This window comes from Oncorhynchus gorbuscha, linkage group LG23 (assembly GCF_021184085.1).
Source record: "Oncorhynchus gorbuscha isolate QuinsamMale2020 ecotype Even-year linkage group LG23, OgorEven_v1.0, whole genome shotgun sequence".
NCBI lineage: Eukaryota > Metazoa > Chordata > Actinopteri > Salmoniformes > Salmonidae > Oncorhynchus > Oncorhynchus gorbuscha.
Window position 1 is genome coordinate 4,304,941 of NC_060195.1, and position 144,179 is coordinate 4,449,119.

Sequence of the window (144,179 nt, forward strand, 5' to 3'; positions counted from 1 at the left end):
GTAGGCTCTCTATAGAATGAATAGGTAGGCCTTTGAAAGCCTTATGTTCCATAGTTATAACTGTAGGCTCTCTATAGAATGAATAGGTAGGCCTTTAGAAAGCCTTATGTTCCATAGTTATAACTGTAGGCTCTCTATAGAATGAATAGGTAGGCCTTTAGAAAGCCTTATGTTCCATAGTTATAACTGTAGGCTATAGAGCACATGAATAGGTAGGCCTTTATAAACCCTTATATTCCATAGTTATAACTGTAGGCTCTCTATAGAATGAATAGGTAGGCCTTTAGAAAGCCTTATGTTCCATAGTTATAACTGTAGGCTCTCTATAGAATGAATAGGTAGGCCTTTAGAAAGCCTTATGTTCCATAGTTATAACTGTAGGCTCTCTATAGAATGAATAGGTAGGCCTTTAGAAAGCCTTATGTTCCATAGTTATAACTGTAGGCTCTCTATAGAATGAATAGGTAGGCCTTTAGAAAGCCTTATGTTCCATAGTTATAACTGTAGGCTCTCTATAGAATGAATAGGTAGGCCTTTAGAAAGCCTTATGTTCCATAGTTATAACTGTAGGCTATAGAGCACATGAATAGGTAGGCCTTTATAAACCCTTATATTCCATAGTTATAACTGTAGGCTCTCTATAGAATGAATAGGTAGGCCTTTATAAACCCTTATATTCCATAGTTATAACTGTAGGCTCTCTATAGAATGAATAGGTAGGCCTTTATAAACCCTTATATTCCATAGTTATAACTGTAGGCTCTCTATAGAATGAATAGGTAGGCCTTTATAAACCCTTATGTTCCATAGTTATAACTGTAGGCTCTCTATAGAATGAATAGGTGGCCTTTATAAACCCTTATATTCCATAGTTATAACAGGCTCTCTATAGAATGAATAGGTAGGCCTTTAGAAAGCCTTATGTTCCATAGTTATAACTGTAGGCTCTCTATAGAATGAATAGGTAGGCCTTTAGAAAGCCTTATGTTCCATAGTTATAACTGTAGGCTCTCTATAGAATGAATAGGTAGGCCTTTAGAAAGCCTTATGTTCCATAGTTATAACTGTAGGCTCTCTATAGAATGAATAGGTAGGCCTTTAGAAAGCCTTATGTTCCATAGTTATAACTGTAGGCTATAGAGCACATGAATAGGTAGGCCTTTATAAACCCTTATATTCCATAGTTATAACTGTAGGCTCTCTATAGAATGAATAGGTAGGCCTTTATAAACCCTTATATTCCATAGTTATAACTGTAGGCTCTCTATAGAATGAATAGGTAGGCCTTTATAAACCCTTATATTCCATAGTTATAACTGTAGGCTCTCTATAGAATGAATAGGTAGGCCTTTATAAACCCTTATGTTCCATAGTTATAACTGTAGGCTCTCTATAGAATGAATAGGTAGGCCTTTATAAACCCTTATATTCCATAGTTATAACTGTAGGCTCTCTATAGAATGAATAGGTAGGCCTTTAGAAAGCCTTATGTTCCATAGTTATAACTGTAGGCTCTCTATAGAATGAATAGGTAGGCCTTTAGAAAGCCTTATGTTCCATAGTTATAACTGTAGGCTCTCTATAGAATGAATAGGTAGGCCTTTAGAAAGCCTTATGTTCCATAGTTATAACTGTAGGCTATAGAGCACATGAATAGGTAGGCCTTTATAAACCCTTATATTCCATAGTTATAACTGTAGGCTCTCTATAGAATGAATAGGTAGGCCTTTATAAACCCTTATATTCCATAGTTATAACTGTAGGCTCTCTATAGAATGAATAGGTAGGCCTTTATAAACCCTTATATTCCATAGTTATAACTGTAGGCTCTATAGAATGAATAGGTAGGCCTTTATAAACCCTTATATTCCATAGTTATAACTGTAGGCTCTCTATAGAATGAATAGGTAGGCCTTTATAAACCCTTATATTCCATAGTTATAACTGTAGGCTCTCTATAGAATGAATAGGTAGGCCTTTATAAACCCTTATATTCCATAGTTATAACTGTAGGCTCTCTATAGAATGAATAGGTAGGCCTTTATAAACCCTTATATTCCATAGTTATAACTGTAGGCTCTCTATAGAATGAATAGGTAGGCCTTTATAAACCCTTATATTCCATAGTTATAACTGTAGGCTCTCTATAGAATGAATAGGTAGGCCTTTATAAACCCTTATATTCCATAGTTATAACTGTAGGCTCTCTATAGAATGAATAGGTAGGCCTTTATAAACCCTTATATTCCATAGTTATAACTGTAGGCTCTCTATAGAATGAATAGGTAGGCCTTTATAAACCCTTATATTCCATAGTTATAACTGTAGGCTCTCTATAGAATGAATAGGTAGGCCTTTATAAACCCTTATATTCCATAGTTATAACTGTAGGCTCTCTATAGAATGAATAGGTAGGCCTTTATAAACCCTTATATTCCATAGTTATAACTGTAGGCTATAGAGCACATGAATAGGTAGGCCTTTATAAACCCTTATATTCCATAGTTATAACTGTAGGCTCTCTATAGAATGAATAGGTAGGCCTTTATAAACCCTTATATTCCATAGTTATAACTGTAGGCTCTCTATAGAATGAATAGGTAGGCCTTTATAAACCCTTATATTCCATAGTTATAACTGTAGGCTCTCTATAGAATGAATAGGTAGGCCTTTATAAACCCTTATATTCCATAGTTATAACTGTAGGCTCTCTATAGAATGAATAGGTAGGCCTTTATAAACCCTTATATTCCATAGTTATAACTGTAGGCTCTCTATAGAATGAATAGGTAGGCGTTTTGTACAACCCCAATTGATTGGTTACATTTGTATATGTATATGGTCTTTAGGTAAATACTAACACAGTGTACTGATCATAGTTGTGATGTCTTCACTATTCTACAAAGTAGAAAATAGTCAAAATAAAGAAAAACCCTTGAATGAGTAGATGTGTCCAAACTTTTGACGGGTACTGTATATTCACTATATTACAAACGTAGCATAAAAATGTAGTAGCATAATAAACTACAGACATTTATTTATGTTTGTTAATTTACATGTTTAACCATTCATGTGGTATTCCCTATGGAAATGGTAGGATTGATCCAGGCAGTCTGGACACCAGGGAGGTTAGGGTTGATCCAGGCAGTCTGGAAACCAGGGAGGTTAGGGTTGATACAGGCAGTCTGGAAACCAGGTAGATTAGGGTTGATCCAGGCAGTCTGGAAACCAGGTAGATTAGGGTTGATCCAGGCAGTCTGGAAACCAGGGATTAGGGTTGGTTGGAAACCAGTTAGGGTTGATCCAGACAGTCTGGAAACCAGGTAGATTAGGGTTGATCCAGGTAGTCTGGAAACCAGGGAGGTTAGGGTTGATCCAGGCAGTCTGGAAACCAGGTAGATTAGGGTTGATCCAGGCAGTCTGGAAACCAGGTAGATTAGGGTTGATCCAGGCAGTCTGGAAACCAGGTAGATTAGGGTTGATCCAGGCAGTCTGGAAACCAGGTAGATTAGGGTTGATCCAGGCAGTCTGGAAACCAGGTAGATTAGGGTTGATCCAGGCAGTCTGGAAACCAGGTAGATTAGGGTTGATCCAGACAGTCTGGAAACCAGGTAGATTAGGGTTGATCCAGGCAGTCTGGAAACCAGGTAGATTAGGGTTGATCCAGGCAGTCTGGAAACCAGGTAGATTAGGGTTGATCCAGGCAGTCTGGAAACCCAGGCAGTCTGGAAACCAGGTAGATTAGGGCTGTTCCAGGCAGTCTGGAAACCAGGTAGATTAGGGCTATTCCAGGCAGTCTGGAAACCAGGTAGATTAGGGTTGATCCAGGCAGTCTGGAAACCAGGTAGATTAGGGTTGATCCAGGCAGTCTGGAAACCAGGTAGATTAGGGTTGATCCAGGCAGTCTGGAAACCAGGTAGATTAGGGTTGATCCAGGCAGTCTGGAAACCAGGTAGATTAGGGTTGATCCAGGCAGTCTGGAAACCAGGTAGATTAGGGTTGATCCAGGCAGTCTGGAAACCAGGTAGATTAGGGTTGATCCAGGCAGTCTGGAAACCAGGTAGATTAGGGTTGATCCAGGCAGTCTGGAAACCAGGTAGATTAGGGTTGATCCAGGCAGTCTGGAAACCAGGTAGATTAGGGTTGATCCAGGCAGTCTGGAAAACAGGTAGATTAGGGTTGATCCAGGCAGTCTGGAAACCAGATAGGTTGTGTTGTGTGACAAAACTGCACATTTTAGAGCTGACTTTTATTGTAATGGTCATGCTGTTTAATCATCTTCTTGATACGCTACACCTGTCAAATGTGTGCACAGAATTAGAGAAATAAGCTTTTTGTGCGTATGGAACATTTCTGGGATGTTTTATTTCAGCTCATGAAACATGTGACCAAAACTTTACATGTTGCGTTTATATTTTTGTTCAGTATAATATCATTGTACACTGAGTGTACAAAACATGAATAAAATATTCTCTTTCCATGATATACTGACCAGGTGAATCCAGGATAATGCTATGATTCCTTATTGATGTCCACTTCAATCAGTGTAGATGATAAATACGGGTTAAATAAGGGTCAAATAAGAGTTAACTAAGGGTTAAATAAGGGTAAAATAAGGGTTAAATAAGGTTAAATAAGGGTTAAATAAGGTTAAAAAGGGTAAAATAAGGGTTAAATAAGGTTAAATAAGGTTAAAAAGGGTTACATAAGGTTAAATAAAGGTCAAACATGGTTAAATAAGGATTAAATATGGTTAAATAAGGGTTACATAAGGTTAAATAAGGTTAAATAAGGGTTAAATAAGGTTAAATAAGGGTTAAATAAGGGTTAAATAAGGGTCAAATAAGGTTAAATAAGGGTTAAATAAGGTTAAAAAAGGTTAAATAAGGTTAAATAAGGGTTAAATAAGGTTAAATAAGGGTTAAATAAGGTTAAATAGGGTTAAATAAGGTTTAAATAAGGGTCAAATACGGTTGAATAAGGGTCAAATACGGTTAAATAAGGGTTATATAAGGTTAAATAAGGTTAAAAGGGTTACATAAGGTTAAATAAGGTTTAAATATGGTTAAATTAGGGTTAAATAAGGGTCAAAGATGGTTAAATAAGGGTTAAATAAGGTTAAATATGGTTAAATATGGTTAAATAATGTTAAATAAGGTTAAATAAGGGTTAAATAAGGTTAAACAAGGGTTAAATATGATTAAATAAGGTTAAATAAGGTTAAATAAGGGTTAAATAAGGTTAAATAAGGGTTAAATATGGTTAAATAAGGTTAAAAAGGGTTACATAAGGTTAAATAAAGGTCAAACATGGTTAAATAAGGATTAAATATGGTTAAATAAGGGTTACATAAGGTTAAATAAGGTTAAATAAGGGTTAAATAAGGTTAAATAAGGTTAAAAAGGGTTACATAAGGTTTAAATAAGGATTAAATATGGTTAAATAAGGGTTACATAAGGTTAAATAAGGTTAAATAAGGTTAAATAAGGGTTAAATAAGGTTAAATAAGGGTTTAAATAAGGGTTAAATAAGGGTTAAATAAGGTTAAATAAGGTTAAATAAGGGTCAAATAAGGTTAAATAAAGGTTAAATAAGGTTAAATAAGGGTTAAATAAGGTTAAATAAGGGTTAAATAAGGTTAAATAAGGTTAAAAAGGGTTAAATAAGATTTAAATAAGGGTCAAATACGGTTAAATAAGGGTCAAATACGGTTAAATAAGGGTTAAATAAGGTTAAATAAGGTTAAAAAGGGTTACATAAGGTTAAATAAGGTTTAAATATGGTTAAATTAGGGTTAAATAAGGGTCAAACACGGTTAAATAAGGGTTAAATATGGTTAAATAAGGGTTAAATAAGGTTAAATAGGGTTAAATATGGTTAAATAAGGTTAAATAAGGTTAAATAAGGGTTACATAAGGTTAAATAAGGGTTACATAAGGTTAAATAAGGGTTAAATAAGGTTAAATAAGGGTTACATAAGGTTAAATAAGGGTTAAATAAGGGTTAAATATGGTTAAATAAGGTTAAATAAGGTTAAATAGGGTTAAATAGGGTTAAATATGGTTAACTACGGTTAAATAAGGTTAAATAAGGTTAAATAAGGTTAAATAAAGGTTAAATAAGGGTTATATAAGGGTTATATAAGGGTTAAATAAGGGTAAATAAGGGTTATATAAGGGTTAAATAAGGGTTAAATTAGGTTAAATAAGGTTAAATAAGGGTTAACTACGGTTAAATAAGGTTAAATAAAGGTTAAATAAGGGTTAAATAAGGGTTAAATAAGGGTTAAATACGGTTAAATAAAGGTTAAATAAGGGTTAAATACGGTTAAATAAGGGTTAAATAAGGTTAAATAATGTTAAATAAGGTTAAATAAGGGTTAAATAAGGTTAAATAAGGGTTAAAAGGTTAAATAAGGTTAAATAAGGTTAAATAAGGGGGTTAAATAATGTTTAAATATGGTTAAATTAGGGTTAAATAAGGGTCAAACACGGTTAAATAAGGGTTAAATATGGTTAAATAAGGGTTAAATAAGGTTAAATAGGGTTAAATATGGTTAAATATGGTTAAATAAGGTTAAATAAGGTTAAATAAGGTTAAATAAGGGTTACATAAGGTTAAATAAGGGTTAAATAAGGTTAAATAAGGTTAAATAAGGGTTACATAAGGTTAAATAAGGGTTAAATATGGTTAAATAAGGTTAAATAAGGTTAAATAAGGGTTAAATAAGGTTAAATAGGGTTAAATATGGTTAACTACGGTTAAATAAGGTTAAATAAGGGTTACATAAGGTTAAATAAGGTTAAATAAGGTTAAATAAGGTTTACATAAGGTTAAATAAGGTTAAATAAGGGTTATATAAGGGTTATATAAGGGTTAAATAAGGGTTAAATAAGGTTAAATAAAGGTTAAATAAGGTTAAATAAGGGTTAACTACGGTTAAATAAGGTTAAATAAAGGTTAAATAAGGTTAAATAAGGGTTAAATACGGTTAAATAAAGGTTAAATAAGGCTTATATAAGGTTAAATAAGGGTTATTAAGCCTTGAGACAATTTAGACATGGATTGTGTATGTGTGTCATTCAGAGGGCGAATGGGCAAAACAACAGATTTAAGTGCCGAACATCGGTTTGTGTCAAGAACTGCAACGCTGCTGGGTTTTTCACGCTCAACAGTTTTCTGTGTGTATCAAGAATGGTCCACCACCCAAAGGACGACCTGCAAACTTCACACAACTGTGGGAGGCACTGGAGTCAACATGGACCAGCATCCCTGTGGAACGCTTTTGACACATTGTAGAGTCGATGCCCCGAAGAATTTAAGCTGTTTTGAGGGCAAAAAGGGGTACAACTCAATATTAGCAAAGTGTCCCTTTTGTTTGATATATTTAATGTATATGTAAGCAATAAGGCCAAGGGGTGTGGTATATGGCCAATATACCACGGCTAAGGGCTGTTCTTAAGCATGACGCAACGTGGAGTGCCTGGACACAGCTCTTAGCCGTGGTATATTGGCCATATACCACAAAGCCCCAAGGTGCCTTATTGCTATTATAAACTGGTTACCAACGTAATTAGAGCAGTAAAAATCGGAGTTTTGTCATACCCGTGGTATATGGTCTGATTTTCCACAGCTGTCAGCCAATCAGCATTCAAGGCTGGAACCACCCAGTTTATAATAGGCTATAGCCGTGCTACTAAAATGTGAACAGAACGCAACTGTGGTCAGGAAAGTAGAAATACACACAACGGTATGATGCTTTCGAAGTGTTTAATGAGTAAAGGATAGCAGGAAACTAATATGGGTTAGTCTGTATGTGTTCGTTAGTATGGGTAAATGGTATGGATTAGTTAGTATGGGTTAGTTAGTATGTGTTAATTTGTATGGGTTTGAATGTGTAACTAGTATATGTTAGTTAAAATGGGTAACTAGTATTTGTAACTAGTATGGGTTAGTTAGTAAGGGGTTATCTGGTATAGGTAACTAGTATGAGTTAGTTCGTATGGGTAACTAGTATGGGTTAGTTAGTAGGGGTTATCTGGTATGGGTAACTAGTATGAGTTAGTTCGTATGGGTAACTAGTATGAGTTAGTTCGTATGGGTAACTAGTATGAGTTAGTTCGTATGGGTAACTAGTATGGGTTAGTTAGTTAGTAGGGGTTATCTGGTATGGGTAACTAGTATGGGTTAGTTAGTAGGCCTTATCTGGTATAGGTAACTAGTGAGGGGAAAACAGACAGGAGTAAATAGCTGCGTTTGTTGCCAACCTATTTTGCTACCTGACAACTTTACGGTTTTCACTTTTTAATTACCGTTCATATATTTATTTATTTTTTCCTCATCTTTTTCACTCCGGACGCTTTATCTGGACACGATTCGTCAGGACCTCCAACAGCCGAAGCTAAGTAGTAACATTAACATGATGCCTTCTAATTGCAGCCGCTGTGCTCACCTTACGGCGAGGATAGCTGTGCTACAAGCCCAGCTTCAGACGCAATCGTTAGGCAAGGGTCATTTCAGTGTAGGAAAGGATGAAACTGCGTCTGTGCCACCAGTAAGTACAGATAGTAGTATAAATCCCCTGGCACAGTCCCCGCAGCCGGACAACTTTCTCACGGTTTCTGGAAGGAAATGCTGTAGGAAAGCTCAACCGGTGTCGCTCATTCAGCCGACAGAAACTTTCAACCGGTTTTCCCCATTAAGCAGCGGGTCGGAGTCAGAGGCCGAGTCTTCTCTGGTCTCTACTCCTCCCGTTACGGGGTCTGAGACGCCGAAGCTTCCCACCATTAGCTCAGACAAATTGAAAACTCTAGTCATTGGCGACTCCATTACCCGCAGTATTAGACTTAAAACGAATCATCCAGCGATCATACACTGTTTACCAGGGGGAAGGGCTACCGACGTTAAGGCTAATCTGAAGATGGTGCTGGCTAAAGCTAAAACTGGCGAGTGTAGAGAGTATAGAGATATTTTTATCCACGTCGGCACCAACGATGTTAGGATGAAACAGTCAGAGATCACCAAGCGCAACATAGCTTCTGCGTGCATATCAGCTAGAAAGATGTGTCGGCATCGAGTAATTGTCTCTGGCCCCCACCCAGTTAGGGGGAGTGATGAGCTCTACAGCAGAGTCTCACAACTCAATCGCTGGTTGAAAAGTGTTTTCTGCCCCTCCCAAAAGATAGAATTTGTAGATAATTGGCCCTCTTTCTGGGACTCAACCACAAACTGGACCAAGCCTGACCTGCTGAGGAGTGACGGACTCCATCCTAGCTGGAGGGGTGCTCTCATCTTATCTACCAACATAGACAGGGCTCTAACTCCTCTAGCTCCACAATGAAATAGGGTGCAGGCCAGGCAGCAGGCTGTTATCCAGCCTGCCAGCATAGTGGAGTCTGCCACTAGCACAGTCAGTGTAGTCAGCTCAGCTAACACCATTGAGACCGTGTCTGTGCCTCAACCTAGGTTGGGCAAAACTAAACATGGCGGTGTTCGCCTTAGCAATCTCACTAGGATAAAGACCACCTCCATTCCAGTCATTACTGAAAGAGATCATGATATCTCACATCTCAAAATAGGGCTACTTAATGTTAGATCCCTTACTTCAAAGGCAATTATAGTCAATGAACTAATCACTGATCATAATCTTGATGTGATTGGCCTGACTGAAACATGGCTTAAGCCTGGTGAATTTACTGTTTTAAATGAGGCCTCACCTCCTGGCTACACTAGTGACCATATCCCCCGTGCATCCCGCAAAGGCGGAGGTGTTGCTAACATTTACGATAGCAAATTTCAATTTACAAAAAAAAAATTACGTTTTCGTCTTTTGAGCTTCTAGTCATAAAATCTATGCAGCCTACTCAATCACTTTTTATAGCTACTGTTTACAGGCCTCCTGGGCCATATACAGCGTTCCTCATTGAGTTCCCTGAATTCCTATCGGACCTTGTAGTCATAGCAGATAATATTCTAATCTTTGGTGACTTTAATATTCACATGGAAAAGTCCACAGACCCACTCCAAAAGGCTTTCGGAGCCATCATCGACTCAGTGGGTTTTGTCCAACATGTCTCTGGACCCACTCACGGTCACAGTCATATGCTGGACCTAGTTTTGTCCCATGGAATAAATGTTGTGGATCTTAATGTTTTTCCTCATAATCCTGGACTATCGGACCACCATTTTATTATGTTTGCAATTGCAACAAATAATCTGCTCAGTCCCCAACCAAGGACCATCAAAAGTCGTGCTATAAATTCACAGACAACACAAAGATTCCTTGATGCCCTTCCAGACTCCCTCTGCCTACCCAAGGACGCCAGAGGACAAAAATCAGTTAACCACCTAACTGAGGATCTCAATTTAATCTTGCGCAATACCCTAGATGCAGTTGCACACCTAAAAACTAAAAACATTTCTCATAAGAAACTAGCTCCCTGGTACACAGAAAAAACCCGAGCTCTGAAGCAAGCTTCCAGAAAATTGGAACGGAAATGGCGCCACACCAAACTGGAAGTCTTCCGACTAGCTTGGAAAGACGGTACCGTGCAGTACCGAAGAGCCCTTACTGCTGCTCGATCATCCTATTTTTCTAACTTAATTGAGGAAAATAAGAACAATCCGAAATTCCTTTTTGATACTGTCGCAAAGCTAACTAAAAAGCAGCATTCCCCAAGAGAGGATCACTTTCACTTTAGCAGTGATAAATTCATGAACTTCTTTGAGGAAAAGATTATGATTATTAGAAAGCAAATTACGGACTCCTCTTTAAACCTGCGTATTCCTCCAAACCTCAGTTGTCCTGAGTCTGCACAACTCTGCTAGGACCTAGGATCAAGAGAGACGCTCAAGTGTTTTAGTACTATATCTCTTGACACAATGATGAAAATAATCATGGCCTCTAAACCTTCAAGCTGCATACTGGACCCTATTCCAACTAAACTACTGAAAGAGCTGCTTCCTGTGCTTGGCCCTCCTATGTTGAACATAATAAATGGCTCTCTATCCACTGGATGTGTACCAAACTCACTAAAAGTGGCAGTAATAAAGCCTCTCTTGAAAAAGCCAAACCTTGACCCAGAAAATATAAAAAACTATCGGCCTATATCGAATCTTCCATTCCTCTCAAAATTTTTAGAGAAGGCTGTTGCGCAGCTCACTGCTTTCCTGAAGACAAACAATGTATACGAAATGCTTCAGTCTGGTTTTAGACCCCATCATAGCACTGAGACGGCACTTGTGAAGGTGGTAAATGACATTTTAATGGCATCGGACCTAGGCTCTGCATCTGTCCTTGTGCTCCTAGACCTTAGTGCTGCTTTTGATACCATCGATCACCACATTCTTTTGGAGAGATTGGAAACCCAAATTGGTCTACACGGACATGTTCTGGCCTGGTTTAGATCTTATCTGTCGGAAAGATATCAGTTTGTCTCTGTGAATGGTTTGTCCTCTGACAAATCAACTGTAAATTTCGGTGTTCCTCAAGGTTCCGTTTTAGGACCACTATTGTTTTTACTATACATTTTACCTCTTGGGGATGTTATTCGAAAACATAATGTTAACTTTCACTGCTATGCGGATGCCACACAGCTGTACATTTCAATGAAACATGGTGAAGCCCCAAAATTGCCCTCGCTAGAAGCATGTGTTTCAGACATAAGGAAGTGGATGGCTGCAAACTTTCTACTATTAAACTCGGACAAAACAGAGATGCTTGTTCTAGGTCCCAAGAAACAAAGAGATCTTCTGTTGAATCTGACAATTAATCTTAATGGTTGTACAGTCGTCTCAAATAAAACTGTGAAGGACCTTGGCGTTACTCTGGAACCTGATCTCTCTTTTGAAGAACATATCAAGACCATTTCGAGGACAGCTTTTTTCCATCTACGTAATATTGCAAAAATCAGAAACTTTCCGTCCAAAAATGATGCAGAAAAATTAATCCATGCTTTTGTCACTTCTAGGTTAGACTACTGCAATGCTCTACTTTCCGGCTACCCGGATAAAGCACTAAATAAACTTCAGTTAATACTAAATACGGCTGCTAGAATCCTGACTAGAACCAAAACATTTGATCATATTACTCCAGTGCTAGCCTCTCTACAATGGCTTCCTGTCAAAGCAAGGGCTGATTTTTAAGGTTTTACTGCTAACCTACACAGCATTACATGGGCTTGCTCCTACCTATCTCTCTGATTTGGTCCTGCCGTACATACCTACACGTACGCTACGGTCACAAGACGTAGGCCTCCTAATTGTCCCTAGAATTTCTAAGCAAACAGCTGGAGGCAGGGCTTTCTCCTATAGATCTCCATTTTTATGGAACGGTCTGCCTACCCATGTCAGAGAAGCAAACTCGGTCTCAACCTTTAAGTCTTTACTGAAGACTCATCTCTTCAGTGGGTCATATGATTGAGTGTAGTCTGGCCCAGGAGTGGGAAGGTGAACAGAAAGGCTCTGGAGCAACGAACCGCCCTTGCTGTCTCTGCCTGGCCGGTTCCCCTCTTTCCACTGGGATTCTCTGCCTCTAACCCTATTACAGGGGCTGAGTCACTGGCTTAATGGGGCTCTCTCATGCCGTCCCTGCTTTGGGTGCGTCACCTGAGTGGGTTGATTCACTGTTGTGGTCATCCTGTCTGGGTTGGCGCCCCCCCCCCCTTGGGCTGTGCCGTGGCGGAGATCTTTGTGGGCTATTATCAGCCTTGTCTCAGGATGGTAAGTTGGTGGTTGAAGATATCCCTCTAGTGGTGTGGGGGCTGTGCTTTGGCAAAGTGGGTGGGGTTATATCCTTCCTGTTTGGCCCTGTTCGGGGGTGTCCTCGGATGGGGCCACAGTGTCTCCTGTCCCCTCCTGTCTCAGCCTCCAGTATTGTTGCTGCAGTAGTTTGTGTCGGGGGGGCTAGGGTCAGTTTGTTATATCTGGAGTACTTCTCCTGTCCTATTCGGTGTCCTGTCCTATTCGGTGTCCTCGGAGGACCTGAGCCCTAGGACCATGCCCCAGGACTACCTGACATGATGACTCCTTGCTGTCCCCAGTCCACCTGGCCATGCTGCTGCTCCAGTTTCAACTGTTCTGCCTTACTATTATTCGACCATGCTGGTCATTTATGAACATTTTATGAACATTTGAACATCTTGGCCATGTTCTGTTATAATCTCCACCCGGCACAGCCAGAAGAGGACTGAGCCACCCCACTGAGATAGCCTGGTTCCTCTCTAGGTTTCTTCCTAGGTTTTGGCCTTTCTAGGGAGTTTTTCCTAGCCACCGTGCTTCTACACCTGCATTGCTTGCTGTTTGGGGTTTTAGGCTGGGTTTCTGTACAGCACTTTGAGATATCAGCTGTTCGAAGGGCTATATAAATACATTTGATATATAAATACATTTGATTTGATTTGATTTTGATTTGATTTAGTATGGGTTAGTTAGTAAGGGGTTATCGGGTATGGTTAACTAGTATTAGTTAGTTCGTATGGGTAACTAGTATGAGTTAGTTCGTATAGGTAACTAGTATGAGTTAGAGCAGGAGAGCAGATAACCCCTACGCCGAGCCTCTAGGTGAAGCCTTGGCCCAGCGTGGCAGGAAGAGAGACAACAACAGTATGTAACTGTCATTTTTTTGGGGAGGGGGGGGAGTATCACTGACCCGTGAAAGGCATTTTGGGGCAGTGTTTACTGACCTTTTTGGGGGCAGTACCACTAAGCTGTGACGGCCATCTTGGGATCTCAGACCGACTGCGGGGTCATAAAATGGACTTCCCTACGCTCTTGGAAAAAGTTTGGTCAAACTCTGTGATAGAAAGACAATCTGTCTTTTGAGATGAAATCAAGCTCAATCAAATATTTATTGTAGTTGTTGTTGTTGTTGTTGTTGATTTACTCATTTGCTTTTTTAAAAATCTAGGTAATAATCTTCCATCCATTTCTCACAACAACCAATAATATGGTGATCTTAGATCAGTCGGTTAGCCAGAAGTTTTCTTTTGACAAGATTCCCAAATGTCTTCATTAATCCATTGTTTTGTTATTAGGTGAACAACATCACACCTAAAAGGATTTCGAAATCATTAACCTTTTTTGATGAAAAGCCAAAAAAATAAACAATTTTCATTGTGAATCACTTTATTATATTTCTAAATATGTAAAGATTTGATATTTAAAACATTTTGCTTTGTGATGGTATGTTTATATATTCATTTCATTCCGTGTTTTTCCGTTATTATGAAACTAAGCACTAAGTATTTAAAATCCTGTGTTTGTTATCTAATCTAATGAACATAACATAACAATAACAATCTAGAGGGTTAACTTAAACACATGGAAATGTACATAGTATCACATCACAATCAACAAGATAACTATCACAAAATGGGATTATCACTGAAGCTGACAATGCATACATTTAGCCGTAGGAATTATTACTTTTAAAAATGACTCTGATTGAGCGTATTTAAAAAAAACAAAAAAAATGTAAGTAACATTTTCACGATAACACGAAGAGATAATGCAATTAACACAATAACTTTAAATTAGCACTTTATACCAAAGATACAATCACAATATGACAATCATCATTTAGGAAAAATAAAGAAAACAAATTAAAGACCACATTTAAAAAAAAGAAAAAAAGGCTGCCCATATTTATTTATTTTACAAAAAAAAAAAAAAAAAAAAACGAAGAAGAAAGTTTTTAAAAGTGAATGACATGTTGTAATGTTTCGTTCTTGAATGCATCGTAGATTATAATCTGTTGACACAAGCCTCCCTGACATTCATGACTTAGTTCCAGTGGGGAAAAAAAGGGGCGAGCGATGTATTGGATAACCAAAACACAACGCGTTACAAAGATGTTATTTGGCTTTATAGGAACTGTTGGGTTGAACTAAGAGATGAACAAAGTAATGTAGTCAATCAATCATAGGATTAGAGATACTTTAGTTAACCCTACAGTCCTTATGTCACTGTGGTAATGTAGGTATCCCGTTGTCCATTGACTGAGAGAATTAGCCATGCAGTAGACAAGATAATGTAGGTAGTCAAGATAATGTAGGTATCCTGTTGTCCATTGACTGAGAGAATTAGCCATGCAGTAGACAAGATAATGTAGGTAGTCAAGATAATGTAGATATCCTGTTGTCCAATGACTGAGAGAATTAGCCATGCAGTAGACAAGATAATGTAGGTAGTCAAGATAATGTAGGGGGTCAAGTTAATGTAGGTATCCTGTTGTCCATTGACTGAGAGAATTAGCCATGCAGTAGACAAGATAATGTAGGTAGTCAAGTTAATGTAGGTATCCTGTTGTCCATTGACTGAGAGAATTGGCCATGCAGTAGACAAGATAATGTAGGTAGTCAAGATAATGTAGGTAGTCAAGATAATGTAGGTATCCTGTTGTCCATTGACTGAGAGAATTAGCCATGCAGTAGACAAGATAATGTAGGTAGTCAAGTTAACGTAGGTAGTCAAGATAACGTAGGTAGTCAAGATAACGTAGGTAGTCAAGATAATGTAGGTAGTCAAGATAAGGTAGTTAGACGTCACTGGAAACACGTATCGTCCTCTATCTGTTTTACTACAAAGCATAGAAACCCACCATTTTCACATTCTGTATGTTGATGTTGGGGTGGTGCTGGATATGAGGAATATGAATTTGAACAATTTTGAAGTTTCCCTTTAACGTCCTGAATTTGGAAGGTTTGTTTTTAAATAACATTCTTAGAATGTTCTCTGAATGTTACTAATATTTTCTTGTGTTTTTTATGTAATGGAACGTTTTCTTAATGTTCTCTGAACAATTTGAGAACATGATTTTAAATAAAACCACGAGGAAAACCTGTAGGAAACGTAATGCTGAACTACTGATATTCACACAGAAGAACGTTGTTCCTTAACGTTCTCTGAACTATTGCCAATGTCAAACCAGTTTGAGGACGTTCCTAGAACATTACCAAAATTTAAATGAAATGTAACCATGTTTGAACTTTTAGGAAACGTTCTGTTAAACTAACGAAATACCAAGAATAAAAAGTTTTTTTGGTCAAGTTCTTTAAATGCGCTGAGAATGTTCCAAAACCAACCAACTATCCTGCAACATTCCCAGAAAGTTGTGTGAATGTTGTATGCAAAATAACTATAGGACAACCACGTTCTCACCAAGCTCTAAGAAACATATGGTTCTCAGAACGTTATGTGTTAGCTGGGATGTAGTTAGAAGATTAACTGCCTTGTGGGGGGTTAACTGTCTTGTGGGGGCGGGTTAACTGTCTTGTGGGGGTTAACTGTCTTGTGGGGGTTAACTGTCTTGTGGGGGTTACCTGCGTTGTGGGGGTTTAATTGTCGTGTGGGGGGTAACTGTCTTGTGGGAGGGGGGTGATATGTCTTGTGGGGGTTACCTGCGTTGTGGGGGTTTAACTGTCTAGTGGGGGTTAACTGTCTAGTGGGGGGATTAACTGTCTTGTGGAGGGGGTTAACTGTCTTGTGGAAGGGGGTTAACTGTTTTATGGGGGTTAACTGTCTTATGGGGGTTAACTGTCTTATGGGGGTTAACGTGGGGGTTAATGGTCTCGTGGGGGTTAATGGTCTAGTGGGGGTTAACTACCTTGTGGGGGTTTAACTGCCTTGTGGGGGTTAACTACCTTGTGGGGGTTAACTACCTTGTGGGGGTTAACTACCTTGTGGGGGATTAACTGCCTTGTGGGGGATTAACTACCTTGTGGGGGTTAACTGCCTTGTGGGGGGTAACTGTTTTGTGGGGGATTAACTGCCTTGTGGGGGGTAACTGTTTTGTGGGGGATTAACTGTCTTGTGGGGGATTAACTGCCTTGTGGGGGGGTAACTGTCTTGTGGGGGGGTAACTGCCTTGTGGGGGATTAACTGCCTTGTGGGGGTTTAACTGCCTTGTGGGGGTTTAACTGCCTTGTGGGGGTTTAACTGCCTTGTGGGGGTTTAACTGCCTTGTGGGGGATTAACTGCCTTGTGCGGGGTTAACTGCCCTGCTAAAGGGATAAATGACAGATATTTTCACCTTGTCAGCTAGGGGATACGAACTAGCAAGGAAGGAATGGGTGGTAATGTAGTTAGCCTTCAGTCCCGTGGCAGAGGAAGGTGTAGTTAGCCTTCAGTCCAATGGCAGAGGAAGGAGGGAATGGGTGGTAATGTAGTTAGCCTTCAGTCCAGTGGGCGAGGAAGGAGAGAATGGGTGGTAATGTAGTTAGCCTTCAGTCCAATGGCAGAGGAAGGAGAGAATGGGTGGTAATGTAGTTTGCCTTCAGTCCAGTGGGCGAGGAAGGAGAGAATGGGTAGTAATGTAGTTAGCCTTCAGTCCAATGGCAGAGGAAGGAGAGAATGGGTGGTAATGTAGTTAGCCTTCAGTCCAGTGGGCGAGGAAGGAGAGAATGGGTGGTAATGTAGTTAGCCTTCAGTCCAATGGCAGAGGAAGGAGAGAATGGGTGGTAATGTAGTTAGCCTTCAGTCCAGTGGGCGAGGAAGGAGAGAATGGGTGGTAATGTAGTTAGCCTTCAGTCCAATGGCAGAGGAAGGAGAGAATGGGTGGTAATGTAGTTAGCCTTCAGTCCAGTGGGCGAGGAAGGAGGGAATGGATGATGCTCCTGCAGTGTCACTCAGTAGAATGAGTTCGGGAGCAACAGTTGGGCTGCTGCATGTTCTTCAACAGCAAACGGAAAGGGTTCCTCCGGCGCCTGCCTCTCTTCCCCTCCCGCTCCCCTCTCTTCCAGGCCAAGCCCTTACCCAACAATCCCTGGGTGGTCCCAGAGGCCGGTGGAGGGTTGGAAGGCAGGGGCATGGCGGCTGGGTTTAGGGGAGGAGGGGTGGTGGGCAGGGGCATGGTGGCTGGGTTGAGGGGAGGAGGAGTACAGGGCAGGGTCATGGCGGCTGGGTTTAGGGGAGGAGGGGTGGAGGGCAGGGGCAAGGCGGCTGGGTTGAGGGGAGGAGGGGTGGAGGGCAGGGGCATGGCGGCTGGGTTTAGGGGAGGAGGGGTACTGGGCAGTGGCATGGCGGCTGGGTTGAGGGGAGGAGGCAGGCCAGGGGAGGGATGCTTTCTGAGCTTCTCAACCTGCTTCTCCAGGTGTTTCTGTATGGCTGAGCCCAGGACGGCTACCTCTACCACCGCTCCATACACCTCCCATGTCATCCCCTTCTCGTCCCACCTCACCTCCTGCACCGGCTCGTCTGACCTCTCCTCTTGCTTTGTCTGCTCCTCAACCTCTTTCACTTTCACTTCAGATTTCTCTTCCCTTCTGTCCTCCTTCGTCTCTTTTGTACTCTCCCCCCTCTCTCGTTTCTCTTTCTTCTCCTCCCCCTCGCTCACCTCTTTCTTCTCCTCCCCCTCTCTCTCGCTGAGCTCTGCGAAGGCTGTGGGGGTGGCGGGGGCCGTTTTTGGAGTCATGGGTGCCGTGGAGACAGAACGGAACTCCACCTGCTGGCCCACCTGCAGCTCAGCATCCTTAGTCTCCGCACCCGTCCTCCTAGAGGCTGCTGGGAAGGGGAAGGCATCGGTGCCAGCCCCCTGGGGAGGGGTCATGGGACTGGTGGCTACAGACTGGTACTGAACCACCTCCAGACACCTAGAGGATGCTGTGAAGGGGAAGGCGTTGGTGCCGACTCCCTGGGTTGGGGTGATGGGGTGGGAGGCTACAGAGTGGTGCTGTTCTGTCTGGTTGGGTTGGGCAGTTCCACTTCTGTCCACTAGGCTGTGCTGTTCTGTCTGGATGGGTTGGGCAGTTCCACTCCTGTCCACTAGGCTGTGTTGTTCTGTTTGGGCAGTTCCACTCCTGTCCACTAGGCTGTGCTGTTCTGTCTGGATGGGTTGGGCAGGTCCACTCCTGTCCACTAGGCTGTGTTGTTCTGTCTGGATGGGTTGGGCAGTTCCATTCCTGTCCACTAGGCTGTGCTGTTCTGTCTGGATGGGTTGGGCAGATCCACTCCTGTCCACTAGGCTGTGCTGTTCTGTCTGGATGGGTTGGGCAGTTCCACTCCTGTCCACTAGGCTGTGTTGTTCTGTCTGGATGGGTTGGGCAGTTCCACTCCTGTCCACTAGGCTGTGTTGTTCTGTCTGGATGGGTTGGGCAGTTCCACTCCTGTCCACTAGGCTGTGCTGTTCTGTCTGGTTGGGTTGCTCCTCACTAAAGCGGAGCTTCGATTCCTCTCCTATTTGTTCAGGGTGCTTGTTTTTAGTCAGAGATTGTGGTGATGTCATCTGCTTCGTTTCCGTTCGGATGTCTTCACCGGAAGGAGGGAGAGAATCTTCCTGTCTGTTTCCGTGTGAGTGGGGGTTCATGACCGTCTCTGCGCTTTCTGGTTGAGCTATGTCATCACTTCTCCCATCGTCCAGGCTGTTTTGGGGCACCGGAGGAACGACCTTCACCCCCTCCATGTTGTCTACCTCCACAGACGCCTCAGGCTCAGTGGAGTGAATAAATGACATCATCTCCTCCCTTCTCTCCTCCTCCTCTTCTTCCTCCTCCTCTTCTTCCACAACTCCGATGCCGTCATGCTGGGTGACCAGAATGGTAATCTCTTGATCGACAGTGTCCCCAGTCGCCCCATGTCGCCCTCTCCTTTTAACCTCCTCTGGATCACCAGCGTAGTTATGACAGAATCCGTCAGTCTGAGGATCTGAGTAAACAGAGCTATCTGGAGGGATGTTGGACTGAGACTTTGTCTCTTCAGCCACCTCCTCTTTCGGAGCGCTACATTTCAGTACCGGAGCTAACATCAGACGAGGAGTAACTACAACAGGGTCCGATGTAGTTTCCCTCTCGTCCCTCCCCTCATTCTCTCTCCTCTCCTCCGTCCTCTCCTCCCCTTCTCTCCTGCTGAGCTTTGGGAAGGCAGAGAGGAGGGTGGGGCTGTTGTTGTTTTTTGGAGTCATGGGTGCAGTGGCGACAGAACGGAACTCCACCTGGTGCACCACCTGCAGCTCTGCGTCCTTAGTCTCCGCACCCGGCCTAGAGGCTGCTGGGAAGGGGAAGGCGTCGGCGCCAGCCCCCTGGGGTGGGGTCATGGGACTGGTGGCTACAGAGTGCTGCTGAACCACCTTTAGACTCCTAGAGGCTGCTGGGAATGGGAAGGCGTCGGCGCCAGCCCCCTGGGGTGGGGTCATGGGACTGGTGGCTACAGACTGGCACTGAACCACCTTTAGACTCCTAGAGGCTGCTGGGAATGGGAAGGCGTCTGCGCCAGCCCCCTGGGGTGAGGTCATGGGACTGGTGGCTATAGACTGGCACTGAACCACCTTTAGACTCCTAGAGGATGCTGGGAAGGGGAAGGCGTCGGCACCAGCCCCCTGGGGTGGGGTCATGGGACTGGTGGCTACAGACTGGCACTGAACCACCTTTAGACTCCTAGAGGATGCTGGGAATGGGAAGGCGTCGGCGCCAGCCCCCTGGGGTGGGGTCATGGGACTGGTGGCTACAGACTGGCACTGAACCACCTTTAGACTCCTAGAGGCTGCTGGGAAGGGGAAGGCGTCGGCACCAACCCCCTGGGGTGGGGTCATGGGACTGGTGGCTACAGACTGGCACTGAACCACCTTTAGACTCCTAGAGGCTGCTGGGAAGGGGAAGGCGTCGGCACCAGCCCCCTGGGGTGGGGTCATGGGACTGGTGGCTACAGACTGGTACTGAACCACCTCCAGACTAACCTGGGTCTGCATGTGCTGTCTCTCTGTCTCTCTCTCCTTCTCTGTCTCTCTCTTCTTCTCTCTCTCCTTCTCTGTCTCTCTCTCCTTTTCTGTCTCTCTCTCCTTTTCTGTCTCTCTCTCCTTTTCTGTCTCTCTCTCCTTTTCTGTCTCTCTCTCCTTCTCTGTCTCTCTCTCCTTCTCAGTCTCTCTCTCCTTCTCTGTCTCGGTCTCTCTCTCCTTCTCTGTCTCGGTCTCTCTCTCCTTTTCTGTCTCTCTCTCCTTTTCTGTCTCTCTCTCCTTTTCTGTCTCTCTCTCCTTTTCTGTCTCTCTCTCCTTTTCTGTCTCTCTCTCCTTCTCTGTCTCAGTCTCTTTCTCTTTGTCTTTTTTTATCTCTTCATCTATCCCTTTCTCTTTACCTAACTCCTTCTCTTTCTCTCTCTCTCCATCTTTCTTTCTGACATCCTCTTTCCCTATCTCCTCCTCCTCCTCCTCCTCCTCCTCCTCCTCCTCCTCCTCCTCCTCCTCCTCCTCCTCCTCCTCCTCCAGGGAGAATTCTCTGTGTGAAGTCTCACACTGTGGGTGGTGGTTATTCAGATATTTTTGGGGTAAGTAGAAGTCCTCCTCTGTTGCATGGCCCTGTACTGAGGGGAGTATTTGAACAGTGGGTGTTCCAAACTCAGCACACCCTGTAATCTGAGTGCTTTCCACCACAGGGTGTGAGTCCAGCTGAACAGCAACATCACCTGAGTCCACTGCTCTAATAGCTGTGATAGGTATGATAGTTGTGTCTCCGTGCTCCAACGACTCCCCATCCAACCCCACACCAATCATAGTGTGCATGTGACGTTTTGGCTGACAGTCTTGATTGACAGACTGGTGACTGGTATCCATACGAGGCTCCTCAGGGGCAGGGGTGATGTCAGAGGTTCCTGTGCACACAGTGGTGATGTCAGAGGTTCCTGTGCACACAGTGGTGATGTCAGAGGTTCCTGTGCACACAGTGGTGATGTCAGAGGTTCCTGTGTACACAGAGGTGATATCAGAGGATTATGTGCACACAGAGGTGATATAGGAAATATTTACAGCAGTACAGTGATGCTCTACGGATACCATTTCAGCTTTGATGCATGTGATTCAAGATGCCATTTCAGCTCTAAGCATGGGATTCAAGATGCCATTTCAGCTTTAAGGCATGTGATTCAAGATGCCATTTCAGCTCTAAGCATGTGATTCAAGATGCCATTTCAGCTTTAAGGCATGTGATTCAAGATGCTATTTCAGCTTTAAGGCATGTGATTCAAGATGCCATTTCAGCTTTAAGGCATGTGATTCAAGATGCCATTTCAGCTTTAAGGCATGTGAAACAAGATGCCATTTCAGCTTTAAGGCATGTGATTCAAGATGCCATTTCAGCTTTAAGGCATGTGATTCAAGATGCCATTTCAGCTTTAAGGCATGTGATTCAAGATGCCATTTCAGCTCTAAGCATGTGATTCAAGATGCCATTTCAGCTTTAAGGCATGTGATTCAAGATGCCATTTCAGCTTTAAGGCATGTGATTCAAGATGCCATTTCAGCTCTAAGCATGTGATTCAAGATGCCATTTCAGCTTTAAGGCATGTGATTCAAGATGCCATTTCAGCTCTAAGCATGTGATTCAAGATGCCATTTCAGCTTTAAGCATGTGACTCAAGATGCTATTTCAGCTCTAAGCATGTGATTCAAGATGCCATTTCAGCTTTAAGGCATGTGATTCAAGATGCCATTTCAGCTCTAAGCATGTGATTCAAGATGCCATTTCAGCTCTAAGCATGTGATTAAAGATGCCATTTCAGCTTTAAGCATGTGATTAAAGATGCCATTTCAGCTTTAAGGCATGGGATTCAAGATGCCATTTCAGCTTTAAGGCATGTGATTAAAGATGCCATTTCAGCTTTAAGGCATGTGATTCAAGATGCCATTTCAGCTCTAAGCATGTGATTCAAGATGCCATTTCAGCTTTAAGGCATGTGATTCAAGATGCCATTTCAGCTCTAAGCATGTGATTCAAGATGCCATTTCAGCTTTAAGGCATGTGATTCAAGATGCCATTTCAGCTCTAAGCATGTGATTCAAGATGCCATTTCAGCTTTAAGCATGTGATTAAAGATGCCATTTCAGCTTTAAGGCATGTGATTCAAGTTCCCTTCCTGTCAGTAAACTTTGGTATGACATACTCTACCGAGAGTCGCATTCTCGCGACCTCGGTTGAAGGATCTACAATCGCTCCTGACAAGGCCAATGAAATCTGCACCTCAGGATTCATTCCTTCAATTATTCCGCTCTTCACACTTGGTGTGAACAGGAACGATTTAATGCTGCCCTCTTTGTTACCCCGCAATTCATGGTGTTCACAGGGATCAAGGGGTATATCAATCCCCCCAGGGTGAGAGTGATATGTTGGTTCACTGTCCACAAGGGGGAGCCCCTCACCCATAGGTGTCTCATTACTGCGATTTATGGCTGTTTCCTGCCTGTATCTCACTAGTCCCTATGAGGCGTCTAGTGATACAGGTTCTGGGCTCCATCAGTGATTTGTTTTTGGTAGCGGAGTCGAGTGAACTAGCAGGGTTGGACACGGCCACGCTATTATCCCACACGCAGTCTCTGTGGTTCATATGAGCCCCCAAATGAGCTGTGTCTCCAGTTCAAAGCTTTTCATTCCTGGGAATTAAATTAAAGTACGAACGTTGCAACAGAAGGTCTCTGTCCCTTTCCCAGCTAGGTTACAAGGCGCATTGTCTCCAGTACCTATGACTGGTCGGTAGGGTAACGTCTACTTTTAATGCGTGTGCGGTCCAGCACTGGCTGCCGAACCTCATCTTACCGCCTAAACCGAGTGAGGCTACTTGTGACCCAGAGTGACCCAGAGTGACCCAGAGTGACCCAGAGTGACCCAGAGTGAACCATAGTGACCCATAGTGACCCAGAGTGACCAAGAGTGACCCATAGCGACCCATAGTGACCCAGAGTGACCCAGAGTGACCCATAGTGACCCATAGTGACCAAGAGTGACCCATAGCGACCCAGAGTGACCCAGAGTGACCCAGAGTGAACCATAGTGACCCGTAAGCACATTTTCTTCCAACAGTATTCACCTGTGTTAAAATGTTGTCTCTCGTATGCGAGTTCAGTGAAAAGTGTTCTTTCTCCAAGTTCAGACACACGGTTGTCAAGTGGTGGAAATGGACGAGGAACCAATCTCTCCCAGTCCACAAGGTGGCGTCCCTAACCTTCAGGGCGTCTCACTGTCAGCTTCGACCAATGGCTCTCTTCTCGCTGTCAGCTTCGACCAATAGCTCCCTTCTCACTGTCAGCTCTGACCAATGGCGCGCAGTGTCACCCTGGATCATGCGAACCGTGACGTTAGGGTACAATTTGTGTGTTCCCCCCATGCTTCTGCAGCGTCATCACGTAGACTGTTCCCGAGGTCTCACTGCCCATTTTGAGGGAGGACATAGATCCTCGCGTCTCCAGAAGCAGGCGATCCGAGCGGTTCCTATGTTGAAGATCTGGGACTGCTGGTACAGACGGTATTCCTGGTTAGGAAAAAGGACGGTATACTTGGCGTCCTTTTCTAGACCTACGTACCCCTCAACAATCACCTCAGAGTCTACAAACTCAGAATGCTCACAAGGCCGCCCGGCTGTTAAAGTAATTAGCTGGTGGCGGCGGAGCGAAAGGCGGGCAAGCAGACATCCATCCATACGCTACTGTCCTGTATTCAGTCTCTAGGAAACCAGAAAAATAACTGTCAGACTCCATCTCAACGCATTACATTTCGGGATGCTCAAGCTAGACTCACTGCATTATCATGCTTTTCTATCACCATGGAGCGTGTCCGGGTTTCCTGGCTCCGCTTAGCCACATTTCACAGTGTGTTTTCACCAGTGCCTACGCCTACTGGGGATGATGGACTCTGGGATGAAGCTGTTCCCCTAGGGGCTACTGGTGATACGGTCCTTTAAGCGTTGCACGCGTCTGGACACATCTCTCAGACTAAGCCGGTAGCTTCGGGTGGCTCTGTGAGGTCTACGGGCCATGCTTCGGGTGGCTCTGTGAGGTCTATGGGCCATGCTTCGGGTGGCTCTGTGAGGTCTACGGGCCATGCTTCGGGTGGCTCTGTGAGGTCTACGGGCCATGCATCGGGTGGCTCTGTGAGGTCTACGGGCCATGCATCGGGTGGCTCTGTGAGGTCTACGGGCCATGCATCGGGTGGCTCTGTGAGGTCTACGGGCCATGCATCGGGTGGCTCTGTGAGGTCTACGGGCCATGCATCGGGTGGCTCTGTGAGGTCTACGGGCCATGCATCGGGTGGCTCTGTGAGGTCTACGGGCCATGCATCGGGTGGCTCTGTGAGGTCTACGGGCCATGCATCGGGTGGCTCTGTGAGGTCTACGGGCCATGCATCGGGTGGCTCTGTGAGGTCTACGGGCCATGCATCGGGTGGCTCTGTGAGGTCTACGGGCCATGCATCGGGTGGCTCTGTGAGGTCTACGGGCCATGCATCGGGTGGCTCTGTGAGGTCTACGGGCCATGCATCGGGTGGCTCTGTGAGGTCTACGGGCCATGCATCGGGTGGCTCTGTGAGGTCTACGGGCCATGCATCGGGTGGCTCTGTGAGGTCTACGGGCCATGCATCGGGTGGCTCTGTGAGGTCTACGGGCCATGCATCGGGTGGCTCTGTGAGGTCTACGGGCCATGCATCGGGTGGCTCTGTGAGGTCTACGGGCCATGCATCGGGTGGCTCTGTGAGGTCTACGGGCCATGCATCGGGTGGCTCTGTGAGGTCTACGGGCCATGCATCGGGTGGCTCTGTGAGGTCTACGGGCCATGCATCGGGTGGCTCTGTGAGGTCTACGGGCCATGCATCGGGTGGCTCTGTGAGGTCTACGGGCCATGCATCGGGTGGCTCTGTGAGGTCTATGGGCCATGCATCGGGTGGCTCTGTGAGGTCTACGGGCCATGCATCGGGTGGCTCTGTGAGGTCTACGGGCCATGCATCGGGTGGCTCTGTGAGGTCTACGGGCCATGCATCGGGTGGCTCTGTGAGGTCTACGGGCCATGCATCGGGTGGCTCTGTGAGGTCTATGGGCCATGCATCGGGTGGCTCTGTGAGGTCTACGGGCCATGCATCGGGTGGCTCTGTGAGGTCTATGGGCCATGCATCGGGTGGCTCTGTGAGGTCTATGGGCCATGCATCGGGTGGTTCTGTGAGGTCTATGGGCCATGCATCGGGTGGCTCTGTGAGGTCTATGGGCCATGCATCGGGTGGCTCTGTGAGGTCTATGGGCCATGCATCGGGTGGCTCTGTGAGTCCAAGGGCCATGCATCGGGTGGCTCTGTGAGGCCTATGGGCCATGCTTTGGGTGGCTCTGTCAAGCCTATCGGCCATGCTTCGGGTGGCTCTGTGAGGCCTATGGGCCATGCTTCGGGTGGCTCTGTCAAGCCTATGGGCCATGTTTCGGGTGGCTCTGTAAAGCCTATGAGCCATGCTTCGGGTGGCTCTGTCAAGCCTATGGGCCATGCTTCGGGTGGCTCTGTGAGGCCTACGGGCCATGCTTCGGGTGGCTCTGTGAGGCCTACAGGCCATGCTTCGGGTGTCTCTGTGAGGCCTACGGGCCATGCTTCGGGTGGCTCTGTGAGGCCTACGGGCCATGCTTCGGGTGGCTCTGTGAGGCCTACAGGCCATGCTTCGGGTGCCTCTGAGGCCTACAGGCCATGCATCGGGTGCCTCTGAGGCCTACAGGCCATGCATCGGGTGCCTCTGTGAGGCCTACAGGCCATGCATCGGGTGCCTCTGTGAGGCCTACAGGCCATGCATCGGGTGTCTCTGTGAGGCCTACGGGCCATGCATCGGGTGTCTCTGTGAGGCCTACGGGCCATGCATCGGGTGTCTCTGTGAGGCCTACGGGCCATGCTTCGGGTTTCTCTGTGAGGCCTATGGACACTGGTGTGGATTGCACTATATATCAATTACCCAGAGTATCTGGCGCTCAGACGCTACCCCCTGTTTTTGTTGGACCGGCTAGTGCAGGTTAGAATCAACAATATGTCAGAGGTGGCATGCGTCATCAGGTGGGGGGAGACTGTTTCTTTCCCTCCTTACCTTGGCTCGCTCCCTATTGCTGGGGAGGAGTTAGCACATGCTTTCACTTTGGGCAACTCATGTATGCCTCAACTCAGGTGCTGTTTTTTTAACCAGGTGGGAGTCTGTCTCTCTCTGGAGTGAAGGCTGATCTTATAACCAGGTGGGACTCTGTCTCTCTCTGGAGTGAAGGCTGATCTTATAACCAGGTGGGACTCTGTCTCTCTGGACTGAAGGCTGATCTTTTAACCAGGTGGGACTCTGTCTCTCTGGAGTGAAGGCTGATCTTTTAACCAGGTGGGACTCTGTCTCTCTGGAGTGAAGGCTGATCTTATAACCAGGTGGGACTCTGTCTCTCTGGAGTGAAGGCTGATCTTTTAACCAGGTGGGACTCTGTCTCTCTCTGGAGTGAAGGCTGATCTTATAACCAGGTGGGACTCTCTCTCTCTGGAGTGAAGGCTGATCTTATAACCAGGTGGGACTCTGTCTCTCTGGAGTGAAGGCTGATCTTATAACCAGGTGGGACTCTGTCTCTCTGGAGTGAAGGCTGATCTTTTAACCAGGTGGGACTCTGTCTCTCTCTGGAGTGAAGGCTGATCTTATAGGTATGGGACACTTTTGGCCGTGCCAAAGTAAATCTTTTACCCATCGCGAGAAGCGCAGTGTTGACTTTTTTTCTCTCGATGAGGGACCCAAGTGACCCGTTGGGAACGGAAGCTCTCGCGCACCAGTGGCCTCAGAACCTCCTTTACGTGTCTCCGCCAGCAGTACTGATTTAGCCCCTCGTTAGAGAGGGTGCACCAGGTGGGCTTGTTGTCCCAGGCGCACAGGCAGTTTTACCATTGATTCTTGTGGCTCACCGTTGGTCCAGGCAGCCTTGGTTAGCGGACCGTTGGTGGGGACCATTGGAAACTCCCATTGCGCAGCAACCTATTGTCCCAGGCACACGGGCAGGTTTGGCAAACGAGGTCAGAGATTTGGTTCCTTTGGGCCTGGCCCCTAAGAGGGCCCACAGGATGCTTACTGATGGCACAGGGGAACTGCTGCATCTGGCCAAGTCAGGTCTGGGTGGCCTGATGTACCTGGAGGGTTCTGGGTGGTCTGCTATACCTGGAGGGTTCTGGATGGTCTGCTGTACCTGGAGGGGTCTGGGTGGCCTACTGTGCCTGAAGGGGTCTGGGTGGTCTGCTGTACCTGAAGGGGTCTGGGTTGTCTGCTGTACCTGGAGGGGTATGGGTGGTCTGCTGTACCTGGAGGGGTATGGGTGGTCTGCTGTACCTGAAGGGGTCTGGGTGGTCTGCTGTACCTGGAGGGGTCTGGGTGGTCTGCTGTACCTGAAGGGGTCTGGGTGGTCTGCTGTACCTGGAGGGGTCTGGGTGGTCTGCTGTACCTGGAGGGGTCTGGGTTGTCTGCCATTTCATTTAGTATCCATTGGGGTTATGATTATAACGACTGTTCCCTTCAGGAGGTTATGAGGTAAAACGACTATAACGACTGTTCCCCGCAGGAGGTTATGAGGTAAAACGACTGTGACGACTGTTCCCCGCAGGAGGTTATGAGGTAAAACGACTGTGACTACTGTTCCCTGCAGTAGGATTGAGATAAAACGACTATAACTACTGTTACCTGCAGGAGGGTTATGAGTTAAAACGACTATAACCACTGTTCCCTGCAGTAGGATTGAGATTAAATGATTATAACTATTGTTACCTGCAGGAGGGTTATGAGGTAAAATGACTATACCTACTGTTCCCTGCAGGAGATTTATGAGGTCAAAAGACTATAACTACTGTTTCCCTGCAGGAGGACTATGAGGTAAAAATCTAGAATCTAGAATTGGCTTCCTATTTCGCAACAAAGCATCCTTCACTCATGCTGCCAAACATACCCTTGAAAAACTGACCATCCTACCAATCCTCGACTTCGGCGATGTCATTTACAAAATAGCCTCCAATACCCTACTCAACAAATTGGATGGTGTCTATCACAGTGCCATCCGTTTTGTCAACAAAGCCCAATATACTACCCACCATTGCGACCTGTACGCTCTCGTTGGCTGGCCCTCGCTTCATACTCGTCGCCAAACCCACTGGCTCCATGTCATCTACAAGACCCTGCTAGGTAAAGTCCCCCCTTATCTCAGATCGCTGGTCACCATAGCATCACCCACCTGTAGCACGCTCTCCAGCAGGTATATCCCTCTGGTCAACTCCAAAACCAATCATTTCTTTGGCCGCCTCTCCTTCCAGTTCTCTGCTGCCAATTACTGGAATGAACTGCAAAAATCTCTGAAACTGGAAACACTTATCTCCCTCACTAGCTTTAAGGACCAGCTGTCAGAGCAGCTCACAGATTACTGCACCTGTACATAGCCCACCTATAATTTAGCCCAAACAACAACTTCCCTATTGTATTTATTTTATTTTATTAATTTATTTATTTAGCTCCTTTGTACCCCATTATTTTTATTTCTACTTTGCACATTCTTCCACTGCAAATCTACCATTCCAGTGTTTTACTTGCTATATTGTATTTACTTTGCCACCATGGCCTTTTTTGCCTTTACCTCCCTTATCTCACCTCATTTGCTCACATCGTATATAGACTTGTTTATACTCTATTATTGACGGTATGATTGTTTTACTCCATGTGTAACTCTGTGTCGTTGTATCTGTCGAACTGCTTTGCTTTATCTTGGCCAGGTCGCAGTTGTAAATGAGAACTTGTTCTCAACTTGCCTACCTGGTTAAATAAAGGTGAAATACATTTGAAAAAATGCAGGAGGGCCTGAGGTAAAACGACTGTAACTACTGTTACCTGCAGGAGGGCCTGAGGTAAAACGACTGTAACTACTGTTACCTGCAGGAGGGCCTGAGGTAAAACGACTGTAACTACTGTTACCTGCAGGAGGGCCTGAGGTAAAACGACTGTAACTACTGTTACCTGCAGGAGGGCCTGAGGTAAAACGACTGTAACTACTGTTACCTGCAGGAGGGCCTGAGGTAAAACGACTGTAACTACTGTTACCTGCAGGAGGGCCTGAGGTAAAACGACTGTAACTACTGTTACCTGCAGGAGGGCCTGAGGTAAAACGACTGTAACTACTGTTACCTGCAGGAGGGCCTGAGGTAAACGACTGTAACTACTGTTACCTGCAGGAGGGCCTGAGGTAAAACGACTGTAACTACTGTTACCTGCAGGAGGGCCTGAGGTAAAACGACTGTAACTACTGTTACCTGCAGGAGGGCCTGAGGTAAAACGACTGTAACTACTGTTACCTGCAGGAGGGCCTGAGGTAAAACGACTGTAACTACTTTTCCCTGCAGGAGGGTTATGACGTAAAATCGACTACTGTGTAACGGCTGTCGTGGGTTGAAGAAGGAGTAGATCAAAGTGGTGGTACGTGTTCATATTTCCTTTAATTAACTGAACACTAAATATAAGAGAATAAATGAAAACCGAAACAGTCCCGTATGGTGCAAACACGGAAACGGAAAACAACTACCCACAACCCATAGTGGGAAAACAGGCTGCCTAAGTATGGTTCTCAATCAGAGACAACGACTACCCACAACCCATAGTGGGAAAACAGGCTGCCTAAGTATGGTTCTCAATCAGAGACAACGACTACCCACAACCCATAGTGGGAAAACAGGCTGCCTAAGTATGGTTCTCAATCAGAGACAACAACTACCCACAACTAACAGGGGGAAAACAGGCTGCCTAAGTATGGTTCTCAATCAGAGACAACAACTACCCACAACTAACAGGGGGAAAACAGGCTGCCTAAGTATGGTTCTCAATCAGAGACAACAACTACCCACAACTAACAGGGGGAAAACAGGCTGCCTAAGTATGGTTCTCAATCAGAGACAACAACTACCCACAACTAACAGGGGGAAAACAGGCTGCCTAAGTATGGTTCTCAATCAGAGACAACAACTACCCACAACTAACAGGGGGAAAACAGGCTGCCTAAGTATGGTTCTCAATCAGAGACAACAACTACCCACAACTAACAGGGGGAAAACAGGCTGCCTAAGTATGGTTCTCAATCAGAGACAACAACTACCCACAACTAACAGGGGGAAAACAGGCTGCCTAAGTATGGTTCTCAATCAGAGACAACAACTACCCACAACTAACAGGGGGAAAACAGGCTGCCTAAGTATGGTTCTCAATCAGAGACAACGACTACCCACAACTAACAGGGGGAAAACAGGCTGCCTAAGTATGGTTCTCAATCAGAGACAACGATTGACATCTGCCTCTGATTGGGAACCATACCAGGCCAAAACACCTAGAAATATAACACACAGAACCAAAACATAGAATGTCCACCCACAACTCACGCCCTGACCAAACTAAAATAGAGACATAAAAAAAGGAACTAAGGTCAGGACGTGACACAATGTTATTGTCGTTTTTTACCTCATTACCCTCCTGCAGGGAACAGTAGTTATAGTCGTAACGTTACGTTCCCTGTTGTAGTGATTCTGATATTCCTTTTAATATGTAATCTGTGATATCATGATAACACTGGTATTTACACGTGGGAGTATTTCTTGCCAAACAAGCTGTATCGAAGATACAGAGACTGAAGGTCTCTGGAGTGTTTTTTTGTTGTTGTACTAAATGACAAGCATTAAAACACATGTACTTATTATGGTCAGGTAATAGCTCTTCACAATACGCTAGAATTTGGTGAGAATATACATGCATTTTTTTTGTTGGTTAGGAATGATGTCTTTCAAATCTTTATTGTATCTTCAAAAAAAAACGTCTTTACGATTCCAATCTTAGTTGACATCTACATTTCTTAAACCTCCTACATAACGCATCGTTCTTTGAGACACGCGAAGAAACGTACTCAGATATTATAAAACCAAGACCTTATAGAGTCAGTACAGAAAAGAAAATCGCTCAAACATGCACACGAGAGAAAACACGAACATTTATCCTGGGAATATGAGGCTGGAATCACAACACGGTGGAATCTCCACAGCCTACGGGCTAATGAGACATACCTCAGCAGTCCAACAGAGAGAGGACTCTTCCCATGGTCCACAGTGAAGGTCTCCTATCACAGACACATCTCGTCTCTGTGAATCCAACTACGCAGCTCTTCCTTGTCCCCTCCTGCGTGTCGTTCCTAGATTATGATTGCAGTGAGCTAGAGTTTGTGGTTCCAGAAGAATCTGTTTCTGCGTTTGTTTGGCAGGCAGACTGGCAAGCAGCCATGCAAGAGGCATGCAGGCAAGAAGCAGGCAGGCAAGAGGCAAGAGGCAGGCAGGCAGGCAGGCAAGAAGCAGGCAGGCAAGAGGCAGGCAGGCAAGAGGCAGGCAAGAAAGAGGCAGGCAGGCAGGAGGCAGGCAGCTCTCCTTGTTATCTGCCGTGTGTGTGATAGTGTGTTATATTGAAAAGGTTCTGATAGCCAGTTTCCCTGGAAACCGGTGTTCTACGTTCTGGCGTGAAGTGAGTTTAAAGGTAACGACGAGAGAGCACTTCTCTTCCTCATCAAGAGCAAATGATAGTCATTAAAACTCTGTTCTCATAGCAACGCCAAGGCTTTCATCGTGACAGGGCTATATTACAAAGAAATACAATAATTAAAAAGTGACATCATCTATCTATGTATGTATGTGTATGTATGTATGTGTGTGTTTGTGCGTGCGTGCGTGTGTGTGTGTGTATGTATGTGTGTATGTGTGTGTGTATGTATGTATGTGTATGTGTGTGTGTATGTATGTATGTATTATGTATGTATGTATGTATGTATGTATGTATGTATGTATGTATGTATGTATGTATGTATGTATGTATGTATGTATGTATGTATGTATGTATGTATGTATGTATGTATGTATGTATGTATGTATGTATGTATGTATGTATGTATGTATGTATGTATGTATGTATGTATGTATGTATGTATGTATGTATGTATGTATGTATGTATGTATGTATGTATGTATGTATGTATGTATGTATGTATGTATGTATGTATGTATGTATGTATGTATGTATGTATGTATGTATGTATGTATGTATGTATGTATGTATGTCCTGACTGATGTCTTGAGATGTTGCTTCAATATATCCACATAATTTCCCTTCCTCATGATGCCATTTATTTTGTGTAGACCAGTAGACCAGTCCCTCCTGCAGCAAAGCACCCCCACAACATGATGCTGCCACCCCCATGCTTCACGGTTGGGATTTGCACTTTTCGCACCAAAGTACGTTCATCTCTAGGAGACAGAACGCTTCTCCTTCCTGAGCGGTATGATGGCTGCGTGGTCCCATGGTGTTTATACTTGTGTACTATTGTTTGTACAGATGAACGTGGTACCTTCAGGCGTTTGGAAATTGCTCCAAAGGATGAACCAGACTTGTGGAGGTCTACATTTCAGTAGTTTCAGTAGTTACTACAGTAGTTACAGTCGTTTTACCTCAGGCCCTCCTGCAGGTAACAGTAGTTACAGTCGTTTTACCTCAGGCCCTCCTGCAGGTAACAGTAGTTACAGTCGTTTTACCTCAGGCCCTCCTGCAGGTAACAGTAGTTACAGTCGTTTTACCTCAGGCCCTCCTGCATTTTTCAAATGTATTTCACCTTTATTTAACCAGGTAGGCAAGTTGAGAACAAGTTCTCATTTACAACTGCGACCTGGCCAAGATAAAGCAAAGCAGTTCGACAGATACAACGACACAGAGTTACACATGGAGTAAAACAATCATACCGTCAATAATAGAGTATAAACAAGTCTATATACGATGTGAGCAAATGAGGTGAGATAAGGGAGGTAAAGGCAAAAAAGGCCATGGTGGCAAAGTAAATACAATATAGCAAGTAAAACACTGGAATGGTAGTTTTGCAATGGAAGAATGTGCAAAGTAGAAATAAAAATAATGGGGTGCAAAGGAGCAAAATAAATAAATAAATTAAATACAGTTGGGAAAGAGGTAGTTGTTTGGGCTAAATTATAGGTGGGCTATGTACAGGTGCAGTAATCTGTAAGCTGCTCTGACAGCTGGTGCTTAAAGCTAGTGAGGGAGATAAGTGTTTCCAGTTTCAGAGATTTTGTAGTTCATTCCAGTCATTGGCAGCAGAGAACTGGAAGGAGAGGCGGCCAAAGAAATAATTGGTTTTGGGGGTGACTAGAGAGATATACCTGCTGGAGCGTGTGCTACAGAGGGGAGGTGCTATGGTGACCAGAGAGCTGAGATAAGGGGGGACTTTACCTAGCAGGGTCTTGTAGATGACATGGAGCCAGTGGGTTTGGCGACGAGTATGAAGCGAGGGCCAGCCAACGACAGCGTACAGGTCGCAATGGTGGGTAGTCTATGGAGCTATGGTGACAAAACGGATTACACTGTGATAGACTGCATCCAATTTGTTGAGTAGGGTATTGGAGGCTATTTTGTAAATGACATCAAGTCGAGGATTGGTAGGATGGTCAGTTTTACAAGGGTATGTTTGGCAGCATGAGTGAAGGATGCTTTGCATTTTACATTTACATTACATTTAAGTCATTTAGCAGACGCTCTTATCCAGAGCGACTTACAAATTGGTGCATTCACCTTATGACATCCAGTGGAACAGTCACTTTACAATAGTGCATCTAAATCTTAAAGGGGGGGGGGTGAGAGGGATTACTTATCCTATCCTAGGTATTCCTTAAAGAGGTGGGGTTTCAGGTGTCTCCGGAAGGTGGTGATTGACTCCGCTGTCCTGGCGTCGTGAGGGAGTTTGTTCCACCATTGGGGGGGCCAGAGCAGCGAACAGTTTTGACTGGGCTGAGTGGGAACTGTACTTCCTCAGTGGTAGGGAGGCGAGCAGGCCAGAGGTGGATGAACGCAGTGCCCTTGTTTGGGTGTAGGGCCTGATCAGAGCCTGGAGGTACTGAGGTGCCGTTCCCCTCACAGCTCCGTAGGCAAGCACCATGGTCTTGTAGCGAAATAGGAACCCAATTCTAGATTTAACTTTGGATTGGAGATGTTTGATATGGGTCTGGAAGGAGAGTTTACAGTCTAACCAGACACCTAAGTATTTGTAGTTGTCCACGTATTCTAAGTCAGAGCCGTCCAGAGTAGTGATGTTGGACAGGTGGGTAGGTGCAGGTAGCGATCGGTTGAAGACCATGCATTTAGTTTTACTTGTATTTAAGAGCAATTGGAGGCCACGGAAGGAGAGTTGTATGGCATTGAAGCTTGCCTGGAGGGTTGTTAACACAGTGTCCAAAGAAGGGCCGGAAGTATACAGAATGGTGTCGTCTGCGTAGAGGTGGATCAGAGACTCACCAGCAGCAAGAGCGACCTCATTGATGTATACAGAGAAGAGAGTCGGTCCAAGAATTGAACCCTGTGGCACCCCCATAGAGACTGCCAGAGGTCCGGACAGCAGACCCTCCGATTTGACACACTGAACTCTATCTGAGAAGAAGTTGGTGAACCAGGCGAGGCAATCATTTGAGAAACCAAGGCTGTCGAGTCTGCCGATGAGGATGTGGTGGTTGACAGAGTCGAAAGCCTTGGCCAGATCAATGAATACGGCTGCACAGTAATGTTTCTTATCGATGGCGGTTAAGATATCGTTTAGGACCTTGAGCGTGGCTGAGGTGCACCCATGACCAGCTCTGAAACTAGATTGCATAGCAGAGAAGGTATGGTGAGATTCGAAATCTGTTTGTTGACTTGGCTTTTGAAGACCTTAGAAAAGCATGGTAGGATAGATATAGGTCTGTAGCAGTTTGGGTCAAGAGTGTCCCCCCCCTTTGAAGAGGGGGATGACCGCAGCTGCTTTCCAATCTTTGGGAATCTCAGACGACACGAAAGAGAGGTTGAACAGGCTAGTAATAGGGGGGACAGGCTAGTATGTAAACTTCTGACCCACTGAAATTGTGATACAGTGAATTATAAGTCAAATAATCTGCCTGTAAACAATTGTTGGAAAGATGACTTGTGTCATGCACAAAGTAGATGTCCTAACCGACTTGCCAAACTGTCGTTTGTTAACAATAAGTTTGTGGAGTGGTTGAAAAACACGTTTTAATGACTCCAACCTAAGTGTATGTATACTTCCGACTTCAACTGTAGGTCCTGGATGGCAGGAAGCTTAGTCCCAGTGATGTACTGGGCCGTACGCACTACCCTCTGTGGCGCCTTATGGTCAGATGCCGAACAGTTACCATACCATGCGGTGATGCAACCGGTCAGGATGCTCTCTATGGTGTAGCTGTAGAACTTTTTGAGGATCTGGGGACCCATGCCAAATCTTTTCAGTCTCCTGAGGAAAAAAAGGTGTTGTCGTGCCCTCTTCACAACTGTCTTGGTATGTTTGGACCATGATAGTTTGTTGGTGATGTGGACACCACCAATGACCCGCTCCACTACAGCCCCGTCGATGTAAATCGGGGCCTGTTTAGCCCTCCTTTTCCTGTAGTCCACGATCAGATTCTTTGTCTTGATCACGTTGAGGGAGATGTTGTTGTCCTGGCACCACACTGCCAGGTCTCTGACCTCCTCCCTATCGGTTGTCTCATCATTGTCGGTGATCAAGCCTACCACTGTTGTGTCGTCAGCAAACTTAATGATGGTGTTGGAGTCGTGCCTGGCCACGCAGTCAGGGGTGAACAGGGAGTACAGGAGGGGACTTAGCACACACCCCTGAAGGACCCCAGTGATGAGGATCAGCGTGGCAGATGTGTTGCTATCTACTCTCACCACCTGGGGGCGGCCAGTCAGGAAGTCCAGGATCCAGTTGCAGAGGGAGGTGTTTAGTCCCAGGGTCCTTAGCTTAGTGACGAGCTTCGTGGGCACTATGGTGTTGAACGCTGAGCTGTAGTCCATGAACAGCATTCTCACAGAGGTATTCTTTTGCCCAGGTGGGAAAGGGCATTGTGGGGTACGATTGAGATTGTGTCATCTGTGGATCTGTTTTGGCGGTATGAGAATTGGAGTGGGTCTAGGGTATCCGGGAGGATGCTGTTGATGTGAGCCATGACCAGCCTTTCAAAGCACTTCATGGCTACAGACGTGAGTGCTACGGGGCGGTAATCATTTGGGCAGGTTACCTCCGCTTCCTTGGGCACAGGTTCGTCTGAGGGCATAGCGGGATTTCTTCTAAGCGTCCGGATTAGTGTCCCGCTCCTTGAAAGCAGCAGCTCTAGTCTTTAGCTCGATGCGGATGTTTCCTGTACTCCATGATTTCTGGTTGGGATTTGTACGTACGTTCACTGTGGGGATGACATCATCGATGGACTTATTGGTGAAGCCGGTGACTGAGGTGGTGTACTCCTCAATGCCATTGGATGAATCCTGGAACATATTCCAGTGTGTGCTAGCCTAGCAGTCCTGTAGTGTAGCATCCGCTTCATCTGACTGCTTCCATATTGAGCGAGTCACTGGTACTTCCTGATTTAGTTATTGTTTGTAAGCAGGAATCAGTAGGATAGAATAATGGTCGGATTTGCCAAATGGATTATCAAGCATTTTACACATGTTGTCCAGATACTGACTGTTAGCACTTGGTGGTCTATAGCAGCTTCCCACCAGAATGGGCTTTAGGGGAGGCAGATGAACCTGTAGCCATATTACTTCAACAGTATTTAACATGAGATCCTCTCTAAGCTTCACAGCAACACCCACACAATCCTGTCTCTCCTGTAGATGTTGAAACCATGTCTTGCTACCACTGTATCATCAAAGGTATGATCTAAGTGAGTTTCAGAAATGGTCAGAATATGAATGTCATCTGTTACTAGCAACGTATTAGCTTCATGTACCTTGTTTCCTAGGCTACACATGTTAACGCGGGGCTATTTTTTAGCACTTTTCTTGGATGCTTGATTGTTGTGATTGTTTCACTGAGCGGTTTATCAGCAGTAGACATGACGGGGATATTTATTTATATTCGAGCCGATAGTGCAGGGTGAGCATCACACAGTGGACAGACTTCCTACCAGGGCACATCACCTCAGTGCTAACAACATAACTCTGGTTCATAGGCTCATGATTACAGCATACAATAGCTGTAGGATTAACTAGGGGCATTCGGGAAGGGGGGAGGAGGGGGGGGGGGTTAGAGGGACATACGTTAGGTTACTTATGTTATGACTGCCAACATATGACTGGGACAATATACATATGCCGCAGCACTACGACAACTCAGTGACACAATGGCAGGGCTTGGGTCACTGATAAGTCATTGTCTCAATGCAGCCTTGAAATGTGCGGACTAGGAGTCCAGGAGCCAAGATCATCTTGATAAATTAGTCTAAGCTTTACCGATAAGAACTAAGCCAAGCTTTATTATTGTTTACAGGTATCAATAAATTGCACAGGCAGCATTTGTATTTATTTTTATTGTTCCTGCCTGCATCCTCTAGTATTTTCTTTCTGGAAGTGTGCACATTTTAAACAAGCTAAGGTTTACCAATAAGAACTAAGCCAAGCTTGTTCATTGTTACAGGCATCAATACATTGTGTAGGCAGCAGCAGCAGCGTTTCTTTGGAGACACAAGCTTGGCCGGAACACCGTGTTCCAATGTTGGCACAGTCAAAATCCTCACTATATCACTTTCCAAGGCCTCAGCCAATCCCTGGCCGCCTCACAGCTCTCTGAATTATGTTGCTTAGCAACCGGCGCTGTGATAGGAGGGAGGTGTGTATGTGTGTGTGTGTGTGTGTGTGTGTGAGGAGCGCTGAAGTAAACAACTCAGATAAAATGCTCATCAGGAGTCTGATGCCCAAAAGACTGTCAACATAGTGATGATAGTGCTGATAGTGCTGATAGTGCTGATAGTGCTGATAGTGCTGATAGTGATGATAGTGCTGATAGTGATGATAGTGATGATAGTGATGATAGTGATGATAGTGCTGATAGTGCTGATAGTGATGATAGTGCTGATAGTGATGATAGTGCTGATAGTGCTGATAGTGATGATAGTGATGATAGTTATGATAGTGATGATAGTGCTGATAGTGCTGATAGTGCTGATAGTGCTGATAGTGATGATAGTTATGATAGTGATGATAGTGATGATAGTGATGATAGTTATGATAGTGATGATAGTTATGATAGTGATGATAGTGATGATAGTGCTGATAGTGCCGATAGTGCTGATAGTGATGATAGTGAGGATAGTGCTGATAGTGATGATAGTGCTGATAGTGCCGATAGTGCTGATAGTGATGATAGTGCTGATAGTGATGATAGTGCTGATAGTGATGACAGTGATGATAGTTATGATTGTCATGTTTTGTCTTATATTGTCTTGTCATTATGCTTTCCCTTCTGTTCGTTTCCCCCTGCTGGTCTTATTAGGTTCGTTCCCTTTTTCTATCCCTCTCTCTCCCCCTCCCTCTCTCTCCTCTCTCTAACGTTCCTGCTCCCAGCTGTTCCTCATTCTCCTACTCAATCATCTAGTCTTTTCACACCTGTTCCCTATCTTGCCCTCTGATTTGAGTCCCTATTTCTCCCCTTGTTTTCCGTTTCTGTCCTGTCGGATCCTTGTATTATGTTCGCCGTGCTGTGTCTTTGTCTCGCCCTGTCGTGTCTTGTTTCCCCCAGATGCTGCGTGTGAGCAGGTGTCTGAGTCTGCTACGGTCGGTGCCTTCCCGAGGCAACCTACAGTTAATGGTCGAGTCTCCAGTCTGTCCTCGTCACTACGAGTGGAATTAAGTTTTTTATGTTTTGTTTTCTGCTCTGACTGTCCAGGAGTATTGCCTATATCCTTTACTGCACATATGTCAGAGTCAAGGCCCGCGGGCCACATCCGGCCCGCGAGAAGGTTTTTTACGGCCTCTGGGATGATCTTGATTTATTATTAGAACCGGCCCGCAGACCGCAGCAAGCCGGCAGCCCGCAGATCTTTTACACGCACCAATACTACATTTCCCACAATGCAACGGTGACGCACCGAGCAGTAGGCTGCTTCATTTCAATATTTATTGGCACAGCAGTTGTCAGCATCACAGTAAAATTAACTTTCAGATACCCATCAAAAATGGCAAAACGGAAGGTGGACACTGAGAACCGGGGGTTTCAAACAAGGTGGGAGTCGGAGTATTTGTTCACGGAGGTAGCTGGAAAACCTGTGTGTCTTCTGTGTGGAGAAAGTGTGGCGGTACTGAAAGAGTATAATCTGAGACGACATTATGAAACGAAACACGCGGACAAAAACAAGAATATGGACATGGAACAAAGGCTACAAAAGGCAGAGGAATTAAAACGAGGCCTCAAATCTCGACAGGCTCTGTTCAAAAAAGCCAAATCACAAGGCCAGGCTGCTGTCAAGGCCAGTTTTATTTTGGCAGAAGAGATCGCTAAATCAGCCCGGCCATTTACGGAGGGGGATTTCATCAAAAACTGCATGATTAAAGTTTGTGACGAAGTTTGCCCAGAAAAAAGGCAACTCTTTTTAAATGTGAGTCTGAGCAGAAACACCATTGCCGAGAGAGTAGACCAGTTGTCCATCAATCTAAAAGAGCAGCTTGTGAAAAAGGGAAAAGATTTCATTGCATATTCCTTGGCTGTGGATGAGAGCACCGACATTTCTGACATTGCCCAGTTGTCAATTTTCATCCGCGGAGTGGACTCCAGCCTAAGCGTGACAGAGGAGTTTTTGGCTTTACGTCCTATGCATGGCACAACTACGGGGCATGATTTGTATGAAGAGGTGTCAAGATGTGTAAATGAGATGGAGCTGCCTTGGGAAAAACTCGTGGGTTTGACAACCGACGGAGCACCTGCGATGTGTGGACACAGGAGCGGACTGGTGGGGAAGATACGGGAAAAGATGCAAGAGGAAAACGCGACAGGTGAGCTGACAGCTTATCATTGTATCATACACCAGGAAGCGTTGTGCGGTAAAGCCTTGAAAATGGAGCATGTAATGAGCATCATCACGCGCACAGTTAACTTTATCAGAGCCAAAGGTTTGAATCACCGCCAGTTCAAGGCATTTCTGACGGAGTTAGAAACGGAGCATGGTGATTTGCCTTATCACACAGAGGTGCGATGGCTAAGCCAGGGAAAGGTGCTTCAAAGATGTTTCGAGCTTCGTGAGGAGATTTGTCTGTTCTTGGACAGCAAAGGGAAAGACACAACACAACTCCGAGACGAAATGTTTCTGTGTGAAATGGCTTTTCTGTGTGACATTACGAGTCATCTGAATGCAATGAACTTGCAGCTGCAGGGTCGGGATCGTGTCATCTCTGATATGTACAGTACAGTGAAGGCATTTAAAACCAAACTGACTCTGTGGGAGACGCAGATGCGGAAAGAAAATTTGAGCCACTTTCCCAGCTGCCAGACCATGAAAGAGAAGCTCTCTACCAGTGCGTTCCCGAGCGCACAGTTGGCTGATAAAATAGGTATGCTTGCCGCTGACTTTCGACGCCGATTTGCTGACTTTGAAGCACAAAAAAGCAGGTTGGAACTGCTCGGTAACCCATTTGCTGTTGACGTGGAAAGCGCACCACCAAACCTCCAAATGGAGTTGATTGACCTCCAATGCAATGATGCACTGAGGGCAAAATATGCGGCAGTGGGTGCTGCGGAGTTCGCCCGTTTCCTCCCCAACACAATGCCCCAGCTGCGCATCCAGGCTGCTCAAACGTTGTCTATGTTTGGCAGCACATACCTGTGTGAACAACTGTTTTCTTTGATGAACTTGAACAAAACATCACACAGAAGTCGACTTACTGCTGAACACCTCCACTCAATTCTGAGGATTTCCTCAGCTCAGAGCCTTACCCCGAACATTGATGAACTTGTGGAAAAGATGGGACACCACCAAGTATCACCCTCAACCTCAAACAAGTGAACATTACTGTGCAATCACATATTTAGAGTTTTTACTCAGTTCAAGTTTAAAAGTTAAAGGTTAATATTTGTTTTCACTGCATGTTACTTCTCCTTAAACAAAGTGTTGTTTTTGATTAATAGATTTTTGCACTTTATTTTATTGTATTTCAATCCAATTATATTTTTAAAATATTTCAGTTGAGTGGATGATAGAAAATTGCTATTATTGTTTTTTTCTTTGAAGTAAATTTATCCCACTTTTGCTAAAATAGAAAATATAGGCTACTGATGGTGCCTTGAATACCGGTTTCTTTCATTTAATGTTCATGTTATGGGGATTTTTATATAAAGGAAATTTGTCTTTTGTGTCTGTTGAAAATTAAAGATTACTGACAGAGCCATAAGAAAATATTGCTTTATTTATCTGATCATATTGGAATATATTTGTTAGGTTTTCAGTAGGTTCAATTAGGTTCACTAGACTATATGCGTCATTTAAAATTTTTTCAATGAACATTCGAACAGTCCGGCCCTCGGCTTGTAGCTAAATTTTTTATTTGGCCCTCCGTCCATTTGACTTTGACAAACCTGCTTTACTGGAATAAAGACTCTGTTTTCGCCAAGTCGCTTTTGGGTCCTCATTCACCTGCATAACAGAAGGATCCGACCAAGAATGGACCCAGCGACTATGGATTCTCTCTACTCTACTCTCGAGTTCCAGGGAGCGATGCTCGGCAGACACGAGCAGGAATTGTCTGCTGCTCGGCATGCCGTTGAGACCCTGGCCGCTCAGGTCTCCGACCTCTCAGGACAGTATCAGAGTCTTCGTCTCGTGCCACCAGCTACTTCCTGGTCTTCCGAGTCTCCGGAACCTAGGGTTAATAACCCACCATGTTACTCTGGGCAGCCCACTGAGTGCCGCTCCTTTCTCACCCAGTGTGATATAGTGTTCTTCCTCCAACCCAACACATACTCAAGAGAGAGAGCTCGGATTGCCTACGTCATATCACTCCTTACTGGTCGGGCTCGGCAGTGGGGCACAGCTATCTGGGAGGCAAGCGCTGAGTGTACTAACGATTATCTGAACTTTAAAGAGGAGATGATAAGGGTTTTTGATCGTTCAGTTTTTGGGAAAGAAGCTTCCTGTTCCCTGTCTTCCCTATGTCAAGGTAATCGATCCATAACAGATTACTCTATAGAGTTTCGCACTCTTGCTGCCTCCAGTAACTGGAACGAGCAGGCGTTGCTCGCTCGTTTTCTGGAGGGACTCCACGCTAAGGTTAAGGATGAGATTCTCTCTCGGGAGGTTCCATCCAGCGTGGATTCTTTGATTGAACTCGCTATTCGCATTGAACGACGGGTAGATCTTCATCACCGAGCTCATAGAAGAGAGCTCGCGTTAACTGTGTCTCCCCTCTCTCCGACACTACCATCTTTCCCCACTGACTCAGGTGTTGAGCCCATGCAGCTGGGGGGTATTCGCATTTCGACTAAGGAGAGGGAACGGAGAATCACCAACCGCCTCTGTCTCTATTGCGGTTCCGCTGGTCATTTTGTCATTTCATGTCCAGTTAAAGGCCAGAGCTCATCAGTAAGCGGAGGGCGACTGATAAGCGCTACTAGACGGTCCTCTCCGTCAAGTACCTGTACTACCTTACCGGTCCATCTACGCTGGACCGGATCGGCAGCTTCCTGCAGTGCATTAATAGACTCTGGGGCGGAGGGCTGTTTTATGGACGAAGCCTGGGCTCGGGAACATGACATTCCTCTCAGACAGTTAGAGGAGCCCACGGTCATGTTCGCCTTGGATGGTAGTCCTCTCCCCAGTATATTATGTGAAACCCTACCTTTAACCCTCACTGTATCTGGTAACCATAGTGAGACCATTTCTTTTTTGATTTTTTGTTCACCTTTTACACCTGTTGTTTTGGGTCATCCCTGGCTAGTGTGTCATAATCCTTCTTTTGATTGGTCTAGTAATTCTATCCTTTCCTGGAACGTTTCTTGTCATGTGAAGTGTTTAATGTCTGATATTCCTCCTGTTTGTTCTGCTCCCTCTTCACAGGAGGAACCTTGTGATTTGACAGGAGTGCCGGAGGAATATCATGGTCTGCGCACGGTCTTCAGTCGGTCCAGAACCAACTCCCTTCCTCCTCACCGGTCGTATGATAGTTGTTCTGATCTCCTCAAGAAGCGTTTTGCATCCGCTCCTATCCTTGTTGCACCTGACGTCACTAAACAGTTTATTGTCGAGGTTGACGCGTCGGGGGTGGGCGTGGGAGCCATTCTGTCCCAGCGCTCCGATACTGATGATGGGGTCCACCCTTGCGCGTATTTTTCTCATCGCCTGTCACCGTCGGAACGTAACTATGATGTGGCTAACCGTGAACTGCTCGCCATCCGTTTAGCCCTAGGCAAATGGCGACAGTGGTTGGAGGGGGCGACCGTTCCTTTTGTCGTTTGGACTGACCAAAGGAACCTTGAGTACATCCGTTCTGCCAAACGACTGAATGCGCGTCATGCTCGTTGGGCGTTGTTTTTCGCTCGTTTCGAGTTCGTTATTTCTTATTGCCCGGGTACTAAGAACACCAAGCCTCATGCTTTATCCCGTCTCTTTAGTTCTTCTGTGGCTTCTACCGATCCCGAGGGGATCCTTCCTGTGGGGCGTGTTGTCGGGTTGACTGCCTGGGGAATTGAGAGACAGGTTAAGCAAGCACTCACTCACACTCCGTCGCCGCACGCTTGTCCTAGTAACCTTCTTTTCGTTCCTGTCTCTACTCGTCTGGCTGTTCTTCAGTGGGCGCACTCTGCCAAGTTAGCTGGCCACCCCGGCGTTCGGGGTACGCTTGCTTCTATTCGCCAGCGGTTTTGGTGGCCTACTCAGGAGCGTGACACGCGCCGTTTCGTGGCTGCGTGTTCGGACTGCGCGCAGAATAAGTCTGGTATTTTTTTTTCTGCTTCTGCTCCTGGTCTTGCTGGGTCTCAGTCTGTTCCCTGCCACCGCATCTCTCCTGTTCTTGTTCCTGCCCTTGCTGTGTCTCAGTCTGTCCCTAGTTCTTACTCTCCTGGCCTGTTTGGTCCTGTTTGCTCTAAAGCTTTCAGTTCTCTACCCGTGTCTCATTTTTTTTAGAGTAGTACCCTAGTTTCCCTTTTTATCGTTTTCCGTTACGGTCCTGAGGAGAGGAGTTGGGTTCTTTCTCGGGACGTGCTGGACCGTTTGTGATCTATGATTTCCTCCGTTGCCGCCAGTGTTCCTCCTCGAGTGCGCCAGGAGGCGCTCGGTGAGTGGGGGGGTACTGTCATGTTTTGTCTTATATTGTCTTGTCATTATGCTTTCCCTTCTGTTCGTTTCCCCCTGCTGGTCTTATTAGGTTCGTTCCCTTTTTCTATCCCTCTCTCTCCCCCTTCCCTCTCTCTCCTCTCTCTATCGTTCCTGCTCCCAGCTGTTCCTCATTCTCCTACTCAATCATCTAGTCTTTTCACACCTGTTCCCTATCTTGCCCTCTGATTTGAGTCCCTATTTCTCCCCTTGTTTTCCGTTTCTGTCCTGTCGGATCCTTGTATTATGTTCGCCGTGCTGTGTCTTTGTCTCGCCCTGTCGTGTCTTGTTTCCCTCAGATGCTGCGTGTGAGCAGGTATCTGAGTCTGCTACGGTCGGTGCCTTCCCGAGGCAACCTACAGTTAATGGTCGAGTCTCCAGTCTGTCCTCGTCACTACGAGTGGAATTAAGTTTTTTATGTTTTGTTTTCTGCTCTGACTGTCCAGGAGTATTGCCTATATCCTTTACTGGAATAAAGACTCTGTTTTCGCCAAGTCGCTTTTGGGTCCTCATTCACCTGCATAACAATGATAGTGATGATAGTTATGATAGTGAATATAGTAATGGTAGTGAAGATAGTGCTGATAGTGATGAAGGTGCTGACAGTTATGATAGTGAAGATAGTGCTGATAGTGCTGATAGTTATGATAGTGATGATAATAATGATAGTGATGATAGTGATGATGTGCTGATAGTGATGAGTGTGCATCTATTAAACACACTTAGCATACAAATCATTTTATATATATATATATATACAATGCCTTGCGAAAGTATTCGGCCCCCTGTATATAGCCTCCACACTGACTCTGTACCGTAACACCCTGTATATACAGTGCCTTGCGAAAGTATTCGGCCCCCTTGAACTTTGCGACCTTTTGCCACATTTCAGGCTTCAAACATAAATATATAAAACTGTATTTTTTTGTGAAGAATCAACAACAAGTGGGACACAATCATGAAGTGGAACGACATTTATTGGATATTTCAAACTTTTTATAACAAATAAAAAACTGAAAAATTGTGAGTACTCTCTCTGTAGGCTCTGTCCCCTGTTGCTATGGTAGCGTACAGTATGTGTTGCTGTAGATACCTTTGCTATAGTAGCTCTGTTCATACAGGTACAGTAGCTAGTCTTTGTGTGAGGTTCCTGTGAAAGGTGAATATCTCTGATTCAAGAGAACTCATGTCTTTATTATCTTTGGTAAAAAATAGTCAGATATAATGAAACACTAGGAAAACAAAAAGAAAGCGTCACATTGTGGAAAAGAGGCCGTTGGGAAACGATTTCAAGACCATCTTTCAGTGTTGAATGTTTGTTCTGCCTTGTGTATGATTTTTCAATGTTTTATTTTCTTCTGGCCTAAGGATTTGTATTAAATAGCACCCTATTCCCTTAGTACTGCACTACTTTCAACAGGTAGTGCAGGATAGAGTGCCAGGATATGAAGATGTCCCTCTGTAAAGGAAAGGCTGGAGGGATCATTTAGTCCCCAGCTTCTGTCCAAACTCCTTGATGGTGTCGGTTGCCTTGTCTGCTGCTGTTCCGATGACCGCATGTGTCTGTCGGCTGGCCTCTGTGGCCGCTAGAGAGAGAGAGAGAGAGAGACAAAGAGAAAGAGAGAGGGAGACAAAGAGAGAGAGAGAGACAGAGAGAGAGAGAGACAGAGAGAGAGAGACAGAGACAGAGAGAGACAGAGACAGAGAGAGACAGAGAGAGACAGAGAGAGACAGAGAGAGACAGAGAGAGAGACAGAGAGAGAGACAGAGAGAGAGACAGAGAGAGACAGAGAGAGAGACAGAGAGAGAGACAGAGAGAGAGAGAGAGAGAGAGAGACAGAGACAGACAGAGACAGAGAGAGAGAGAGAGAGAGAGAGACAGAGACAGAGAGAGACACAGAGAGAGAGACAGAGAGAGAGAGAGAGAGAGAGAGAGAGAGACAGAGACAGAGAGAGAGAGAGACAGAGAGAGAGAGAGAGAGAGACAGAGAGACAGAGAGACAGAGACAGAGAGAGAGAGAGAGAGAGAGAGAGAGAGAGAGAGAGAGAGAGAGAGAGAGAGAGAGAGAGAGACACAGCGAGAGACACAGAGACAGAGAGAGAGACAGAGACAGAGAGAGAGACAGAGACAGAGAGAGAGACAGAGACAGAGAGACAGCGAGAGACACAGAGACAGAGAGAGAGACAGAGACAGAGAGAGAGACAGAGACAGAGAGAGAGACACAGAGAGAGACACAGAGACAGAGACAGAGAGAGAGACACAGAGACAGAGAGAGAGACAGAGACAGAGAGAGAGACACAGAGACAGAGAGAGAGACACAGAGAGAGACACAGAGACAGAGACAGAGAGAGAGACAGAGAGACAGAGACAGAGAGAGAGACACAGAGAGAGACACAGAGACAGAGACAGAGACAGAGACAGAGACAGAGAGAGAGACACAGAGAGAGACACAGAGACAGAGACAGAGAGAGAGACACAGAGACAGAGAGAGAGACACAGAGAGAGACACAGAGACAGAGACAGAGAGAGAGACACAGAGACAGATACAGATACAGAGACAGAGAGACAGAGAGACAGAGAGAGAGACACAGAGACAGAGACAGAGACAGAGACAGAGAGAGAGACACAGAGACAGAGACAGAGACAGAAAGACAGAGAGAGAGACACAGAGACAGAGACAGATACAGAAAGACAGAGAGAGAGACACAGAGACAGAGAGAGAGACACAGAGAGAGACACAGAGACAGAGACAGAGAGAGAGACACAGAGAGAGACACAGAGACAGAGAGAGAGAGAGAGAGAGAGAGACACAGAGACAGAGACAGATACAGAGACAGAGACAGAGACAGAAAGACAGAGAGAGAGAGAAAGCGTCACATTGTGGAAAAGAGGCCGTTGGGAAACGATTTCAAGACCATCTTTCAGTGTGGAATGTCTGTTCTGCCTTGTGTACGATTTTTCAAAGACAGAGAGAGAGAGAGAGACGAAAACACCTTAGTGTATTACATGGTCCTGTTGTTAGAGGTAAACAGATGTCTCATCAATGCCTCAACAGTGTTTTTAAAAACTCAGAAAATGTTAAAATGTTCTGATATTGTGTCCTTTGTGTGTGTGTGTGGTGTGTGTACTGTACCTATGTTGGTTGTTTCCTTGGAGGACTCTGCCACCTGCTGTACAGTTTCCTGAGCTGCCAGGACTGAACACAACACAGTAACTATGTTATAACAGGTTATGACAGGTTCTGTCAACTGTCATCACATGACAGGTTATGACAGGTTCTGTCAGCTGTCATCACATGACAGGTTATGACAGGTTATGACAGGTTATGACAGGTTCTGTCAACTGTCATCACATGACAGGTTATGACAGGTTCTGTCAGCTGTCATCACATGACAGGTTATGACAGGTTATGACAGGTTCTGTCAACTGTCATCACATGGCAGGTTATGACAGGTTATGACAGGTTATGACAGGTTCTGTCAACTGTCATCACATGACAGGTTATGACAGGTTCTGTCAGCTGTCATCACATGACAGGTTATGACAGGTTATGTCAGCTGTCATCACATGACAGGTTATGACAGGTTATGACAGGTTATGACAGGTTCTGTCAGCTGTCATCTGTAGCTCAGTTGGTAGAGCATGGCGCTTGTAACGCCAGGGTAGTGGGTTCGATTCCCGGGACCACCCATACATAGAATGTATGCACACATGACTGTAAGTCGCTTTGGATAAAAGCGTCTGCTAAATGGCATATATTATTATTATATTATGACAGGTTATGACAGGTTATGACAGGTTATGACAGGTTCTGTCAGCTGTCATCACATGACAGGTTATGACAGGTTATGACAGGTTATGACAGGTTCTGTCAACTGTCATCATATGACAGGTTATGTCAGGTTATGTCAGCTGTCATCACATGACAGGTTATGACAGGTTATGACAGGTTATGACAGGTTCTGTCAGCTGTCATCACATGACAGGTTATGACAGGTTATGACAGGTTATGACAGGTTCTGTCAACTGTCATCACATGACAGGTTATGACAGGTTATGTCAGCTGTCATCACATGACAGGTTATGACAGGTTATGACAGGTTCTGTCAGCTGTCATCACATGACAGATTATGACAGGTTCTGTCAGCTGTCATCACATGACAGGTTTTGACAGGTTCTGTCAGCTGTCATCACATGACAGGTTTTGACAGGTTCTGTCAGCTGTCATCACATGACAGGTTATGACAGGTTATGACAGGTTATGACAGGTTCTGTCAACTGTCATCACATGACAGGTTATGACAGGTTATGTCAGCTGTCATCACATGACAGGTTATGACAGGTTCTGTCAGCTGTCATCACATGACAGGTTTTGACAGGTTATGACAGGTTATGACAGGTTCTGTCAGCTGTCATCACATGACAGGTTATGACAGGTTATGACAGGTTATGACAGGTTCTGTCAACTGTCATCACATGACAGGTTATGACAGGTTATGTCAGCTGTCATCACATGACAGGTTATGACAGGTTATGACAGGTTCTGTCAGCTGTCATCACATGACAGATTATGACAGGTTCTGTCAGCTGTCATCACATGACAGGTTTTGACAGGTTCTGTCAGCTGTCATCACATGACAGGTTTTGACAGGTTCTGTCAGCTGTCATCACATGACTCAGCTGTCATCACATGACAGGTTTTGACAGGTTCTGTCAGCTGTCATCACATGACAGGTTATGACAGGTTCTGTCAGCTGTCATCACATGACAGATTATGACAGGTTATGACAGGGTATGACAGGTTATGACCGGTTATGACAGGTTCTGTCAACTGGCATCACATGACAGGTTATGACAGGTTATGACAGGTTCTGTCAACTGTCACCACATGACAGGTTATGACAGGTTATGACAGGTTATGACAGGTTCTGTCAACTGTCATCACATGACAGGTTATGACGGGTTATGGCAGGTTATGACAGGTTATGACAGGTTCTGTCAACTGTCATCACATGACAGGTTATGACAGGTTATGACAGGTTATGACTGTTTTTAGCAGGTATGCCGGTATGTTTCAAACAGTGTTACTCAACATTCTCCTTCAACAAGACTGAACATTAGCTAGGGGTTATAGTGAATTTTGTATTGTTCTTTCCACTCACAACAGGATTTTCACAGACTGCCTTATCAAGTAGGATGTTCACAGACTGCCTTATCAAGTAGGATATTCACAGACTGCCTTATCAAATAGGATGTTCACAGACTGCCTTATCAAATAGGATGTTCACAGACTGCCTTATCAAGTAGGATGTTCACAGACTGCCTTATCAAGTAGGATGTTCACAGACTGCTGTATCAAGTAGGATGTTCACAGACTGCCTTATCAAGTAAAATGTTCACAGACTGCCTTATCAAGTAGTATTTTCACAGACTGCTGTATCAAGTAGGATTTTCAAAGACTGCTGTATCAAGTAGGATGTTCAGAGACTGCCCTATCAAGTAGAATTTTCACAGACTGCTGTATCAAGTAGGATTTTCACAGACTGCTGTATCAAGTAGGATATCCACAGACTCCTGTATCAAGTAGGATATCCACAGACTGCGGAATCAAGGTGGATTTTCTGTCTCAGGAGAAATGATATACAAAATAAATCCTCTAAGTTCACAGATTAAAAAAATTGATGATTTCAAGGCTTTATAAGGCAAATATAGCGTAATGGTTTTTGCATTCTCTGACTTGAGACAGAGATAATGAGTATTATCCAGACGACCTGTTGAACTTTAAGAGGTTATGATGCGAGATCTATTTCCTGGTTCACCCAGTTCGAAACATCAAGCAAATCCCATCAAGTTAAGGAGGTAGCTGTTCAATTTGTATTTATCTAATTGCCTGCACAGCAGAAGGAGATAGTTGGCATCCTTTCTACACGGATACTACTAAAGTTACTAAAGTTAAGTTCTGCGACACCGTCTAAGGAAGAGAACAGCTCTAGTGTCACACCATTACCTGCATGCTCTGTGACTCCCTTGGCTGCTGATTGAGTAGAGCCCTTCAGCCCTTCAAAAGATTTCTTAAAAGAGGCCATGATGTTTTTCAATCTCTCTATCTCTCCCTGGTCCTCTGTCTCCTTGGAGGCGCTGGTCCTCTGGTTCTGGTCCGGACAGCAGCAGTGGTACAGTAGAGCGGGTTGGAGAGGGGCAGTACAGAGAGTGCAGAGAGGGGGAGGTTTAATACCCTCCGTTAGTGGCCCGGGGCTACGGGATGTTCCGGATGGATTAACCAGACTAAACCTCACTACACAGCCTAGATTACACAGGCATCCCAGCTATGACAGGGCCCCACCTCAGCAGATTCTAAACACTCTGTTGGTCTGTCTGCTATCACAGAGGCACACCATACAGAATGGGAGAAAGGGATGTAGAGACAAAGAGAGAGAGATTGTGTATGACAGAGACTCAATGATACGACAGACAGAGACTCAATGATACGACAGACAGAGAGACAGACAGACAGACAGACAGACAGACAGACAGACAGACAGACAGACAGACAGACAGACAGACAGACAGACAGACAGACAGACAGACAGACGGGGGCGGACAGACAGACAGACAGGGGGGCGGACGGACGGACGGACGGACAGACAGACAGACAGACAGACAGACAGACAGACAGACAGACAGACAGACAGACAGACAGACAGACAGACAGACAGACAGACAGACAGACAGACAGACAGACAGACAGACAGACAGACAGACAGACAGATAGATAGATAGATAGATAGATAGATAGATAGATAGATAGATAGATAGATAGATAGATAGATAGATAGGGTGTGTGTAAAGAGGTCTGTACTTCCTGGTTTGAACATTCTAATAAACAACTCACACTTGGTTTATTTTTTTCTCACATTTTTATTTACAGAAGGTGTGTTAGTTTGTCTGCGTTGACACATAAACCTTTATATTGACAAGTACCTGCACTTTAAAGCACATATTGATCTGACAACCAGACAGACAGACAGACAGACAGACAGACAGACAGACAGACAGACAGACAGACAGACAGACAGACAGACAGACAGACAGACAGACAGACAGACAGACAGACAGACAGACAGACAGACAGACAGACAGACAGACAGACAGACAGACAGACGGGGGCGGACAGACAGACAGACAGGGGGGCGGACGGACGGACGGACGGACAGACAGACAGACAGACAGACAGACAGACAGACAGACAGACAGACAGACAGACAGACAGACAGACAGATAGATAGATAGATAGATAGATAGATAGATAGATAGATAGATAGATAGATAGATAGATAGATAGATAGATAGGGTGTGTGTAAAGAGGTCTGTACTTCCTGGTTTGAACATTCTAATAAACAACTCACACTTGGTTTATTTTTTTCTCACATTTTTATTTACAGAAGGTGTGTTAGTTTGTCTGCGTTAACACATAAACCTTTATATTGACAAGTACCTGCACTTTAAAGCACATATTGATCTGACAACCATTGTGATTTCAAGATGTAATATATTGACTTTAACTTGTTAAAATCTTCAGTACACACACACACACACACACACACACACACACACACACACACACACACACACACACACACACACACACACACACACACACACACACACACACACACACACACACACACACACACACACACACACACACACACACACACACACACACACACACACACACACACACACACGCGTAGTTTATCCATTTCTAACCGATAGTTCCACCAGTATGATTTCACAAGCAACTATAAAGATACAATGTATAAAACTCTTACTTAAAAATACATTAAATAAATAAAAACTTGCTCCAAAAGTAAATTCAAAAGAGAGAATCCACGAACAGACATTGTACACACTCATATAATATTATTGGTAGTAGTCATATCTGCATCTGCAATCGGATTAATTATTTTCTTTCGCTCCCAACGTCGTTGTTGGAAGATGAGAAAAAACACACCTGTTATTATCTCACATTTATAAATACAGAAACACACAAAGAGTCACACGCATAGAAATAGAGTCCAGTCTTGAATGGGGAGGCCTGTTCTATGGATTGTATTTCTATGGTCACAAGCCATAGGCCTGGTCCGGGGGTCTCGTTCCATTGGGAGGGAATCAAGGAAACGAGACTCGAGACAGCGGGCTCTTCTACATCTCCAGAAACAACGACACGACCCAACACATTACAGCAGTAACACGACCCAACACATTACAGCAGTAACACGACATTTACAATATAGCATCGATTATCATAAAAGATTCCTCTTGAAGACGGAGGAGGAATGTTTTGTCTCAGGTGCAATTCTTGTTTGTGGATTTTGTACTTTTAGATTTGTATTGTTGTCGTAGTTTCAGCATTTGTCCTTTTTTATTTGAATACATGTCGGTACAGTGCTGCTGGTTGGATGGAGAATTGGACTGATGGTTTTATGCTTCTTGTTCGTAGTCCTGCTCCTTGGAGAGAGGAGAGAGAGACACAGAGCTCAGAGAGGGAGACGGTATTTAAATAGAGAGGAGAGAGACACAGAGCTCAGAGAGGGAGACAGTATTTAAATAGAGAGGAGAGAGACACAGAGCTCAGAGAGGGAGACAGTATGTAAATAGAGAGGAGAGAGACAGAGCTCAGAGAGGGAGACAGTATGTAAATAGAGAAAGAGATAAGATAGAGGGAGACAGTATGTAAATAGAGAGGAGACAGAGAGAGGGAGACAGTATGTAAATAGAGAGGAGAGAGACACAGAGCTCAGAGAGGGAGACAGTATTTAAATAGAAAGGAGAGAGACAGAGCTCAGAGAGGGAGACAGTATGTAAATAGAGAGAGAGATAAGATAGAGGGAGACAGTATGTAAATAGAGAGGAGACAGAGAGGGAGACAGTATGTAAATAGAGAGGAGAGAGAGACAGAGGGAGGGACACAGTATGTAAATAGAGGAGAGAGAGACAGAGAGAAGGAGACAGTATTTAAATAGAGAGAGATAAGATAGAGGGAGACAGTATTTAAATAAAGACAGACCTCAGACAGAGGGAGACAGTATTTTAATAAAGACAGACCTCAGAGAGAGGGAGACAGTATTTAAATAAAGACAGACCTCAGACAGAGGGAGACAGTATTTAAATAGAGAGAGATAAGATAGAGGGAGACAGTATTTAAATAAAGACAGACCTCAGAGAGAGGGAGACAGTATTTAAATAAAGACAGACCTCAGAGAGAGGGAGACAGTATTTAAATAAAGACAGACCTCAGACAGAGGGAGACAGTATTTTAATAAAGACAGACCTCAGAGAGAGGGAGACAGTATTTAAATAGAAACAGAGCTTATAGAGAAGCAGTGTCTGTGTCCCTATAGAGAGGTAGTGTCTGTGTCCCTATAGAGAGGTAGTGTCTGTGTCCCTATAGAGAGGTAGTGTCTGTGTCCCTATAGAGAGGTAGTGTCTGTGTCCCTATAGAGAGGTAGTGTCTGTGTCCCTATAGAGAGGTAGTGTCTGTGTCCCTATAGAGAGGTAGTGTCTGTGTCCCTATAGAGAGGTAGTGTCTGTGTCCCTACAGAGAAGCAGCGTCTGTGTCCCTATAGAGAGGCAGTGTCTGTGTCCCTATAGAGAGGTAGTGTCTGTGTCCCTCCAGAGAGGTAGTGTCTGTGTCCCTATAGAGAGGTAGTGTCTGTGTCCCTATAGAGAGGTAGTGTCTGTGTCCCTCCAGAGAGGTAGTGTCTGTGTCCCTACAGAGAGGTAGTGTCTGTGTCCCTCCAGAGAGGTAGTGTCTGTGTCCCTACAGAGAGGCAGTGTCTGTGTCCCTATAGAGAGGTAGTGTCTGTGTCCCTCCAGAGAGGTAGTGTCTGTGTCCCTACAGAGAGGTAGTGTCTGTGTCCCTATAGAGAGGCTTTGTCTGTTGTCTGTGTCCCTGTAGAGAAGCAGTGTCTGTGTCCCTATAGAGAGGCAGTGTATGTGTCCCTACAGAGAGGTAGTGTCTGTGTCCCTACAGAGAGGTAGTGTCTGTGTCCCTATAGAGAGGCTTTGTCTGTTGTCTGTGTCCCTGTAGAGAAGCAGTGTCTGTGTCCCTATAGAGAGGCAGTGTATGTGTCCCTATAGAGAGGTAGTGTCTGTGTCCCTACAGAGAGGTAGTGTCTGTGTCCCTATAGAGAGGTAGTGTCTGTGTCCCTATAGAGAGGTAGTGTCTGTGTCCCTATAGAGAGGTAGTGTCTGTGTCCCTATAGAGAGGTAGTGTCTGTGTCCCTATAGAGAGGTAGTGTCTGTGTCCCTATAGAGAGGTAGTGTCTGTGTCCCTATAGAGAACCAGTGTCTGTGTCCCTATAGAAGCAGTGTCTGTGTCCCTATAGAGAACCAGTGTCTGTGTCCCTATAGAGGTAGTGTCTGTGTCCCTACAGAGAGGTAGTGTCTGTGTCCCTACAGAGAGGTAGTGTCTGTGTCCCTATAGAGAGGTAGTGTCTGTGTCCCTATAGAGAGGTAGTGTCTGTGTCCCTATAGAGAGTGTCTGTGTCCCTATAGAGAGGTAGTGTCTGTGTCCCTATAGAGAGGTAGTGAGAGGTAGTGTCTGTGTCCCTATAGAGAGGTAGTGTCTGTGTCCCTATAGAGAGGTAGTGTCTGTGTCCCTATAGAGAGGTAGTGTCTGTGTCCCTATAGAGAGGTAGTGTCTGTGTCCCTATAGAGAGGTAGTGTCTGTGTCCCTATAGAGAGGTAGTGTCTGTGTCCCTATAGAGAGGTAGTGTCTGTGTCCCTATAGAGAGGTAGTGTCTGTGTCCCTATAGAGAGGTAGTGTCTGTGTCCCTATAGAGAGGTAGTGTCTGTGTCCCTATAGAGAGGTAGTGTCTGTGTCCCTATAGAGAGGTAGTGTCTGTGTCCCTATAGAGAGGTAGTGTCTGTGTCCCTATAGAGAGGTAGTGTCTGTGTCCCTATAGAGAGGTAGTGTCTGTGTCCCTATAGAGAGGTAGTGTCTGTGGTAGTGTCTGTGTCCCTATAGAGAGGTAGTGTCTGTGTCCCTATAGAGAGGTAGTGTCTGTGTCCCTACAGAGAGGTAGTGTCTGTGTCCCTATAGAGAGGTAGTGTCTGTGTCCCTATAGAGAGGTAGTGTCTGTGTCCCTATAGAGAGGTAGTGTCTGTGTCCCTATAGAGAGGTAGTGTCTGTGTCCCTATAGAGAGGTAGTGTCTGTGTCCCTACAGAGAGGTAGTGTCTGTGTCCCTACAGAGAGGTAGTGTCTGTGTCTCTATTCCCTTTATTGGGAGCAACCCACAGGAGGCTGGTGACACCTTAATTGTGGAGGACGGGCTCATGGTAATAACCGGAGTGGAGTCTGTGGAGTGGTAAAGAATATATCGAACACGTGGTTTCCATGGTTTCCATGGTTTCCATGGTTCGATGCCATTCCATCTGCTCCGTTCCAGCCTCCTGTGTCGCACACAGAGTGGTCCAACCAGAACGATCACATCAAGTCCATAATGAAGACAATCAGGCAATAAGGAAACAATGTTCTCTTTTTAACCTGACAATGAAAAATGATCATTACACTATAGTATAACAAGTACAATGTTAGTGACCTTAACACAACACCAAGCTAAGATCTTCAGATCTCTTGACAGTGCTGTGGAGCCCGGTTAGTTCTGGAGCCCGGTTAGCTCTGGAGCCTGGTTAGCTGTGGAGCCCGGTTAGTCCTGGAGCCCGGTTAGCTCTGGAGCCTGGTTAGCTCTGGAGCCCGGTTAGTCCTGGAGCCCAGTTAGTCCTGGAGCCCGGTTAGTTCTGGAGCCCGGTTAGCTCTGGAGCCTGGTTAGCTCTGGAGCCCGGTTAGTCCTGGAGCCTAGTTAGCTCTGGAGCCCGGTTAGTCCTGGAGCCCAGTTAGTCCTGGAGCCCGGTTAGTTCTGGAGCCCGGTTAGCTCTGGAGCCTGGTTAGCTCTGGAGCCCGGTTAGTCCTGGAGCCTAGTTAGCTCTGGAGCCCGGTTAGTCCTGGAGCCCGGTTAGTCCTGGAGCCCGGTTAGTCCCGGAGCCCGGTTAGCTCTGGAGCCCGGTTAGCTCTGGAGCCTGGATAGCTCTGGAGCCCGGTTAGCTCTGGAGCCCGGTTAGTCCTGGAGCCCAGTTAGTCCTGGAGCCCGGTTAACTCTGGAGCCCGGTTAGCTCTGGAGCCCGGTTAGTTCTGGTCGAGTAAGTTAGAATATGTTCAGCTTGACTCCTGTGGCAATACTCCACTCCATCCACCAGAGGGCAGCACTAGCTAATGTAAACTATAACAGCTGCTCCAAGGACACAGTAGAGACAGACATACTTTTTATTGATTTAACTAGGCAAGTCAGTTAAAGAACAAATTCTTATTTACAATGACGGCCTACTGGGGAACAGTGGGTTAATTGCCTTGTTCAGGGGGCAGAACGACAGATTTTTAAAACTTTTTGTCGGCTCAGGGATTCGATCCAGCAACCTTTCGGGTTACTGTCCCAACACTCTAACCACTAGGCTACCTACAGCCCCATATAGCAGCATCCTCTCATTAGCATACTAGCGCTAATATCTTCATGTCAACAGAATGTCATGTCTGGTACTCACATAATGATGCCTTAAGGGCATTTATCTATGGAAAAGAACGCGTGGATATGGATGGGACATTACACCCACATCCTCACTACGACCATGTGGAAGCAAGACAAAGAGAAAAGACGTCATGTTTACAGCAACGCAGGGAATCCTCTGATACTACCCATAATGCTTTGCAACTCTTGACATCACCACCACCGGAGGGAGGAGAGAGAGGGGGGGAGAGGGAGAGATGGGGAGAGAGAGAGAGAGAGAGAGAGAGAGAGAGAGAGAGAGAGAGAGAGAGAGAGAGAGAGAGAGAGAGAGAGAGAGAGAGAGAGGGAGAGAGGAGGGAGGGAGAGAGAGAGAGAGAGAGAGAGAGAGAGAGAGAGAGAGAGAGAGAGAGAGAGAGGAGGGGGAGGGAGAGAGAGAGGGCGCGAGAGAGAGAGAGGGAGAGAGAGGGAGAGAGAGAGGGGAGAGAGAGGGAGAGAGAAAGAGAGGGGGCAGAGAGAGAGGGGTGGAGAGAGAGGGAGAGAGAGAGAGAGAGAGAGAGGGAGAGAGAGAGATAGAGAGAGGAGGAAGAGAGGGGAGGGGGAGAGGGAGAGAGGGAGAAAAAGAGGGGTAGAGAGAGGGGGAAAAAGAGTAGGGAGGGGAGAGAGAGATAGAGAGAGAGAGAGGAGAGAGAGGGAGAGAGAGGGAGAGAGAGAGAGGGAGAGAGAGGGAGGGAGAGAGAGGGGAGAGAGGGAGAGAGAGAGAGATAGAGAGAGAGGGGAGCGATTGAGAGAGAGAGAGAGGGGGAGCGAGTGAGAGAGAGAGAGGGGGGCGAGTGAGAGAGAGAGAGAGGGGGAGCGAGTGAGAGAGAGAGAGAGAGAGAGGGGGAGTGAGTGAGAGAGAGAGAGGGGGAGCGAGTGAGAGAGAGAGAGAGAGGGGGGAGTGAGTGAGAGAGAGAGAGAGGGGGGCGAGTGAGAGAGAGAGAGAGGGGGGGTGGAAGAGTGAGAGAGAGAGAGGGGGGCTGGAAGAGAGAGAGAGACACAGAGACGTGCAGATGTGGAGACGGAGGTTACGAGAGCGATGGGGGGGATCGTAGCGAGTGAGGAAGAGAGATATATGGAGGAGGGAGAGACAAGGATGGAAAGAAAGAAAGAATGAGCTAGAAATGGAGGAGAGAGTGTGTTGCTTCTCCATGACATGACGTTATACATTCTAATATCACAGGAGTCACTTGCGTTAAACAGTAGAGAGTTTAAATGTAATCTTCTTTTCTATAATTGATTTCTATGATGAGAATGACATCACAGTTAGTTAATAAACCACTGAATTGGTTCTGAAACGTTCGTTTAAGATTACTCCACTGAGAATATTTGATTCGTCCTTGGTTCCCTGCTGATTCTCAGGTTTCAGATGATTCGATTCGGTACAGTGTGTTTTGCCCTTGAGAACTGACTTCCCAAAATAACCACCAGTCCCAGCCTATGACACACACACACACACACACACACACACACACACACACACACACACACACACACACACACACACACACACACACACACACACACACACACACACACACACACACACACACACACACACACACACACACACACACACACACACACACACACACACACACACACACACACACACACACACACACACATACACACACACTGTTATGTCCACCTGTCTATCAGACATTTGAATTGGCAAAAATCTCTCTCAGGTCAAAACCTATTGAAAGAAACAAAGCGCCAACTCACATTGAGTTCTACTGGTTAGATTCCCCAGTTCTACTGGTTAGTTCTACTGGTTAGATTCCCCAGTTCTACTGGTTAGATTCCCCTCTACTGGTTATATTCCCCTCTACTGGTTAGATTCCCCAGTTCTACTGGTTAGATTCCCCAGTTCTACTGGTTAGATTCCCCTCTACTGGTTAGATTCCCCAGTTCTACTGGTTAGATTCCCCAGTTCTACCGGTTAGATTCCCCAGTTCTACTGGTTAGATCCCCCTCTACTGGTTAGTGTCCCCAGTTCTACTGGTTAGATTTCCCTCTACTGGTTATATTCCCCTCTACTGGTTAGATTCCCCAGTTCTACTGGTTAGATTCCCCAGTTCTACTGGTTAGATTCCCCAGTTCTACTGGTTAGATTCCCCAGTTCTACTGGTTACATTCCCCAGCTCTACTGGTTAGATTCCCCTCTACTGGTTAGTGTCCCCAGTTCTACTGGTTAGATTCCCCAGTTCTACTGGTTAGATTCCCCAGTTCTACTGATTACATTCCCCAGTTCTACTGGTTAGATTCCCCAGTTCTACTGGTTAGTTCTACTGGATAGATTCCCCAGTTCTACTGGTTAGATTCCCCAGTTCTACTGGTTAGATTCGCCAGTTCTACTAGTTAGATTCCCCAGTTCTACTGGTTAGATTCCCCAGTTCTACTGGTTAGATTCCCCAGTTCTATTGGTTAGATTCCCCTCTACTGGTTAGATTCCCCAGCTCTACTGGTTAGATTCCCCAGTTCTACTGGTTGGTGTCCCCAGTTCTACTGGTTAGATTCCCCAGTTCTACTGGTTAGATTCCCTAGTTCCACTGGTTAGATTCCCCAGTTCCACTGGTTAGATTCCCCAGTTCTACTGGTTAGATTCCCCAGTTCTACTGGTTAGATTCCCCAGTTCTACTGGTTAGTTTCCCCAGTTCTACTGGTTAGATTCCCCTCTACTGGTTAGATTCCCCAGTTCTACTGGTTAGATTCCCCTCTACTGGTTAGATTTCCCAGTTCCACTGGTTAAATTCCCAAGTTCTACTGGTTAGAATCCCCAGTTCTACTGGTTAGATTCCCCAGCTCTACTGGTTAGATTCCCCAGCTCTACTGGTTAGATTCCCCAGTTCTACTGGTTAGTGTCCCCAGTTCTACTGGTTAGATTCCCCAGCTCTACTGGTTAGATTCCCCAGTTCTACTGGTTAGTGTCCCCAGTTCTACAGGTTAGATTCCCCAGTTCTACTGTTTAGTTTCCCCAGTTCTACTGGTTAGATTCCCCAGTTCTACTGGTTAGATTCCCCAATTCTACTGGTTAGATTCCCCAGTTCTACTGGTTAGATTTCCCAATTCTACTGGTAAATTCCCCAGTTCTACTGGTTAGATTCCCCAGTTCTACTGGTTAGATTCCCCAGTTCTACTGGTTAGATTCCCCTCTACTGGTTAGATTCCCCAGCTCTACTGGTTAGATTCCCCAGTTCTACTGGTTTGTGTCCCCAGTTCTACTGGTTAGATTCCCCTCTACTGGCTAGATTCCCCAGTTCTACTGGTTAGATTCCCCAGTTCTACTGGTTAGATTCCCCAGTTCTACTGGTTAGATTCCCCAGTTCTACTGGTTAGATTCCCCAGTTCTACTAGTTAGATTCCCCAGTTCTATTGGTTAGATTCCCCTCTACTGGTTAGTTTCCCCAGTTCTACTGGTTAGATTCCCCAGTTCTACTGGTTAGATTCCCCAGTTCTACTGGTTAGACTCCCCAGTTCTACTGGTTAGATTCCCCAGTTCTACTGGTTAGATTCCCCAGTTCTACTGGTTAGATTCCCCAGTTCTACTGGTTTGATTCCCCTCTACTGGTTAGATTCCCAGTTCTACTGGTTAGTTTCCCCAGTTCTACTGGTTAGATTCCCCAGTTCTACTGGTTAGATTCCCCTCTACTGGTTAGATTCCCCAGTTCTACTGGTTAGATTCCCCAGTTCTACTGGTTAGATTCCCCAGTTCTACTCGTTAGTTTCCCTAGTTCTACTGGTTGGATTCCCCTCTACTGGTTATTTTCCCCAGTTCTACTGGTTAGATTCCCCAGTTCTACTGGTTAGATTCCCCAGTTCTACTGGTTAGTTTCCCCAGTTCTACTGGTTAGATTCCCCAGTTCTACTGGTTAGATTCCCCAGCTCTACTGGTTAGATTCCCCAGTTCTACTGGTTTGTGTCCCCAGTTCTACTGGTTAGATTCCCCTCTACTGGTTAGATTCCCCTATACTGGTTAGTGTCCCCAGTTCTACTGGTTAGATTCCCCAGTTCTACTGGTTAGTTTCCCCAGTTCTACTGGTTAGATTCCCCTCTACTGGTTAGATTCCCCTCTACTGGTTAGATTCCCCAGTTCTACTGGTTAGATTCCCCTCTACTGGTTAGATTCCCCAGCTCTACTGGTTAGATTCCCCAGTTCTACTGGTTTGTGTCCCCAGTTCTACTGGTTAGATTCCCCTCTACTGGTTAGATTCCCCTCTACTGGTTAGATTCCCCAGTTCTACTCGTTAGTTTCCCCAGTTCTACTGGTTAGATTCCCCAGTTCTACTGGTTAGATTCCCCAGCTCTACTGGTTAGATTCCCCAGTTCTACTGGTTTGTGTCCCCAGTTCTACTGGTTAGATTCCCCTCTACTGGTTAGATTCCCCTCTACTGGTTAGACTCCCCAGTTCTACTGGTTATTTCCCCCAGTTCTACTGGTTAGATTCCCCTCTACTAGTTAGATTCCCCAGTTCTACTCGTTAGTTTCCCCAGTTCTACTGGTTGGATTCCCCTCTACTGGTTAGTTTCCCCAGTTCTACTGGTTAGATTCCCCAGTTCTACTGGTTAGATTCCCCAGTTCTACTGGTTAGATTCCCCAGTTCTACTGGTTAGACTCCCCAGTTCTACTGGTTAGATTCCCCAGTTCTACTGGTTAGATTCCCCAGTTCTACTGGTTTGATTCCCCTCTACTGGTTAGATTCCCAGTTCTACTGGTTAGTTTCCCCAGTTCTACTGGTTAGATTCCCCAGTTCTACTGGTTAGATTCCCCTCTACTGGTTAGATTCCCCAGTTCTACTTGTTAGATTCCCCAGTTCTACTGGTTAGATTCCCCAGTTCTACTGGTTAGATTCCCCAGCTCTACTGGTTAGATTCCCCAGTTCTACTGGTTTGTGTCCTCAGTTCTACTGGTTAGATTCCCCTCTACTGGTTAGATTCCCCTCTACTGGTTAGACTCCCCAGTTCTACTGGTTATTTCCCCCAGTTCTACTGGTTAGATTCCCCTCTACTGGTTAGATTCCCCAGTTCTACTCGTTAGTTTCCCCAGTTCTACTGGTTGGATTCCCCTCTACTGGTTAGTTTCCCCAGTTCTACTGGTTAGATTCCCCAGTTCTACTGGTTAGATTCCCCAGCTCTACTGGTTAGATTCCCCAGTTCTACTGGTTAGTGTCCCCAGTTCTACTGGTTAGATTCCCCAGTTCTACTGGTTAGTTTCCTCAGTTCTACTGGTTAGATTCCCCAGTTCTACTGGTTTGTGTCCTCAGTTCTACTGGTTAGATTCCCCTCTACTGGTTAGATTCCCCTCTACTGGTTAGACTCCCCAGTTCTACTGGTTATTTCCCCCAGTTCTACTGGTTAGATTCCCCTCTACTGGTTAGATTCCCCTCTACTGGTTAGATTCCCCAGTTCTACTCGTTAGTTTCCCCAGTTCTACTGGTTAGATTCCCCAGTTCTACTGGTTAGATTCCCCAGCTCTACTGGTTAGATTCCCCAGTTCTACTGGTTTGTGTCCCCAGTTCTACTGGTTAGATTCCCCTCTACTGGTTAGATTCCCCTCTACTGGTTAGACTCCCCAGTTCTACTGGTTATTTCCCCAGTTCTACTGGTTAGATTCCCCAGTTCTACTAGTTAGATTCCCCAGTTCTACTGGTTAGTTTCCCCAGTTCTACTGGTTGATTCCCCTCTACTGGTTAGTTTCCCCAGTTCTACTGGTTAGATTCCCCAGTTCTACTGGTTAGATTCCCCAGTTCTACTGGTTAGATTCCCCAGTTCTACTGGTTAGACTCCCCAGTTCTACTGGTTAGATTCCCCAGTTCTACTGGTTAGATTCCCCAGTTCTACTGGTTTGATTCCCCTCTACTGGTTAGATTCCCAGTTCTACTGGTTAGTTTCCCCAGTTCTACTGGTTGATTCCCCAGTTCTACTGGTTAGATTCCCCTCTACTGGTTAGATTCCCCAGTTCTACTTGTTAGATTCCCCAGTTCTACTGGTTAGATTCCCCAGTTCTACTGGTTAGATTCCCCAGCTCTACTGGTTAGATTCCCCAGTTCTACTGGTTTGTGTCCCTCAGTTCTACTGGTTAGATTCCCCTCTACTGGTTAGATTCCCCTCTACTGGTTAGATTCCCCAGTTCTACTGGTTATTTCCCCCAGTTCTACTGGTTAGATTCCCCTCTACTGGTTAGATTCCCCAGTTCTACTTGTTAGTTTCCCCAGTTCTACTGGTTGGATTCCCCTCTACTGGTTAGTTTCCCCAGTTCTACTGGTTAGATTCCCCAGTTCTACTGGTTAGATTCCCCAGCTCTACTGGTTAGATTCCCCAGTTCTACTGGTTAGTGTCCCCAGTTTACTGGTTAGATTCCCCAGTTCTACTGGTTAGTTTCCTCAGTTCTACTGGTTAGATTCCCCAGTTCTACTGGTTTGTGTCCTCAGTTCTACTGGTTAGATTCCCCTCTACTGGTTAGATTCCCCTCTACTGGTTAGACTCCCCAGTTCTACTGGTTATTTCCCCCAGTTCTACTGGTTAGATTCCCCTCTACTGGTTAGATTCCCCAGTTCTACTCGTTAGTTTCCCCAGTTCTACTGGTTGGATTCCCCTCTACTGGTTAGTTTCCCCAGTTCTACTGGTTAGATTCCCCAGTTCTACTGGTTAGATTCCCCAGCTCTACTGGTTAGATTCCCCAGTTCTACTGGTTAGTGTCCCCAGTTCTACTGGTTAGATTCCCCAGTTCTACTGGTTAGTTTCCTCAGTTCTACTGGTTAGATTCCCCTCTACTGGTTAGATTCCCCTCTACTGGTTAGATTCCCAATTCTACTGTTTAAATTCCCCAGTTCTATTGGTTAGATTCCCCAGTTCTACTGGTTAGATTCCCCAGTTCTACTGGTTCGATTCCCCTCTACTGGTTAGATTCCCCAGCTCTACTGGTTAGATTCCCCAGTTCTACTGGTTTGTGTCCCCAGTTCTACTGGTTAGATTCCCCTCTACTGGTTAGATTCCCCAGTTCTACTCGTTTGTTTCCCCAGTTCTACTGGTTAGATTCCCCAGTTCTACTGGTTAGATTCCCCAGCTCTACTGGTTAGATTCCCCAGTTCTACTGGTTTGTGTCCCCAGTTCTACTGGTTAGATTCCCCTCTACTGGTTAGATTCCCCTCTACTGGTTAGACTCCCCAGTTCTACTGGTTATTTCCCCCAGTTCTACTGGTTAGATTCCCCTCTACTGGTTAGATTCCCCAGTTCTACTTGTTAGTTTCCCCAGTTCTACTGGTTGGATTCCCCTCTACTGGTTAGTTTCCCCAGTTCTACTGGTTAGATTCCCCAGTTCTACTGGTTAGATTCCCCAGTTCTACTGGTTAGATTCCCCAGTTCTACTGGTTAGACTCCCCAGTTCTACTGGTTAGATTCCCCAGTTCTACTGGTTAGATTCCCCAGTTCTACTGGTTAGATTCCCCAGTTCTACTGGTTTGATTCCCCTCTACTGGTTAGATTCCCAGTTCTACTGGTTAGTTTCCCCAGTTCTACTGGTTAGATTCCCCAGTTCTACTGGTTAGATTCCCCAGTTCTACTGGTTAGTTTCCCCAGTTCTACTGGTTAGATTCCCCAGTTCTACTGGTTAGATTCCCCAGCTCTACTGGTTAGATTCCCCAGTTCTACTGGTTTGTGTCCCCAGTTCTACTGGTTAGATTCCCCCTCTACTGGTTAGATTCCCTCTACTGGTTAGACTCCCCAGTTCTACTGGTTATTTCCCCCAGTTCTACTGGTTAGATTCCCCTCTACTGGTTAGATTCCCCAGTTCTACTCGTTAGTTTCCCCAGTTCTACTGGTTGGATTCCCCTCTACTGGTTAGTTTCCCCAGTTCTACTGGTTAGATTCCCCAGTTCCACTGGTTAGATTCCCCAGTTCTACTGGTTAGACTCCCCAGTTCTACTGGTTAGATTCCCCAGTTCTACTGGTTAGATTCCCCAGTTCTACTGGTTAGATTCCCCAGTTCTACTGGTTACTTTCCCCAGTTCTACTGGTTTGATTCCCCTCTACTGGTTAGATTCCCAGTTCTACTGGTTAGTTTCCCCAGTTCTACTGGTTAGATTCCCCAGTTATACTGGTTAGATTTCCCTCTACTGGTTAGATTCCCCAGTTCTACTGGTTAGATTCCCCAGTTCTACTGGTTAGATTCCCCAGTTCTACTGGTTAGATTCCCCAGTTCTACTTTTTAGATTCCCCAGTTCTACTGGTTAGATTCCAGTAGAACTGGAAGTACGTGTGTTGTGTTGGGATTCTTTACTTGAAAAAGTAGTTTCTTCCATATGATTTGATAGATGTAACAAAAGTAGTTTATTCCATATTACTCAATATATAAAACAAGATGGCGCCGACAGACATGGCAGCTTTGCTTCTTGCTCCAAAGCAAATTTGCAGCATTTATTTATTTTTGTTGTGTTTTATGTTGTTGTATTTCTTACATCATACAGCCGTAAATAACTTTGGGATATCAGAGTGGCGATAACTCACCGGCATTACGACCAGAAATAAGACTTTACCGAATTGTATCATTTGTTTAACTTATCCCAGAGGTTTCTCCAAGACGCCACCGGCGGAGAAGAGGTGTTCGGAGTGGACTTCTAGTCCGACTCAGGAGGTGGGAACACCATCCATCGCTTCCGAGTATATTACTCGCTAATGTTCAGTCTATGGACAATAAAGTAGACAAGCTCAGGGCGAGGATCTCCTTCTAGCGAGACATCAGGGACTGTAACATGCTCTGTTTAACAGAATCATGGCTCTCTCTGGATATACTGTCCCCATCCATACAGCCAGCTGGGTCCTCAGTACATCGTGCAGAAAAGCATAAAGAACTCTCCCGGAAGAAGAAAGTTGGTGGTGTTGTCAGGGAAATTGCAAGATTATGTTATAATGCTTGTATTGCATTATAATGGTTGTTTTATCTGACAGAATAGAGTGTTCTATTAACCATTGTGTTGTGTGTTCTACTGAGGATGGGCCTCTATGAGATAACACTGACAGAGGAGATTTACAATGTCTTTGGGTGATAAAAACTAAAGAGCATTCCAGATAACATGAGTTAATGTTTCTGCTCTATATGGTACCAGGAAGAGACGTTTCCCGTTTGGAGTCGGAGGGCCAGACACTGGTCTCTATACAATGAAAACTGTTGACACAGACACATATAGTGCCTTCTATCTTTCATATAGATCTTAACCTTGTGACCCATTCTATGTATCTATTGTTCGTCATGTCGGTTGGAAGGGGAGTATCTTGGCTATAAAACATCTTTGTACTTTATCACTCTCAATGGTTCATTAAAAAACTGTGAATCTTTGCTATTGCAAAGCTCTTATTATTAAAGATGTAGTTTAAGTATAACTGACTGGTGTGTAGTTTGTCTCTCCTAATTTGATAATACAAAAATAAATCACCACAGTGTATGTTTCATGATTTAACTACTCATGGTGTGATTGTGATAACGTACAGAAACTCAAGTCCTTTTTTTCATCCTGACCAAGAATACCTCACAATCAAATGCAGACCGTATTACCTCCCAAGATAATTATCTTTGGTTATAGTCACAACTGGGTCCTGGACTTCCTGATGGGCCGCCCCCCATGTGGTGAAGGTAGGAAACAACACCTCCACTACACTGATCCTCAACACAGGGGCCCCACAAGGGTTCGTGCTCAGCCCCCTCCTGTAGTCCCTTTTCAACCAAAACTGCGTGGCCAAGCACGCATCCAACTCAATCATCAAGTTATCAGACGACACAACAGTAGTAGACCTGATTACCAACAATGACGAGACAGCCTACAGGGAGGAGGTGAGGGCCCTGGCACCATAACCGCTCACTCAACGTCAACAAAACGAAAGAGCTGATCGTGGACTTCAGGAAACAGCAGAGAGAGCAACCCCCTATCCACATCGACAGGACCACAGTGGAGAGCGTGGAAAGCTTAAATTTCCTCGGCATACACATCAGTAACAAACTGAAATGGTCCACCCACACAGATAGTGTCGCGAGGAAGGCGCAACAGCTGCAACCTCAGGAGGCTCATTAACTTTTACAGATGCAAAATTGAGAGCATCCTGTCGGGCTGTATCACCGCCTGGTACAGAAATTGTACCACCCGCAACCACAGGGATCTCCAGAGGGTAGTGAGGTCTGCACAACGCATTACCAGGGGTAATCTACCAGCCCTCCAGGACACATACACCACCCGATGTCACATGAAGGCCATAAAGATCATCAAGGACAACAACCACCCGAGCCACTGCCTGTTCACCCCCGCTATCATGCAGAAGGCGAGGTCAGTACAGATGCATCAAAGCTGAGACCGAGAGACTGAAAAACAGCTTCTATCTCAAGGCCATCAGACTGTTAAACAGCTTATATCTCAAGGCCATCAGACTGTTAAACAGCCACCACTAACATTGAGTGGCTGCTTCCCTATATACATGGACTTGAAATCACTGGCCACTTAAATAATTGAACACTTTTATAATGTTTATATATTTTGCATTACTCATTTCATATGTATATACTGTATTCTATTCTATTCTACTGTATTTTAGTCTATGCTGTTCCGACATCGCTCATCCAAATATTTATATATTCTTAATTCCACTTCAGATTTGTGTGTATTGTTGTGAAATTCTTAGATATTGTTAGATGCATTGTTAAATAGTACTGTACTGATGGAGCTGTACACCTGCAGTAACATCTGCTAAATATGTATATGTGACCAATAACATTTTATTTTATTTTATTTGAATGTAAACCATCGCAATCAACAACTTCCTGTCTGCTCGTTTGTTTCCTGTCTGCTCCTTTGTTTCCTGTCTGCTCCTTTGGCTTGAAGCACAAACGTGGTCCCAATTGATAATACCGAACACTGCAACCGTCCAATCATGATTCATGAAATTGAAAGCCTGTCTATTTCAAATGTGTTCTGAGCAGCCGAAGCGGAGCATAGGCAATCGGGCCTGGGTAGTGTGTGTGTGTGTGTGTGTGTGTGTGTGTGTGTGTGTGTGTGTGTGTGTGTGTGTGTGTGCGTGCGTGCGTGCGTGCGTGCGTGCGTGCGTGCGTGCGTGTGTGCGTGTGCGTGCGTGTTATCCCTCTTACCTGCTGGTTCTCGTCATATGTCTCTCCTTCCAGATGTTCTCTTTGTGTCTCTCCTTGCATGGCCTCCTGCCCATACTCCTCGGGCTGTGAACAAACATACAATTGTAAAACAAAACGAACAACACGTCCTATTTCACCAGAACACTATTTTTGTTGTAGATTTTTTTGTGAACCGTAAGGTAGAGATGCTAGATAGTCTGGTACAGAAGGCAGGAAACACAGTCTAAGTAATGTACACTTTTTTGTATTTTATATTACTAGGCAATTTAGTTAAGAACACATTCTTATTTTCAATGACGGCCGAGGAACAGTGGGTTAACTGCCTTGTTCAGGAGAACAGTGGGTTAACTGCCTGTTCGGTGGCAGAACGACAGATTTGTACCTTGTCAGCTCTGGGTTTGAACTCGCAACCTTCCGGTTACTAGTCCAACGCTCTAACTACTAGGCTACCCTGCCGCCCACACTTGATATTAATGCGATAATGATGCACATACCAGGGTTGGGGTCAATTCCATTTCAATTCAGGAAATACACTGAAATGACAATTTCATTTGTCTCCCATGCTTGTCAACGAAGATCATTTGGAATGTGGTTAACTTTCTGAATTGACTGGAACTGAAATGGAATGGACCCCAACCCTGGCACAGATCTGATGGAAACACGTATAGTAGCATAGGGGCTAAGCCCCCAGTATCCTACACTAAGAGATGTACCCAGAGGACAGGTAACCCCCCAGTATCCTACACTAATAGATGTACCCAGAGGACAGGTCACCCCCCAGTATCCTACACTAATAGATGTACCCAGAGGACAGGTCACCCCCCAGTATCCTACACTAATAGATGCACCCAGAGGACAGGTCACCCCCCGGTATCCTACACTAATAGATGTACCCAGAGGACAGGTCACCCCCCGGTATCCTACACTAATAGATGTACCCAGAGGACAGGTCACCCCCCAGTATCCTACACTAATAGATGCACCCAGAGGACAGGTCACCCCCGGTATCCTACACTAATAGATGTACCCAGAGGACAGGTCACCCCCAGTATCCTACACTAATAGATGTACCCAGAGGACAGGTCACAGGTCACCCCCAGTATCCTACACTAATAGATGTACCCAGAGGACAGGTCACCCCCAGTATCCTACACTAATAGATGTACCCAGAGGACAGGTCACCCCCAGTATCCTACACTAATAGATGTACCCAGAGGACAGGTCACCCCCAGTATCCTACACTAATAGATGTACCCAGAGGACAGGTCACCCCCAGTATCCTACACTAATAGATGTACCCAGAGGACAGGTCACCCCCAGTATCCTACACTAATAGATGTACCCAGAGGACAGGTCACCCCCCCCAGTATCCTACACTAATAGATGTACCCAGAGGACAGGTCACCCCCAGTATCCTACACTAATAGATGTACCCAGAGGACAGGTCACCCCCAGTATCCTACACTAATAGATGTACCCAGAGGACAGGTCACCCCCAGTATCCTACACTAATAGATGTACCCAGAGGACAGGTCACCCCCCCCCAGTATCCTACACTAATAGATGTACCCAGAGGACAGGTCACCCCCAGTATCCTACACTAAGAGATGTACCCAGAGGACAGGTCACCCCCAGTATCCTACACTAATAGATGTACCCAGAGGACAGGTCACCCCCAGTATCCTACACTAATAGATGTACCCAGAGGACAGGTCACCCCCAGTATCCTACACTAATAGATGTACCCAGAGGACAGGTCACCCCCAGGTATCCTACACTAATAGATGTACCCAGAGGACAGGTCACCCCCAGTATCCTACACTAATAGATGTACCCAGAGGACAGGTCAGGTCACCCCCAGTATCCTACACTAATAGATGTACCCAGAGGACAGGTCACCCCCAGTATCCTACACTAATAGATGTACCCAGAGGACAGGTCACCCCCCAGTATCCTACACTAATAGATGTACCCAGAGGACAGGTCACCCCCAGTATCCTACACTAATAGATGTACCCAGAGGACAGGTCACCCCCAGTATCCTACACTAATAGATGTATCAGGTACCCCCAGTATCCTACACTAATAGATGTACCCAGAGGACAGGTCACCCCCAGTATCCTACACTAATAGATGTACCCAGAGGACAGGTCACCCCCAGTATCCTACACTAATAGATGTACCCAGAGGACAGGTCACCCCCAGTATCCTACACTAATAGATGTACCCAGAGGACAGGTCACCCCAGTATCCTACACTAATAGATGTAGGTCACCCCCAGTATCCTACACTAATAGATGTACCCAGAGGACAGGTCACCCCCAGTATCCTACACTAATAGATGTACCCAGAGGACAGGTCACCCCCAGTATCCTACACTAATAGATGTACCCAGAGGACAGGTCACCCCCAGTATCCTACACTAATAGATGTACCCAGAGGACAGGTCACCCCCAGTATCCTACACTAATAGATGTACCCAGAGGACAGGTCACCCCCAGTATCCTACACTAATAGATGTACCCAGAGGACAGGTCACCCCCAGTATCCTACACTAATAGATGTACCCAGAGGACAGGTCACCCCAGTATCCCCCAGTATCCTACACTAATAGATGTACCCAGAGGACAGGTCACCCCCAGTATCCTACACTAATAGATGTACCCAGAGGACAGGTCACCCCCAGTATCCTACACTAATAGATGTACCCAGAGGACAGGTCACCCCCAGTATCCTACACTAATAGATGTACCCAGAGGACAGGTCACCCCCAGTATCCTACACTAATAGATGTACCCAGAGGACAGGTCACCCCCAGTATCCTACACTAATAGATGTACCCAGAGGACAGGTCACCCCCAGTATCCTACACTAATAGATGTACCCAGAGGACAGGTCACCCCCCCTACACAGTATCCTACACTAATAGATGTACCCAGAGGACAGGTCACCCCCAGTATCCTACACTAATAGATGTACCCAGAGGACAGGTCACCCCCAGTATCCTACACTAATAGATGTACCCAGAGGACAGGTCACCCCCAGTATCCTACACTAATAGATGTACCCAGAGGACAGGTCACCCCCAGTATCCTACACTAATAGATGTACCCAGAGGACAGGTCACCCCCAGTATCCTACACTAATAGATGTACCCAGAGGACAGGTCACCCCCAGTATCCTACACTAATAGATGTACCCAGAGGACAGGTCACCCCCAGTATCCTACACTAATAGATGTACCCAGAGGACAGGTCACCCCCCAGTATCCTACACTAATAGATGTACCCAGAGGACAGGTCACCCCCAGTATCCTACACTAATAGATGTACCCAGAGGACAGGTCACCCCCAGTATCCTACACTAATAGATGTACCCAGAGGACAGGTCACCCCCAGTATCCTACACTAATAGATGTACCCAGAGGACAGGTCACCCCCAGTATCCTACACTAATAGATGTACCCAGAGGACAGGTCACCCCCAGTATCCTACACTAATAGATGTACCCAGAGGACAGGTCACCCCCAGTATCCTACACTAATAGATGTACCCAGAGGACAGGTCACCCCCAGTATCCTACACTAATAGATGTACCCAGAGGACAGGTCACCCCCCCCAGTATCCTACACTAATAGATACCCAGAGGACAGGTCACCCCCAGTATCCTACACTAATAGATGACCCAGAGACAGGTCACCCCCAGTATCCTACACTAATAGATGTACCCAGAGGACAGGTCACCCCCAGTATCCTACACTAATAGATGTACCCAGAGGACAGGTCACCCCCAGTATCCTACACTAATAGATGTACCCAGAGGACAGGTCACCCCCAGTATCCTACACTAATAGATGTACCCAGAGGACAGGTCACCCCCAGTATCCTACACTAATAGATGTACCCAGAGGACAGGTCACCCCCAGTATCCTACACTAATAGATGTACCCAGAGGACAGGTCACCCCCAGTATCCTACACTAATAGATGTACCCAGAGGACAGGTCACCCCCAGTATCCTACACTAATAGATGTACCCAGAGGACAGGTCACCCCCAGTATCCTACACTAATAGATGTACCCAGAGGACAGGTCACCCCCAGTATCCTACACTAATAGATGTACCCAGAGGACAGGTCACCCCCAGTATCCTACACTAATAGATGTACCCAGAGGACAGGTCACCCCCAGTATCCTACACTAATAGATGTACCCAGAGGACAGGTCACCCCCAGTATCCTACACTAATAGATGTACCCAGAGGACAGGTCACCCCCAGTATCCTACACTAATAGATGTACCCAGAGGACAGGTCACCCCCAGTATCCTACACAGTATCCTACACTAATAGATGTACCCAGAGGACAGGTCACCCCCAGTATCCTACACTAATAGATGTACCCAGAGGACAGGTCACCCCCAGTATCCTACACTAATAGATGTACCCAGAGGACAGGTCACCCCCAGTATCCTACACTAATAGATGTACCCAGAGGACAGGTCACCCCCCCCCAGTATCCTACACTAATAGATGTACCCAGAGGACAGGTCACCCCCAGTATCCTACACTAATAGATGTGTCACCCTAATAGAGTACCCAGGACAGGTCACCCCCAGTATCCTACACTAATAGATGTACCCAGAGGACAGGTCACCCCCAGTATCCTACACTAATAGATGTACCCAGAGGACAGGTCACCCCCAGTATCCTACACTAATAGATGTACCCAGAGGACAGGTCACCCCCAGTATCCTACACTAATAGATGTACCCAGAGGACAGGTCACCCCCAGTATCCTACACTAATAGATGTACCCAGAGGACAGGTCACCCCCAGTATCCTACACTAATAGATGTACCCAGAGGACAGGTCATCCTACACTAATAGATGTACCCCAGTATCCTACACTAATAGATGTACCCAGAGGACAGGTCACCCCCAGTATCCTACACTAATAGATGTACCCAGAGGACAGGTCACCCCCAGTATCCTACACTAATAGATGTACCCAGAGGACAGGTCACCCCCAGTATCCTACACTAATAGATGTACCCAGAGGACAGGTCACCCCCAGTATCCTACACTAATAGATGTACCCAGAGGACAGGTCACCCCCAGTATCCTACACTAATAGATGTACCCAGAGGACAGGTCACCCCCAGTATCCTACACTAATAGATGTACCCAGAGGACAGGTCACCCCCAGTATCCTACACTAATAGATGTACCCAGAGGACAGGTCACCCCCAGTATCCTACACTAATAGATGTACCCAGAGGACAGGTCACCCCCAGTATCCTACACTAATAGATGTACCCAGAGGACAGGTCACCCCCAGTATCCTACACTAATAGATGTACCCAGAGGACAGGTCACCCCCAGTATCCTACACTAATAGATGTACCCAGAGGACAGGTCACCCCCAGTATCCTACACTAATAGATGTACCCAGAGGACAGGTCACCCCCAGTATCCTACACTAATAGATGTACCCAGAGGACAGGTCACCCCCAGTATCCTACACTAATAGATGTACCCAGAGGACAGGTCACCCCCAGTATCCTACACTAATAGATGTACCCAGAGGAGGACCCCAGGTATCCTACACTAATAGATGTACCCAGAGGACAGGTACCCCCAGTATCCTACACTAATAGATGTACCCAGAGGACAGGTCACCCCCAGTATCCTACACTAATAGATGTACCCAGAGGACAGGTCACCCCCAGTATCCTACACTAATAGATGTACCCAGAGGACAGGTCACCCCCAGTATCCTACACTAATAATAGATAGTACCCAGAGGACAGGTCACCCCCAGTATCCTACACTAATAGATGTACCCAGAGGACAGGTCACCCCCAGTATCCTACACTAATAGATGTACCCAGAGGACAGGTCACCCCCAGTATCCTACACTAATAGATGTACCCAGAGGACAGGTCACCCCCAGTATCCTACACTAATAGATGTACCCAGAGGACAGGTCACCCCCAGTATCCTACACTAATAGATGTACCCAGAGGACAGGTCACCCCCAGTATCCTACACTAATAGATGTACCCAGAGGACAGGTCACCCCCAGTATCCTACACTAATAGATGTACCCAGAGGACAGGGTCACCCCCAGTATCCTACACTAATAGATGTACCCAGAGGACAGGTCACCCCCAGTATCCTACACTAATAGATGTACCCAGAGGACAGGTCACCCCCAGTATCCTACACTAATAGATGTACCCAGAGGACAGGTCACCCCCAGTATCCTACACTAATAGATGTACCCAGAGGACAGGTCACCCCCAGTATCCTACACTAATAGATGTACCCAGAGGACAGGTCACCCCCAGTATCCTACACTAATAGATGTACCCAGAGGACAGGTCACCCCCAGTATCCTACACTAATAGATGTACCCAGAGGACAGGTCACCCCCAGTATCCTACACTAATAGATGTACCCAGAGGACAGGTCACCCCCCGGTATCCTACACTAATAGATGTACCCAGAGGACAGGTCACCCCCAGTATCCTACACTAATAGATGTACCCAGAGGACAGGTCACCCCCAGTATCCTACACTAATAGATGTACCCAGAGGACAGGTCACCCCCAGTATCCTACACTAATAGATGTACCCAGAGGACAGGTCACCCCCAGTATCCTACACTAATAGATGTACCCAGAGGACAGGTCACCCCCAGTATCCTACACTAATAGATGTACCCAGAGGACAGGTCACCCCAGGTCAGTATCCTACACTAATAGATGTACCCAGAGGACAGGTCACCCCCAGTATCCTACACTAATAGATGTACCCAGAGGACAGGTCACCCCCAGTATCCTACACTAATAGATGTACCCAGAGGACAGGTCACCCCCAGTATCCTACACTAATAGATGTACCCAGAGGACAGGTCACCCCCAGTATCCTACACTAATAGATGTACCCAGAGGACAGGTCACCCCCAGTATCCTACACTAATAGATGTACCCAGAGGACAGGTCACCCCCAGTATCCTACACTAATAGATGTACCCAGAGGACAGGTCACCCCCAGTATCCTACACTAATAGTACCCAGAGGACCCCCAGTATCCTACACTAATAGATGTACCCAGAGGACAGGTCACCCCCAGTATCCTACACTAATAGATGTACCCAGAGGACAGGTCACCCCCAGTATCCTACACTAATAGATGTACCCAGAGGACAGGTCACCCCCAGTATCCTACACTAATAGATGTACCCAGAGGACAGGTCACCCCCAGTATCCTACACTAATAGATGTACCCAGAGGACAGGTCACCCAGAGGACAGGTCACCCCCAGTATCCTACACTAATAGATGTACCCAGAGGACAGGTCACCCCCAGTATCCTACACTAATAGATGTACCCAGAGGACAGGTCACCCCCAGTATCCTACACTAATAGATGTACCCAGAGGACAGGTCACCCCCAGTATCCTACACTAATAGATGTACTGTACCCAGAGGACAGGTCACCCCCAGTATCCTACACTAATAGATGTACCCAGAGGACAGGTCACCCCCAGTATCCTACACTAATAGATGTACCCAGAGGACAGGTCACCCCCAGTATCCTACACTAATAGATGTACCCAGAGGACAGGTCACCCCCAGTATCCTACACTAATAGATGTACCCAGAGGACAGGTCACCCCCAGTATCCTACACTAATAGATGTACCCAGAGGACAGGTCACCCCCAGTATCCTACACTAATAGATGTACCCAGAGGACAGGTCACCCCCAGTATCCTACACTAATAGATGTACCCAGAGGACAGGTCACCCCCAGTATCCTACACTAATAGATGTACCCAGAGGACAGGTCACAGGTCACCCCCAGTATCCTACACTAATAGATGTACCCAGAGGACAGGTCACCCCCAGTATCCTACACTAATAGATGTACCCAGAGGACAGGTCACCCCCAGTATCCTACACTAATAGATGTACCCAGAGGACAGGTCACCCCCAGTATCCTACACTAATAGATGTACCCAGAGGACAGGTCACCCCCAGTATCCTACACTAATAGATGTACCCAGAGGACAGGTCACCCCCCCCAGTATCCTACACTAATAGATGTACCCAGAGGACAGGTCACCCCCAGTATCCTACACTAATAGATGTACCCAGAGGACAGGTCACCCCCAGTATCCTACACTAATAGATGTACCCAGAGGACAGGTCACCCCCAGTATCCTACACTAATAGATGTACCCAGAGGACAGGTCACCCCCAGTATCCTACACTAATAGATGTACCCAGAGGACAGGTCACCCCCAGTATCCTACACTAATAGATGTACCCAGAGGACAGGTCACCCCCAGTATCCTACACTAATAGATGTACCCAGAGGACAGGTCACCCCCAGTATCCTACACTAATAGATGTACCCAGAGGACAGGTCACCCCCAGTATCCTACACTAATAGATGTACCCAGAGGACAGGTCACCCCCAGTATCCTACACTAATAGATGTACCCAGAGGACAGGTCACCCCCAGTATCCTACACTAATAGATGTCCAGTATCCTACACTAATAGATGTACCCAGAGGGTATCCTACACAGATGTCAGGTCCCCCCAGTATCCTACACTAATAGATGTACCCAGAGGACAGGTCACCCCCCAGTATCCTACACTAATAGATGTACCCAGAGGACAGGTCACCCCCCCCAGTATCCTACACTAATAGATGTACCCAGAGGACAGGTCACCCCCAGTATCCTACACTAATAGATGTACCCAGAGGACAGGTCACCCCCAGTATCCTACACTAATAGATGTACCCAGAGGACAGGTCACCCCCAGTATCCTACACTAATAGATGTACCCAGAGGACAGGTCACCCCCCAGTATCCTACACTAATAGATGTACCCAGAGGACAGGTCACCCCCCAGTATCCTACACTAATAGATGTACCCAGAGGACAGGTCACCCCCAGTATCCTACACTAATAGATGTACCCAGAGGACAGGTCACCCCCAGTATCCTACACTAATAGATGTACCCAGAGGACAGGTCACCCCCAGTATCCTACACTAATAGATGTACCCAGAGGACAGGTCACCCCCAGTATCCTACACTAATAGATGTACCCAGAGGACAGGTCACCCCCAGTATCCTACACTAATAGATGTACCCAGTCAGGATCCTACACTAATAGATGTCAGGTCACCCCCAGTATCCTACACTAATAGATGTACCCAGAGGACAGGTCACCCCCAGTATCCTACACTAATAGATGTACCCAGAGGACAGGTAACCCCCAGTATCCTACACTAATAGATGTACCCAGAGGACAGGTAACCCCCAGTATCCTACACTAATAGATGTACCCAGAGGACAGGTCACCCCCCAGTATCCTACACTAATAGAATAGAGGTCACCCCCAGTATCCTACACTAATAGATGTACCCAGAGGACAGGTCACCCCCAGTATCCTACACTAATAGATGTACCCAGAGGACAGGTCACCCCCAGTATCCTACACTAATAGATGTACCCAGAGGACAGGTCACCCCCCAGTATCCTACACTAATAGATGTACCCAGAGGACAGGTCACCCCCAGTATCCTACACTAATAGATGTACCCAGAGGACAGGTCACCCCCAGTATCCTACACTAATAGATGTACCCAGAGGACAGGTCACCCCCAGTATCCTACACTAATAGATGTACCCAGAGGACAGGTCACCCCCAGTATCCTACACTAATAGATGTACCCAGAGGACAGGTCACCCCCAGTATCCTACACTAATAGATGTACCCAGAGGACAGGTCACCCCCAGTATCCTACACTAATAGATGTACCCAGAGGACAGGTCACCCCCAGTATCCTACACTAATAGATGTACCCAGAGGACAGGTCACCCCCAGTATCCTACACTAATAGATGTACCCAGAGGACAGGTCACCCCCAGTATCCTACACTAATAGATGTACCCAGAGGACAGGTCACCCCCAGTATCCTACACTAATAGATGTACCCAGAGGACAGGTCACCCCCAGTATCCTACACTAATAGATGTACCCAGAGGACAGGTCACCCCCAGTATCCTACACTAATAGATGTACCCAGAGGACAGGTCACCCCCAGTATCCTACACTAATAGATGTACCCAGAGGACAGGTCATCCCCTAATCACCCCCCAGTATCCTACACTAATAGATGTACCCAGAGGACAGGTCACCCCCAGTATCCTACACTAATAGATGTACCCAGAGGACAGGTCACCCCCCAGTATCCTACACTAATAGATGTACCCAGAGGACAGGTCACCCCCAGTATCCTACACTAATAGATGTACCCAGAGGACAGGTCACCCCCAGTATCCTACACTAATAGATGTACCCAGAGGACAGGTCACCCCCAGTATCCTACACTAATAGATGTACCCAGAGGACAGGTCACCCCCAGTATCCTACACTAATAGATGTACCCAGAGGACAGGTCACCCCCAGTATCCTACACTAATAGATGTACCCAGAGGACAGGTCACCCCCAGTATCCTACACTAATAGATGTACCCAGAGGACAGGTCACCCCCAGTATCCTACACTAATAGATGTACCCAGAGGACAGGTCACCCCCAGTATCCTACACTAATAGATGTACCCAGAGGACAGGTCACCCCCAGTATCCTACACTAATAGATGTACCCAGAGGACAGGTCACCCCCAGTATCCTACACTAATAGATGTACCCAGAGGACAGGTCACCCCCAGTATCCTACACTAATAGATGTACCCAGAGGACAGGTCACCCCCAGTATCCTACACTAATAGATGTACCCAGAGGACAGGTCACCCCCAGTATCCTACACTAATAGATGTACCCAGAGGACAGGTCACCCCCAGTATCCTACACTAATAGATGTACCCAGAGGACAGGTCACCCCCCAGTATCCTACACTAATAGATGTACCCAGAGGACAGGTCACCCCCAGTATCCTACACTAATAGATGTACCCAGAGGACAGGTCACCCCCAGTATCCTACACTAATAGATGTACCCAGAGGACAGGTCACCCCCAGTATCCTACACTAATAGATGTACCCAGAGGACAGGTCACCCCCAGTATCCTACACTAATAGATGTACCCAGAGGACAGGTCACCCCCAGTATCCTACACTAATAGATGTACCCAGAGGACAGGTCACCCCCAGTATCCTACACTAATAGATGTACCCAGAGGACAGGTCACCCCCAGTATCCTACACTAATAGATGTACCCAGAGGACAGGTCACCCCCAGTATCCTACACTAATAGATGTACCCAGAGGACAGGTCACCAGGTAACCCCCAGTATCCTACACTAATAGATGTACCCAGAGGACAGGTCACCCCCAGTATCCTACACTAATAGATGTACCCAGAGGACAGGTCACCCCCAGTATCCTACACTAATAGATGTACCCAGAGGACAGGTCACCCCCAGTATCCTACACTAATAGATGTACCCAGAGGACAGGTCACCCCCAGTATCCTACACTAATAGATGTACCCAGAGGACAGGTCACCCCCAGTATCCTACACTAATAGATGTACCCAGAGGACAGGTCACCCCCAGTATCCTACACTAATAGATGTACCCAGAGGACAGGTCACCCCCAGTATCCTACACTAATAGATGTACCCAGAGGACAGGTCACCCCCAGTATCCTACACTAATAGATGTACCCAGAGGACAGGTCACCCCCAGTATCCTACACTAATAGATGTACCCAGAGGACAGGTCACCCCCAGTATCCTACACTAATAGATGTACCCAGAGGACAGGTCACCCCCAGTATCCTACACTAATAGATGTACCCAGAGGACAGGTCACCCCCAGTATCCTACACTAATAGATGTACCCAGAGGACAGGTCACCCCCAGTATCCTACACTAATAGATGTACCCAGAGGACAGGTCACCCCCAGTATCCTACACTAGATAGATGTACCCAGATGGACCCAGAGGACAGGTCACCCCAGTATCCTACACTAATAGATGTACCCAGAGGACAGGTCACCCCCCAGTATCCTACACTAATAGATGTACCCAGAGGACAGGTCACCCCCAGTATCCTACACTAATAGATGTACCCAGAGGACAGGTCACCCCCAGTATCCTACACTAATAGATGTACCCAGAGGACAGGTCACCCCCAGTATCCTACACTAATAGATGTACCCAGAGGACAGGTCACCCCCAGTATCCTACACTAATAGATGTACCCAGAGGACAGGTCACCCCCAGTATCCTACACTAATAGATGTACCCAGAGGACAGGTCACCCCCAGTATCCTACACTAATAGATGTACCCAGAGGACAGGTCACCCCCAGTATCCTACACTAATAGATGTACCCAGAGGACAGGTCACCCCCCCCAGTATCCTACACTAATAGATGTACCCAGAGGACAGGTCACCCCCAGTATCCTACACTAATAGATGTACCCAGAGGACAGGTCACCCCCAGTATCCTACACTAATAGATGTACCCAGAGGACAGGTCACCCCCAGTATCCTACACTAATAGATGTACCCAGAGGACAGGTCACCCCCAGTATCCTACCCCAGTATCCTACACTAATAGATGTACCCAGAGGACAGGTCACCCCCAGTATCCTACACTAATAGATGTACCCAGAGGACAGGTCACCCCCAGTATCCTACACTAATAGATGTACCCAGAGGACAGGTCACCCCCCAGTATCCTACACTAATAGATGTACCCAGAGGACAGGTAATCCTACACTAATAGATGTACCCAGAGGACAGGTCACCCCCAGTATCCTACACTAATAGATGTACCCAGAGGACAGGTCACCCCCAGTATCCTACACTAATAGATGTACCCAGAGGACAGGTCACCCCCAGTATCCTACACTAATAGATGTACCCAGAGGACAGGTCACCCCCAGTATCCTACACTAATAGATGTACCCAGAGGACAGGTCACCCCCAGTATCCCCTAATAGAGTATCTATCCTACTAATAGATGTACCCAGAGGACAGGTCACCCCCAGTATCCTACACTAATAGATGTACCCAGAGGACAGGTCACCCCCAGTATCCTACACTAATAGATGTACCCAGAGGACAGGTCACCCCCAGTATCCTACACTAATAGATGTACCCAGAGGACAGGTCACCCCCAGTATCCTACACTAATAGATGTACCCAGAGGACAGGTCACCCCCAGTATCCTACACTAATAGATGTACCCAGAGGACAGGTCACCCCCAGTATCCTACACTAATAGATGTACCCAGAGGACAGGTCACCCCCAGTATCCTACACTAATAGATGTACCCAGAGGACAGGTCACCCCCAGTATCCTACACTAATAGATGTACCCAGAGGACAGGTCACCCCCAGTATCCTACACTAATAGATGTACCCAGAGGACAGGTCACCCCCAGTATCCTACACTAATAGATGTACCCAGAGGACAGGTCACCCCCAGTATCCTACACTAATAGATGTACCCAGAGGACAGGTCACCCCCCCTAATAGATGTACCCAGAGATCCTACACTAATAGATGTACCCAGAGGACAGGTCACCCCCAGTATCCTACACTAATAGATGTACCCAGAGGACAGGTCACCCCCAGTATCCTACACTAATAGATGTACCCAGAGGACAGGTCACCCCCAGTATCCTACACTAATAGATGTACCCAGAGGACAGGTCACCCCCAGTATCCTACACTAATAGATGTACCCAGAGGACAGGTCACCCCCAGTATCCTACACTAATAGATGTACCCAGAGGACAGGTCACCCCCAGTATCCTACACTAATAGATGTACCCAGAGGACAGGTCACCCCCAGTATCCTACACTAATAGATGTACCCAGAGGACAGGTCACCCCCAGTATCCTACACTAATAGATGTACCCAGAGGACAGGTCACCCCCAGTAGTAGATACCCAGAGGACAGGTCACCCCCAGTATCCTACATAATAGATGTACCCAGAGGACAGGTCACCCCCCAGTATCCTACACTAATAGATGTACCCAGAGGACAGGTCCCCCAGTATCCTACACTAATAGATGTACCCAGAGGACAGGTCACCCCCAGTATCCTACACTAATAGATGTACCCAGAGGACAGGTCACCCCCAGTATCCTACACTAATAGATGTACCCAGAGGACAGGTCACCCCCAGTATCCTACACTAATAGATGTACCCAGAGGACAGGTCACCCCCAGTATCCTACACTAATAGATGTACCCAGAGGACAGGTCACCCCCAGTATCCTACACTAATAGATGTACCCAGAGGACAGGTCACCCCCAGTATCCTACACTAATAGATGTACCCAGAGGACAGGTCACCCCCAGTATCCTACACTAATAGTACCCAGAGGACAGGTACCCCAGTATCCTACACTAATAGATGTACCCAGAGGACAGGTCACCCCCAGTATCCTACACTAATAGATGTACCCAGAGGACAGGTCACCCCCAGTATCCTACACTAATAGATGTACCCAGAGGACAGGTCACCCCCAGTATCCTACACTAATAGATGTACCCAGAGGACAGGTCACCCCCAGTATCCTACACTAATAGATGTACCCAGAGGACAGGTCACCCCCAGTATCCTACACTAATAGATGTACCCAGAGGACAGGTCACCCAGAGGACAGGTCCCCAGTATCCTACACTAATAGATGTACCCAGAGGACAGGTCACCCCCCAGTATCCTACACTAATAGATGTACCCAGAGGACAGTATCCTACACTAATAGATGTACCCAGAGGACACCCCCAGTATCCTACACTAATAGATGTACCCAGAGGACAGGTAACCCCCAGTATCCTACACTAATAGATGTACCCAGAGGACAGGTCACCCCCAGTATCCTACACTAATAGATGTACCCAGAGGACAGGTCACCCCCAGTATCCTACACTAATAGATGTACCCAGAGGACAGGTCACCCCCAGTATCCTACACTAATAGATGTACCCAGAGGACAGGTCACCCCCAGTATCCTACACTAATAGATGTACCCAGAGGGTATCCTACACTAATAGATGTACCCAGAGGACAGGTAACCCCCAGTATCCTACACTAATAGATGTACCCAGAGGACAGGTAACCCCCAGTATCCTACACTAATAGATGTACCCAGAGGACAGGTCACCCCCAGTATCCTACACTAATAGATGTACCCAGAGGACAGGTCACCCCCAGTATCCTACACTAATAGATGTACCCAGAGGACAGGTCACCCCCAGTATCCTACACTAATAGATGTACCAGAGGACAGGTCACCCCCAGTATCCTACACTAATAGATGTACCCAGAGGACAGGTCACCCCAGTATCCTACACTAATAGATGTACCCAGAGGACAGGTCACCCCCAGTATCCTACACTAATAGATGTACCCAGAGGACAGGTCACCCCCAGTATCCTACACTAATAGATGTACCCAGAGGACAGGTCACCCCCAGTATCCTACACTAATAGATGTACCCAGAGGACAGGTCACCCCCAGTATCCTACACTAATAGATGTACCCAGAGGACAGGTCACCCCCAGTATCCTACACTAATAGATGTACCCAGAGGACAGGTCACCCCCAGTATCCTACACTAATAGATGTACCCAGAGGACAGGTCACCCCCCAGTATCCTACACTAATAGATGTACCCAGAGGACAGGTCACCCCCAGTATCCTACACTAATAGATGTACCCAGAGGACAGGTCACCCCCAGTATCCTACACTAATAGATGTACCCAGAGGACAGGTCACAGGTCCCCCAGTATCCTACACTAATAGATGTACCCAGAGGACAGGTCACCCCCAGTATCCTACACTAATAGATGTACCCAGAGGACAGGTCACCCCCAGTATCCTACACTAATAGATGTACCCAGAGGACAGGTCACCCCCAGTATCCTACACTAATAGATGTACCCAGAGGACAGGTCACCCCCAGTATCCTACACTAATAGATGTACCCAGAGGACAGGTCACCCCCAGTATCCTACACTAATAGATGTACCCAGAGGACAGGTCACCCCCAGTATCCTACACTAATAGATGTACCCAGAGGACAGGTCACCCCCCCCCAGTATCCTACACTAATAGATGTACCCAGAGGACAGGTCACCCCCAGTATCCTACACTAATAGATGTACCCAGAGGACAGGTCACCCCCAGTATCCTACACTAATAGATGTACCCAGAGGACAGGTCACCCCCAGTATCCTACACTAATAGATGTACCCAGAGGACAGGTAACCCCCAGTATCACACTAATAGATGTACCCCAGGTATCCTACACTAATAGATGTACCCAGAGGACAGGTCACCCCCAGTATCCTACACTAATAGATGTACCCAGAGGACAGGTCACCCCCCAGTATCCTACACTAATAGATGTACCCAGAGGACAGGTCACCCCCCAGTATCCTACACTAATAGATGTACCCAGAGGACAGGTAACCCCCAGTATCCTACACTAATAGATGTACCCAGAGGACAGGTAACCCCCAGTATCCTACACTAATAGATGTACCCAGGAGGGACTAATAGATGTACCCAGAGGACAGGTCACCCCCAGTATCCTACACTAATAGATGTACCCAGAGGACAGGTCACCCCCAGTATCCTACACTAATAGATGTACCCAGAGGACAGGTCACCCCCAGTATCCTACACTAATAGATGTACCCAGAGGACAGGTCACCCCCAGTATCCTACACTAATAGATGTACCCAGAGGACAGGTCACCCCCAGTATCCTACACTAATAGATGTACCCAGAGGACAGGTCACCCCCCCCCTAATAGATGTACCCAGAGGACAGTCACCCCCAGTATCCTACACTAATAGATGTACCCAGAGGACAGGTCACCCCCAGTATCCTACACTAATAGATGTACCCAGAGGACAGGTCACCCCCAGTATCCTACACTAATAGATGTACCCAGAGGACAGGGACACTAATAGATGTCACCCCCAGTATCCTACACTAATAGATGTACCCCAGGTCAGGTATCCTACACTAATAGATGTACCCAGAGGACAGGTCACCCCCAGTATCCTACACTAATAGATGTACCCAGAGGACAGGTCACCCCCAGTATCCCCCAGTATCCTCACCCCCACTAATAGATGTACCCAGAGGACAGGTCACCCCCAGTATCCTACACTAATAGATGTACCCAGAGGACAGGTCACCCCCAGTATCCTACACTAATAGATGTACCCAGAGGACAGGTCACCCCCAGTATCCTACACTAATAGATGTACCCAGAGGACAGGTCACCCCCAGTATCCTACACTAATAGATGTACCCAGAGGACAGGTCACCCCCAGTATCCTACACTAATAGATGTACCCAGAGGACAGGTCACCCCCAGTATCCTACACTAATAGATGTACCCAGAGGACAGGTCACCCCCAGTATCCTACACTAATAGATGTACCCAGAGGACAGGTCACCCCCAGTATCCTACACTAATAGATGTACCCAGAGGACAGGTCACCCCCAGTATCCTACACTAATAGATGTACCCAGAGGACAGGTCACCCCCAGTATCCTACACTAATAGATGTACCCAGAGGACAGGTCACCCCCAGTATCCTACACTAATAGATGTACCCAGAGGACAGGTCACCCCCAGTATCCTACACTAATAGATGTACCCAGAGGACAGGTCACCCCCAGTATCCTACACTAATAGATGTACCCAGAGGACAGGTCACCCCCAGTATCCTACACTAATAGATGTACCCAGAGGTATCCTACACTAATAGATGTACCCAGAGGACAGGTCCCCCAGTATCCTACACTAATAGATGTACCCAGAGGACAGGTCACCCCCAGTATCCTACACTAATAGATGTACCCAGAGGACAGGTCACCCCCAGTATCCTACACTAATAGATGTACCCAGAGGACAGGTCACCCCCAGTATCCTACACTAATAGATGTACCCAGAGGACAGGTCACCCCCAGTATCCTACACTAATAGATGTACCCAGAGGACAGGTCACCCCCAGTATCCTACACTAATAGATGTACCCAGAGGACAGGTCACCCCCAGTATCCTACACTAATAGATGTACCCAGAGGACAGGTCACCCCCAGTATCCTACACTAATAGATGTACCCAGAGGACAGGTCACCCCCAGTATCCTACACTAATAGATGTACCCAGAGGACAGGTCACCCCCAGTATCCTACACTAATAGATGTACCCAGAGGACAGGTCACCCCCAGTATCCTACACTAATAGATGTACCCAGAGGACAGGTCACCCCCAGTATCCTACACTAATAGATGTACCCAGAGGACAGGTCACCCCCAGTATCCTACACTAATAGATGTACCCAGAGGACAGGTCACCCCCAGTATCCTACACTAATAGATGTACCCAGAGGACAGGTCACCCCCAGTATCCTACACTAATAGATGTACCCAGAGGACAGGTCACCCCCAGTATCCTACACTAATAGATGTACCCAGAGGACAGGTCACCCCCAGTATCCTACACTAATAGATGTACCCAGAGGACAGGTCACCCCCAGTATCCTACACTAATAGATGTACCCAGAGGACAGGTCACCCCCAGTATCCTACACTAATAGATGTACCCAGAGGACAGGTCACCCCCAGTATCCTACACTAATAGATGTACCCAGAGGACAGGTCACCCCCAGTATCCTACACTAATAGATGTACCCAGAGGACAGGTCACCCCCAGTATCCTACACTAATAGATGTACCCAGAGGACAGGTCACCCCCAGTATCCTACACTAATAGATGTACCCAGAGGACAGGTCACCCCCAGTATCCTACACTAATAGATGTACCCAGAGGACAGGTCACCCCCAGTATCCTACACTAATAGATGTACCCAGAGGACAGGTCACCCCCAGTATCCTACACTAATAGATGTACCCAGAGGACAGGTCACCCCCAGTATCCTACACTAATAGATGTACCCAGAGGACAGGTCACCCCCAGTATCCTACACTAATAGATGTACCCAGAGGACAGGTCACCCCCAGTATCCTACACTAATAGATGTACCCAGAGGACAGGTCACCCCCAGTATCCTACACTAATAGATGTACCCAGAGGACAGGTCACCCCCAGTATCCTACACTAATAGATGTACCCAGAGGACAGGTCACCCCCAGTATCCTACACTAATAGATGTACCCAGAGGACAGGTCACCCCCCAGTATCCTACACTAATAGATGTACCCAGAGGACAGGTCACCCCCAGTATCCTACACTAATAGATGTACCCAGAGGACAGGTCACCCCCAGTATCCTACACTAATAGATGTACCCAGAGGACAGGTCACCCCCAGTATCCTACACTAATAGATGTACCCAGAGGACAGGGTATCCTACACTAATAGATGTACCCAGAGGACCCCCAGTATCCTACACTAATAGATGTACCCAGAGGACAGGTCAGGTATCCTACACTAATAGATGTACCCAGAGGACAGGTCACCCCCAGTATCCTACACTAATAGATGTACCCAGAGGACAGTATCCTACACTAATAGATGTACCCAGAGGACAGGTCACCCCCAGTATCCTACACTAATAGATGTACCCAGAGGACAGGTCACCCCCAGTATCCTACACTAATAGATGTACCCAGAGGACAGGTCACCCCCAGTATCCTACACTAATAGATGTACCCAGAGGACAGGTCACCCCCAGTATCCTACACTAATAGATGTACCCAGAGGACAGGTCACCCCCCAGTATCCTACACTAATAGATGTACCCAGAGGACAGGTAACCCCCAGTATCCTACACTAATAGATGTACCCAGAGGACAGGTAACCCCCAGTATCCTACACTAATAGATGTACCCAGAGGACAGGTAACCCCCAGTATCCTACACTAATAGATGTACCCAGAGGACAGGTCACCCCCAGTATCCTACACTAATAGATGTACCCAGAGGACAGGTCACCCCCAGTATCCTACACTAATAGATGTACCCAGAGGACAGGTCACCCCCAGTATCCTACACTAATAGATGTACCCAGAGGACAGGTCACCCCCAGTATCCTACACTAATAGATGTACCCAGAGGACAGGTCACCCCCAGTATCCTACACTAATAGATGTACCCAGAGGACAGGTAACCCCCAGTATCCTACACTAATAGATGTACCCAGAGGACAGGTCACCCCCAGTATCCTACACTAATAGATGTACCCAGAGGACAGGTCACCCCCAGTATCCTACACTAATAGATGTACCCAGAGGACAGGTCACCCCCAGTATCCTACACTAATAGATGTACCCAGAGGACAGGTCACCCCCAGTATCCTACACTAATAGATGTACCCAGAGGACAGGTCACCCCCAGTATCCTACACTAATAGATGTACCCAGAGGACAGGTCACCCCCAGTATCCTACACTAATAGATGTACCCAGAGGACAGGTCACCCCCCCCCACTAATAGATAGATGTACCCAGAGGACAGGTCACCCCCAGTATCCTACACTAATAGATGTACCCAGAGGACAGGTCACCCCCAGTATCCTACACTAATAGATGTACCCAGAGGACACAGGTCTAATAGATGTACCCCCAGTATCCTACACTAATAGATGTACCCAGAGGACAGGTCACCCCCAGTATCCTACACTAATAGATGTACCCAGAGGACAGGTCACCCCCAGTATCCTACACTAATAGATCACCCCCAGTATCCTACACTAAGTATGTACCCAGAGGACAGGTCACCCCCAGTATCCTACACTAATAGATGTACCCAGAGGACAGGTCACCCCCAGTATCCTACACTAATAGATGTACCCAGAGGACAGGTCACCCCCAGTATCCTACACTAATAGATGTACCCAGAGGACAGGTCACCCCCAGTATCCTACACTAATAGATGTACCCAGAGGACAGGTCACCCCCAGTATCCTACACTAATAGATGTACCCAGAGGACAGGTCACCCCCAGTATCCTACACTAATAGATGTACCCAGAGGACAGGTCACTAATAGATGTACCCCAGTATCCTACACTAATAGATGTACCCAGAGGACAGGTCACCCCCAGTATCCTACACTAATAGATGTACCCAGAGGACAGGTCATGTATCCTACACCAGAGTACCCAGAGGACAGGTCACCCCCAGTATCCTACACTAATAGATGTACCCAGAGGACAGGTCACCCCCAGTATCCTACACTAATAGATGTACCCAGAGGACAGGTCACCCCCAGTATCCTACACTAATAGATGTACCCAGAGGACAGGTCACCCCAGTATCCTACACTAATAGATGTACCCAGAGGACAGGTCACCCCCAGAGGACAGTATCCTACACTAATAGATGTACCCAGAGGACAGGTCACCCCCAGAGGACAGGTACAGGTCCCCCCAGTATCCTACACTAATAGATGTACCCAGAGGACAGGTCACCCCCAGTATCCTACACTAATAGATGTACCCAGAGGACAGGTCACCCCCAGTATCCTACACTAATAGATGTACCCAGAGGACAGGTAACCCCCAGTATCCTACACTAATAGATGTACCCAGAGGACAGGTCACCCCCAGTATCCTACACTAATAGATGTACCCAGAGGACAGGTAACCCCCAGTATCCTACACTAATAGATGTACCCAGAGGACAGGTAACCCCTCAGTATCCTACACTAATAGATGTACCCAGAGGACAGGTCACCCCCCGCTATCCTACACTAATAGATGTACCCAGAGGACAGGTCACCCCCAGTATCCTACACTAATAGATGTACCCAGAGGACAGGTCACCCCCCAGTATCCTACACTAATAGATGTACCCAGAGGACAGGTCACCCCCCAGTATCCTACACTAATAGATGTACCCAGAGGACAGGTCATGGCGTAGGGGTCGAAAAGCTACTGGTAGATCACCAAAGTAGTCATTTTGGTAATTAACATGACATCTATCTCAGTCTATCATAACTTTGAATATCTTTTAAGAAATGTATTCATATATATATATTATAATGTGTTTTATATCTGTGTCTATATTGTCACTGAGTTTCTAGTAGATAGAGTTTCAAAATGTATGTTTTATTGTCAGGTGCAAAAGTACAGTCGCGGCCAAAAGTTTTGAGAATGACACAAATATTAATTTCCACTAAATTTGCTGCTTCAGTGTCTTTGTGCAGGGTAGCCTTAGAGATCCTCACTGAACTTCTGGAGAGAGTTTGCTGCACTGAAAATAAAGGGGCTGAATAATTTTTCACGCCCAATTTTTCAGTTTTTGATTTGTTAAAAAAGTTTGAAATATCCAATAAATGTCGTTCCACTTCATGATTGTGTCCCACTTGTTGTTGATTCTTCACAAAAAAATACAGTTTTATATCTTTATGTTTGAAGTCTGAAATGTGGCAAAAGGTCGCAAAGTTCAAGGGGGCCGAATACTTTCGCAAGGCACTGTATATACAGGGTGTTACGGTACAGAGTCAGTGTGGAGGCTATATACAGGGGGTACCGGTACAGAGTCAATGTGGAGGCTATATACAGGGTGTTACGGTACAGAGTCAATGTGGAGGCTATATACAGGGGGTACCGGTACAGAGTCAATGTGGAGGCTATATACAGGGTGTTACGTTACAGAGTCAATGTGGAGACTATATACAGGAGGTACCGGTACAGAGTCAATGTGGAGTCTATATACAGGGGGTACCGGTACAGAGTCAGTGTGGAGTCTATATACAGGAGGTACCGGTACAGAGTCAGTGTGGAGGCTATATACAGGGGGTACCGGTACAGAGTCAGTGTGGAGGCTATATACTGGGGGCCATGCAGTGATAGTCTATAGTGATATAGGGGCTGGTGATAGTCTATAGTGATATAGGGGCTGGTGATAGTCTGTAGTGATATAGGGGCTGGTGATAGTCTGTAGTGATATAGGGGCTGGTGATAGTCTGTAGTGATATAGGGGCTGGTGATAGTCTATAGTGATATAGGGGCTGGTGATAGTCTATAGTGATATAGGGGCTGGTGATAGTCTGTAGTGATATAGGGGCTGGTGATAGTCTATAGTGATATAGGGGCTGGTGATAGTCTATAGTGATATAGGGGCTGGTGATAGTCTGTAGTGATATAGGGGCTGGTGATAGTCTCTAGTGATATAGGGGCTGGTGATAGTCTATAGTGATATAGGGGCTGGTGATAGTCTAGTCTATAGTGATATAGGGGCTGGTGATAGTCTATAGTAATATAGGGGCTGGTGATAGTCTATAGTGACATAGGGGCTGGTGATAGTCTATAGTGATATAGGGGCTGGTGATAGTCTATAGTGATATAGGGGCTGGTGATAGTCTATAGTGATATAGGGGCTGGTGATAGTCTATATACTAGTAATCCAGGGGTTTTCAGATAACAGTATGACATAAACGAGGCTTGACGTGACAGGTTGTCGCATGATTGGTCAAGATGAAGCATCCTATGGAGAGAGACACTGTAGCTCATATAAAGTGGATTCACCCTGGAAACAAGGTGTCATGTGAATGTTTTCTGGGGGTTTTAGTGTGACAATTCGTCACCATGTAAAAGAAGAAAAGCAATCAACCCCCACCATCTCTGAAGGAACAGCCACAACCTCTCCCCCCCCCCCACACACCCACACCTACCCCGGTAGCCACCTGTGTGTTTTAATTGATAGTGCAACCCGTGCAACCCATAGAGAGTAATGACATTGGACAAGGTTGCCTGGGAGCAAAGCAGCTGGGGGAGGAGAGGAAAGGGGAGGAGAGGAGAGGGGATGGGGGCAAAGATGGGAGGGCAGGGGAGAGGGGATGAGAGGAAAGGATATGAGAAGAGAGGAGAGGAAAGGGGAGGAGAGGAGACGGGATGGGGACAAAGAGGAGAGGAGAGGAGAGGAGAGGAGAGGAGAGGAGGGAGAGGAGAGGAGAGGAGAGGAGAGGAGAGGAGAGGAGAGGAGAGGAGAGGAGAGGAGTGGGAATGAGAGGAGAGGAAAGGGGAGGAGAGGAGAGGGGATGGGGAAAGAGAGAGGAGAGGAGAGGAGAGGAGAGGAGAGGATGGGGGAATGAGAGGAGAGGAGAGGAGAGGAGAGGAGAGGAGAGGAGAGGAGAGGAGAGGAGAGGAGAGGAGAGGAGGGGGAGAGGAGAGGAGAGGAGAGGAGAGGAGAGGAGAGGAGGTTGATGGGAGGGGAGGGGAGAGGTTGATAGTCCTAGAGAAGGGTTTATTACACTTCACCAGTCCTGGCTGACTGGCTGGCTGACTGGCTGACAAGCTGACTGGCCGACTGGCTGACTAGCTGACTAGCTGACTAGCTGACTAGCTGACTGGCTGACTAGCTGACTGGCTGACTAGCTGACTGGCTGACTGGCTGGCTGACGAGCTGACTGGCTGACGAGCTGACTGGCTGACTGGCTGACGAGCTGACTGGCTGACTGGCTGACAAGCTGACTGGCTGACTGGCTGACTGGCTGACAAGCTGACTGGCCGACTGGCTGACTAGCTGACTAGCTGACTAGCTGACTAGCTGACTGGCTGACGAGCTGACTGGCTGACGAGCTGGCTAACTGACTAACTGACTGCACAGTGTCTATGGCGTCTAAGTCCTTTTGTGTGCGTAGTGTTTTTCCGGGTGTCTGCTGAGAACTGCCTCTCTCTCCTGTAGTCCCACTAAACCCAGGAGAATGTCTGTCACTGTTAGACTAGACTGTTAGACTAGACTGTTAGATTAGACTGTTAGACTAGACTGTTAGACTAGACTGTTAGATTAGACTGTTAGACTAGACTGTTAGATTAGACTGTTAGACTAGACTGTTAGACTAGACTGTTAGATTAGACTGTTAGACTAGACTGTTAGATTAGACTGTTAGACTAGACTGTTAGATAGACTGTTAGATTAGACTGTTAGACTAGACTGTTAGATTAGACTGTTAGACTAGACTGTTAGACTAGACTGTTAGATTAGACTGTTAGACTAGACTGTTAGATTAGACTGTTAGATTAGACTGTTAGACTAGACTGTTAGATTAGACTGTTAGATTAGACTGTTAGATTAGACTGTTAGACTAGACTGTTAGATTAGACTGTTAGACTAGACTGTTAGATTAGACTGTTAGACTAGACTGTTAGACTAGACTGTTAGACTAGACTGTTAGACTAGACTGTTAGATTAGACTGTTAGATTAGACTGTTAGACTAGACTGTTAGATTAGACTGTTAGACTAGACTGTTAGACTAGACTGTTAGATTAGACTGTTAGACTAGACTGTTAGATTAGACTGTTAGACTAGACTGTTAGACTAGACTGTTAGACTAGACTGTTAGACTAGAAACAGTCTATTTTCTCTATCCAGATCCTTCAGGTGTCTGTCTGTCACTGTTGAGCACATAATGAAATGTCTCTTTTCAGAACAACGCTTACAACGACAAAAAAACACATGAATTAAAAAATATATGTTATTATTATCAGTGGTTTTTAGACATGTGTGACATTTCTACGTGTACATTTCTCATGTGTTTTTCCCTTCTGACAGAAAATATCCCCACATGTTTATTTTACACCATTTCCAGCTACATCCAGTCCAGGGACCGACCATGACCAACCCTGCTTCGACCAGACCAACCCTCCTTCGACCAGACCAACCCTGCTTCGACCAGACCAACCCTCCTTCGACCAGACCAACCCTGCTTCGACCAGACCAACCCTGCTTCGACCAGACCAACCCTGCTTCGACCACACCAACCCTCCTTCGACCAGACCAACCCTGCTTCAACCAGAACCAACCCTCCTTCGACCAGACCAACCCTGCTTAGCTTCAGACGCAAACCAGCAGTGGAATGAAGGGTACGATGTTGCAGGAACGAATGTGCCAAAACTTGCAACTGGAGAAAAGGCAGCATAACCCAAGACCAGGGTAACATTACTAAAGAGCAGGGTAACATTACCAAAGACCAGGGTAACATTACCAAAGACCAGGGTAACATTACCAAAGACCAGGGTAACATTACTAAAGACCAGGGTAACATTACTAAAGACCACGGTAACATTACCAAAGACCAGGGTAACATTACCAAAGACCAGGGTAACATTACTAAAGACCAGGGTAACATTACCAAAGACCAGGGTAACATTACTAAAGACCAGGGTAACATTACCAAAGACCAGGGTAACATTACTAAAGACCAGGGTAACATTACCAAAGACCAGGGTAACATTACTAAAGACCGCGGTAACATAACCAAAGACCAGGGTAACATTACCCAAGACCAGGGTAACATTACTAAAGACCATGGTAACATAACCAAAGACCAGGGTAACATTACTAAAGACCACGGTAACATTACCAAAGACCAGGGTAACATTACCAAAGACCAGGGTAACATTACTAAAGACCACGGTAACATTACCAAAGACCAGGGTAACATTACCAAAGACCAGGGTAACATTACTAAAGACCACGGTAACATTACCAAAGACCAGGGTAACATTACTAAAGACCACGGTAACATTACCAAAGACCACGGTAACATAACCAAAGACCGCGGTAACATAACCAAAGACCAGGGTAACATTACCAAAGACCAGGGTAACATAACCAAAGACCGCGGTAACATAACCAAAGACCAGGGTAACATTACTAAAGACCACGGTAACATTACCAAAGACCAGGGTAACATAACCCAAGACCAGGGTAACATTACTAAAGACCACGGTAACATTACCAAAGACCAGGGTAACATAACCAAAGACCGCGGTAACATTACCCAAGACCAGGGTAACATTACTAAAGACCACGGTAACATTACCAAAGACCAGGGTAACATAACCAAAGACCGCGGTAACATAACCAAAGACCAGGGTAACATTACCCAAGACCAGGGTAACATAACCAAAGACCAGGGTAACATTACCCAAGACCAGGGTAACATAACCAAAGACCGCGGTAACATAACCAAAGACCAGGGTAACATTACTAAAGACCACGGTAACATTACCAAAGACCAGGGTAACATTACCAAAGACCAGGGTAACATTACTAAAGACCACGGTAACATTACCAAAGACCAGGGTAACATTACTAAAGACCACGGTAACATTACCAAAGACCACGGTAACATAACCAAAGACCGCGGTAACATAACCAAAGACCAGGGTAACATTACCAAAGACCAGGGTAACATAACCAAAGACCAGGGTAACATTACCAAAGACCAGGGTAACATTACTAAAGACCACGGTAACATTACCAAAGACCAGGGTAACATTACTAAAGACCACGGTAACATTACCAAAGACCAGGGTAACATTACTAAAGACCACGGTAACATTACCAAAGACCACGGTAACATAACCAAAGACCAGGGTAACATTACTAAAGACCAGGGTAACATTACCCAAGACCAGGGTAACATTACCAAAGACCAGGGTAACATTACTAAAGAGCAGGGTAACATTACTAAAGACCAGGGTAACATTACCCAAGACCAGGGTAACATTACCAAAGACCAGGGTAACATTACCAAAGACCAGGGTAACATTACTAAAGACCAGGGTAACATTACCAAAGACCAGGGTAACATAACCAAAGACCAGGGTAGTTCTGTGTAGTTCTGCTGTGTAGTTCTGTGTAGTTCTGCTGTGTAGTTCTGTGTAGTTCTGCTGTGTAGTTCTGTGTAGTTCTGCTGTGTAGTTCTATGTAGTTCTGCTGTGTAGTTCTGTGTAGTTCTGCTGTATGAAGGTCACCGTAGTTACTACATCCATTTAGAAATGCATTACATGTACCCATTGATTCTTGAAGAATGTAATGCCTCATGAGCTTAATTACATTTACATTTACATTTAAGTCATTTAGCAGACGCTCTTATCCAGAGCGACTTACATGGAAACATTGCTCAGTTTTGGTGTCAAGGGACCTAACGTGTGCCAGGAAAGCATTCCCCACACCATCACACCCCCACCCCCACCAACCTGTCCCGTTGACACCAGTCAGGATGGGGGCCATGGACTGATGCTGCTTACGGCAAATCCTGACTCTGCCACCAGCATGACGTAACAGGAACCGGGATTCATCAGACCAGGTAAAGTTTTTAGCCGATAGGAGTGGAAATCGGTTGTGGTTGTCTGCTGCAATAGCCAATCCGTGACAAGGACCGACTAGTTGTGCGTTGTCGTTTTGCACACCACTGTTGTACTGCACCGGTGTTGGCCTGTTTGTGGCCTGTTACGCTGCACCGGTGTTGGCCTGTTTGTGGCCTGTTACGCTGCACCGGTGTTGGCCTGTTTGTGGCCTGTTACGCTGCACCGGTGTTGGCCTGTTTGTGGCCTGTTACGCTGCACCGGTGTTGGCCTGTTTGTGGCCTGTTACGCTGCACCGGTGTTGGCCTGTTTGTGGCCTGTTACGCTGCACCGGTGTTGGCCTGTTTGTGGCCTGTTACGCTGCACCGGTGTTGGCCTGTTTGTGGCCTGTTACGCTGCACCGGTGTTGGCCTGTTTGTGGCCTGTTACGCTGCACCGGTGTTGGCCTGTTTGTGGCCTGTTACGCTGCATCGGTGTTGGCCTGTTTGTGGCCTGTTACGCTGCACCGGTGATGGCCTGTTTGTGGCCTGTTACGCTGCACCGGTGATGGCCTGTTTGTGGCCTGTTACGCTGCACCGGTGATGGCCTGTTTGTGGCCTGTTACGCTGCACCGGTGTTGGCCTGTTTGTGGCCTGTTACGCTGCACCGGTGTTGGCCTGTTTGTGGCCTGTTACGCTGCACCGGTGATGGCCTGTTTGTGGCCTGTTACACTGCACCGGTGTTGGCCTGTTTGTGGCCTGTTACGCTGCACCGGTGTTGGCCTGTTTGTGGCCTGTTACGCTGCACCGGTGTTGGCCTGTTTGTGGCCTGTTACGCTGCATCGGTGTTGGCCTGTTTGTGGCCTGTTACGCTGCACCGGTGATGGCCTGTTTGTGGCCTGTTACGCTGCACCGGTGTTGGCCTGTTTGTGGCCTGTTACGCTGCACCGGTGATGGCCTGTTTGTGGCCTGTTACGCTGCACCGGTGATGGCCTGTTTGTGGCCTGTTACGCTGCACCGGTGTTGGCCTGTTTGTGGCCTGTTACGCTGCACCGGTGTTGGCCTGTTTGTGGCCTGTTACGCTGCACCGGTGATGGCCTGTTTGTGGCCTGTTACACTGCACCGGTGTTGGCCTGTTTGTGGCCTGTTACGCTGCACCGGTGTTGGCCTGTTTGTGGCCTGTTACGCTGCACCGGTGTTGGCCTGTTTGTGGCCTGTTACGCTGCACCGGTGTTGGCCTGTGTGTGGCCTGTTACGCTGCACCGGTGTTGGCCTGTTTGTGGCCTGTTACGCTGCACCGGTGTTGGCCTGTTTGTGGCCTGTTACGCTGCACCGGTGTTGGCCTGTTTGTGGCCTGTTACGCTGCACCGGTGTTGGCCTGTTTGTGGCCTGTTACGCTGCACCGGTGTTGGCCTGTTTGTGGCCTGTTACGCTGCACCGGTGTTGGCCTGTTTGTGGCCTGTTACGCTGCACCGGTGTTGGCCTGTTTGTGGCCTGTTACGCTGCATCGGTGTTGGCCTGTTTGTGGCCTGTTACGCTGCACCGGTGATGGCCTGTTTGTGGCCTGTTACGCTGCACCGGTGTTGGCCTGTTTGTGGCCTGTTACGCTGCACCGGTGATGGCCTGTTTGTGGCCTGTTACGCTGCACCGGTGATGGCCTGTTTGTGGCCTGTTACGCTGCACCGGTGTTGGCCTGTTTGTGGCCTGTTACGCTGCACCGGTGTTGGCCTGTTTGTGGCCTGTTACGCTGCACGGTGATGGCCTGTTTGTGGCCTGTTACACTGCACCGGTGTTGGCCTGTTTGTGGCCTGTTACGCTGCACCGGTGTTGGCCTGTTTGTGGCCTGTTACGCTGCACCGGTGTTGGCCTGTTTGTGGCCTGTTACGCTGCACCGGTGTTGGCCTGTTTGTGGCCTGTTACGCTGCACCGGTGTTGGCCTGTTTGTGGCCTGTTACGCTGCACCGGTGTTGGCCTGTTTGTGGCCTGTTGCACGCTGCACCGGTGTTGGCCTGTTTGTGGCCTGTTACGCTGCACCGGTGTTGGCCTGTTTGTGGCCTGTTACGCTGCACCGCTGTTGGCCTGTTTGTGGCCTGTTACGCTGCACCGGTGTTGGCCTGTTTGTGGCCTGTTACGCTGCACCGGTGTTGGCCTGTTTGTGGCCTGTTACGCTGCACCGGTGTTGGCCTGTTTGTGGCCTGTGCTGCACTGGTGTTGGCCTGTTTGTGGCCTGTTATGCTGCACCGGTGTTGGCCTGTTTGTGGCCTGTTACGCTGCACCGTTCTCCTTCGAACTCTCATCAATGACTTGTTTTCGCCCACTGGACTGCCACTGTATGGATGTTTTTTTGTTTGTTTGTGTCACACCTTGGTCATTGTATTTTGTGTTTTTGTTATATGTTTGGGTAGGCCAGGGTGTGACATGGGTTTATATGTTGTGTTTCGTATTGGGGTTTGTATTATTTGGGATCGCGGCTGATTATGGGTGTTGTATAGGCTTGGCTGCCTGAGGCGATTCTCAATCAGAGTCAGGTGCTTATCGTTGTCTCTGATTGGGAACCGTATTTTGGTAGCCTGAGTTCGCTTTGTATTTCGTGGGTGTTTGTTCCTGTCTCTGTGTTGTAGTCACCAGATAGGCTGTAATTAGTTTCACGTTCCGTTCTGTTGTTTTGTATTTAGTTTCAGTTATTTCATGTACAGCGTATTTTCTTTCATTAAAGTCATGAGTAACCTACACGCTGCATTTCGGTCCGACTCTCTTCTTTCAACAGACGAACGTCGTTACAGTTTGTTGCATCATTCTCGATGACCCCATTGACACAGTCGTGCGTGAAAAAGCCCAGGACGATCGTACCACGCTCAAAGTGGTCACTCGTTTTGCCCCGTTCTAACGTTCCATCGAACGGTATCTGAATGTCTCGATGCCCGTCTGGCTTTATACAGCCACGACCACGTGAATCACAGTCTTTAGAAGCCAAACATTTTCGTGAACGGAGAGTGATGTTCCTAATTAACTGGCCACTGAGTTTGTGTTACCATTTCAATGTGATCCATTAAACCTGCCCCCCCCCCAAAAAAAAAAAATTATATTATGTCCACTGTTCTGTCAATGTCCCACAAAATCATTCCCATGTCATGTGGTCATTACATTACTACTACAACATGTTAATTATTTTCACGTGCAAATAACATCATTTCAAACTCACATGTGAACGTGCAATTCCACATGTGAGATTTTCACATGTCGAATGTCTTCGTACATGTGAAACTGCTTATGTGATTTTCACTTAAAAAACAATATGACATGTTTTTTTTCTATGTATGTGTGTGTGCGTGTGTGTGTGTGTGTGTGTGTGTGTGTGTGTGTGTGTGTGTGTGTGTGTGTGTGTGTGTGTGTGTGTGTGTGTGTGTGTATGTGTGTGTGTATGTGTGTGTGTGTTTGTGTGTGTGTGGTGTGTTTCAGTGTAAGCGTGTGTGTGTGTGTGTGTGTGTGTGTGTGTGTGTGTGTGTGTGTGTGTGTGTGTGTGTGTGTGTGTGTGTGTGTGTGTGTGTGTGTGTGTGTGTGTGTGCCTGTGCCTGTGCCTGTGCCTGTAACTGTGCGTGTGCGTGTGCGTGTGCGTGTGCGTGTGCGTGTGCGTGTGCGTGTGCGTGTGTGTGTGTGTGTGTGTGTGTGTGTGGTGTGTTTCAGTGTAAGCGTGTGTGTGTGTGTGTGTGTGTGTGTGTGTAAGCGTGTGTGTGTGTGTGTGTTTCAGTGTGAGCGTGTGTGTGTGTGTGTGTGTGTGTGTGTGTGTGTGTGTGTGTGTGTGTGTGTGTGTGTGTGTGTGTGTGTGTGTGTGTATGTGTATGTGTATGTATGTATGTATGTGTGTGTGTGTGTGTGTGTGTGTGTGTGTGTGTGTGTGTGTGTGTGTGTGTGTGTGTGTGTGTGTGTGCCTGTGCCTGTGCCTGTGCGTGTGCGTGTGTGTTAGTCTTACGTTCATGTCAGATGGGAACTCGTCCTTCTTCCCCAGGCCGGTGGCTGCAGCGATATTCCCCATGGCTCCACCAGCAAGGTCCTTCGCTGCATCATCACACACACACACACATTTTAACACACACACACACACATTAACACACACACATTATTAACACACACACACACACAAACATTATTAACACATTATTAACACACACACACACAAACACACACACACATTATTAACACATTATTGACACATTATTAACACATTATTAACACATTATTACACACACATTAACACACACACATTATTAACACACACACACATTAACACACACATTATTAACACAAACACACATTAACACACACACATTAACACACACATTATTAACACACACACATTAACACACACACATTAACACACACATTATTAACACAAACACACATTAACACACACATTATTAACACAAACACACATTAACACACACACATTAACACACACATTATTAACACACACACATTAACACACACACATTAACACAACCATTATTAACACAAACACACATTAACACACACACATTAACACACACATTATTAACACACACATTAACACACACACATTATTAACACACACACATTATTAACACAAACACATTATTAACACACACATTATTAACACACACACATTATTAACACACACATTAACACACACATTATTAACACAAACACACATTAACACACACACATTATTAACACACACACACATTAACACACACACATTAACACACACATACACACATTAACACACACATTAACACACACACATTATTAACACACACACATTAACACACACATACACACATTAACACACACATTAACACACACATACACACATTAACACACACACATTATTAACACACACATTATTAACACACACACATTAACACAAACACATTATTAACACACACATTATTAACACACACACACACACATTAACACACACATTAACACACACACATTATTAACACACACATTAACACACACACATTATTAACACACACACATTATTAACACAAACACATTATTAACACACACATTATTAACACACACACATTATTAACACACACATTAACACACACATTATTAACACAAACACACATTAACACACACACATTATTAACACACACACACATTAACACACACACATTAACACACACATACACACATTAACACACACATTAACACACACACATTATTAACACACACACATTAACACACACATACACACATTAACACACACATTAACACACACATACACACATTAACACACACACATTAACACACACATTATTAACACACACATTAACACACACACATTATTAACACACACACATTATTAACACAAACACATTATTAACACACACATTATTAACACACACACATTATTAACACACACATTAACACACACATTATTAACACAAACACACATTAACACACACACATTATTAACACACACACATTAACACACACACATTAACACACACATACACACATTAACACACACATTAACACACACACATTATTAACACACACACATTAACACACACACATTATTAACACACACACACATTAACACACACACATTAACACACACATACACACATTAACACACACATTAACACACACATACACACATTAACACACACATTAACACACACACATTATTAACACACACATTATTAACACACACACATTAACACAAACACATTATTAACACACACATTATTAACACACACACACACACATTAACACACACATTAACACACACACATTATTAACACACACACATTAACACACACACATTATTAACACACACACACATTAACACACACACATTAACACACACACACACACATTAACACACACATTAACACACACACATTAACACACACATTAACACACACACATTATTAACACACACACATTAACACACACATTAACACACACATTAACACACACACATTATTAACACACACATTATTAACACACACATTATTAACACACACATTATTAACACACACACACACACACATTAACACACACATTAACACACACACATTATTAACACACACATTATTAACACACACATTATTAACACACACACACATTAACACACACACACATTAACACACACACACACATTATTAACACACACACACACACATTAACACACACACATTATTTACACACACACACACATTAACACACACATTAACACACACACATTATTAACACATTATTAACACATTATTAACACACACACATTAACACACACATTAACACACACACAATATTAACACATTATTAACACATTATTAACACATGATTAACACATTATTAACACATTATTAACACACACACATTAACACACACACATTATTAACACACACACACATTAACACACACATTATTAACACACACACATTATTAACACACACACACATTAACACACACATTAACACACACACATTATTAACACACACACACACACATTAACACACACATTATTAACACACACACACACACATTATTAACACACACACACATTAACACACACACATTATTAACACACACACACATTAACACACACATTAACACACACACACATTAACACACTCCTGTTTGGTTCGATGTCTTAACAGTAAACAGTCAACGTACCTGAACCAACACCATCTTTGGCCTTGGTGCCTGAAAAGGGAGAACAACACACGTGTTACCACATTACAATGCTACATTACCCCACCATTATCACGCATCATGTGTTACCACATTACAATGCTACATTACCCCACCATTATCACGCATCATGTGTTACCACATTACAATGCTACATTACCCCACCATTATCACGCATCATGTGTTACCACATTACAATGCTACATTACCCCACCATTATCACGCATCATATGTTACCACATTACAATGCTACATTACCCCACCATTATCACGCATCATGTGTTAACACATTACAATGCTACATTACCCCACCATTATCACGCATCATGTGTTACCACATTGCAATGCTACATTACCCCACCATTATCACGCATCATGTGTTACCACATTACAATGCTACATTACCCCACCATTATCACGCATCATGTGTTACCACATTGCAATGCTACATTACCCCACCATTATCATGCATTGTGTGTTACCACATTACAATGCTACATTACCCCACCATTATCACGCATCATGTGTTAACACATTACAATGCTACATTACCCCACCATTATCACGCATCATGTGTTACCACATTACAATGCTACATTACCCCACCATTATCACGCATCATGTGTTACCACATTGCAATGCTACATTACCCCACCATTATCATGCATTGTGTGTTACCACATTGCAATGCTACATTACCCCACCATTATCACGCATCATATGTTACCACATTACAATGCTACATTACCCCACCATTATCACGCATCATGTGTTACCACATTACAATGCTACATTACCCCACCATTATCACGCATCATATGTTACCACATTACAATGCTACATTACCCCACCATTATCACGCATCATGTGTTAACACATTACAATGCTACATTACCCCACCATTATCACGCATCATGTGTTACCACATTGCAATGCTACATTACCCCACCATTATCACGCATCATGTGTTACCACATTGCAATGCTACATTACCTCACCATTATCATGCATCGTATGTTACCACATTACAATGCTACATTACCCCACCATTATCATGCATCACCACATTAAAATGCGACACTATCCCTCCATTATCATGCATCATGTGTTACCACATTAAAATGCTAAATTCCCCCACCATTATCATGCATCACCACATTAAAATGCTACATTACCCCACCATTATCACGCATCATGTGTTACCACATTACAATGCTACATTACCCCACCATTATCATGCATCACCACATTAAAATGCTACATTATCCCTCCATTATCATGCATCATGTGTTACCACATTAAAATGCTAAATTCCCCCACCATTATCATGCATCACCACATTAAAATGCTACATTACCCCACCATTATCACGCATCATGTGTTACCACATTACAATGCTACATTACCCCACCATTATCATGCATCACCACATTAAAATGCTACATTATCCCTCCATTACCATGCATCATGTGTTACTTCATTCCAAATCCTATGTTTTCATCCATAATGATAATTATCTCAATAGCGTTACCAACACATTCCTCTTTAATACACACACAGTAAACGAGGCATTACCGTATAAACAACGCCTCAGCATACTATATTAGCTGTTTCTGAGAATGCATTATTAGAGGACAAACGTTCAACTTCTACCAGACCATTTACAGGTGAGTGTATAACCACAGCACAGTCTGTTAATCCCAGACGTTGGGAGCTGCACTCTCCGACAGGGTGTATAAAATCGAGCACACCGCCGTGCAATCTCCATAGGAAAACATTGGCAGTAGAATGGCCTTACTGAAGAGCTCAGTGATTTTCAACGTGGCACCGTCATAGGATGCCATCTTTCCAACAAGTCAGTCCGTCAAATTTCTGCTCTGCTAGAGCAGCCCTGGTCAGCTGTAAGCTCTGTTATTGTGAAGTGGAGACATCTAGGAGAAACAACGGCTCAGCCGCAAAGTGGTAGGCCACACAAGCTCACAGAACAGTACCGCCGAGTGTTGAAGCGCATAGCCCATAAAAACCATCTGTCATCAGTTGCAACACTCACTACTGAGTTACAAAATGCTTCTGGGAGCAACGTCAGCACAATAACTGTTCGTTGGGAGCTTCATGAAATGGGTTTCCATGGCCAAGTAGCCGCACACCAAACTTACATCACCATGTGCAATGCCAATCATTGGACTCTGGAGCAGTGGAAACACGTTCTCTGGAGCGAAGAATCACGCTTCTGGCAGTCCAATATACAAACCTGGGTCTGGTAGATTCGAGGAGAACGCTACCTGTCCGAATGCATAGTGCCAACTGTAAAGTTTGGTGGAGGAGGAATAATGGTTTTGGGCTGTTTTTCATAGTTCGGGCTAGAACCCTTAGTTCCAGTGAAGGGAAATCTTACTGCTACAGAATACAATGACCTTCTAGATTATTCTATGCTTCCAACTTTGTGGCAACAGTTTGGGGAAGGCCTTCTCTGTTTCAGCATGACAATGCACCAGTGCACAGAGCAAGGTCCATACAGAAATGGTTTGGCGAGATCTTCACTCGCCTGCACAGAGCCCTGACCCTTTGAAGACTGCGAGCCAGGCCTAATCGCACAACATCAGTGGTCGACCTCACTAATGTTTGTGGTTGAATGAAAGCAAGTCCCCACAGCAATGTTGAATGAAAAGCCTTCCCAGAAAAAGGCTGTCCCAACATCAGAAAGCCTTCCCAATGTTCAGCAATGTTCCGACATCTAGTGAAAAGCCTTCCCAGAAAAGTGGAGGCTGATATAGCAGCAATGTTCCAACATCTAGTGGAAAGCCTTCCCAGAAAAGTGGAGGCTGTTATCGCAACAAAGGGGGGACCAACTCCATATTTTGAAATGAGATGTTTTTGTCCACATACCTTTGGTCATGGAGTGTATCTGTGAGCACATATTTTTAATTTGCCAATATGTATATTTTCCTGTAAATTATATCCATAACCGTATAATTGGTACTTCCATGGAGTGTATCTGAATGAGCACATATTTTTAATTTGCCAATATGTATATTTTCCCTGTAAATTATATCCATATCATAATGCCCTGCGTATAATGTAGACTGCCACTGCCAACCAACTACTTCCATACAGTCATAGTGCAAAATCCACAGTAACCTACAGAATGAACCCATGGTATCCTACAGAATGAAACCCATAGTAGACTACAGAATGAACCCATAGTAACCTACAGAATGAACCCATAGTAACCTGCAGAATGAACCCATAGTAACCTACAGAATGAACCCATAGTAGACTACAGAATGAACCCATAGTAACCTACAGAATGAACCCATAGTAACCTACAGAATGAACCCATAGTAGACTACAGAATGAACCCATAGTAACCTACAGAATGAACCCATAGTAATCCTACAGAATGAACCCATAGTAGACTACAGAATGAACCCATAGTAACCTACAGAATGAACCCATAGTAACTACAGAATGAACCCATAGAATGAACCCATAGTAACCTGCAGAATGAACCCATAGTAACCTACAGAAGAAATGAACAGAATGAACCCATAGTAACCTGCAGAATGAAATAGTAACCCAGAATGAACCCATAACCTACAGAATGAACCCATGGTATCCTACAGAATGAACCCATGGTATCCTACAGAATGAACCCATATTGACCTACAGAATGAACCCATGGTATCCTAGAATAACCCTGCAGAATGAACCCATAGTAACCTGCAGAATGAACCCATAGTAACCTGCAGAATGAACCCATAGTAACCTACAGAATGAACCCATAGTAACCTACAGAATGAACCCATACCTACAGAATGAACCCTAACAGAATGAACCCATAGTAACCTACAGAATAACCTGCAGAATGAACCCATACAGAAGTAACCTACAGAATGAACCCATAGTAACCTACAGAATGAACCCATAGTAACCTGCAGAATGAACCCTACAGAATGAACCCATAGTAACCTACAGAATGAACCCATAGTAACCTACAGAATAACCCATATTGACCTACAGAATGAACCCATAGTAACCTACAGAATGAACCCATAGTAACCTACAGAATGAACAGAATGAACCCATAGTAACCTACAGAATAACCCATAGTAACCTACAGAATGAACCCATAGTAACCAGAATGCAGAATGAACCCATAGTAACCTACAGAATGAACCCATAGTAACCTACAGAATGAACCCATAGTAACCTACAGAATGAACCCACCTAGTAGCCTACAGAATGAAACCATAGTAGACATAGTACAGAATGAAATAGTAACCCATAGTACAGAATGAACCTACAGAATGAACCCATAGTAGACTACAGAATGAACCAATAACCTACAGAATGAACCCACAGTAACCTACAGAATGAACCCATAGTAACCTACAGAATGAACCCACAGAATAGTCAGAATGCAGTCTAGACTAGAGAATGAACCAATAGTAACCTAGAGAATGAACCAATAGTAGCCTAGAGAATGAACCCACAGTAGTCTAGACTAGAGAATGAACCAATAGACTAGAGAATGAACCATAGTAGCCTAACCTAGAGAATGAACCAATAGTAGCCTGCAGTAGACTAGAGAATGAACCAATAGTAGCCTAGAGAATGAACCCACAGTAGTCTGCAGTAGACTAGAGAATGAACCAATAGTAGCCTAGAGAATGAACCCTAGAGAATGAACCAGTAGTCTGCAGTAGACTAGAGAATGAACCAATAGTAGCCTAGAGAATGAACCAATAGTAGTCTAGAGAATGAACCAATAGTAGCCTAGAGAATGAACCAATAGTAGTCTGCACCAATAGTAGATGAACCCATAGTAACCTAGAGAATGAACCAATAGTAGTCTGCAGTAGACTAGAGAATGAACCAATAGTAGTCTGCAGAAGTACAGAAGACTAGAGAATGAACCAATAGTAGTCTGCAGAAGAACCCATAGACTAGAGAATGAACCCATAGTAGTCTGCAGAACCCATAGACCTAGAGAATGAACCAATAGTAGTCTGCAGTAGCCTAGAGAATGAACCAATAGTAGTCTGCAGTAGTAGCCTACAGAATGAACCCATAGTAGCAGTAGACTAGAGAATGAACCAATAGTAGTCTGCAGTAGACTAGAGAATGAACCAATAGTAGTCTGCAGTAGCCTAGAGAATGAACCAATAGTAGTCTGCAGTAGACTAGAGAATGAACCAATAGTAGTCTGCAGTAGACTAGAGAATGAACCAATAGTAGTCTGCAGTAGACTAGAGAATGAACCAATAGTAGTCTGCAGTAGCCTAGAGAATGAACCCATAGTAGTCTGCAGTAGACTGAACCAATAGTAGCCTAGAGAATGAACCAATAGAACCAATAGTAGCCTAGAGAATGAACCAATAGTAGCCTAGAGAATGAACCAATAGTAGCCTAGAGAATGAACCAATAGTAGACTAGAGAATGAACCAATAGTAGTCTGCAGTAGCCTAGAGAATGAACCAATAGTAGACTAGAGAATGAACCAATAGTAGTCTGCAGTAGCCTAGAGAATGAACCAATAGTAGCCTAGAGAATTAACCAATAGTAGCCTAGAGAATGAACCAATAGTAGCCTAGAGAATGAACCCATAGTAGTCTGCAGTAGCCTAGAGAATGAACCAATAGTAGCCTAGAGAATTAACCAATAGTAGTCTGCAGTAGACTAGAGAATGAACCCATAGTAGTCTGCAGTAGCCTAGAGAATGAACCAATAGTAGTCTGCAGTAGCCTAGAGAATGAACCAATAGTAGTCTGCAGTAGCCTAGAGAATGAACCAATGGTAGCCTAGAGAATGAACCAATAGTAGTCTGCAGTAGCCTAGAGAATGAACCAATAGTAACCTAGAGAATGAACCAATAGTAGCCTAGAGAAGAATGAACCAATAGTAACCTAGTCTGCCTAGAGAATGAACCAATAGTAGCCTAGAGAATGAACCAATAGTAGTCTGCAGTAGACTAGAGAATGAACCAATAGCAGCCTAGAGAATGAACCAATAGTAGTCTGCAGTAACCTAGAGAATGAACCAATAGTAACCTAGAGAATGAACCAATAGTAGCCTAGAGAATGAACCCATAGTAGTCTGCAGTAGACTAGAGAATGAACCAATAGCAGCCTAGAGAATGAACCAATAGTAGTCTGCAGTAGCCTAGAGAATGAACCCATAGTAGTCTGCAGTAGCCTAGAGAATGAACCCATAGTAACCTAGAGAATGAACCAATAGCAGCCTAGAGAATGAACCAATAGCAGCCTAGAGAATGAACCCATAGCAGAGAAAATGCCTTGTTGGCATTGATGGATTAAGATGACAAAAAATACCCACCCATTTTTCAACCAATCAAGGAAAAATACATTATCTTTGGACCTATAGCGTCGCTTTACGAGGCATTCCATATGTCAGCGTTCTCAACGCTCATTGGTTGCTGCATCCATCAAGCAATCTCTGTTGAACACGACTCGCTCGCTTGGCAGGCACTCGTGATATGCATGAAGCCCTGGATATCACAGGGACCGGATAATCCAATTCAGATTGCTTTCGGTCTAACGTTTCTAAAGGTCGGATCTTACCGATAAACATGGCGCCTTCCTTGGTCTTTTCCGCCGCCAGCGCAGCTCCCTCCTTCGTCTTCTCCGCGGCGATCGCCATGCCGTCTTTAGCTTTGGACAACCCTTTCATGAACACATCCATCTCGACCCTGGTCCTGGAGCTCTGGGGAGATGTAAAGAAGCATGAATCACGTCCCATGTAGTCTATTGTATCGGCCTATAGTCGTATACCGTAGTAATGTGGTAGGTATATCTCACTGGTCATCCCCAAAGCCAACAACTTTTTTCCATCTATGTGACATTGCAAAAATCAGAAACTTTCTGTCCAAAAATGATGCAGAAAAATGAACCCATGCTTTTGTTACTTCTAGGTTAGACTATTGCAATGCTCTACTTTCCAGCTACACGGATAAAGCACTAAATAAACTTCAGTTAGTGCTAAATACGGTTGCTAGAATCCCATCTCGAACCAAACATTTTAATATTACTCAAGTGCTAGCCTCGTACTAGTCACATGCTAACGGCTATCCATATCGACTTCAAATGTAGACACTGTCCATGGTCCTGAAACAGAGCATTTTTAATGAATTATTTGGTATGCTCCTGCAGAGAAGGTAATGAGATCCATCACAGCATTGATTGTCAGAATTTTAGCATGTGTTATTATACACAAATATGTGGTACAATTATGTGGTGTTATTAATTACATGGTAATTAATGATTGTTTTGACGGATTGATTGCTCTGCATAGAGACGAACCATGAATTATCATTACTATGTATGTATTATAGGCCCAGCCGTAGTTATTTTACCCTTCATGGTGATGTGATGGATAGCAATTCCCTATTGGTTAGAGCGTTGGACTAGTAACCGGAAGGTTGCAAGTTCAAACCCCCCGAGCTGACAAGGTACAAATCTGTCGTTCTGCCCTTGAACAGGCAGTTTAACCCACTGTTCCAAGGCCGTCAGTTAAATCAAGGTAAAATAAATAAATAAAATGGACTGTGGTTGAGTCATTGACAGAAGTCAAGATGTTAATAGTTTAACTGAACTATAAACACAACATGTAATAATTTCCCCAAATTTTACTGAGGTACAGTTCATGTAAGGAAATCAGTCAATTGAAATAAATTCATTAAGGCCTTAATCTATGGATTTTACATGACCTGGGCAGGGTGCAGCCATTGGTGCGCGTGCCAGGAGATAAGCCCACCCACTTTGGAGTCAGGCCCAGCCAATCAAAATGAGTTTTTCCACTACAAAAGGGCTTTATTACAGACAGAAATTCTCCTCAGTTTCATCCGTTGTCCGGGTGACTGATCTCAGAGTATCCCCCAGGCGGAGAAGCCGGATGTGGAGATACCGCGGTGGCCTGGTTTCATGTGGTCCGCGGTTGTGAGGCAGGTTGAACTCACTGACAAATTCTCTAGAAAGATGTTGAAGGCGACTTAAGGTAGAGAAATTAATGTTACATTTTCTGGCAACAGGTCTGGTGGATATACCTGCAGTCAGCATGCCAGTTGTACGCTGTGGCATTGTGTTGTGTGACAAAACTGCACATTTTAAACTGGCCTTTTATTGTCCCCAGCACAAGGTGCACTTGTGTAATGATCATGCTGTTTAATCATCTTCTTGATATGCCACTTCTGTCAGGTGGATAGATTATCTTGGCAAATGAGGAAATATTCTCTAACAGTGATGTAAATTTGTGCACAGAATGTGACAGAACGTTTTCTGGGATCTTTGACCTCAGCTCATCAAATGTGGGACCAACACGTTGCATGTCACGTTTATGTTCAGTGTAGCTTTCACTGTTTCCCCTTTTCTCTTCAGTTGTTTTCTTTCTAATACCCTAGCTGTCACTTTGTGTCTCGGCTGTCATTTAAAGCGACGACGGAAGAATGGGGACGGATAGAAGCAACGCCCTCCATCCCGTGTCACCATAGGCTGCGATAGCCAAACCCTCCGCCATAGACCAGCAATTATAGTAAATGCATTATTCACTCGAACCGTTTAACACGTTTTTTTTTCTTCTCTCCATCTCCCTACCCTTTTTTTCTCCAATGGCATGAAATATTCAGAGAGAGAGAGAGAGAGAGAGAGAGAGACAACATTTTTCAATGAAATGGTTAAATGTGCACGCGCTCATGAATTATTACTGTGGTAATATTACTCTCAATGGCGACGCGATCTGGGGACAAGCCTACAAGTTGCCTTTGAAATAGCGCGTATCTGATGTACTTGTATCCCATTTAAACAAGCGCATTACCTGTTTTATAGCATAGCCCTACAGGGTAGCCTAGTGGTTAGAGCGTTGGACTAGTAACCGGAAGGTTGTGAGTTCAAACCCCCGAGCTGACAAGGTACAAATCTGTCGTTTTGCCCCTGAACAGGCAGTTAACCCACTGTTCCCAGGCCGTCATTGAAAATAAGAATATGTTCTTAACTGACTAACCTGGTTAAATAAAGGTAAAAAAAAAACTATATCTGGGGGAAGGGGAAAAAACTTGATGCACGATATTTTCTCATCACGGTCACCAAGGAGAAAATATATTTTGTCAATAAATATGTATATGTCTACAGGGTAGAATTCGACATAAAAAAAATGGATTAAAATAAAATCTAATACACGATTTAAATCAATAATTTCGATGTGTTCATATTATAATACTTATTAGGCTACTATACCTTATAGAGAACGGTCATTCAAGGAAATTATGTGTCGAGTACAATTTTCTCATCAAATGCAACAATTACTCTTTCTGCCTTTCATTAAACGGATTGAATTCAACGTGTTGGTTATCTTTAATTTACATATTTTTACACTTCTCAGTTACATCACACACATATTTGTAGCCTCGTAGTCTTATTTTTCTCTCTATCCCTATAACAACGTCCTATAACAACGTCCTATAACAACGTCCTGTTAAAATGTCGATATGTTTTCCATACAACCTCTAACCCGTTGTTTCTTTCTATGGACGCCAGACACAAATATCACAGAAAACATAATTTAAAAAATCCTCTTACCTTTTTACAAATATGACTTGTTTCCACAAGGTTTCACTGCCCAGCTGATTCAAATATCGCCTGAACGGGAGCTGCTATCACAGACTGATCGCTAGGTAGGAGGGTTTTCCTCGGGATACTCTCTGTCGACCAATAGGGAGCGGCCGACCACGTAGCCCCCTTTTCATTGATCATTCCAACAGTACCAGCTAGGCTTTCTGTCTAACAGTTAACAGCTACGTGTCCTGGATGCTCGGACTGACGGGCATAATGGGAAAATAAGCTTAGCTTTAATTCAAGAGAGCTCACCGTCTAGACCTACCCTATTTTCTGCTCGATTTTAGTCTCTTTTTCACTACCACCATTGTGGAGGACTTATAAAGCCCGTATCTCCGCCATTTCCCCCTTCCCAGTCCATTGCCATAGGCTACACTATGTACACTATGTAATGATGCTGATGGAAGAACGTGTATACAACAGCTAGATGAATCATTTGAATAGTAATTCGCTCTGATAAGTTTTACCAAATGAAGGACAGAGTAAAAACAATTTAGAACACACAAAATCATCGGTATCATCATCATCATCATCACCACTACTGTCTTCATTATCAAGACCATCATCATCATCATCATCATCATCATCATCACTACTGTCTTCATTATCAACACCATCATCATCATCATCATCATCATCACCACTACTGTCTTCATTATCAACACCATCATCATCATCATCACCACTACTGTCTTCATTATCAACATCATCATCACCATCATCATCACCACTACTGTCTTCATTATCAACACCATCATCATCATCATCATCATCACTACTGTCTTCATTATCAACACCATCATCATCATCATCATCATCATCATCATCATCACTACTGTCTTCATTATCAACACCATCATCATCATCATCATCATCATCATCATCACCACTACTGTCTTCATTATCAACACCATCATCATCATCATCATCACCACTACTGTCTTCATTATCATCATCATCATCATCATCATCATCATCATCATCATCATCATCATCATCATCATCATCATCATCATCATCATCACCACTACTGTCTTCATTATCAACACCATCATCATCATCACCACTACTGTCTTCATTATCAACACCATCATCATCATCATCATCATCACTACTGTCTTCATTATCATCACCATCATCATCATCATCATCACTACTGTCTTCATCATCATCATCATCATCATCATCATCATCATCATCATCATCATCATCATCACCACTACTGTCTTCATTATCAACACCATCATCATCATCATCATCACTACTGTCTTCATCACCACCATCATCATCATCATCACTACTGTCTTCGTCATCACCATCATCATCATCATCATCATCATCATCATCATCACCACTACTGTCTTCATTATCAACACCATCATCATCATCATCATCACTACTGTCTTCGTCATCACCATCATCATCATCATCATCACTACTGTCTTCGTCATCACCATCATCATCATCATCATCACTACTGTCTTCGTCATCACCATCATCATCATCATCATCACTACTGTCTTCGTCATCACCATCATCATCATCATCATCACTACTGTCTTCGTCATCACCATCATCATCATCATCATCACTACTGTCTTCGTCATCACCATCATCATCATCATCATCACTACTGTCTTCGTCATCACCATCATCATCATCATCATCACTACTGTCTTCGTCATCACCATCATCATCATCATCATCACTACTGTCTTCGTCATCACCATCATCATCATCATCACCACTACTGTCTTCGTCATCACCATCATCATCAATCACATCTTTACCCCTTTAAAATAGAAGAAACATGAAATAATTAGTTATTATATTCATTCTCAGAGCACGTGTCCGACAAGGACTTAGTAATAGCAGTATAATCAGCAGTAGTAGTAGTAATAGCAGTATAATCAGCAGTAGTAGTAGTAATAGCAGTATAATCAGCAGCAGTAGTAGTATGAGCAGTATAATCAGCAGTAGTAGTATGAGCAGTATAATCAGCAGTAGTAGTAGTAATAGCAGTATAATCAGCAGCAGTAGTAGTATGAGCAGTATAATCAGCAGTAGTAGTAGTAATAGCAGTATAATCAGCAGCAGTAGTAGTATGAGCAGTATAATCAGCAGTAGTAGTATGAGCAGTATAATCAGCAGTAGTAGTAGTAATAGCAGTATAATCAGCAGTAGTAGTATGAGCAGTATAATCAGCAGTAGTAGTAGTAATAGCAGTATAATCAGCAGTAGTAGTAGTAATAGCAGTATAATCAGCAGTAGTAGTAGTAATAGCAGTATAATCAGCAGTAGTAGTAGTAATAGCAGTATAATCAGCAGTAGTAGTATGAGCAGTATAATCAGCAGTAGTAGTAGTAATAGCAGTATAATCAGCAGTAGTAGTAGTAATAGCAGTATAATCAGCAGCAGTAGTAGTATGAGCAGTATAATCAGCAGTAGTAGTAGTATGAGCAGTATAATCAGCAGTAGTAGTAGTAATAGCAGTATAATCAGCAGTAGTAGTAGTAATAGCAGTATAATCAGCAGTAGTAGTATGAGCAGTATAATCAGCAGTAGTAGTAGTATGAGCAGTATAATCAGCAGTAGTAGTAGTAATAGCAGTATAATCAGCAGCAGTAGTAGTAATAGCAGTATAATCAGCAGTAGTAGTAGTAATAGCAGTATAATCAGCAGTAGTAGTAGTAATAGCAGTATAATCAGCAGCAGTAGTAGTATGAGCAGTATAATCAGCAGTAGTAGTAGTATGAGCAGTATAATCAGCAGCAGTAGTAGTATGAGCAGTATAATCAGCAGTAGTAGTAGTAATAGCAGTATAATCAGCAGTATAATAGTAGTAGTAATAGCAGTATAATCAGCAGTAGTAGTAGTATGAGCAGTATAATCAGCAGTAGTAGTATGAGCAGTATAATCAGCAGCAGTAGTAGTATGAGCAGTATAATCAGCAGTAGTAGTAGTAATAGCAGTATAATCAGCAGCAGTAGTAGTATGAGCAGTATAATCAGCAGTAGTAGTAATAGCAGTATAATCAGCAGTAGTAGTAGTAATAGCAGTATAATCAGCAGTAGTAGTAGTATGAGCAGTATAATCAGCAGCAGTAGTAATAGCAGTATAATCAGCAGTAGTAGTAGTAATAGCAGTATAATCAGCAGCAGTAGTAGTATGAGCAGTATAATCAGCAGTAGTAGTAGTAATAGCAGTATAATCAGCAGTAGTAGTAGTATAATAGCAGTATAATCAGCAGTAGTAGTAGTAATAGCAGTATAATCAGCAGTAGTAGTAGTATAGCAGTATAATCAGCAGCAGTAGTAATACCAGTATAATCAGCAGTAGTAGTAGTATGAGCAGTATAATCAGCAGTAGTAGTAGTATGAGCAGTATAATCAGCAGCAGTAGTAGTAATAGCAGTATAATCAGCAGTAGTAGTAGTATGAGCAGTATAATCAGCAGTAGTAGTAGTATGAGCAGTATAATCAGCAGTAGTAGTAGTAATAGCAGTATAATCAGCAGCAGTAGTAGTATGAGCAGTATAATCAGCAGTAGTAGTAGTATGAGCAGTATAATCAGCAGTAGTAGTAATAGCAGTATAATCAGCAGTAGTAGTAGTATGAGCAGTATAATCAGCAGCAGTAGTAGTATGAGCAGTATAATCAGCAGCAGTAGTAGTAATAGCAGTATAATCAGCAGCAGTAGTAGTATGAGCAGTATAATCAGCAGTAGTAGTAATAGCAGTATAATCAGCAGTAGTAGTAGTAATAGCAGTATAATCAGCAGTAGTAGTAGTATGAGCAGTATAATCAGCAGCAGCAGTAATAGCAGTATAATCAGCAGTAGTAGTAGTAATAGCAGTATAATCAGCAGCAGTAGTAGTATGAGCAGTATAATCAGCAGTAGTAGTAGTAATAGCAGTATAATCAGCAGCAGCAGTAATAGCAGTATAATCAGCAGTAGTAGTAGTAATAGCAGTATAATCAGCAGCAGCAGTAATAGCAGTATAATCAGCAGTAGTAGTAGTATGAGCAGTATAATCAGCAGCAGTAGTAGTATGAGCAGTATAATCAGCAGTAGTAGTAATAGCAGTATAATCAGCAGTAGTAGTAGTATGAGCAGTATAATCAGCAGTAGTAGTAGTATGAGCAGTATAATCAGCAGTAGTAGTAGTATGAGCAGTATAATCAGCAGTAGTAGTAGTATGAGCAGTATAATCAGCAGTAGTAGTAGTATGAGCAGTATAATCAGCAGTAGTAGTAGTATGAGCAGTATAATCAGCAGTAGTAGTAGTATGAGCAGTATAATCAGCAGCAGCAGTAGTAGTAGTATGAGCAGTATAATCAGCAGCAGTAGTAGTATGAGCAGTATAATCAGCAGTAGTAGTATGAGCAGTATAATCAGCAGTAGTAGTATGAGCAGTATAATCAGCAGTAGTAGTAGTATGAGCAGTATAATCAGCAGTAGTAGTAGTATGAGCAGTATAATCAGCAGTAGTAGTATGAGCAGTATAATCAGCAGTAGTAGTATGAGCAGTATAATCAGCAGTAGTAGTAGTATGAGCAGTATAATCAGCAGTAGTAGTAGTATGAGCAGTATAATCAGCAGCAGTAGTAGTATGAGCAGTATAATCAGCAGTAGTAGTATGAGCAGTATAATCAGCAGTAGTAGTATGAGCAGTATAATCAGCAGTAGTAGTAGTATGAGCAGTATAATCAGCAGTAGTAGTAGTATGAGCAGTATAATCAGCAGTAGTAGTAGTAATAGCAGTATAATCAGCAGCAGTAGTAGTATGAGCAGTATAATCAGCAGCAGTAGTAGTATGAGCAGTATAATCAGCAGCAGTAGTAGTATGAGCAGTATAATCAGCAGTAGTAGTAGTAATAGCAGTATAATCAGCAGTAGTAGTAGTATGAGCAGTATAATCAGCAGCAGTAGTAGTATGAGCAGTATAATCAGCAGTAGTAGTAGTATGAGCAGTATAATCAGCAGTAGTAGTATGAGCAGTATAATCAGCAGTAGTAGTAGTATGAGCAGTATAATCAGCAGCAGTAGTAGTAATAGCAGTATAATCAGCAGTAGTAGTAGTATGAGCAGTATAATCAGCAGTAGTAGTAGTATGAGCAGTATAATCAGCAGTAGTAGTAGTATGAGCAGTATAATCAGCAGTAGTAGTAGTAATAGCAGTATAATCAGCAGTAGTAGTAGTAATAGCAGTATAATCAGCAGTAGTAGTAGTAATAGCAGTATAATCAGCAGTAGTAGTAGTATGAGCAGTATATCAGCAGCAGTAGTAGTATGAGCAGTATAATCAGCAGTAGTAGTAGTAATAGCAGTATAATCAGCAGTAGTAGTAGTAATAGCAGTATAATCAGCAGTAGTAGTAGTATGAGCAGTATAATCAGCAGCAGTAGTAGTATGAGCAGTATAATCAGCAGCAGTAGTAGTATGAGCAGTATAATCAGCAGTAGCAGTAGTATGAGCAGTATAATCAGCAGTAGTAGTAGTAATAGCAGTATAATCAGCAGTAGTAGTAGTATGAGCAGTATAATCAGCAGTAGTAGTAGTATGAGCAGTATAATCAGCAGTAGTAGTAGTAATAGCAGTATAATCAGCAGTAGTAGTAGTATGAGCAGTATAATCAGCAGTAGTAGTAGTATGAGCAGTATAATCAGCAGTAGTAGTAGTATGAGCAGTATAATCAGCAGTAGTAGTAGTAATAGCAGTATAATCAGCAGTAGTAGTAGTATGAGCAGTATAATCAGCAGTAGTAGTAGTATGAGCAGTATAATCAGCAGTAGTAGTAGTATGAGCAGTATAATCAGCAGTAGTAGTAGTATGAGCAGTATAATCAGCAGCAGTAGTAGTATGAGCAGTCCTGCTAATGACAAGATTAGTATCAATGATTTGAAAATGTGCTCTAACAGAATATGGGGGAATAACGGATTATACTATTTTGTAGTTACGGGGAGATTCTGAGATTCGCATTTCTAGGTCCACGCAAGAGGAGGCGAATACAGTGCATTAGGAATAGACTGTTTTATTTTCCTGAATGAAATTATAGCAAATGGCGCTCGATGTACAATATGTGCGCTTGTTTAAAAAACCCTTTATTTTTTAAAATGTATTTTTGGTGGTAGGGTATAGTGACGTGATGACATCAGGCCATCCAGCTGAAGGTTATGTGTCTCATTGATTACTGTGACATTAGGAGAAATAGAAAAGCATTCGCGCAGTGCTCCAGGTGTGACTTTAAAACCGTCCGATCAGTGAAGTATTGTCACGTGGCCATCCCTTAGGACACGCTGTAGATCACACAGAATGGACAAGAAAACATAAATCAGCTGTTTCTAGCTGCTTCTTTAACTACTTCAGCCAGAACTGCGATGTCCAAGGTTCTGCGATATATAAACGGATTACTCTAGGCTTGCAGGTCGCTTCTTAATAAAAGGTATATTATTGAATCGGGCAGGTGGTGTTGAACCCGATGACGCTTTTCACGCTGTCCGTGGTTCTGAAAGTTAGAACGTGATCCCGGGCAGCGCTGTTCACGGTGCTGAAACGCGAAGTAGAATGTAGGTCCTATGGTCTCAGGTGGTGCTGTCAAGGGTCCTGAACGTTATGTAATGTAATAGAATCGCAGGTGGTTCTAAACGGACAATGAGGACGGGCGCTGTCCATGGTGCTGATTTTTGTTTTTTGTTTTTAATACAGCCACTTTCTGCTGGATAGTAAGTGTATAAACATGTACACGTAACTGCCAAAATAAAGGAATCGCCAACATAAAATATCTTAATAGGCGTTGGGCCACTAAGAGCCAGAACAGCTCCAATGCACCTTTGGCATAGATTCTACAAGTTTCTTGGAGCTCAATTGGAGGGATGAGACACCATTCTATTGGAGGGATGAGACACCATTCTATTGGAGGGATGAGACACCATTCTATTGGAGGGATGAGACACCATTCTATTGGAGGGATGAGACACCATTCTATTGGAGGGATGAGACACCATTCTATTGGAGGGATGAGACACCATTCTATTGGAGGGATGAGACACCATTCTATTGGAGGGATGAGACACCATTCTATTGGAGGGATGAGACACCATTCTATTGGAGGGATGAGACACCATTCTATTGGAGGGATGAGACACCATTCTATTGGAGGGATGAGACACCATTCTATTGGAGGGATGAGACACCATTCTATTGGAGGGATGAGACACCATTCTATTGGAGGGATGAGACACCATTCTATTGGAGGGATGAGACACCATTCTATTGGAGGGATGAGACACCATTCTATTGGAGGGATGAGACACCGTTCTATTGGAGGGATGAGACACCATTCTATTGGAGGGATGAGACACCATTCTATTGGAGGGATGAGACACCATTCTATTGGAGGGATGAGACACCATTCTATTGGAGGGATGAGACACCATTCTATTGGAGGGATGAGACACCATTCTATTGGAGGGATGAGACACCGTTCTATTGGAGGGATGAGATACCATTCTTCTATTGCAGGGATGAGACACCATTATTATATTGGAGGGATGACATTTACATTACATTTAAGTCATTTAGCAGACGCTCTTATCCAGAGCGACTTACAAATTGGTGCATTCACCTTATGACATCCAGTGGGACAGTCACTTAACAATAGTGCATCTAAAACTTAGGGGGGGTGGGGTGAGAGGGATTACTTAACCTATCCTAGGTATTCCTTAAAGAGGTGGGGTTTCAGGTGTCTCCGGAAGGTGGTGATTGACTCCGCTGTCCTGGCGTCGTGAGGGAGTTTGTTCCACCATTGGGGGGCCAGGGCAGCGAACAGTTTTGACTGGGCTGAGCGGGAGCTGTACTTCCTCAGTGGTAGGGAGGCGAGCAGGCCAGAGGTGGATGAACGCAGTGCCCTTGTTTGGGTGTAGGGCCTGATCAGAGCCTGGAGGTACTGAGGTGCCGTTCCCCTCACAGCTCCGTAGGCAAGCACCATGGTCTTGTAGCGGATGCGAGCTTCAACTGGAAGCCAGTGGAGAGAACGGAGGAGCGGGGTGACGTGAGAGAACTTGGGAAGGTTGAACACCAGACGGGCTGCGGCGTTCTGGATGAGTTGAAGGGGTTTAATGGCACAGGCAGGGAGCCCAGCCAACAGCGAGTTGCAGTAATCCAGACGGGAGATGACAAGTGCCTGGATTAGGACCTGCGCCGCTTCCTGTGTGAGGCAGGGTCGTACTCTGCGGATGTTGTAGAGCATGAACCTACAGGAACGGGCCACCGCCTTGATGTTAGTTGATGTGAGACACCATTATTCTATTGGAGGGATGAGACACCATTCTTCTATTGGAGGGATGAGACACCATTCTTCTATTGGAAGGATGAGACACCATTCTTCTATTGCAGGGATGAGACACCATGTTTTGTTGATGGTGATAGAGAACGTTCCAGAATCTCCTAGAAGTGTTCAATTGGGTTGAGATCAGAATCTCCTAGAAGTGTTCAATTGGGTTGAGATCAGAATCTCCTAGAAGTGTTCAATTGGGTTGAGATCAGAATCTCCTAGAAGTGTTCAATTGGGTTGAGATCAGAATCTCCTAGAAGTGTTCAATTGGGTTGAGATCAGAATCTCCTAGAAGTGTTCAATTGGGTTGAGATCAGAATCTCCTAGAAGTGTTCAATTGGGTTGAGATCAGAATCTCCTAGAAGTGTTCAATTGGGTTGAGATCAGAATCTCCTAGAAGTGTTCAATTGGGTTGAGATCAGAATCTCCAATAAATGTTCAATTGGGTTGAGATCAGAATCTCCAATAAATGTTCAATTGGGTTGAGATCAGAATCTCCAATAAATGTTCAATTGGGTTGAGATCAGAATCTCCCAGAAGTATTCATTTAGGTTGAGATCTGGTGACTGAGACCAGAACAGGATTACTACTGAGACGGCATATGGTTCACATTGTTTTCATGCTCATCAAACCATTCAGTGACCACTCGTACCCTGTGGATGGGGGCATTGTGATCCTATGGGGGCATAGCCATGGTAGCCAAAATAATGGCCCCAGTGAACCACACCTGTGTGGAAGCACCTGCTTTCAATGTACTTTGTTAACCTCATTTACTCAAATGTTTCCATTATTTTGGCAGTTACCTGTATATGGATCACTTTTGGGCAGGAAGACGTAATGTGAACCTCCGCTAAACAGGTTAAAGCTACGGGAGTCACTGTGCAACTCAAGCCAATTAAGTTACACTCATTACAAGTGTTTTATGTGCAGTGGGTAGTGAATGATGGGTACATTTCTTCCTTAGTCACAACTGCCCTCTGCTGCCCTCTGCAGCCCTCTGGTGGTACAACTTCAACATTACACATAATGTCGCTACGCTGCAACTTCCTGTCCCCTCTACTGAAGACATGCCTGCAGCTTCCTGTCCCCTCTCTACTGAAGATATACCTGCAGCTTCCTGTCCCCTCTACTGAAGATATACCTGCAGCTTCCTGTCCCCTCTCTACTGAAGATATACCTGCAGCTTCCTGTCCCCTCTCTACTGAAGACATGCCTGCAGCTTCCTGTCCCCTCTCTACTGAAGACATACCTGCAGCTTCCTGTCCCCTCTCTACTGAAGACATACCTGCAGCTTCCTGTCCCCTCACTACTGAAGACATGCCTGCAGATTCCTGTCCCCTCTACTGAAGACATACCTGAAGATTCCTGTCCCCTCTCTACTGAAGACATGCCTGCAGATTCCTGTCCCCTCTCTACTGAAGACATATGGTTTATGATCTAGAGGGGACAGTAATCTGATGACTGGTTTATGATCTAGAGGGGACAGTAATCTGATGACTGGTTTATGATCTAGAGGGGACAGTAATCTGATGACTGGTTTATGATCTAGAGGAGACAGTGTTGTTAATCTGCTGACTGGTTGATGATCTAGAGAGCAGAGAGAGAGCAGAGACAGTCAGAGGGAGAACGAGGGAGATAGAGGGGAAGGAGATAATGAGAGAGAGACGGAGGGGGGAGGGAGGGAGAGAGAGAGAGAGAGAGGAGAGAGAGAGAGAGAGAGAGAGAGAGAGAGAGAGAGAGAGAGAGAGAGAGAGAGAGAGAGAGAGAGAGAGAGAGAGAGAGAGAGAGAGAGAGAGAGAGAGAGAGAGAGAGAGAGAGAGAGAGAGAGAGAGAGAGAGAGAGAGAGAGAGAGAGAGAGAGAGAGAGAGAGAGAGAGAGAGAGAGAGAGAGAGAGAGAGAGAGAGAGAGAGAGAGAGAGAGAGAGAGAGAGAGAGAGAGAGAGAGAGAGAGAGAGAGAGAGAGAGAGAGAGAGAGAGAGAGAGAGAGAGAGAGAGAGAGAGAGAGAGAGAGAGAGAGAGAGAGAGAGACAGAGAGAGAGAGAGAGAGACAGAGAGAGAGAGAGAGAGAGCGAGAGAGACAGAGAGAGAGAGAGAGAGAGAGAGAGAGAGAGAGAGAGAGAGAGAGAGAGAGAGAGAGAGAGAGAGAGAGAGAGAGAGAGAGAGAGAGAGAGAGAGAGAGAGAGAGAGAGAGAGAGAGAGAGAGAGAGAGAGAGAGAGAGACAGAGCGAGAGAGAGAGAGAGAGAGAGAGAGAGAGAGAGAGAGAGAGAGAGAGAGAGAGAGAGAGAGAGACAGAGAGAGAGAGAGAGAGACAGAGCGAGAGAGACAGAGAGAGAGAGAGAGAGAGAGAGAGAGACAGAGAGACAGAGAGTTAATAGCACACCAACAGCTGTATGTGTTTGAAGGAACATTAGAGTAATGTTTCATCTGTCTAAGCCCTGTTGGAAATCTTTCAAATGAACTCCCTTCCACAGTAGTTAGTATGCAGAGACAGCGGCCATCTTGGAGTGGGACAAGCTCTTACGCTTCCAATACGAATCCTTCCTCTTTTCCTCTCTTCCTAACAGTGATCACTGATCTCGATGAAAGCAAAGGAATCTCACACCTCTTCTTTGGTGGTAGATCAGTGCTGACTCTCAGGCAGGGAGGAAGGGAGACAGGAAGAGAGGTTGTGTGTACTGCAGAACCAGAACCAGACATGATCCAGGATGGAGAGGAGAGAGCAGGGTGTTACAGGCACAGCAGAACCAGAACCAGAACCAGACATGATGCAGGATGGGGAGGAGAGAACAGGGTATGACAGGCATAGCAGAACCAGAACCAGACATGATGCAGGATGGGGAGGAGAGAACAGGGTATGACAGGCACAGCAGAACCAGAACCAGAACCAGACATGATGCAGGATGGGGAGGGGAGAGCAGGGTGTTACAGGCACAGCAGAACCAGAACCAGACATGCTGCAGGATGGGGAGGAGAGAACAGGGTGTTACAGGCATAGCAGAACCAGAACCAGAATCAGACATGCTGCAGAATGGGGAAGAGAGAGCAGGGTGTTACAGGCATACTAAAAGGCCTGTGCTGGTGTGTACTACCAGCAGCCACCGCTAGGGGGAGACAAACACAGATCCTTCGCCTGAAGGCCTGTGATTTGTCATTGACAGAGACCAGCGGTGACCGGACCAGTACAGTCTAAACCAACCGGTAACAGATGATTGATTGCAGTGGTGTGAAATGTTTCTATGCTGTAGTGTTGTACTACCCTCGACACTCAGTCATGCTAACTGGCTTCGATTGGATACAGTCCATAACACTATTTATATTAGATACAGAGTCCATAAGATGCTACTCTGTCAAGTGACCATGTTGATCTGAGCAGCACAGACTGGAAAGGAGAGGGGTAGTTGAGTAGTAGACCGTTGACTAGGGACAGCGTCACAAATGGCACCCTATTCCCTTCATAGTGCACTACTTTTAACCAGGGTGGCACCCTATTCCCTTCATAGTGCACTACTTTTAACCAGGGTGGCACCCTATTCCCTATATAGTACACTACTGTTGACCAGGGTGGCACCCTATTCCCTTTATAGTGCACTACTTTTAACCAGGGTGGCACCCTATTCCCTTCATAGTGCACTACTTTTAACCAGGGTGGCACCCTATTCCCTTTATAGTGCACTACTTTTAACCAGGGTGGCACCCTATTCCCTTTATAGTGCACTACTTTTAACCAGGGTGGCACCCTATTCCCTTTATAGTGTACTACTTTTAACCAGGGTGGCACCCTATTCCCTTTATAGTGCACTACTTTTAACCAGGGTGGCACCCTATTCCCTTTATAGTGCACTACTTTTAACCAGGGTGGCACCCTATTCCCTTTATAGTGCACTACTTTTAACCAGGGTGGCACCCTTTATATTCCCTTTATAGTGCACTACTTTTAACCAGGGTGGCACCCTATTCCCTTTATAGTGCACTACTTTTAACCAGGGTGGCACCCTATTCCCTTTATAGTGCACTACTTTTAACCAGGGTGGCACCCTATTCCCTTTATTCTACTTTTTTATTCCCTTTATAGTGCACTACTTTTAACCAGGGTGGCACCTATTCCCTTTATAGTGCACTACTTTTAACCAGGGTGGCACCCTATTCCCTTTATAGTGCACTACTTTTAACCAGGGTGGCACCCTATTCCCTTTATATAGTGCACTACTTTTAACCAGGGTGGCACCCTATTCCCTTTATAGTGCACTACTTTTAACCAGGGTGGCACCCTATTCCCTTCATAGTGCACTACTTTTAACCAGGGTGGCACCCTATTCCCTTTATAGTGCACTACTTTTTAATTCCCTTTATAGTGGGTGGCACCCTATTCCCTTTATAGTGCACTACTTTTAACCAGGGTGGCACCCTATTCCCTTTATAGTGCACTACTTTTAACCAGGGTGGCACCCTATTCCCTTTATAGTGCACTACTTTTAACCAGGGTGGCACCCTATTCCCTTTATAGTGCACTACTTTTAACCAGGGTGGCACCCTATTCCCTTTATAGTGCACTACTTTTAGTGCACCCTACTTTAACCAGGGTATTCCCTTTATACCTTTTAACCAGGGTGGCACCCTATTCCCTTTATAGTTACTTTTAACCAGGGTGGCACCCTATTCCCTTTATAGTGCACTACTTTTAACCAGGGTGGCACCCTATTCCCTTTATAGTGCACTACTTTTAACCAGGGTGGCATTCCCCCTACTTTTAACCAGGGTACCCTATTCCCTTTATAGTGCACTACTTTTAACCAGGGTGGCACCCTATTCCCTTTATAGTGCACTACTTTTAACCAGGGTGGCACCCTATTCCCTTTATAGTGCACTACTTTTAACCAGGGTGGCACCCTATTCCCTTTATAGTGCACTACTTTTAACCAGGGTGGCACCCTATTCCCTTTATAGTGCACTACTTTTAACCAGGGTGGCACCCTATTCCCTTTATAGTGCACTACTTTTAACCAGGGTGGCACCCTATTCCCTTTATATAGTGCACTACTTTTTAACCAGGGTGGCACCCTATTCCCTTTATAGTGCACTACTTTTAACCAGGGTGGCACCCTACCTTTATAGTGCACTACTTTTAACCAGGGTGGCACCCTATTCCCTTTATATACTTTTAACCAGGGTGGCACTATTCCCTTTATAGTGCACTACTTTTAACCAGGGTGGCACCCTATTCCCTTTATAGTGCACTACTTTTAACCAGGGTGGCACCCTATTCCCTTTATAGTGCACTACTTTTAACCAGGGTGGCATTCCCTTTATAGTGCCTACTTTTAACCAGGGTGGCACCCTATTTATAGTGCACTACTTTTAACCAGGGTGGCACCCTATTCCCTTTATAGTGCACTACTTTTAACCAGGGTGGCACCCTATTCCCTTTATAGTGCACTACTTTTAACCAGGGTGGCACCCTATTCCCTTTATAGTGCACTACTTTTAACCAGGGTGGCACCCTATTCCCTTTATAGTGCACTACTTTTAACCAGGGTGGCACCCTATTCCCTTTATAGTGCACTACTTTTAACCAGGGTGGCACCCTATTCCCTTTATAGTGCACTACTTTTAACCAGGGTGGCACCCTATTCCCTTTATAGTGCACTACTTTTAACCAGGGTGGCACCCTATTCCCTTTATAGTGCACTACTTTTAACCAGGGTGGCACCCTATTCCCTTTTAACCAGGGTGGCACCCTATTCCCTTTATAGTGCACTACTTTTAACCAGGGTGGCACCCTATTCCCTTTATAGTGCACTACTTTTAACCAGGGTGGCACCCTATTCCCTTTATAGTGCACTACTTTTAACCAGTGGCACCCTATTCCCTTATAGTGCACTACTTTTAACCAGGGTGGCACCCTATTCCCTTTATAGTGCACTACTTTTAACCAGGGTGGCACCCTATTCCCTTTATAGTGCACTACTTTTAACCAGGGTGGCACCCTATTCCCTTTATAGTGCACTACTTTTAACCAGGGTGGCACCCTATTCCCTTTATAGTGCACTACTACTTTTAACCAGGGTGGCACCCTATTCCCTTTATAGTGCACTACTTTTAACCAGGGTGGCACCCTATTCCCTTTATAGTGCACTACTTTTAACCAGGGTGGCACCCTATTCCCTTCATAGTGCACTACTTTTAACCAGGGTGGCACCTTATTCCCTTCATAGTACACTACTTTTAACCAGGGTGGCACCCTATTCCCTTCCACTATAATAGTATAGTACACTACTTTTAACCAGGGTGGCACCCTATTCCCTTATAGTACACTACTTTTAACCAGGGTGGCACCCTATCCCCTTCATAGTAACTACTTTTAACCAGGGTGGCACCCTATTCCCTTTATAGTGCACTACTTTTAACCAGGGTGGCACCCTATTCCCTTTATAGTGCACTACTTTTAACCAGGGTGGCACCCTATTCCCTTCATAGTACACTACTTTTAACCAGGGTGGCACCCTATCCCCTTCATAGTGCACTACTTTTAACCAGGGTGGCACCCTATTCCCTTTATAGTGCACTACTTTTAACCAGGGTGGCACACTATTCCCTTTATAGTGCACTACTTTTAACCAGGGTGGCACCCTATTCCCTTTATAGTGCACTACTTTTAACCAGGGTGGCACCCTATTCCCTTCATAGTACACTACTTTTAACCAGGGTGGCACACTATTCCCTTTATAGTGCACTACTTTTAACCAGGGTGGCACACTATTCCCTTTATAGTGCACTACTTTTAACCAGGGTGGCACCCTATTCCCTTTATAGTGCACTACTTTTAACCAGGGTGGCACCCTATTCCCTTCATAGTACACTACTTTTAACCAGGGTGGCACACTATTCCCTTTATAGTGCACTACTTTTAACCAGGGTGGCACCCTATTCCCTTTATAGTGTACTACTTTTAACCAGGGTGGCACACTATTCCCTTTATAGTGCATTGTGAACTATATAATGAATAGGGTGCCATTTGGGACACATACTATAGGTTAATTGACCTTTTAGTCCTAAAACCCCTGATTGTCTCTCCACCACATCCATATCTGACCTTTGTATGGCCCGTTTCCCAGACACAGATTAGACAGAAAGCATCTTGGTCAATGGATCATCTCTCAAAGGGCTTTTTTAGTGCAGTGTCACGTTCTGACCATCGTTCCTATGTGTTTTCCTTGTTTTAGTGTTGGTCAGGACGTGAGCTGGGTGGGCATTCTATGTTGTGTGTCTAGTTTGTCTGTTTCTGTGTTTGGGCCTGATATGGTTCTCAATCAGAGGCAGGTGTTAGTCATTGTCTCTGATTGGGAACCATATTTAGGTAGCCTGTTTTGTGTTGGGTTTTGTTGGTGATTGTTCCTGTCTCTGTGTTTGTACCAGATAGGACTGTTTAGGTTTTTGCACTTTTGTTAATTTATTTATGTATGGTGTCTTTATCAATTAAACATGAATAACCACCATGCTGCATTTTGGTCCTCTGATCCTTCACCAGAAGAAAACCCTTACATGCAGAATTAACTTCATCTGGGTGTGGGAAATAAACTAAACTAATAAACTAATTAAAATATCAATCAGGTCAAACTGATCTGAGATGCAATTACTACTCTCAGAGTGCAGCTAGAGAGATAGGACTAGCTTCTCAGTACTACTCTCAGAGTGCAGATAGAGAGGTAGGACTAGCTTCTCAGTACTACTCTCAGAGTGCAGATAGAGAGGTAGGACTAGCTTCTCAGTACAACTCTCAGAGTGCAGATAGAGGTAGGACTAGCTTATCAGTACTACTCTCAGAGTGCAGATAGAGAGAGAACTAGCTTCTCAGTACTACTCTCAGAGTGCAGATAGAGAGAGGACTAGCTTCTCAGTACTACTCTCAGAGTGCAGATAGAGAGAGGACTAGCTTCTCAGTACTACTCTCAGAGTGCAGATAGAGAGAGGACTAGCTTCTCAGTACTACTCTCAGAGTGCAGATAGAGAGAGGACTAGCTTCTCAGTACTACTCTCAGAGTGCAGATAGAGAGATAGGACTAGCTTCTCAGTACTACTCTCAGAGTGCAGATAGAGATAGGACTAGCTTCTCAGTACTACTCTCAGAGTGCAGATAGAGAGAGGACTAGCTTCTCAGTACTACTCTCAGAGTGCAGATAGAGAGAGGACTAGCTTCTCAGTACTACTCTCAGAGTGCAGATAGAGAGAGGACTAGCTTCTCAGTACTACTCTCAGAGTGCAGATAGAGAGATAGGACTAGCTTCTCAGTACTACTCTGAGTGCAGATAGAGATAGGACTAGCTTCTCAGTACTACTCTCAGAGTGCAGATAGAGATAGGACTAGCTTCTCAGTACTACTCTCAGAGTGCAGATAGAGGTAGGACTAGCTTCTCAGTACTACTCTCAGAGTGCAGATAGAGGTAGGACTAGCTTCTCAGTACTACTCTCAGAGTGCAGATAGAGGTAGGACTAGCTTCTCAGTACTACTCTCAGAGTGCAGATAGAGGTAGGACTAGCTTCTCAGTACTACTCTCAGAGTGCAGATAGAGGTAGGACTAGCTTCTCAGTACTACTCTCAGAGTGCAGATAGAGGTAGGACTAGCTTCTCAGTACTACTCTCAGAGTGCAGATAGAGAGAGGACTAGCTTCTCAGTACTACTCTCTGAGTGCAGATAGAGAGAGGACTAGCTTCTCAGTACTACTCTCAGAGTGCAGATAGAGAGAGGACTAGCTTCTCAGTACTACTCTCAGAGTGCAGATAGAGTGATAGGACTAGCTTCTCAGTACTACTCTCTGAGTGCAGATAGAGAGAGGACTAGCTTCTCAGTACTACTCTCTGAGTGCAGATAGAGAGAGGACTAGCTTCTCAGTACTACTCTCTGAGTGCAGATAGAGAGAGGACTAGCTTCTCAGTACTACTCTCAGAGTGCAGATAGAGAGGTAGGACTAGCTTCTCAGTACTACTCTGAGTGCAGATAGAGAGAGGACTAGCTTCTCAGTACTACTCTCAGAGTGCAGATAGAGAGAGGACTAGCTTCTCAGACTAAATGAATACATGCAAGCTTTCCTTTATCCCAACTTTATCACCTTGTCTATACCCAACTTCTATATAATTATATTTTTATTTCAGTTGCAGGGTCACAGAGTCACCACACAAAGATCATGTTTAAGTGCTGACTGAGGGGCCCCCGAGTGGCGCAGCAGTCTAAGGCACTGCATCTCAGTGTAAGAGGTAACATTACAGTCCCTGGTTTGAATCCAGACTGAATCACATCCTGCCGTGATTGGGAGTTCCATAGGACGTCCCAGCGTCATCCGGGTTTGGCTGAGGTTTGCCGTCATTGTAAATAAGAATTTGTTCTTACCTGATTTGCCTAGTTAAATATTTTAAAAAAAATCACTAGCTGTTGAATCTGAATCTGAATCACTAGCTGTTGAATCTGAATCTGAATCACTAGCTGTTGTATCTTAATCACTAGCTGTTGAATCTGAATCTGAATCACTAGCTGTTGAATCTGAATCTGAATCACTAGCTGTTGTATCTTAATCACTAGCTGTTGAATCTGAATCTGAATCACTAGCTGTTGAATCTGAATCTGAATCACTAGCTGTTGTATCTTAATCACTAGCTGTTGAATCTGAATCTGAATCACTAGCTGTTGAATCTGAATCTGAATCACTAGCTGTTGTATCTTAATCATTATCTGTTGAATCTGAATCCATATCTGTTGAATCTGAATCACTAACTGTTGAATCTGAATCACTAACTGTTGAATCTGAAATCACTAACTGCTGAATCAGAATTGCAATCTGAATCACTAGCTGTTGAATCTGAAATCACTAACTGTTCAATCTGAATCATTATCTGTTTAATCTGAATCACTAACTGTTGAATCTGAATCACTAACTGTTGAATCTGAAATCACTAACTGCTGAATCTGAATCACTAACTGTTGAATCTGAATCACTAACTGTTGAATCTGAATCACTAACTGCTGAATCTGAATCACTAACTGTTGAATCTGAATCACTATCTGTTTGAATCTGAATCACTAACTGCTGAATCTGAATCACTAGCTGTTGAATCTCAATCACTAACTGTTTGAATCTGAATCTGAGTCCTATGAATATTTTAGTATTCACTAGCTGTTGAATCTGAATCTAAATCTGAGTGTCATGCGAGAGTTCAGGCAAAGTGTCAATACCAGGAGGAAGCAGCTGTTGGATGGTGGAACCAGGCTGAATGCTTGAGGCTCAGTTGAACATTCCCAGTCGATATGGAGCTGACATTTAGCCTCCACTTCAGCAGTGGTCAAGGAGGTCATCTCCTTCTGTAGCTCAGTTGGTAGAGCATGGCGCTTGTAACGCCAGGGTAGTGGGTTCGATCCCTGGGACCACCCATATGTAGAATGTATGCACACATGACTGTAAGTCGCTTTGGATAAAAGCGTCTGCTAAATGGCATATATTATTATTATTATTATAAGAAGCCCAATGGAAGGCATCATGGACATCATCATTCACCATCCCAACAGCCTCACACAGAAGTTCTTCGTAGGACTCCCTCTCTGCGAAGGGTCGCGGCTCAGTGCATCTGCTATGGTAATTCTTGCTGCCCGGGACACACTTCAGATTCAAGTTGTAGGTTGCTTGGCAACCGTCTTTGCTTGCAAGCATCCAGCCTGTAACTGAATTTCTCACACGCTCTCCATTTCAGCGCTAGAAATTCAAGTCTACGTGCCGGATAACTTGCTCGGGGTCTCGCTTGCGAATGCTATGGGCCTTATCTTCACCTTCAGGCACTTGAAGAAGCACAGCCCAGAAGCCCAGCCCAGAAGCACAGCCCAGAAGCCCAGCCCAGAAGCACAGCCCAGAAGCCCAGCCCAGAAGCCCAGCCCAGAAGCACAGCCCAGAAGCCCAGCCCAGAAGCACAGCCCAGAAGCCCAGCCCAGAAGCCCAGCCCAGAAGCCCAGCCCAGAAGCACAGCCCAGAAGCACAGCCCAGAAGCACAGCCCAGAAGCCCAGCCCAGAAGCCCAGCCCAGAAGCACAGCCCAGAAGCACAGCCCAGAAGCCCAGCCCAGAAGCACAGCCCAGAAGCTCAGCCCAGAAGCACAGCCCAGATGCCCAGCCCAGAAGCCCAGCCCAGAAGCACAGCCCAGAAGCCCAGCCCAGAAGCCCAGAGAACATCCAAAGAGGTGTCAGAGAATGAACGGCTTCTCAAAATCAGGGTGAGCGACAGCACGACACAGAAGAGCGTCCTTCAGCTTCTTCTTCAATCCGATAGCGTGAAAATTCCACTGTAGCCTTTGTTCTTCCCATCTCTTCTTTGTTGACTCACAGTGAGTGGAGTCAAATGTCTGGCAGAAATGGCGGAACAGTCAAGAATGAACAGTCAGGAATGAAGGGCTGGTAATATAATACCATAACCAATTTCAGCCTCCGAACAGAGGGAGTGGATCCGTCTGCTGTGCTTGGCTCTTCTTGGCATCGGCCTCCACCTTTCTCAGGGTCCACTGGGGCAGCAGGGTAGCCTAGTGGTTAGAGTGTAGAGGTGGCAGGGTGGCCTAGTGGTTAGAGTGTAGAGGTGGCAGGGTGGCCTAGTGGTTAGAGTGTAGAGGGGGCAGGTAGCCTAGTGGTTAGAGTGTAGAGGTGGCAGGTAGCCTAGTGGTTAGAGTGTAGAGGTGGCAGGGTAGCCTAGTGGTTAGAGTGTAGAGGTGGCAGGGTAGCCTAGTGGTTAGAGTGTAGAGGTGGCAGGGTGGCCTAGTGGTTAGAGTGTAGAGGGGGCAGGGTAGCCTAGTGGTTAGAGTGTAGAGGGGGCAGGGTAGCCTAGTGGTTAGAGTGTAGAGGGGGCAGGTAGCCGAAAGGTTGCAAGTTCAAACCCCCGAGCTGACAAGGTACAAATCTGTCGTTCTGCCCCTGAACAGACAGTTAACCCACTCTTCCTAGTCCGTCATTGAAAATAAGAATTTGTTCTTAACTGACTTGCCTAGTTAAATAAAGGTAAAATACTGTTATCTTTAATGATGTGTCAGAGGAATTTCACTGTTCTTCGTAGGAAGTGACATTTCTTGTTGGCACATAGACGGCTAAACACAACTTCAAGTCTCTGCAGAAGCCAGTTTGGGTGCAAAGACCAACAAGTCATCCAGGTAACAAGTCATCCAGGTAACAAGTCATCCAGGTAACAAAATTATAAAGAAATATAATTGACTTCATTCTCATTAAAGAGGCCGGGCTGTTACACAGACCCTGTGGCCATGCGAATGTACTCATAAAGTCCCATATGCTTTGTACTTCTTGTCCTCTTCATGTCCTGGGATATTATCAAATCCTGAAGGTCAAGTCCATGGTGCTGAATGAAATGCACTGCCACCAAGGGCTGCGAGGCAAACTGCTCGATGAGGAAGGCGATGAGTGTCCTTCCCTGTTCGTGCAGTGCTGCCTGGAGACAATGACACATTTTTAGGAAGTTTACCCCAAACTAAGTGTTCAGTCTTAGGGGGAAAAAAAGAGTCACAACTTGAGTGAGCTTCACTGTCCCAATCTTGCCATCAATTTCCTGTCCCTTCCATCTTGTGACACTTGTCATCATCTGTAGAATCTGCTCACACTCTGGTGAGTGAGTCTGGCCATCCATGTTGTTGACTAGCTTCCAGTATTCGTCAGTGCCCTTCATCTCATGCAATAGATGCTTAATGACATTCGATCCCAGGATAATATCGTCGTGATGTCCAGAAACAACTAGGGTGGACACATCGACATCAAACCCATAGATTTTAATCTCCAAGTCATAGAAACGCTTTTGTTGAGGCCTTCTTCCCCTCCACAACTTCACTAACACTAACTCTGTAGGAGGCTGATAATGCTGAGGAAGGGCAGCTGCTTCCAAAAGTCTCTGCACAGCATGTTCACTCAATGTACAGGCCATAGACCCAGTGTCAATCATACCCTTAAGCTGCATTTTCCCATATACAGACAGAGGTGTAAAACAAACCTCTTGTGAACCTCTTGTGAACCTCTTGTGAACCTCTTGTGAACCTCTTGTGAACCTAACAACAATTTCCCATATACAGACAGAGGTGTAAAACAAACCTCTTGTGAACCTCTTGTGAACCTCTTGTGAACCTCTTGTGAACCTCTTGTGAACCTAACAACAATTTCCCATATACAGACAGAGGTGTAAAACAAACCTCTTGTGAACCTCTTGTGAACCTCTTGTGAACCTCTTGTGAACCTCTTGTGAACCTCTTGTGAACCTAACAACAATTTTCTCTCCTTCTTTTGCACAAACGCTCATATGTTTTCATGTTTTCAGATCATCAGAGTCTTTCTTGGGGCCAGACAGTTTGAACACCCCCCTTTTCCCCCTTCACCTGTGGGCGTGTCAGTTTCACGGTTGCTGCTGTGTTGGATGTCTCGCACGTCTCTTCCCCCTGTTTTGGACAATTTGACTTCCAATGATCTGGGGAAAAGCACCAGAGGCACAGGTTCTCATGTCGACAGTGCATCACAGTGGAGTGATCTGTTGAGCCACAAACCCTGCATTCCTCACGCCTGAAAGGCTGGGCGGGTGAAAGACGGCACCTTGGCCCGTGAAACCATAACAGGGGTTATGCTCTTCTCTAAAGGTACGTTTTGGAGCAGGTGAATGAGATGAACCTCTTTGCCCATCTTGTTTGGCATTTGATGTGAGAGAAGTGTCACTGCACACCCCCGTGTTGGACCCTGTCTTCAAACAGAGTTGTCTCGGGGAATGTCCCTGTCCCTTGTTTTGAGGTAGATTGACACCATGGTGGAGCCATTCTGCAGCCTTCACGTTTATAGATTCTCTCCTGTACTTCACTCGTAGTCTATATCTCAGCAGACATGGAGTTGGAATACTGCTGCCAGTTTGGAATACTGCTGCCAGTTTGGGATACTGCTGCCAGTTTGGAATACTGCTGCCAGTTTGGAATACTGCTGCCAGTTTGGAATACTGCTGCCAGTTTGGGATACTGCTGCCAGTTTGGGGTACTGCTGCCAGTTTGGGATACTGCTGCCAGTTTGGAATACTGCTGCCAGTTTGGAATACTGCTGCCAGTTTGGGATACTGCTGCCAGTTTGGGGTACTGCTGCCAGTTTGGGATACTGCTGCCAGTTTGGAATACTGCTGCCAGTTTGGGATACTGCTGCCAGTTTGGAATACTGCTGCCAGTTTGGGGTACTGCTGCCAGTTTGGGGTACTGCTGCCAGTTTGGAATACTGCTGCCAGTTTGGGATACTGCTGCCAGTTTGGGATACTGCTGGCAGTTTGGGATACTGCTGCCAGTTTGGAATACTGCTGCCAGTTTGGAATACTGCTGCCAGTTTGGGATACTGCTGCCAGTTTGGGATACTGCTGCCAGTTTGGGATACTGCTGGCAGTTTGGGATACTGCTGCCAGTTTGGAATACTGCTGCCAGTTTGGAATACTGCTGCCAGTTTGGGATACTGCTGGCAGTTTGGGATACTGCTGCCAGTTTGGAATACTGCTGCCAGTTTGGGATACTGCTGCCAGTTTGGGATACTGCTGCCAGTTTGGGATACTGCTGCCAGTTTGGGATACTGCTGGCAGTTTGGGATACTGCTGCCAGTTTGGAATACTGCTGCCAGTTTGGAATACTGCTGCCAGTTTGGGGTCAAGGCAGTAATGTTACAAACATCGTGACGACATCTAAGTTGGAGGTGTCAATCTTCAGGCCCTCGTCAGCAACATCTATGGCTTTGTTCAATCCAAACCCAGTTCTCTAGAACAACCTCTCCAGGTTTGGTGTTCATCAGCTAAAGGCAAAATCACTGAAATTCTGTTTCAGAAAGTCAAATACAATCTCTGCTTTCTCTTTAGGATCAACGGATATTTCATTGAGTAAATGTATCTTTACCATGTCTCTTGATTTGCCAGATAATTGACTAATTATCTCATCTGATTGTTCCCCCAACAATCCCTTCCTCCTCAACTATATTCTCATCAACTCATCTCTGTCATGTTTGTCATTTATTATCATGTCTTGTCCCTGTGCTCCCCATTCTATTCGTTTCCCTCTGCTGGTCTTATTTGGTTCTTTCCCTCTTTCTATCCCTCTCTCTCCCCCTCCCTCTCTCTTCTCTCTATCGTTCCGTTCCTGCTCCCAGCTGTTCCTATTCCCCTAATCATCATTTAGTCTTCCCACACCTGTTCCCGATCCTTTCCCCTGATTAGAGTCCCTATTTATTCCTTTGTGTTCCGTTCCTGTCCCGTCGGTTCCTTGTTTAGTATTCACCATGCTGTGATTGCGTTTCGCCCTGTCCTGTCGTGTTTTTGCTGTGATTGTGTATCGCCCTGTCCTGTCGTGTTTTTGCCTTCATCAGATGCTGCGTGTGAGCAGGTGTCTCTGTCAACTACGGCCTGCGCCTACCCGGAAGCGACCTGCAGTCTGTGGCCGCTTCTCCTGTTATTCCCCTCTACAGACTAGAGGATTTCTGTTATTCCCTGTTTGGACTTGAATAAACTCTGTTTCTGTTAAGTCGCTTTTGGGTCCTCTTTCACCTGCATGACAGAAGGAACCGACCAAGGAATGGACCCAGCGACTTCAGACGCTCGTTACACTGCCGTCGAGATCCAAGGAGCCATGCTCGGCAGACACGAGCAGGAATTGTCTGCTGCTCGCCATGCCGTGGAGAACCTGGCCGCTCAGGTTTCCGACCTCTCTGGACAGTTCCAGAGTCTACGTCTCGTGCCACCTGTTACTTCCTGGCCTGCCGAGCCTCCAGAACCTAGGGTTAATAACCCACCTTGCTACTCCGGGCAGCCCACTGAGTGCCGCTCCTTTCTCACGCAGTGTGAGATTGTGTTCTCTCTCCAACCCAACACATACTCTAGAGAGAGAGCTCGGGTTGCTTACGTCATTTCACTCCTTACTGGCCGGGCTCGAGAATGGGGCACAGCTATCTGGGAGGCAAGGGCTGATTGCTCTAACAAGTTCCAGAACTTTAAAGAGGAGATGATTCGGGTTTTTGACCGTTCAGTTTTTGGTGGGGAGGCTTCTAGGGCCCTGGCTTCCTTATGCCAAGGTGAACGGTCCATAACGGATTATTCTATTGAGTTTCGCACTCTTGCTGCCTCTAGTGAGTGGAACGAGCCGGCGCTGCTCGCTCGTTTTCTGGAGGGACTCCACGCAGTGGTTAAGGATGAGATTCTCTCCCGGGAGGTTCCTTCAGATGTGGACTCTTTGATTGCTCTCGCCATCCGCATAGAACGACGGGTAGATCTTCGTCACCGGGCTCGTGGAAGAGAGCTCGCATCAACGGTGTTTCCCTGCTCCGCATCGCAACCATCTCCCTCCTCTGGCTTTGAGACTGAGCCCATGCAGCTGGGAGGGATTCGCATCTCGACTAAGGAGAGGGAACGGAGGATCACCAACCGCCTGTGCCTCTATTGCGGAGTTGCTGGACATTTTGTTAATTCATGTCCAGTAAAAGCCAGAGCTCATCTGTAAGCGGAGGGCTACAGGTGAGCGCAACTACTCAAGTCTCTCCATCAAAATCCTGTACTACTTTGTCGGTCCATCTACGCTGGACCGGTTCGGGTGCTACATGTAGTGCCTTGATAGACTCTGGGGCTGAGGGTTGTTTCATGGACGAAGCATGGGTTCGGAAACATGACATTCCTTTCAGAGAGTTAGAGAAGCCTACGCCCATGTTCGCCTTAGATGGTAGTCATCTTCCCAGTATCAGATTTGAGACACTACCTTTAACCCTCACAGTATCTGGTAACCACAGTGAGACTATTTCTTTTTGATTTTCCGTTCACCGTTTACACCTGTTGTTTTGGGTCATCCCTGGCTAGTATGTCATAATCCTTCTATTAATTGGTCTAGTAATTCTATCCTATCCTGGAACGTTTCTTGTCATGTGAAGTGTTTAATGTCTGCCATCCCTCCCGTTTCTTCTGTCCCTACTTCTCAGGAGGAACCTGGCGATTTGACAGGAGTGCCGGAGGAATATCATGATCTGCGCACGGTCTTCAGTCGGTCCCGAGCCAACTCCCTTCCTCCTCACCGGTCGTATGATTGTAGTATTGATCTCCTTCCGGGGACCACTCCTCCTCGAGGTAGACTATACTCTCTGTCGGCTCCCGAACGTAAGGCTCTCGAGGATTATTTGTCTGTGTCTCTTGACGCCGGTACCATAGTGCCTTCTTCTTCTCCGGCCGGGGCGGGGTTCTTTGTTGTTAAGAAGAAGGACGGTACTCTGCGTCCCTGCGTGGATTATCGAGGGCTGAATGACATAACGGTTAAGAATCGTTATCCGCTTCCCCTTATGTCATCAGCCTTCGAGATTCTGCAGGGAGCCAGGTGCTTTACTAAGTTGGACCTTCGTAACGCTTACCATCTCGTGCGCATCAGAGAGGGGGACGAGTGGAAAACGGCGTTTAACACTCCGTTAGGGCATTTTGAGTACCGGGTTCTGCCGTTCGGTCTCGCCAATGCGCCAGCTGTTTTTCAGGCATTAGTTAATGATGTTCTGAGAGACATGCTGAACATTTTTGTTTTTGTCTATCTTGACGATATCCTGATTTTTTCTCCGTCACTCGAGATTCATGTTCAGCACGTTCGACGTGTTCTACAGCGCCTTTTAGAGAATTGTCTCTACGTAAAGGCTGAGAAGTGCTCTTGTCATGTCTCCTCCGTTACTTTTCTCGGTTCCGTTATTTCCGCTGAAGGCATTCAGATGGATTCCGCTAAGGTCCAAGCTGTCAGTGATTGGCCCGTTCCAAGGTCACGTGTCGAGTTGCAGCGCTTTTTAGGTTTCGCTAATTTCTATCGGCGTTTCATTCGTAATTTCGGTCAAGTTGCTGCCCCTCTCACAGCTCTTACTTCTGTCAAGACGTGTTTTAAGTGGTCCGGTTCCGCCCAGGGAGCTTTTGATCTTCTAAAGGAACGTTTTACGTCCGCTCCTATCCTCGTTACTCCTGACGTCACTAGACAATTCATTGTCGAGGTTGACGCTTCAGAGGTAGGCGTGGGAGCCATTCTATCCCAGCGCTTCCAGTCTGACGATAAGGTTCATCCTTGCGCTTATTTTTCTCATCGCCTGTCGCCATCTGAGCGCAACTATGATGTGGGTAACCGTGAACTGCTCGCCATCCTCTTAGCCCTAGGCGAATGGCGACAGTGGTTGGAGGGGGCGACCGTTCCTTTTGTCGTTTGGACAGACCATAAGAACCTTGAGTACATCCGTTCTGCCAAACGACTTAATGCCCGTCAAGCTCGTTGGGCGTTGTTTTTCGCTCGTTTCGAGTTTGTGATTTCTTACCGTCCGGGTAGCAAGAACACCAAGCCTGATGCCTTATCCCGTCTGTTTAGTTCTTCTGTGGCTTCTACTGATCCCGAGGGATTCTTCCTTATGGGCGTGTTGTCGGGTTAACAGTCTGGGGAATTGAAAGACAGGTTAAGCAAGCACTCACGCACACTGCGTCGCCGCGCTTGTCCTAGTAACCTCCTTTTCGTTCCTGTTTCCACTCGTCTGGCTGTTCTTCAGTGGGCTCACTCTGCCAAGTTAGCTGGTCATCCCGGTGTTCGAGGCACTCTTGCGTCTATTCGCCAGCGCTTTTGGTGGCCGACTCAGGAGCGTGACACGCGCCGTTTCGTGGCTGCTTGTTCGGACTGCGCGCAGACTAAGTCGGGTAACTCTCCTCCTGCCGGTCGTCTCAGACCGCTCCCCATTCCTTATCGACCATGGTCTCACATTGCCTTAGACTTCATTACCGGTCTGCCTTTGTCTGCGGGGAAGACTGTGATTCTGACGGTTGTCGATAGGTTCTCTAAGGCGGCACATTTCATTCCCCTCGCTAAACTTCCTTCCGCTAAGGAGACGGCACAAATCATTATTGAGAATGTATTCAGAATTCATGGCCTCCCGTTAGACGCCGTTTCAGACAGAGGCCCGCAATTCACGTCACAGTTTTGGAGGGAGTTCTGTCGTTTGATTGGTGCGTCCGTCAGTCTCTCTTCCGGGTTTCATCCCCAGTCTAACGGTCAAGCAGAGAGGGCCAATCAGACGATTGGTCGCATACTACGCAGCCTTTCTTTCAGAAACCCTGCGTCTTGGGCAGAACAGCTCCCCTGGGCAGAATACGCTCACAATTCGCTTCCTTCGTCTGCTACCGGGTTATCTCCGTTTCAGAGTAGTCTGGGTTACCAGCCTCCTCTGTTCTCATCCCAGCTTGCCGAGTCCAGCGTTCCCTCCGCTCAAGCGTTTGTCCAACGTTGTGAGCGCACCTGGAGGAGGGTGAGGTCTGCACTTTGCCGTTACAGGCCACAGACGGTGAGAGCCGCCAATAAACGCAGGATTAAGAGTCCAAGGTATTGTTGCGGCCAGAGAGTGTGGCTTTCCACTCGCAACCTTCCTCTTACGACAGCTTCTCGTAAGTTGACTCCGCGGTTCATTGGTCCGTTCCGTGTCTCCCAGGTCGTCAATCCTGTCGCTGTGCGACTGCTTCTTCCGCGACATCTTCGTCGCGTCCATCCTGTCTTCCATGTCTCCTGTGTTAAGCCCTTTCTTCGCACCCCGTTCGTCTTCCCTCCCCCCTCCCGTCCTTGTCGAGAGCGCACCTATTTACAAGGTACATAAGATCATGGACATGCGTTCTCGGGGACGGGGTCACCAATACTTAGTGGATTGGGAGGGTTACGGTCCTGAGGAGAGGAGTTGGGTTCCGTCTCGGGACGTGCTGGACCGTTCACTCATCGATGATTTCCTCCGTTGCCGCCAGGATTCCTCCTCGAGTGCGCCAGGAGGCGCTCGGTGAGTGGGGGGGTACTGTCATGTTTGTCATTTATTATCATGTCTTGTCCCTGTGCTCCCCATTCTATTCGTTTCCCTCTGCTGGTCTTATTTGGTTCTTTCCCTCTTTCTATCCCTCTCTCTCCCCCTCCCTCTCTCTTCTCTCTATCGTTCCGTTCCTGCTCCCAGCTGTTCCTATTCCCCTAATCATCATTTAGTCTTCCCACACCTGTTCCCGATCCTTTCCCCTGATTAGAGTCCCTATTTATTCCTTTGTGTTCCGTTCCTGTCCCGTCGGTTCCTTGTTTAGTATTCACCATGCTGTGATTGCGTTTCGCCCTGTCCTGTCGTGTTTTTGCTGTGATTGTGTATCGCCCTGTCCTGTCGTGTTTTTTGCCTTCATCAGATGCTGCGTGTGAGCAGGTGTCTCTGTCAACTACGGCCTGCGCCTACCCGAAGCGACCTGCAGTCTGTGGCCGCTTCTCCTGTTATTCCCCTCTACAGACTAGAGGATTTCTGTTATTCCCTGTTTGGACTTGAATAAACTCTGTTTCTGTTAAGTCGCTTTTGGGTCCTCTTTCACCTGCATGACAATCTCAATCAATCAATCAAATTTGATTTATATAGCCCTTCGTACATCAGCTGATATCTCAAAGTGCTGTACAGAAACCCAGCCTAAAACCCCAAACAGCAAGCAATGCAGGTGTAGAAGCACGGTGGCTAGGAAAAACTCCCTAGAAAAGCCAAAACCTAGGAAGAAACCTAGAGAGGAACCAGGCTATGTGGGGTGGCCAGTCCTCTTCTGGCTGTGCCGGGTGGAGATTATAACAGAACATGGCCAAGATGTTCAAATGTTCATAAATGACCAGCATGGTCGAATAATAACATGGCAGAACAGTTTAAACTGGAGCAGCAGCACAGTCAGGTGGACTGGGGACAGCAAGGAGTCATCATGTCAGGTCGTCCTGGGGCACGGTCCTTGGGCTCAGGTCCTCCGAGAGAGAGAAAGAAAGAGAGAATTTGAGAGAGCATATGTGGGGTGGCCAGTCCTCTTCTGGCTGTGCCGGGTGGAGATTATAACAGAACATGGCCAAGATGTTCAAATGTTCATAAATGACCAGCATGGTCGAATAATAACACGGCAGAACAGTTTAAACTGGAGCAGCAGCACAGTCAGGTGGACTGGGGACAGCAAGGAGTCATCATGTCAGGTCGTCCTGGGGCACGGTCCTTGGGCTCAGGTCCTCCGAGAGAGAGAAAGAAAGAGAGAATTTGAGAGAGCATATGTGGGGTGGCCAGTCCTCTTCTGGCTGTGCAGGGTGGAGATTATAACAGAACATGGCCAAGATGTTCAAATGTTCATAAATGACCAGCATGGTCGAATAATAACAAGGCAGAACAGTTGAAGCTGGAGCAGCAGCACAGTCAGGTGGACTGGGGACAGCAAGGAGTCATCATGTCAGGTAGTCCTGGGGCATGGTCCTAGGGCTCAGGTCAGTTGAAACTGGAGCAGCAGCATGGCCAGGTGGACTGGGGACAGCAAGGAGCCATCATGTCAATGTAAATGTCAGGTAGTCCTGGGGCATGGTCCTAGGGCTCAGGTCCTCCGAGAGAGAGAAAGAAAGAAGGAGAGAATTAGAGAATGAACACTTAGATTCACACAGGACACCGAACAGGACAGGAGAATTACTCCAGATATAACAAACTGACCCTAGCCCCCCGACACAAACTACTGCAGCATAAATACTGGAGGCTGAGACAGGAGGGGTCAGGAGACACTGTGGCCCCATCCGAGGACACCCCCGGACAGGGCCAAACAGGAAGGATATAACCCCACCCACTTTGCCAAAGCACAGCCCCCACACCACTAGAGGGATATCTTCAACCACCAACTTACCATCCTGAGACAAGGCTGAGTATAGCCCACAAAGATCTCCGCCACGGCACAACCCAAGGGGTGGGCGCCAACCCAGACAGGATGACCACAACAGTGAATCAACCCACTCAGGTGACGCACCCCCTCCAGGGACGGCATGAGAGAGCCCCAGTAAGCCAGTGACTCAGCCCCTGTAATAGGGTTAGAGGCAGAGAATCCCAGTGGAAAGAGGGGAACTGGCCAGGCAGAGACAGCAAGGGCGGTTCGTTGCTCCAGAGCCTTTCCGTTCACCTTCCCACTCCTGGGCCAGACTACACTCAATCATATGACCCACCGAAGGACCCACTCATCTGATTGTTCCCCCAACAGGACATCCCTTCCTCCTCAACTATATTCTCATCAACTCATCTGATTGTTCCCCCAACAGGACATCCCTTCCTCCTCAACTATATTCTCATCAACCCATCTGATTGTTCCCCCAACAGGACATCCCTTCCTCCTCAACTATATTCTCATCAACTCATCTGATTGTTCCCCCAACAGGACATCCCTTCCTCCTCAACTATATTCTCATCAACTCATCTGATTGTTCCCCCAACAGGACATCCCTTCCTCCTCAACTATATTCTCATCAACTCATCTGATTGTTCCCCCAACAGGACATCCCTTCCTCCTCAACTATATTCTCATCAACTCATCTGATTGTTCCCCCAACAGGACATCCCTTCCTCCTCAACTATATTCTCATCAACTCATCTGATTGTTCCCCCAACAGGACATCCCTTCCTCCTCAACTATATTCTCATCAACTCATCTGATTGTTCCCCCAACAGGACATCCCTTCCTCCTCAACTATATTCTCATCAACTCATCTGATTGTTCCCCCAACAGGACATCCCTTCCTCCTCAACTATATTCTCATCAACTCATCTGATTGTTCCCCCAACAGGACATCCCTTCCTCCTCAACTATATTCTCATCAACTCATCTGATTGTTCCCCCAACAGGACATCCCTTCCTCCTCAACTATATTCTCATCAACTCATCTGATTGTTCCCCCAACAGGACATCCCTTCCTCCTCAACTATATTCTCATCAACTCATCTGATTGTTCCCCCAACAGGACATCCCTTCCTCCT

The 144,179-nt window shown here is 45.7% G+C and overlaps 3 protein-coding genes across 4 annotated transcripts; all 3 read right to left on the minus strand.

Moving 5' to 3' along the window:
- Positions 1–17,310: 17,310 nt before the first annotated feature.
- Positions 17,311–20,803, minus strand: LOC124011340 (G protein-regulated inducer of neurite outgrowth 1). The gene is made up of 2 exons (XM_046324619.1): positions 19,101–20,803; positions 17,311–19,049 (listed from the first exon to the last, which is right to left on the minus strand). Exons 1-2 carry the CDS (start codon positions 20,675–20,677, stop codon positions 17,621–17,623), a joined length of 3,006 nt encoding a protein of 1,001 aa, XP_046180575.1. The 5' UTR covers positions 20,678–20,803; the 3' UTR covers positions 17,311–17,620.
- Positions 20,804–24,677: 3,874 nt separating this feature from the next.
- LOC124011577 (early nodulin-75-like) lies at positions 24,678–26,111 on the minus strand. Its single transcript, XM_046325033.1, has one exon. The coding sequence runs from the start codon at positions 26,109–26,111 to the stop codon at positions 24,678–24,680; it is 1,434 nt and encodes a 477-aa protein (XP_046180989.1).
- A 26,244-nt stretch (positions 26,112–52,355) lies between these two features.
- sncb (synuclein, beta) lies at positions 52,356–113,148 on the minus strand. Of its 2 annotated transcripts, none has more exons than XM_046324849.1 (6): positions 112,993–113,148; positions 109,984–110,125; positions 103,385–103,414; positions 100,683–100,768; positions 68,634–68,717; positions 52,356–53,405 (listed from the first exon to the last, which is right to left on the minus strand). In XM_046324849.1, exons 2-6 carry the CDS (start codon positions 110,102–110,104, stop codon positions 53,385–53,387), a joined length of 342 nt encoding a protein of 113 aa, XP_046180805.1. In that variant the 5' UTR covers positions 110,105–110,125; positions 112,993–113,148; the 3' UTR covers positions 52,356–53,384. The 2 variants fall into 2 exon arrangements, with proteins under 2 accessions (XP_046180805.1, XP_046180804.1); XM_046324848.1 differs by having other exon boundaries at positions 52,356–53,411.
- Between the last annotated feature and the right edge of the window lie 31,031 nt (positions 113,149–144,179).

Bases quoted from the DNA above. Each gene is read 5' to 3' on its own strand.
- LOC124011577 (XM_046325033.1), bottom strand. From the start codon at position 26,111: ATGGCCCATAGGCCTCACAGAGCCACCCGAAGCATGGCCGATAGGCTT.
- sncb (XM_046324848.1), bottom strand. From the start codon at position 110,104: ATGGATGTGTTCATGAAAGGGTTGTCCAAAGCTAAAGACGGCATGGCG. The intron at 103,415-109,983 runs GTAAGATCCGAC...CTCCCTTTTCAG, and splicing joins GGAAGGCGCCATGTTTATCG to GCACCAAGGCCAAAGATGGT. The intron at 53,412-68,633 runs GTAAGAGGGATA...CCTCTCTCCAAG, and splicing joins CATATGACGAGAACCAGCAG to GAGCAGGACTACGAACAAGA.
- LOC124011340 (XM_046324619.1), bottom strand. From the start codon at position 20,677: ATGCAGACCCAGGTTAGTCTGGAGGTGGTTCAGTACCAGTCTGTAGCC. The intron at 19,050-19,100 runs GAGTGGAACTGC...CCTAGTGGACAG, and splicing joins CAGCACAGCCTAGTGGACAG to GAGTGGAACTGCCCAACCCA.